Here is a 144,179-nt window from a genome sequence, read left to right on the forward strand (position 1 = left end):
GGCTCGCGGCAGGTAGAAGCGCGACCGCGCGGAGGGGCCGAGGCGCAGGCCAGGTACCCTTGCGGCTACCACGTGCGCACTGGCGGCCGAGAGGCTGGGGGCCTCGGGTAGGGGCGGGGCCAAGGCCACGGGGCGGGGCCAGCTGCGCGCGCGGGGCGGGGGCGGGGCGCGCAACGTGCTCTGGGCAGGCCCCGCGCTCCTCCTCCTCCTCCCGCGCCCAGGCCTGGCGGTCCGAGCTCCTCCCCCGGCGCGGCCTCTCTCCCCTCCCCTGCCCTCCCTCTGCCCAACCGTTCCTCCCTCCCTCCTCCCCTTCTTCCTCGGTGAGGCGCTCCTCCAGTGGCCAGGCAGCATGGCGGCGGTGGAGACGCGTGTGTGCGAGACGGACGGTTGCAGCAGCGAGGCCAAGCTCCAGTGCCCCACCTGCCTCAAGCTGGGCATCCAGGGCTCGTACTTCTGCTCGCAGGTAGACTCCCGCTTCCCCCGCGGCCCCGCCGCCGCCTCCCTCCCCGCTCCGCTTTGCCCTCGCGGCCGGTCGGGACACGCTCCTCCTCTTCCCCGGGCGGGTTCGCCGGCCGCTCTTCCTCCTCCGCCTAGTCTGCCGCGCCGCCGCCCCCTCTCGCCTCCGGGGGATCAGGGGCCCCTCCGGCCGCTTGGGACGCCCGCGGGGGTGGGGGCGCTGGCTCGCTGCCTTGCGGGCTGGGGGCGGAAGCGGACTTGCCGCCGGTCTCCCGACCGCCCTAGGGCGCCGCGTTTGGGAGCCAGTTCTCAACGCGCATCTTCCGAGCGGGCGGGGGCCGCCAGGTGTGCGGGCTTCGCGGGACAGGTGGGGTCGCCGGGGAAGGGGGCAGCCCTGGCTGTGCGAGTCGCCGCAGCTGCAGCTCCCGGCGGGGCTCTGGTCTTGGTCGGTGGGGGCTGCGGGGCCGGGTCGTCACTCTGGTCCTACGGGACTGGGGGTCGGAAGAGACCCGCTGGGCTTGGAGAAGGGTTACCTGGGACGGTGGGGGCGCCGAGAGGGGCAGTGCTAGCTCCAGCCCCACCCACCCCTGTCCCTAGGTCTTACTGCCGCACGTTGACACTTAGGCAACTTTGGAGTTGCGGATGGAGAGGGATCTGTGTAATTCATTCTTTTCCTTTGGCACTCAGAATTATTGATTTACAAAACCGTAAGATAACAATATGAGTCACCTCAGATTAACTGAACTTCCCACTGAGCGAAAAAGACAGTTCCATTAAGGATTATGCTTTAAGGCCGTATTTTAACAAGTTTTGTGCAGTGGAGCAAAGCCAGCATTGAATGGTGTCCGGACTGAAACGTCTGCTGGTGTTTGTTTACTGAAGAGCCCTAGTGTTCCGGCTGCATTTAGACGCCCCGAGTTTTGGCCTGGCGGCATTTGTACGGCTTTTGGTTACAATCCAGTTTTGTTGGAGAGAGGCACGGGAGTGTTCCAGTACGAAATTGGTAGTGTCCTGCGGGGAGGAGAGCATGCACAAAGAGTCTAAAGGTACCGACAGGGCCCTGTCCTTGCCATTGACTGTGAGATCTTTAGCTAGTCAGGTTTATGTTTCTGAGCTCCAGTCCCACCACTGTACAGAGGGGAAGATGAAGTTTTTACTCATGTATTTAACAAGGTTTTTCTGAGACCCAAATTATCCAATGAATGTGAAATCTTAATAAAACAAAGGCAGTTTTTTTTAAGTCTGGCAGTAGAGCGTAGCACATATATATGTATGTATATATACACAAATGAATAGAAGGAAAACATACATGAGCAATAAACACAAATAATATAACTTTCAAATATAAAATGTGTAAACATAAAGCTGTATGTGAAATGAAGATGAAAATAAAATTCCAGAGGTCCAACACTTGTAAGATAAGTCGTTGTAAAAGATCCTGGCAATGTTGTACAGGTCTTGTTTTCAGGTAGGATATGATCCTTGACCTTGTTAGTATCATTTGGAAAAAGTTACACTTGGAGAAGTGTTGCTCTTTCTAAAAATAGCACTGGGACTTCTCAACATGCTGAACCTGGTCGGAGTCCTTTTGTTTCTTTAAAATAATTTTCAGATTCTGTGATTTGTTGAGGCCTATGTGGGACCTGGACTTAAAAAGAAAATCCAGTAGTTTGTTTTTGAAAATCATGTACTCTCTGAGTAGAACAATGTGGCGGATTACGTTTTGCTTAAATTTAGTTGTCGTTTTGTAATGTTAAATGAAATAATATGTACAGACACTTGTTGAGATTCTGAAAAGATGCTGTGAAACTATAGTCATCAAGGATAGGTGATACTCTCCTAGGCATGTATTATTTAGTAGAAAGGACATTGGCTCATTGGGGTTTTTGGAAACATGCCAACACATTTGTGAAAACACGCAGGGTATATTTAGTACGGTAGGTATTTCATGTTGGATTCTGCAGGTATATTTCTTGTTCCATTGTTACGCCTGTAGTGGAATATATCCTGACTGATGCTTGAAACTCTCTCTCTTCATTCCTGTTGCTTCCTCCTTTAGTCAGTTTTTTAAATTTCTCACCAGTTTCTCTTAGTTCATTTCTCTACTGTAATTTACCACCTTGTAAGTAAACACTCACACACACACACACACACACAAATCAAAGGAGCAAAACCTTTCATGCAAAAGTTATTTTTCCCCTAGCATAGCAGTCTGACTGTGCTTCTCCCCAACCTATAACAAATAGAATTACCATTGCTTGCAGGATTCTAGCCCCATAGTCAGGGCACCTCTTATGAGTCCAGCTTTATTCTCTTGCTTTAACCAGAGTTTGTATTTATACTTGTTCCTTTACACAGAATATCACCTGTCTTCTGAAATCACAGATGTTCTTTCAGTCCCAGCTTGAGACCTTGTTCAATCACTAAGCCAATTTCCACATTTATGATGAAACTGGGGCTTCTCCTTGCCACTTCTCTGATCATCTTCACTAGCAGTGGTCTGTCTTTTCTCTTCTCCTGGCTTCTGTGGTCCCCAGGCTGATTGTCTGACCAGCTTGTCTTTGGGAATAAGCTGTGAACAAAACTACAAGAGAACAGAAGTAAGCCTTTTCCAGTTATCCTGTCACACCACCTTATTTTCTCTATAACATTTTATGCACTCTGATCTTTTGATTTTTGTTTATCTTTCAATCAGAAGGTGAGCATCATGAATAACTCTCACTGCCCTCTCCTCATTTCTCAACACAATGCTCTGTATGTAATAGGTGGTCAATAAATGCTTGCGTCAAAAGGCAGAATAAAGAGGTACATTCATGCATGCTCAGTTGTGTCCAATTCTGGGACCTCATAGACTGCAACCCCCCAGGCTCCTCTGTCCATGGAATTTTCCAGGCAAGAATACTGGAGTAGGTTGCCATTTCCTCCTCTGGGGGATCTTCCCAGCCCAGGGATGGAACCCTCATCTCAGGTATGGGCAGGCAGATTCTTTACCGCTGAGCCACCAGGGAAGCCAGAATAAAGAGGTGAACTGCCACAACTGAATCACAGTTCTATTACTAGCTGTCTGCTTTAGGCAGGTAACCTTTGTTTTGTATTATAACCTTTTATTTTTTGACTTGAATTATATTATTTTTGTTTGTGCTGAGTCTTTGTTGCTGCGCAACAGCATTCTGTAGTTACGGCAAGTGGGCATCTCACTGCAGTGGCTTCTCTAGCTGCAGAGCTCTGGGTTTAGGGCACCCAGGCGTTGGTGGTTGCAGCCTGCGGGCTCAGTAGTTGCGGCTCGCGGGCTCTAGAGCACAGACTCAGTAGTTGTGCACTGGGCTGAGCTGCTCTGTGGCTTGTGGAATCTTCTGGACCGTGGATCGAGCCCATTTCTCGTGCATTGGCAGGTGGGTTCTCATCCACTGTACCACCAGGGAGGTCGTGTTACACCCTTTTAAAACGGGGCTTTGAATAGTACCAACCTCAGGGTTTGTATGTATTAATGAAACACTTAGCGTAGCAATACATTTAATCAGTGTTAGCTCTTTTTATCATTATACTGTATTTATGCTTAAGAAGATAGAAATATTTTTACTTAATTTTAAGACAAATTTTGGTCTTTTAATGAGTAAAACCTATTTCATTTGAAATCGAGCTTTACAGGAGTTTATGATGTTTGATGGTAATTCTTTATAGCTGTATCCGTCTTATTCGGTAGTAGCTGACTAGGTTTAAAGCTTAGTAGTTTACTCATAGTCCCAAAGAGTTTGTAAGAGTTTTTTGAGGATGGAGGTTGTGCTGTATTCATTTTTGTATTTCTCGTAAGTACTTTGTACACAGTAAGCACTCAGTGCTTTAAATGAAAGAAAAAATGTCATTAGGCCTGAGAAGGAAAGGCAAAGAGTAGTCAAGCCGTTAGTGAACACCCCAGGGCAGATGCTATCTTGACTGTAGTTAAAGGATCGGCAGAGAGGGACCTGCGTGATTTGCAGCCCTTCATAAGGCCTTAGAACTTAAAGGGAAGAGGCCTGGGTTTGGAGTCTTACCTGGGTTTTTTGCGACCATGTCCTCGAGTAGGTTAATGATGCCCTCCTTATAATTGAGGTGAAGGTGAGTAAGAGCGTGCAAAGTGCCTCAACACTGTTCAGTAAATAGTGTTGTTGCACCTGCCTTATGTCTACTACCATTGTAGCTAGCCATAAGGAAGGTTTACAATGTTTGAGGAGGAGCCTTATTTGTTATGAACATTTTGAACAAATTCTTGGAATTGGTTCTTTCAAAGAAGTAGTGGCCATGTAAAGTGACTGCCTGGGTCTTCAGTAAGAAAATGAGTGGGTGGGCATCTCGGATGTTGGAGTCGAAAAGTGAGGAAAGAATTGCACTTCCAATATGTAGGTCTTTGAAATGTAACCCTGTCCTCTAAAACACTTTCTCCGTTGATAACAAAGTTCCTGACATTTCTAGGGATTTTCTCAAAATTCTTTACATTACCTCACCCTGTTTCTAGATATTGCGGTAAGATAGCAATATCTAGTTGTGATTTTTTTTTCTTAAATATAAAAATAACTTTTATTGTAGAAGAATTATAAAATACAGGTGAAGGGTTGCTTGGTGATAATTTCTGTAAGTCTATTGATGGGTAGTCTTACAAACATTTATGTATTCCTACATACACTTATATGCATATACTTTTATCAAAATGGCTCAATCATATATATAATCTTAGGGAATTTGCTCTCTTTTATGTCTTAAGTAATACATTTGGAATGTGTGTAATGGCTCCATTTACATTATCGTTTGTAATGGCTGAATAATATTTTATGTGATAGATGTACTGTTCTGTATTTACTCATTTATGGTTGAATTTGCTTTCTTTTTAATTTTTAAGCTGCTGTTTAATTGCTTTTCGATAAATGTTCTTGTGAAATTTTAAATCATCTTGATTACTTGAGAGTATAGAGTAATGGTGGGGCTGGTATATAAACCAAGGACTGAACCCATCTTGAGGTGCTGGTAGTTCTCACAGTGTAGTTAATGGATTATTACTAGTTTGAGAACCTCCTGGTGGTGGATGGAGATCTCCTTTTATTGACATGCTTGTATTATAAATGCTTATGTTGGAGTTTTGGCATGAATTATATTTTTATTGTAGAACTTGTAAAAAGCAAACATCCTTTGGTTGGTAGATAATCAAAAGTTTAACCAATCTTTAACTCCGAGTTACCGTTTTAGAGATTGAAGGGCTATTGGAAGTAGATATGAGCTTATACTGTTCATATAGTTTGTGACAAAAGTGTTAGTCACTTATTTTTTTCTTCCTTTTTCTTGGTGAGTCTTTTTCAGGTTTGGCATACTTGCACAATTTTTAGTTTGGTCTTAGTTTATTTGGTGGGAATGACAGACACATAAGCCTATGGCTAAACACATACCCAGCTCTAGACAGGAGGGAGAATCAGTAGCGTGGTGGCTCCTGTATAAATGAGTTGTCTCTGGTATTAGTAGGAAATCCATTTAGTAGATGTATCATGGGCAGGAATATGCTATAGAGCAACCGTTGAGATTCTCTCCATGTTAAAGTTCTAATGAAATAAAATATAGATATAACCATCCTCTCTGCTTGATCCTGAACTTTTCTTGACTCAGTTTTAACCTGAAGCATGTGCTTATTCATGCTTTGGCAGCTCAACAATTATAAATCTTTTTTTTTTTTTCTTTGATTGGTATCAGCCTTGGGTCTGACTTTGAATAAAGAACAGTTTAACACACCCTGTTAGCTAGGCCCGCCTTTCTCAGCGTGTGTATTTAGCTGCAGTAGTTGAATGTGGGAGAGGGACCTCTGAAACTTCCTCTCAACTATTCATTGCAAATGATTTTTCGTTTTGTGCACTGTTCACAGTAGCTAAGTTGTGGAAACAACCTCTATATATATCCATGGATAGATGAATGGGTAAACAAAATGTGGCATAAACGTATAATGGAATCCTAGGCTGAAACTCCAGTACTTTGGCCACCTCATGAGAAGAGTTGACTCGTTGGAAAAGACCCTGATGCTGGGAACGATTGGGGGCAGGAGGAGACGGGGACGACAGAGGATGAGATGGTGGGATGGCATCACCAACTCGATGGACATGGGTTTGGGTGGACTCTGGGAGTTGGTGATGGACAGGGAGGCCTGGCGTGCTGCGATTCATGGGGTCGGGAAGAGTTGGACATGACTGAGCGACTGAACTGAACTGAGGCAGTTTTAACAAAAAAGGGAAATTTGCAGTATGTCACAACATGAATGAGAGAAATCAGCCAATCATTGAAAGTGATTCCACTTAACATGAGGTACCTGAAATTGTTAAATTCCTAGGCTCAAAGAGTGGAATGGGTGAAGGGGAAAATGGGAAGTTAGTAATCAACAGGCATTTAAGTTCAGTCCTGCAGATGGATAAACTCTAGAGATCTGTTCTTTACCATTGTACGTACAACAGTGTGAATTATATTGATGCTTAAAATTATTAAGAGGATAGGTCTCACGTTAAGGTGTTCTATTTAAAAAAAAAGTTCTGTTTTTTTTTCCCCAGTAACCTGTCTGTTTTATAGCCAGGTTCAGTGGGGACTTCTTTGTGATACCCCAGAGCTCTGTGGTGTCTGTTGGAAGGCATTCCTAAAATCACTGTCATGGGGTCTGCTGCTGTGGCCTTTGTCTAGGTCATAGGCTCAGGCCTCTAAAGAGTGGGTAGGGTATAAGTGAGATTTTATGACTTTAGCAATTTTCTTATCATAAAGTGGCAGGCAACAGAGATGTCTCCATCTCTGTTGAGAACTTGTATTAATTGATCCTGCCTTGATAAAAGGTGCAAAAGGGCAGCCCTTTGCATCAGATTCTGAAGGTTGCCCTGCCTTATCAATCAAGCCACGAGCTCAAATCATTCAGTAAAATAGGTAAATTGTAAGTGACATTAGGTTTTAGATGTGACATGACTCCCTGCACCCCCCCCCCCCAACACTGGGCATTTATTTTCTTACTGATTATTTCATTAACTGGTACTAGTGATGGGCTTAACTATTTGAATACTGATAACCTTGCATAGTTCACTACTAAAATGTATAGGAAAATATAAATGGAGGTATTACGTGATTTAGTATTGCTTTTGAATTGAGGTTTTTAAGCACCTTAAAGTCAGGATCTGTACTTTTTTAAAAAACTCATTTGTTTTTATTAGATGTTGAATAGAATAAAAAACTAACAGTAAGTCAACCATAGTATCTAAAGAAACATGGTACAGTAAATGCCTCTGTACTTAACCGCCTGAATTATTAAAAAGAATATATTAATGAAGCAAGTAAAACCAGAAAGCACCTATGTGTCTCTCATCCTAAAGGTACTCCCTGTTCTGAGTTGCCTTTATCATTCATTTGCTTTTCCATGTATTTGATTCCTTAGATAATGCATTGTTTAGTTTTGATGTTTTTGAAGGTTTTATAAATCACTGCACATATTCTTCTGCAACTTGCTTTCTTTATATTCTGTTCTTGAGATTCACCCTTGTTGCATGTCGCTCTAGTTCTTTCATTTTCATTGCTGTATAGTATTTGTGAATTAATGTATCAATTTATTCATTCCTTTGTTGATGGAAATTTGGGTTGTTCTAGGTTTTTACTATTATAAACAGTACTACTCTAAACATTCTTGTACCTAGCTCCTGATGCCTATGTGCAAGAGTTTCTCTTGGGTGTACAACCAGGAGAAAAGTTCTTGGGTCATGGGATATGTATGCGTTCAGCTCTGTTTTGACTGAGCCAGATTTTTTTCCAGTGTGATTGTGCTTATTCTCCCATCAGGAGAAACTTTATATTGTTCCATGTCCTAGCTAGGACTTGACATTAATAGACGTTTTGGCTTTTGCCTGTTGTGTTACTTATGAATAACAATGTTTGTTGGGTTATTTTTGCATTTGCAAACCTGCTAAAATTTACTGTCCTCAAGAGGCTTATGGTTACTTGTGTGGACAGGAAGTACTTAAAAAAAAAAAAAAGTTATATGACCTGGAGTGCTAAGTGAAAGTTACAGACAAGGAATTTTTTTCTTTTAATTATTTTATAACATTATTGAGTCTCCCTAGCTTTTTATTGTGATGATTTTCAAACATAGAAAAGTTGAAAGAAGAGTCTTGTAACTAATTGCAGTATACCGTCACCTACATATTTTGCTCTAATTGCTTTATTTATGAGTTCTTATGTGTATTACATTTGTATATGTATTGGTTGAAAAATTTTAAGTCACAGACAACAGGACACCATACCCATTACATGGTTACATGTAAACATCTTCAGCATGTATCTTCTAATGACCGGGATATTCTTTCTTACTTATTAGTACAGTACCATGATTACATGTAAGAATATTGCCAAGAATTCCCTAATATCTTCTAATAGTCCTATTTGAATTGATCAGTTATCTCCTAAACATTTCAGTAGTTGTGTTTTTGGTTAATTTTTGGAACCAAGATCCTTTCAAAGCTCATAAGTAGCATGTGATTGTTACATTTCTTAGTCTTAGTATAGAACAGTCCTTTCATCTTTATTTTCTTGATCCTGGCTTTTTGAAGAGACTAGTCAGTTGTCTTGCAGAGTGCACATGTTCTTGGTTATCTGATTATTTCTTCGTAGTGTCTTTAAGTTGTTCTCTTATCCCCTGTCTGTTCTGTCAGGATTCTCTTGACAGGACTTGTGAGTGACTCTGTGTACTTCATATTCTATCACATCAGGAGGCGCTCCTAAATGTGATCACTTGGTTAGGAAGTGCTGCCAGCTCACTGTACATTTTTCACTTTGTAATTAACTCTACCATAGCACCTTTGAAGGATGGTGGATTCTATATCCTTTTGACCTTCCTCCAGTAGTCTCTGATTGTTCCCTAGCTTTCTGACCCAAGACAAATAAGGTTTACTTTGTAGTTTTCCTGTCCCAGATCTGGAATCCAGCCTGTCTCCAAGGAGCCCTTGTTTCTGGTAGGAATGTCTTTAGAAATCTAGTTCTGCCTGCTCAGTATGCTCCATACTGAGCCACTGGCTGGAGTCCCTGCCTGGAGAAGAAAGGTACTGACATCTTCAAGGAAGTTTGCTGATGGCTCTGGAGGACACAAATAAAACTGCTAATGGGCAGTTTTTCAAAGCAGCATAGTAAAAAGGTGAAAAATGGTATAGGGAAGGTCCTAGAAGGCCTCCTGGAGGAGGGGTTAAGAAATGGATTTGGGCACACTGGAAAAAATAAATAAAAAGGTAAGTAAAAAGGTGTCTGTTAGCGAGGAGGAGAGGACATTCTCTCCAGGGGAAGGGTGTTTATGGAAGTAGGAGCAAGCTGAGGCGTGTGTGTTAACAGCAAGTAACCACAGCCTTGCAGTGGTGAAGAGTCTGAGTAGAAATATAAGAAAATAAAGTGATCGTTAGCAGGGCCAGAGACTTTGTGTTCCACTGAGGATATTTTTTTAAAATGTAAATACCTCCATTTGTTTTTTTGTTAAAAAAAGCAGTGCATGGCCTTTGCGTAAATTTAAAACAGAAGTGTTTAAAGTGAAAGCTGTGTCATGATCGTATCCTAAGAGTATGTTACAGTTTGGTTTATTATCTTATCAGACTTTTATATGTTTATTACACAGAGGTTAAGAGCATGGAAACTGTCTCAAGAGAGCCTGCATTTAAAACCTGGCTTTGCCATTATCTGTGGGTTTTTTTTTTTTTAACGTGTTAATTTTTCTGTGCTTCAGTTTTCTCATTTGTTAAATGGGAAATAATAGAATTTACCCTGTAGAGTTGTGAGGATTAATGGTTGGTGCATATAGTACTGCCTAAATCAGTGCTTGGCATATGGTCAGCATTCACGTGTTACTTGTTGTTTTTATGTTTTTCAAACAAAACCAGAATCATTGTTCTACAGCTTTGTAACTTAACTTTTTAAAAAATGAATTTCTTTTTTCTACAGGTAAAGAACACAGAGAGACATTACCATCCTAACTATTTTTACAAGTACTTTTCAGCGGTGTTTATTATATTTGCATTGTTGTAGAACATATCTCAAGAACTTCTTTAATCTTGCAGAACTGAAACAGCTCATTAAACAGCTCTCTTTTGCTTGCTCCACTCAGCCCTGATAACCACTGTTCTGCCTAACTTGTGGGCAACAGCATGAGTATTTTAAAAGAAACATTTTCCAGGTGATTCGAGGACCTATTCAGGACTGAGAACCATACTACCCCATATCAGCTCCTAAAACTTGGTAGACATCTCTTGGTGTTAAAGAAAAAGTGGGGTAAAAACTTAACCTTTCTAGTTTCAGTAGGTAGTCTATAGCCAGTGCTTTGATGCAGTGAAACAGGTGGAAAGCAGGGTAGTGAGACAAGCTCTGTCAGAGGAGTGCGGAATGTGCCCTGTTGTTAGGCGTGGGCTGGGATGGGTGTGGTGTGGACACGTTACGAATGTAGCATTTGTAACAGACTGAAGGGACAGGTTAAAACTTGTGAGGACAAGGTGTAAATGTGTCAGGAACAGATAGACGAGGTCATGCAAGGGAAAGGAAAGTGCGGTCTTCTCCGGGGGAACTCTCACCCTGGTTTAGTTAGGTTGTTGGTATATTTTTCAGAGATAAGGAAGGAAAGGTTGCTGAGGTGAGTCAGAGGTTGATTCTTCATGGTGTGGAGAATAAGTCCCTCAGGGGTTTTGAGTGGTCCTAGTCGGGTAAAGAAATGGGAGAAGAATGAGATTGTGGTCTAAGGAAGGAATACTGTTCAGTCTTCAAGAGTTACTAGGAGGTACAGAATGTACCTGATGCTGTCAGGGGTTTTGAAGACTGTGCCCTTGTTACTTGATGGCCTCAGCAAGTAAGAGGATGGCGGGTGTCTTGAGAGGTATTTATTATGAACACTTTGGTTCCTTCATTTCCTCAAATATTCATATATTTTGAAATACAAGTCTTTAGCTAGGTAAGCTGTTTTGTGAGACAGTTCTTCAGTTTATTTAATGAGAATAATCCTATTAGTCCTCCTATTAAAAAGGTGGGATTTGATGTAGGTCTCACAAACCAAGTACAAAGCACTCTGAAATCCTCTGAGGAAAATACAGGGCTATTTATTTGAATGGCTGCTTTTCAGTGAATGTGATGAACTTCAGCATGTTTATTAATAGTTGATGATAGCTACATTGAAATTTTAATTGGGAGAGAAATGGGCATGGTATGGCATTGATCCAATGCACTGTAAGGTTCTTTAGAACACCAGGTAGTCTGAAAAATGTAAAACATGTTCTGCTTTTTTAGGAATAAGTTGATAATCTTGTTGAAAGTTTTTTTTTTCCCCCCTGAAATAGAATCAAGGGGGGTTATTTCTAAATCTTGGCAGTTTTTCCATAGCTATGACTTTTCAGAGTAGATATGAAAAGAAAATAGTTTACCGTGAATACTTAAGGTGTACCAAAACTTAACCGTTGGTCTTTGCATATCATCTTGGGCTTTTTACTTTGCCCAGTATGAAGTGACAATCAAGAAGAAGCATTTTGAAATATGGTTCCTTTAAAAAACTTATATTGATTTTAGTTTGTTCACAGTTTACTAGAGAATCGAATTAAGAGAGATCACCATGAAATAGATGATTAATTGAATTGTAGAGGCAGTAAATGCTAAAGGGTTTAGAAGATGTGTCATTTCTCACTGGGGGACAGGAGGAGTTTTACAGAAAAGGTTGTATTTAAAATCACTTGTTGTTATCTTCTGAACTCTTGAAGGAAAGTATGGTTTGAATGGAGGGGAGGAGGGCATCTGATTATTGAAGCTTAATTGCTTTGAAAGATACGATATGTATGAAACTGGGCATAGGTCAGAGTGGTACCACCTCCCTGCTCCTGTCCCAGTCAGAGCCCCTCTCTTTTCTGTTTAAATACTAAAGAGTTCTAGATTTCTTTTTACAAGAGTTCTGTGATCAGTAGGGGTAAAAAGAAAAACTTGGCACCTACTCTGATATACTCCAGATGGCATGCATTTGCAATTAAAATAAAAAATTCTTTGTTTATTTAAAATTCAAGAAGATTTGATGATTGAATTTTTGGATGTTGTCATGTTGTAAATAACATTACCTTCTGAGTGGAGAAACTTGGAACAGTCAACAAATAATGGTGAATGTGTAGATGTGCCCACTGTAAAAGGTGAGTCACAGAGAACGACAGCGTTAGGAAGGATGTGAGATTGATGTGAAAAGAAAGAATAACATGACTGTCTTTGCTGATGCCTGCCTGACAAGCCTTGTTCACCATAAAGTGACATCCCCCAGGAAGAGGTTAAAGAGGTGAGCTGTGTATTTTGGCCACTGGGGGGATACCCAGTTGTGGAGCAAAGAGTAGGCTGTCCAGTTGGTCACACTGTGAGCAGAAAGTATAAACACATTGCCTTAATGCTGTGTTAATTGGTTTAAATCTACTTTAAGTGACAAAATGCCTTAACTCAGAAAACAACTTGTCTTTTAGATAGAATCTTCCTGCAGCTGGAAAACGGCATTCAACTTAAAATACTGGCTGTAGAAAAGGAACCTAAATATATGTGCACTGGACATCTTAGAGATCATGCCAGTTGTTATGTTCAATATGGCTTTGATTCTTGAAAAGACATGCATGTGGCTTAGAGTCAAATATTCTAATACTGGGTATCTCTTAACCTGGCATTAGTTTTTCCAGTTTTATTGAGAAATAATCGACAGAACATTGAATAAGTTTAAGGTATTGTATAGTCACTAAGTCATGTCCGACTCTTCGTGACCCCATGGACTGTAACCCGCCAGGCTCCTCTGTCCATGGAATTCTTACTAGAGTGGGTTGCCGTATCTTTCTCCCCAACCCAGGGATTGAACCCAGGCCTTCTGCATTGGCAGGCGGATTCTTTTTACTACTGAGCCACTGAGGGAGCCTATTAAGTATACAACATAATAATTAGATAATATATACTTTGTGAAACAGTTACCACCATAAGTTCAGTTATTATTCATCACCTCACAATTTCAGTTTTTTTCCCTTGTGATGAGAACGTTTTAGACAACTTTCAAATATACAATATTGTTAACTACACTCATCATGTTGTACATTATATCCCCAGAATTTGGTTTTCTTTCCACCACTTTAAACTGATTATTTTGGCATTCAATTCCGTATCTCTAAAAAGCATGGTTGTATTTCTCTGTCTTGATCATTTGGTTTTAGGCCTTGTCACTAGCTTTCCTGGAATGAAGGAGAGGGTTTGGCAGTTACACTCCGCACCTGTCATGTGGCTGTCTTCTGATTTGTAAAGTGGTTTTGAGTCACGTAGTCTGCTTGTCCCTTAGTAGTTGTGTGACCTTGGGCAGGTCATTTAGTGTGGCTTAACTTTCTCATCAGTAAAATGGGTACTGTATAAGTAGTGTCTGCTTCATAGGATTGTTAGGACTTCACCTATGTCAAGTAGTTGGAATAGTGACTAGCCCATAGTAGGTGCTACATAAGTGTGATGTATTATTGTTACAGTAGAATTACGTTTCCTTCCTTGTACAGCTCCATTCACTCAGCTTTCTGTGTAGTAAGTGCCCTACATACGAACCCTTGAAAGTTGCAAACTTTCAAAGATGTGAAGGTGTGTTTGCATGTCCAGTTGTGTTTAAATTCACGTGTCTGGTGTACATTGTCACGTGCACCCTCTACGCGAGGCTGTGCTTTTGTCTGCTGTGAAGTACTGTTGCCGTGCAACACGAGGAGGTTACTGATGAAGACCTGGTGGAATCGGAGGCCCAGGGGAAGGACCAAGAGAGACAGGAGGAAGAAGTAACCGAAGAACCAGAGAGATTCACGACAAGGGAAATGGCAAGGGGATTTGCTTTATCTCAGGAAGCGCTGTTAGTTTTTGAGGCATAGGACCCAAACGAAGAAGGGTACGTGAAGGTTGCAGAGTGCCATCCAGTGCTACGGATTATCTGAGAAAAAAAAGAGCTACTGCCTAGACATCGCTGGATTGTGGTTTTAAGAGAGTAGATAGAATTGAAAACATCAGGGAACCAGAACCTGTGCCGTCCACGTCAAGCATGCGTGAAATTGCGGCTTCCCTGTGTGCTGTTGCGGACGATCCTGCAGCTCTGCCGCCTCCCACCGCCTCTCCCTCCTCCAGTCCGTGACTCTGGCGGCCCGTTTACTCGGGGCCCTGTATGTCAGCTGTTGTACTGTACTACTGTACTTTAAGATACTGTGCTGTAAGATTAAAAGTGATTTTTTATTTTTTGTGTTTGTTTTTTATGTATTATTTGTGTGAAAAGTATTATAATCCTATTACAGTACAGTACTGTATAGCCGATTGTGTTAGTGGGGTACTTAGGACTATTGGACTTACAAACATGCTCTTGGAATGGAACTTGTTTGTAAATAGGGGACTTGCTGTAATCTGTACACGTTTTGTAGATAATCTTTATCAAGCTGAGGAAATTCTCTTCCAGTTTACTGAGAGTTTTTATTATAAGTGGTTGTTGATTTTTGTTTCCAACTATATTGTGGATTTTTGTTTCATCTTTGCACTTAACGTTACTTTCTCCTTTATGTACATAATTTTGAAGCTCTGTTGATACATACAATTTAAACTGTTATATCATCTCAGTTATTTGGCCTTTTAAAAAAATCATCATGTAATTTTCCTCTTTATCCTTAGTAGTTTTCTGTTTTTGTCATTACTGGTCCTGAGGCTCTGTATTTTTTTTTTTTTTTTTTAAATCTTTTCTGTGTTCAAATGGGATAGTTTCTTTTGGTCTTCCAAGTTGACTGAATTTTTCTTCTGTCATCTGCTACTGGATGCTGCTGCTGTGCTTAATCAGTCGGATCTGATTCTTTCTTTGTAACCCCTTGGGCTGTAGCCCGCCAGGCTCCTCTATCCATGGAATTCTTCAGGCAAGAATACTGGAGTGGGTAGCCTTTCCCTGCTCCAGGGTATCTTCCCAACTCGGAACCCAGGTCTCCCGCATTGCAGGCAGATTCTTCATCAGCTGAGCCACCAGGGAAGCCTGTGCTACTGAATATATCCAGTTAATTTTTTATTTTGGCTATTGTATTTTTCGGTTTTAAAATTTCCATTTGGTGTTTCTGTATATCTTCCCGAATATTTTCTTTTTTTTCCATTGATATAAGAGTGTTTTTTGGTTGATTGTTGGAACGTTTTAATAATAGCTGCTTTAAATTCTGTCAGTTAATGCCAACATTGGTGTCAGCTTAGCACTGGTGTCTGTTGACTCACTTCCCTTATAAATTGAGATTGTCTTGGTTCTTTATATGCTGGATAATTTTAGATTGTATCCTGTGGAAAGTTTTGCATATTATGAAATCTTAAGTCTTGTTTAAATCTTGTGGAGAATGTTGATATTTTAAGTTTTAGCTTCCCTGGTGGCTCAGACGGTAAAGCGTCTGTCTCCAGTGCTGGAGGCCTGGGTTCGATCCCTGGGTCTGGAAGATCCTGGGTCTGGAAGATCCCCTGGAGAAGGAAATGGCAACCCACTCCAGTATTCTTGCCTGGAAAATTCCATGGACAGAGGAGCCTGGTAGGCTGCAGTCCATGGGTCCACAAAGAGTTGGACACGACTGAGCGACTACTTACTTACTTACTTAACTAACCTGGTTAGATTCAGCCTCCAAGTCCTAACCTGCCTCTGTGGTTCCAGTGTCAGTTCAGTTTTCACAGCCTTTGCAGCGCCATTCACGTCTGTCCTGAGACCTGAGCGACGGTCTCTGTTAGTGCTCTTCTCACACACATCAGTAGTTTGCATTACGAACAACTTGATGGGGTCACTTTAGGGAGCGCCTTCCTTGGGAATTCTCGGTTTTGGTCCTCTGGCCGGAAAAGTGGGGTTTTAGGTACCTCCCTTTGCTGTATGTCACGACTGTGCCTTTGTCTGGGCCAAATGACAAGGAGGTCACAGACAGAAGAAAGTAAAGGGGTTTGGCCCCATCCTGTCCGGACTGCAGCTTTACTGATTAGAGAAGAGATATCTCCTGCTCAGCGCTTTGGCTCCTACACGCTCATGTTGTGGGTTGCCTCAGGATCACTTGGGGTTTGGGGTGTGAGAGGACAGGGATGAGAAGAGAAGGTGGACTGTACTCTGAGCACTCGGGCTCCCTTTTCTGTTCCTTGAGCCAGAACTGGAGGGCTTCTGGACCACTCCGTGTGCCCTGGTGCTCACCTCCGTGTTGCTCCTGGTGCTTTTGGTGGGGGAGGATGGTAAACTCGTCGCCAGCTCAGTGGTTCTTCAGATGGCCGTGCCGTACGTTCTGATTGGGCTCCGGAGCTCCACGAAGCCCGTGAGTCTGACTTCTGTCTCCTTTGCAGTATGGCCACTGGCTTCTCTGCTCAGAGCTTTTCTGTGGCCATGCCGCCTGGCTAGCAGGATCTTAGTTCCCTGGCCAGGAATGGAACCTGCCCCATGGCGGTGAAAGCGCTGAGTCCTAACCCCTGGACCACCAGGGAGTTCCCAAGCTCAGTGTTTTTTAAATTAAAAAAACCCAAACCTGCCTTCCTATTTGCTTTTGTGTCTGCACGGCCTATAACCCTGCCAAAGGTTAGTCACAGGTTGTGCTCACACCCCTTGAACTGGCAGGCTGTTTGTTGTTCTCAGTGTTCTTTGCTGTTTTGGCTGGAAAGTCTGTGCAAACTCGAGGTTGTTCCCACGCTTGGATCCCCTTCCGTGATGCGCAGGTTCCCTGAACAGTGATGCTGGGCTGTGCCTGGTCGCTCAGTTGTTTCTGACTCTTTGCGACCCCAGGGACTGTAGCCCGTCAGGCTCCTCCTGGGATTCTCCAGGCAAGAATACTGGAGTGGGTTGCCATGCCCTCCTCCAGGGAATCTTCCCAACCCGGGGTCAAACCCAGGTCTCCTGCATTGTGGGCGGATTCCTTACCGACTGAGCCATGAGGGAAGCCGGAAGGGTGATGCTCATTAGCTACAAAGCCCACAGTCATCGCTAGCTGCCTAATGGCCATAAGTTTTCATCAGCTAAGAATTCAGGGCAGGGTTGATGCACACATTGAAGGTATATAGGTGTACCATCTTTTCAAATTCCAAATTTAAATTGCTTTTAAAAATAATAAAATGGATAATAATTAATATCGAGCACTTGTTATTGACCACACATTTTTACACAGTTTTCCCTACATTACAGTTGAGGAAAGTGGGACTTAAGAGATATTAAGGTTTTTTCCCTGTATGTTGTAGAGCTTATAAGTGATCAAGCCAGGGTACAGGGCTGACCTCAAAAGCCCATGATTTTTGCCATTGCCTCAAACTTAGTTTAGAAAAGCATGTGAGTTTTAAGTTGTTCCTACTTACAAGCCCTTTATGAAGTATGTATTATCCTTAGTAATAAGTAGGCGGTGAATTTTTGGTAACATTTTAAATGCTTCTCTTACCTCTCCTCTCTGATGTTCTTTCCCCCTCCCTTTCTTGATTTAAATTGGTATGTAAACTTCTGTGTTCTCTAAATTGAATCAGTTGGGACAGAGATGTTACTTTATTTAAGGAAATATGCGTCAGCTTCTGTGAGGGTAAAAAAAGATGCTGGGTGAGGCAAAAGTATTTTGTTCACATAACCTATTTAGAAAAGCTTTATAAATAGGTTGTATCAGGTTGACAATTATATAAAGGAAGATCTTATTTTGTAATTTTGATATGCATAAATTTAGTTAACCTCAGATTAGTTAAAACCAGTCTCCCAACCACATGGGTAATGACACGAAGTACATGAGACTTTACTGCTAGCTATTCATTCCTCAGATGACCTCGGAAATCACAGCCCTGCATCTTGATTAGTGAGCGACCAGCCCCTCTACTTTTTTCAAAGCCTGTCAGTGATTGGTCCCTGGGCGTCTGTTGCTTGGTTCTCTTGTAGACAGCAGAGCCTGTAGCTGCCTAGCTTTCTTGTTCTCCAGTGATAAACTTATATGACACTTTACAAAAGCGATTCATTGAAAGAAGGGATTGGCTAAGAAGAAAATGCAGCAAAGAAACGCTTAGGTGTTAGTGGTGGATGTGAAACCTAAGTGGAACATAAATGGAATTGTAGAAGAAATAGCTGACTGTGGGGATGTTGACATTGCCCACCATTCTAGAGACTCTAGACAAGCAGTCAGAGGAACTCAGAAACAGGCTGGTTGTTACAAATGAGGAAAATGGTTGTGATGAAAAGAATCACTAGTGTCTTAGGGGCAGGGACATCAACAAGAGCTTTACGTTAAAGGAACTCTCAGAGGTATTTAAAGTGCAAAGGATAAAGTGTGGAAACGGTTGCAAACCTAGAAAGTGTACCAAGCACGAGAAAGATGCTCACTCCATCTGCTGAGTTACTCAGTGAGAAGGTGGCACACAGGTTCAGATTAGTCCTGATCAGGCTTTTTTCCCCAACATTTTAACTTATTTATTTTTGATTGAAAGATAATGCTTTACAGTATCGTGTTGGTTTCTGCTGTACATCTGATAAGTTTTTGAATAAAAAAGTAAAATACTCTAATTTTCAACATATCTAATGTTTTAAATTACAATATACTAAATAAGTTTTCCAGTTTCCTATATATTTATAACCTAGAGTAAGAGAGTTTTTAATGTGTTGGCAAAAAGTTTTAAAGGTCATGGAACAATTTAAATTTTTGCTGTTGATTTTGAAGACTGCTTTTTATGGTTACAGATTGTACAGTGGTTTTTAATGGTTCTACACTACTATGCATAGCAAGGATTGCCTGTATTAAAAGCCGGTATTTTGGAGTTCTTCAGAACCATTCTGTGTACTAACGGAGTTTTAATTTTGGATTTGTTGATGGAGATCAGGGATGCATAACCAAGTTATCATCAGGTTGTTCCTTTGTTTAAAATCCTTTAATGGCTTTTGTTATCATTAGGACTCTTCGACATGATCTGACCCCTGCCTCTATCTTTAGTTCTTGTATTCTACCTCTTCTCATAGCACTGTGTATTTTACTTTTTAGCCCTTAGGACTTAAGAAAGTGAAAGTGTTAGTTGCTCAGTTGTGTCTGACTCTCTGTGACGCCATGGACTGTAGCTCACCAGGCTCGTCTGTCCATGGAATTGTCCAGACAAGAATACTGGAGTGGGTTGCCATTTCCTCCAGGAGATCTTCTGGACCCAAGGATCAAACCTGGGTTTCCTGTGTTGCAGACAGATTCTTTACCATCTGCGCCACCACGGAAGCCCATAGGCTTCCTTAGGATTAAACTATGTATTTAATTGTGTAATTAGCCATGTAATATTTGTCTCAAATGGACCTATATTGTTTACTACCGAGTGCCCAGCACCTATGTACATATAAACATATGCATACACATCCATTCATTCATATCAGTATACAGTGCATGTTATACCCACAGGGCACTCTGTACATTATATATATAGATATATGCATAGATATATTTTTTCCTGTGGAGGAGAATGGTTACTTTCCCAAGATTCTCAAAGGATTCAGTGGTCTGAAAAAGTGAAGTATTGCACTATAGGAATTGATACAGTGAAATGAATACTCAGCCTAGATGGTATCATTAAACATTAAAGATGTTCACTTTCTAGTTTCAAACTGCATTTGAATATTTGGACATATAAGATATTATATATAGCCCTGAACAAGCATTTAAAATGACTGCATTGTCTGTAGAACATAAAATTCATTTTGAAAATGGTTATCTGTGTTGGGATATACTAACATAGTAGTGATATATGAACTGGGAATCAAACTACTATATCATGAAGGAATCTGCAAATTTTTCCTTATTTTTTTTTTCCTCCTAGTGTATGATTGCTCCATTGGTTCAGGGTTCTTTTCAAATACTTCAAAATAATTTGATAACATAAAATTGAAATATAACTATGACTGAAATGTTTCCAATTAAGGAAAGTGACGCTGATTTTCATGTTTGTTCTTTTTAGGAATGTTTTAAAGGAAGTTGGGCAACTCACAAGTTACTGCATAAGAAAGCAAGTAAGTAAAGTTAAACATCTCTATATTATTTTTCTTAGAAGTGACTTCTTGCAGAAGACAAGAATTCTTCCAGCTCTCTTAAGTGTGTATTTGAGTGTTCTGGCAATATAATCCCAGAAGCTAGAATTAGGACAATTTTGTGCTTTGTGGTATTCAATCCTGTAAGTAAAATATGACTGAGTAATACCTTTGTTAATCTTGTATTGCATATGTACCGTGAAAACACAAGATGATTGCTATGATGGTTGGATTGGCTTGAGCAGCACCAGAGAGTGTCCTGACCTTGGCGTCTGGTGCCCTCCCTCTCCTGTACTTGAAGCATTTGCATGTTGCAGGCAGGGGCAAGGGAGCTCCATTTAATCAGATTGCTTTTGTTTTTGTCTAGTGTCAATTTCAATTGCTTTGTCTAACTCAGAATTGTATCACTTTGTTCTTTTGGTGTTTTAATGTTATTACTTGTAGCCTGATGTTTAATTTTCTTTTTTGAAGTTCCTCTGTGAAACACCACAAAGTGAAACTGTTGGCTGCTTTTTTAGCTATTGCTGTCCTGCTTTGGCTACTGGTCCTATAAATTTAAGCCTTTAGGGTGGCTAGCTCAAGACAACTCATCACAATTACTTGGGAAATTGACAGGGACTTTTTGTTCTTATAGCATTGCCATCCTGATGGATGAAGGACTGGCAGACAGTATATGGTTCTTGGTATAAGGTTTCTTTTTCAGCTTAACTGATTTTGGTATTTTTAGTTCATCTACTTTGTATTTTTAAGGAATTTGCTGATTTAGTAAAGTTTGGTGGATTGTTTTATATTTATATACCTTCCAAATCTTATTGAAATCAATTTAACCACCATTTGAAGGAAAAGGAAATAAAAATTTAAAAGACATTCTGTGGTTATGTAAAGTGAAGTCTGTATTTAGTGGAAGTGCTAAGGCTATTGTGGGAGGAAATATGGTTAGAGATAAGGAAAAGTGATTGTGAGTAAATGAGTTTAAAAAAACATAAATGACAGGATTTGTTACCTCAAATTAAAGGATAGAAATAGGTTTAAATATGCCACTTTATTTTATTTTATTTTATTTTTTTGCCAGTTTATTTTATTTACTCATACTTTAAATACTGTGCATCAGATGTGTTAGGTAATTTTAGAGCTCTTTGAGCCAATTATTAACATTTTATTACCCAGGAACTTCTGGCGGAAGGCATGGCAACCCACTCCAGTATTCTTGCCTTGGGAATCCCATGGACAGAGAAGCCTGGTGGGCTGTGGTCCATGGGGTCACAAAGAGTCAGACGTGAGTGAGCAACTTAGCATGCACGCAGACACCCAGGAACTTAAAGCATAGGGAACTGAAGGATTGAGGTGAAAGAGTATGCTACTAAAAGAACTTGATTTGAGTCTCTTCCCCAAGTGTTTGCCAGCTCATTGAATTGTGCCTGTTTCTTCAGTGTTGGGTTTCTGAAGGTAGAACTATTTCATTATGACTTATACTGCAAGACAGCTAAACAGCTGGTATTCCCTAGTAGTTTTTACTGTATTGGACTGAAACTACTTGTGTTTTACGCATATCTCTGGAGTTTAGTATGATGCCATGTTGCAGATTGTGCCCTCTTGGATCTGATGGACGTAGGTTCACTGGGTGAGCCTAATATTCTTGATCCCTTTGGGTGGTGTTGGGTAGAGTCAGCCCTCAGGTCCTGTGTTTTTCACGCCCTAATAACCATAGTGGGTGACAGTCTTCTAAGATGATCTCCAGAAAGGGAAAGATGATCTCCAGAGCTAAGATGAGTAATGAGAAAGGGAATAGGGGAAAAAAGAAATAAGAGATAGGGTTGGGCTGGGAAGCAACCAGGGTGTCTTAAAAGATAGCCCTGGTGGCTCAGAGGTTAAAGTGTCTGCCTGCAATGCGGGAGACCTGGGTTCGATCCCTGGGTCGGGAAGATCCCCTGGAGAAAGAAATGGCAACCCACTCCAGTACTCTTGCCTGGAGAATCCCGTGGACGGAGGAGCCTGGTAGTCTATACGGGGTCTCAAAGAGTTGGACACAACTGAGCGACTTCACTTTCACTTAATCCGAGAAGTGATAGTGAGACAACATAACAAATAGTTCTGTGTACTGATCTCTAATTGAAGATAACTGATTTCGTATTTATGTTCATGTGGGATATTGGTCTGTAATTTGCTTTTATATCTTTGACTGGATCTGGCATTAGAGTAATTCTGGACTCATAAAATGGGAAATGTCTCCTCCCCTTCTTTTTTCTGGAAGAGGTTGTGTAGTAGTGGTATTATTTCTTCTGAAAATGTTTGCTAGAGTTTGCTAATGAAATAACTTGGACTTGGAGGAATTTTCTTGGTTGCAGAAGTTAATGAGGCCTCAGGAAACTTCCAAGTGTGAGTTAAAGAGAAACATTTATTTTTCATGTGTCCTAGGGAAGAAGACCACTTGGCTGTAACATCTTGAAAACCCTGCAATGCTGATGCTTGGGTGCATTTTTCCTACGCATACCTACTGCCAGAGTTTACGTAGTATTAGCATTTGCCTTTAGTCTGATCTGTGTAAGTTGTAGCGCTTCACATCTCAATACTGTATTAGTCTACACTTTTACACTTAACACTAACACACTCAGTTTCTTTGTCGCCGTGTCGACGCGTTTGACAAGTGTCTTTTGAATAGCCAAAAATATGATATAAAAACTCACTTTAAAAAAGAGAACCTCTGTGGGAATTCTCTGATGGTCCAGCTGGACACAGTGCTTTCGCTGCTGTGGCTGGGGTTCAGTCCCTGGCTGGAGAACCAAGATCCCCACAGGCCACGTGGCGCAGCCAGAACAAACCAGCCACCTCTAACTAATACTTTTTCTTCTCCTCTTCTGCCCTCCCAAGCTAGTGTGCTTGAGTTTTGGATTGTACAGGGAAGAGGTAATATTTCAGAACTGGTTGCACCAAGCTTTGTGAGCACGGATTACTAAGTCTCACCTCCAAACTACCGAAATCATGGGTTCATTGTGAGGGTTAAATGGGCAGTAATTAGTAAGCGCTCTACAGTCGTTTATTGGGAGAACTGAGTCAGGATTGTGGTCAGAAAATTCTGCCCCAGGCAGAGCTTAGATACGGGCAGCTTTTTGTGGAAGCTGACTGGAGGAGGCCACGTGTTTTAGAGAAAGAAGAATGTGATGTGTAATACTTGAGATCTGACCTTGTACGTATTGGGTGCTCTCTGACACTACCTGCAGCTTACCTGGCCCTGTTGCATGGTGATGTTCGAAAGACAGCTTACAGTGTTTGTTTCTGCTGTCCTATGCTTTCACGGTCTTTGTGAAAAGAGCAGTTAGTGTGCAATCTTGTTACCAACCCCCAGTCCAATTCCTGTTTATTGGATTTCTGTTATGTGTCTAGGACTTAGGGGCTTAGATCAAATTGATCCTTAAATAGTTTAAGTAAAATTTATTTTGGAAGAGTGACTTTCCCTAAGTAAATTATACCTAGAGATTAGAAAAGAACTTGCCATATTTTATTCTTGTGTAGCTAGCTTTTGGGTTATAATGCTTGTTTGAGGTCTGCTTTGAATTCTCTTGAAAATTGATTGTGGACAGTTCAGAATTCAGATCAGTAGGGAGCTTTGAAAGGTTTTTACAGCCATCCTTTTCCCTGCACTCTCCCTTGGAGTATGTTAAAGCAAAAAGCCTGCGTCTTGATTGCTGTTCTGTGCTATGTTTCTGGTGAAAATTATTCTTGAGTTTCATAATTCAGACAGAAGCACTTGGTGCTATTACAGCTAAAGCAGGTTATCAGTTGGTCTGTGTTTTAAACTATTTTCTGTAATGTTTGGGGGCTTCCCTGGTGGCTCAGACGGTAAAGTGTCTGTCCGCAATGCAGGAGACTTGGGTTCGATCCCTGGGTCAGGAAGACCCTCTGGAGAATGAAATGGCAACCCACTCTAGTACTCTTGCCTGGAAAATTCCATGGTTAGAGCCTGGGTGGGCTACAGTCCTTGGGGTCGCAAAGAGTCGGATGCCACTGAACGACTTCACTTTCACTTCACTATAATGTTTGACCCCAGTGGCAATGAATAGAGTCCATTTTTGTCCTGGAATGAAAAACAGCTTTCCTATTGACGTTAGCATTCACAGAGGCTTTCTTGAACTTCATAGGGGAGAAAAATACCTAAAATTTGGTAGCGTAGTAGAGTTTTTCTTTCTCTTTTCTTACTCTTTTCTATTCTTTTACTTCATAAGTACTATTATATTTTCTTCCAAAATAGTGTGAATGGATTGGTTGTATTTTTGCATTCTTGTCAATTGCACATCAAGGGTCTTTCACTCCCAAGTTGACCACGTGCTTTGTGGAGAGAATACTGTACTAGAAAGCACCATTTCCACATTTCTCTGCCCATGTGAACCAAACTTACCCTGTTCCCTCATCTGTAAAATGAGACAGTGAGACTGAATTATCTTTCTCTGTTGTTGATAACTTTAGTCACCATGCTGTACATTATATCCCCAGGACTTATTTATCACATGACTGGATTTTTGTACCTTTTGACCACCTTTACTCATTTCACCATTCCTCTTTAGCTTAAAGTGATATCTATTCTCCCATTTTGTATTTTAAATAGATCACTTAAAGGGGAGTTTTTTCTCTAAAATCATTTGAAGCCTGACTTTTAAAACTTGTGATAGTGTAACAGTAATCAGGAAAAGATTGGTATGCATTGAGAAGTGTATAGGCTGTTACTTGGTGTGGGAGGGGTTTGAATTCCTGCTATTTAAAGTCTCATGTTAGTAGTTCTATTTTAGTTTGTAGATAGAGCAATGTGCTCAGATACCACTGAGGGTATGTTCTGTGTGAAAAAGATTTAAGGTGCATTTCACATAATGCAGCATTATATATTATTAACTAACCTGGTAGTGGGGTCTTTGGTTCTTATGTTTCTAATGAATTTTCAGTTACTTTTGATTGATTATTCCCTCCCCCTATTTTTGCCTTTTCCTACTCCCTTCTGTTACCTCCTTCCTGAAAAAAAGCAAATGATACTCATAAAATTTTCAAAGCAACTTAAAATGTTTACTTGACAGTCTGTCATCAGCTAAGTGAGAAGTTTCTTTTTTAAACTTTAAATTTGCTTGGGAATTATTTAGAATCTGTTCTTTTAGTAAAAACGTGGAACCCATTCATAATGTCTGCCCTCAGCTGGGAAGTTTTGCCTAGGCTCATATCTTATATTTCAAAAAACAGGCTTCCTATAAATTGACATTGTAGAGAGAATGCATTTAGCATTTATTTGAGAAAAGGAGTTTGACCATGTGCTATTCCTATTCAGCATTGTGTAAAAACTGACAATATGTTTAGTTGGGGCTTTTTCTCCCAAGACACTTAGATCTTTCAGGAGTCAGAGGGTTGTGGATAGAGCAAGAACATAGTATTTTGGGGATTCAGGTTAAGGTGGAAGCTTGCTTGATTTTGTGCCTGGGCTCTTTGACTTGGCTTTCAAGTATGTGATTGTTAAAAGTCTGCTGCTGCTTAGTAGCTTGAGCACTGAGGCATTTCTTTCTGTCATTCATCCATCCATATCCTAGAAGATGAAAAGGCCAAGCGAGAAGTGTCTTCCTGGACTGTAGAAGGGGATATCAACACTGATCCATGGGCAGGTTATCGATATACTGGAAAACTCAGACCCCATTATCCACTGGTGAGTAAATAAGGTAATAAAAATTTAATATTTTTTTTAAACCAGTCTTCATGATTTTCAGTTTCCTAAAAATGGTTCTTATGATTTGTATTCCGATTATGAATCATGTGATCAGGATTAAGGTTACATTCTAACTTTTTAGCTTTTATGGTATGTTGTTTACAAGTTAGTAGGAATAATTGCCAGTCATGGATGAAGCAGAAGAAATTTTAGATTAAGGATCAAGACTACTTTAATTTTTAAAAAAGAATGAGGTAGAATAGATATTTTTAGGCCAGCATAATGGGAGTATATATTACTACTTTTCTAAAATTTTTTACTGTGATATATTTCTACTTTAATTTAGATAAGACTTCTCTGCCACTCTTGCTCCTTCCTATGTTCTTGGCAGACTGACTTCAGAATCTTACCCTCGGAATTGAATGAAGTTGGAATTTGTCATTCTCAAATATTTAAATTCTTTTTACTGTTGTCTTTTTATTAAAGAAGTACATCTTTAATTTTTAAAATTTGGAAAAATATAAGAAAGTCTCTTTAATTATAGTTTCCAGAGATAATGACCAGGAACATAATGGTGTACATTTAGTTCGAGACATCATTTCATTATCATTCTCGTTCACCAGTTTGTTTGGAGCAACACAGGCGCCTTCCTTGTCTGCGTGTAATCTCAGGTCTTCAGTGCCCTCCGTCACTCTCTCTATTACTTACGTATTCTGGGAAAGGGCATGACAATAGCACCAGGAAAGTGAAGCTCAATCTTCACGAAACAGATATGTTGTGATATTTAAGATGTCATGTAAAGCTTTTTTTTTTTTTTTTTTTCATTTAAATGAGATGAATGAACTTTTTTATTTGGTATTTATTCCCCCACTTTTATTTGCATTGTTAGTAGATTTTAATAATGAAAGTTACTTTCACATTTGAATCGGATCCAGCTAACCTCTTTGTTGTTTTTAGATGCCAACAAGGCCAGTGCCAAGTTATATTCAAAGACCAGATTATGCTGATCACCCTTTAGGTAAATTCTGCTATGCTGTTTCTTCACATTTTCAGTTTATGCGCTTGATGACTACTACGAAGGAAAAGAGTACCTTTTTAGTAGAAAATTTTCATTGCTGCATTTCTGTTATTTTTTTTTCCAAGATAAACTAGAATATTTGAATTAAAAATTCTTTCCTCACTCTAGAAATCTAATCAATTCTGAAGACATTGTTTATATAGCTGTTAAAGGCTACATCCAACATAATACTGTATTTTGTGTTGTTATATAAAATTCTAGCTTTTAAAAAAAGTTATTTTAACATGTTCTCCTGCCTTAATTACATAATACCTGTTTAGATAAAAACAGATGGTTCAGGCCCTGAGTGCATGCCTAACTGAAGACTGTTCTGTAGCAGTAATAGAAATAGTAGTAATGGGATGACAATAAGAGTAATGGTGACGCTGATGATTCTGTAATTGATACTTATTTTTTCATAACTGTGTGTCAAGCATTGTGTCAACTTCTTTATGTGTATTACTCCATTTTATACTTTCAGCACTCCCGAGGTGGGTTCTGTTGTCTATAGTGAGACACAGAGAAGATAGGTAATTTGCAGCATGGTGGTGGTTTAGTTGAGAAGTCATGTCCATCTCTTGCAACCCCATGGACTGTAGCCTACCAGGCTCCTCTCTCCATGGAACTTCTCCAGGCGAGAATACTGGAGTGGGTTGCCATTTCCTACTCCAGGGGATCTTCCCTCCCCAGGGATTGAACCCCAGTCTCTTGCATTGTAGGCAGATTCTTAACACTGAGTTGCCAGGGATGCCCAATTTACAGCATAGGTTCTGTGAAATTGCTGAGTTTGCATGTCAAAAATGGTTGAATATCAGCCTTTTCATGTGGTTTAATCTACTAAAGTAAGCTACTGTTGCTTTTCTTCTCTAAGGAAAAAAGGAACTGTATTAAGTTCTTTTGAATCTAATTTGAAAATGTAAGTAAACTCCATTGTTTCAGATAAATTGAAGGGAAAGAGTCTGAGTGATAGAATACTGTTGAGGATGTATAGTTTTATTACAGTGTATTTGATATTCTAGAGTATAGTTTTAAATTGTATCTTTAAAAAGTACACAGATAGGGACTTCTCTGGTGGTCCAGTGGCTGAGACTCTGCGCTCCCAGTGCGGGGTGACAGGGTTCAATCCCTGGTAAGGGAACTAGATCCCACATGCTGCAACTAAAGATCCTGCATGCCCCCCCCCCCCCAAATACAGCAACAAGTACATAGATAAGGTAAATTCTGGTAGGATAAAATGTTATGAAGGGAAAAGTGAGTACGTTTCCTCAGAAGTAATCACTGTTAATGATTTCTTGCAGAACTTTTCAGCAGTCTTTGTTATGCATACACACGTTAGCACCCTCTCCATCCAATTATACAAAAAACGAACAAGCATACACCTTTCATCTTGTGTTACTGTATTTTATGTTGTAAATATTCCATATAAGTTCACATAAAGCCATTTCTTTTTAATGAGTGAAGTATTCCACTGTGTGTACATGTTATAATTTATTAAACCAGACTCCTATTAATTTATTTCTAGGTTTTTTCCAATTTATTACTAGATTATTTCCAGGTTTTTATTTCTGCCAATTTGACCACAGGACCTGTTCTTGTAATTAAATCTTTGTGCACATGTCGAGAGTATTTCTATAATCGAATTGTCTGAAGTAAAACAGCTAGATCACAGGATACATGAATTTAAAAAATTTTGAGAGATAATTACAAATCTCAGAGATTCTTTGGTTAAAAACATGTGAGAGTTTGTTTTCTTCTGTCTTCTTCAGCTTAGTATGTTACCAAGTTTTATGATCTGTGCTGATCTGAAAGATGAAGAATGATACTTTGCAATTACTTTAATTTGCATTTTTAAGTTATGAGTAAGGTTGAGCATCTCTTTACTTTTATTATTTTTTATTTATTTAATTTATTTATTGTTCTGTGCCAGGTCTTAGTTGCAGCATGTGGGATCTAGTTCCCTGACCAGGGATTGAACCTGGACCCCCTGTATTCGGAACTCAGAGTCTTAAGTCCCTGTCTCTTTACTTTTAAAGATCATTTGTATTTTTCCTTTTGAACTGTCTATTCATATCCTTAGCCTTTTTTCCCCCTCTCAGATTACTTAGAACATTTGTAAGTCAGTATGGAAAAAACTTTCTGTATTGAGGAAAATAATAATCTCTTGATGTACTATAAAATGTTTTCTGCCAAGCAGATACTTACATTTTTGTCTTTGTTTATAACGTTATGTTTATGACAAACTTTCAACATTATTTTGTAGTAAAATTTGTCAGTGTATTCTTTTAAGGTATTTATGGCTTTATGACCTAGAAAGACCTTTTTGGTTCAGAGATAATAAAAATATTTGCCTATGTTTTCTTCTACTATTTCTGTGATTTTACTCTCTTTGTGTGTGTGTGTGATAAAATTTTGGGCCCATGTGAAACTTATTTATTATTAGGAGTGAAGTAGGGCTGCAATTTAATTTTTTCCCAGAAGAATATCTGGTTGTCACATCATTGGTTGTTTTTAAAAATCAGTCCTTTTCTTACTGATTTAAAGTGTAACCTATATCACTGTATTATATTTTCATATATCTTTGGGTCTATTTTTGGATTCTGTTCCGTTTCATTAACCCATTTGTCTAATCGTATGCCATTACCAAACTCTTAATTATTATAGCTATAGAGTGTTTTAATATTTGGTAGGCCTTGTTGCTCCCATCTTTCCTCTTTTTCAGAATTTTCCTGACATGTTTGTTTTTCCATGTGAAATTTAGGATCAGCTTGTCTGGTTTCTAAAAATGTCCTATTACCATTTTTTATGGGGATAGTATTAAATTTATAGACTAACTTGGGAAGAATTGACACCTTTACAATATTGAGTCTTCCTATCCAAGAACAGGGTATGTTTTTCTATTTTATTAGTCTCCTTTATGTCTTTCAGTGGTATTTTAAAATTTTCTTTATTAGGTCTTTTAACATTAAGTTATTTCTGGATATTTTATCTTTTTAAGTTATTCTTGTGAATATAGTATTTTCTGTATTTTTTGATTTGTTGTTTTCATAGCTCAGTTGGTAAAGAATCTGCCTGCAATGCAGGAGACCCCGGTTTGATTCCTGGGTTGGGAAGATCCTCTGGAGAAGGGATAGGCTACCCACTCCAGTAATTCTTGGGCTTCCTTGTGGCTCAGCTGGTAAAGAATCCGCCAGCGGTGGGGGAGACCTGGGTTGGATCCCTGGGTTGGGAAGATCCCCTGGAGAAGGGAACGGCTACCCACTCCAGTATTCTGGCCTGGAGAATTCCAGGGACTGTACAGTCCATGGGTCGCAAAGTCACTCATAGGTCACATAGGACACGACTGAGCAACTTTCACTTTCACTTTGTATATGGCAAAGTTATTGATTTTTATATATTATAATTTGCCAACTTGCTGAATTCTTATATCTAGTTATTTTCCAGGTGTTCCCTTGTTCTAGGGATATATAATCATATCTGAAATTAATAAAGATTTTGTCCTTTCTAAATTTATATGTATTATTTCTTTCTCTAGTTAAATACATCTGCAGTATTGTCAGAACAGTGCTAACAATACTACTGCGGATAGTGGGCATTCCATGATGTTGGTTCTTGGCTTGAGATTTGTATTTATCATGTAAAGGTGGTAGCTGGCTGTGTTATCAGAGCTATCTTTTTATTTATTTATTTTTATTTATTTATTTATTTTTTTACAATGAAAACTGTCATACATTGATATGAATCAGCCATAGCAGAGCTATCTTTTTAGATGATCGTTTATTTTCCATTCTTTAATCTGTGACTATGATGAGTTATATTGATAGTTAATATTGAATTATCCCTGTCTTTCCAATATGAATTTCACTCAATTCATGATGTACTATGTGTTTTTTGGATTCTGTTAGATAATATTTTATTTGGGATTTTTATATCAGCATTTATAAAGAGTAGTTTATGGTTATAGTCTTTTTGTCAGATTTTGAAATTGTTATTATACTAGCTTTAATGCTTTTCAGTATATGAATAAATTAAGCTGATTTTATTAGTGAAAATTCTGAGGGCAGTATTTTTCAAACTTTTTTGGATCGTGAACCAGAGTGAGAACTGTATTTTATAACATAATCTATATACATATGTGTGTGTGTGTATAAATTAACAGCCAAACATTTCACAACAGCCTGTATATAGTCTATTTTCTGTTCAGTTTATTTACTTTAAAAAAAAATGTTGAGCCATAGCCCTCTAACAGCCACTAAGTGATCGCAAGTTGCAGTTTGAAAAACACTGACTTAGGTTCCAGTTTTAAAAAATAAATGAGTGTAATTAATTCATCAGTTGTTGATATATGCTTGCTACATAAGGATATGGTCATGAAAACATATATATTAATGATATGGTGCTATTCAAATGTAAATCATTTATTGACCTTATTAACACACTGCCTGTCAAATAATAAATATGCCATCTTGACTGATTTCTAATAAATCTGAAAATTTGTTCTTTAGAATTCTTCCTTCAGTTTGTTTAGCAAATTTCATGTTGAAAGTATTTTTTCAGAAACCCTGACCTGCACCCTCCCATATTATGACATACCATTGTGTGAAATAGACTTGACTATTATTTTATCATTGGGGAGTAATTATGTTTTTATATACTACATCTTTTTGTTCATTTTGGTTTTACTTAGTGATTTTCTTTTCCAGGAATGTCTGAATCTGAGCAAGCTCTTAAAGGTACTTCTCAAATTAAGTTACTCTCATCTGAAGATATAGAAGGGATGCGGCTCGTATGTAGGGTAAGAGTTTTCCTCTCCTCCCAGTATAGGACTTGTTTAAGTAGTTCCAACACATGAAGTCAATGATTTGCTCATGTACAAAGATGGCAAATGTTACACAGTAAGACTGTGACTGGCCATACATATATTTTTTTTTTGAAAAAAATTTTTTATTAAGGTATAGTTGATTTACAGTGTTATAAGTATTAATTTCTGCTGTACAATCTAAGTGATTCAGTTATGTATACGTTCTTTTCCTTTATGTTTATTCCAGGATATTTAATATAGTTTCCTGTACTATGCAGTAACCCTGTTCTCCATCCATTCTTTATGTAATAGTTATTTGCTGTGGTTCTTTGATGAAAATCATTTATCTTATTGTTTTATTTCCCTCTCTTTCCTTCTCCATTGTAGAATTGTGAGAAGCCTCAAACTTCATCACTTGATTATTGTTTAGATTACTTAAGATGTACATTTTCATGTAGAAATCAGTCAAATGTACTAATTAAACTATTTGCTAGCTAGACCAATTTTATTTATATGTTTACACAGACATACATACAAGTTTATTAATGGGTATTAGAAATATATTAGAAATACATGTAAATAGTTATAAAATAAAAATTCAGGATTATAATTTTCAAGGTGAGATTCATTTTGTCAGTATCCCATAAAATCTAAGTTAGTACAGAGGGTACAGATTTCTAATGCTACTTCATTTCTTCTCGAATGTATGAAGTGTTTCTCTTCTACAGCTTGCTAGAGAAGTATTGGACATTGCCGCTGGGATGATTAAACCAGGTGTAACTACTGAAGAAATAGATCATGCTGTACACTTAGTAAGAAGTTTACTTTTATGCTTTAAGAATTTTTTTTATACTGTTAGATGTCTCAGACTTGTAAATAAAGTAAACCTAAGTTCTGAATATCTACACTTGGCTAAAAACTTATTTGAAAGCAAATTTTTCACTTTGTTTCAAATATAAAAAGTATTCAACAGACATTATCCCACCTGTAAGTATCTGATATTGGGGTCTGAGGTAAGCCCGAAGTACCTTGTTTCCGAAACCTCACATTTCATAACATTTTAGTTTAGCTTTTACAAGATGATTAATTTTGTTAGTGCTTTTAGGTAAATCATGCTACTGCGTGTGTCAAATATTCTGAAGTCAAAAAGAATATAACTTCTGAAACTAGTGGTAAAAAATGTTCCCATTTTTTGTCTATTTACAATAACAAGGCTACAAAGAGACCAGACACATGTTTGTAGTAAATATAGTATAGGGATATTAAAAAAAAAATTTTTTTTATTTAGTTTCTTTGACTGTGCTGGGTCGTGGGTGCTGAGCACAGGCTTGCTCTGGCCCTGGCGAGCGGGAGGCTACTCTGCCGCAGCGACGGGCTCCCCGCCGCGGTGGCCTCCCTTGTGGAGCTCAGACTCGAGGCGTGCGGGCTCAGTGGTGGTGGTACCCCGGTTCACTCGTCTCATGGCGTGTGGGATCCTCCCGGAACAGTGATCGAACTCTTGTCCCCTGCTTTGGCAGGTAGATTCCTAACCACTAAACCACCAGGGAGGTCCCAGTATACTTTTTAAAAGAAAGATTGCTTATTCACCAAGGAGAGACCTTGAAGCCCTGTAGTAGATGAGTGCACACGTGATATGGTTAGGTTGTTCATAACAGAAGAGCAGTAACTAGTTACTAAATCATGTGGGAGGCTAATTAACCCTGCTCTCGTAATCAAACAAATGCAAGTCATAAAACCTTCTAAATTAGGAAGTATTTTAAAGATATTTATGTCCATTACCTCTGTGAAGATGGTGAAACTGGTACTCTTTTACATGCTGATGGGATTTAAATCGGGACTATCCTTTTGGAAAGATATTTGACAATGTGTCTTGAGCTATAAAAATGTCTATAACATTTTTTTTATTTGAAATTATAAATCCTAATTTTGGGATATTCAGTATATTATAAAATATAGTTGACCCTTGAACAACATGGATTTGAGCTGCATGGGCCTTATATGTGAATTTTTTTCAGTAAATATATATATGTACTGTAAATATATTTTCTCTTATGATTTTTAAAATAATATTTTCACTAGCTTACTTTATTGTAAGAATGCAGTGTATAATACATATAACATACAAAGTATGTGTTAGTTTCTGTTTTTGGTAAGATCAGCCGTAGTGTATTAGTAAAATTTGGGGGGCAGTCAAGTTTTATGTGGATTTTGGACTAGGCAGGGAGGGGCTCATTGTGCCCACTCACTGCCCCCGCCCCCCACCGGCCATGGCCCAGGGTTGTATATGGTTATGCACCAGTAGCAGTTTGAATGCCTCCTATAGGCCAGGTACTGTTATGTGCTTCTTTTACCAACTCATCTCATCTCCCAACAACTCTGATGTAGGCACTACTGTCATCTCTATTTTACAGATTAGGAAACTGAGGCAGAGACAGGTTCAGTTGCCCATGGTTATTCAACTTGAAAGTACTGGAGCTGGCATTTTTAGCCAATGCAGTCTGCTTCTGTGTGTTCTTAACTACTGTGTGTACTGCTGTGAGAATTATAGAAGCAGATTGTTAAAGGAAAAATGATAGGCATGTAGTTATTGGTTATAATATTTATAGTTGAAAAAACTAAATTTTCAGTAATAGTAGAATTACCAATAAAATTATAGTGCATTTCACAAACTGTATTTTAGGCAGCTGTTTAAAAATTACTAGTCTGAAGACTGCGGCAATATGGAAAGAGAATTATGTATGCCGTGACTACCATTGGATCAAAACATCCAAGTAACATAAGGCTTGTTTATGGAGAACTAGATCGTTTTCTTAGTGATTGCTTTGTTGTTCCCGCATGAATGTTGTTCTGTATGAATGTCTCTGGAGATGCTTTGAAAGTGGAAGCATTAGTTGCTCTGTCAGGTCTGACTCTTTGTGACCCCCTGGGCTGCAGTACACCAGGAGTTCTAGTACACATGGAATTCGCCATCCATGGAATTTTCCAGGCAAGAATCCTGGAGTGGGTAGCTATTCCCCTTTCCATGGGATCTTCCTGAACCAGGAATTGAACCCTGGTCTCCCACGTTGCAGGCAGAGTGGCAGATTCTTAATTATTACTAGTACTCATTTTTTTGTTCATAGGGATAGAGGCATTTATATAAGAAGTTAAAATTAACTGTGCACATTAATATTTACTTTAATGTATTTTTCATAAGGAGTCAGTAATTCTAAAATAAATCTTCATATAATGACATTTGTATATGTTTGTAAATCTTTGTCATGCGTGAATTGCTTTTGCAATTATCAGTAAACTGGTTTGCTGACTGTTAGAAGCCCTACTGTTTGATATTAAAGGTAGTATCTACTGTTGTTTCTAAAATAAAATATTAAATAGGTTTTTCATTGGGAACATCTGTACAACAAATTTTTCCACATTTTTCAAATTTTAAAATCTGATTAATTGCATGCATACTAGCTTTTTCTTTTGCACATTCCAAATTACCCTATTTTTAATTTATTATAGGCATGCATTGCAAGAAATTGCTATCCTTCACCTCTGAATTATTATAATTTCCCCAAGTCTTGTTGTACTTCAGTGAATGAAGTGATTTGCCATGGAATTCCAGACAGACGGCCCTTGCAAGAAGGTGATATTGTTAATGGTAAGAAATGTGTGACTTTTGTTGCTGTGAGCAAAGAAACAAGATTTTGGGAGTCTGATAGAGACTTGCATTTTGTTCACTTGTCTTTAACTTACTTTTTTTCATATTTAAAACTTAAATTTAAAATCTCTGGAAACCTATTTTGTGGTTTTCAGTTAAGTGCTTTTAAGATACTTCTAATATAATGTGTTTGTTACAAGTTCTTTAATGCAGAATTTTAATATGTGACTGGTAAATGGAGGTTGTCAATGAAATGTGGAACTAATAATTGATTCAAGTGGGATTGTTTTTCTTACTCCTTTTAGTCCACTATTACAGATAAAGAGAATTTATTAGTAATATGTGAAGACCTTAAGAAAAAAGGCTCAAAATCCTGCAGAAGTACTGTCCTTGATGTTAAGAATTAAGAAGTTCAGAAAGTGGCTTTAGGCACCACTGTGTTAAGCTATTTTGGGAAACTGCGAGTGCAGAGAAAGAAGCTGCCAAGACAGTTCCGTCTGTAATTAAAAAATAAACTGATGAGTTAGGCTCCCCTCGATGATATTTTTAATATTGATGAACTTGGTTTCTTTAAGATACTTTCAAGAATCTATGTATCAAACAAGGGAGCATGAGCCCAAGTGTTAAAGGCTACAGAGAATGGACCAGCTGTGATGCTGGCTGTGAATGGTAGTGGAGACTTGACTGACAGTTTTTATCTGAATTGTTTTTGCTGCAGTTGGAGTATCAGTTTATAAAACTCCCTAGATTTTGAGAGGTCTGCCCAATGCTAATTTACATATAAGCTCTTTTTTTGCATGCATGCATATTATATGAGGTTTTTCAGGAATGTGTGTGTTGTGCTAGAGCCAGGACACCTGTACTGTGATATTATAACTTGATTGAAGATTTGTGGTTTAAAAATACTAATTCAGTGTCCTCTCAAAGATACATTTATTTTAGCGTAGCTTAGCGGTGTAGTGGTAACCTATATTTTTAAATATGAAGACAGAGAAGTATGAATAGTCACAAATAAGTGAGGCAAATGAGTTTTTGAAAAATAATTGTAGAACAGTATAAATGTTTCTGTTTATTGATTGAATAGGATGAGGAAAAACTTGTTAAAGATAATGAGAGAAAGCAGTATTTTCTGTTTAATGTCACAGTGTGGCAGAGTCCTTCGTTTAATGTTATTAACTTGGGTTATTGATCTTGCTGGAATGTATCCTGGGGGATAGATTATTCTTTTGCCATAAACGAGCTAATCGCTTCTCTAAGAGCATTGAAGCCCACCATCGGGCTTGTGCTGCGTGACCATGGACGTGTCCTCTACAGTGAGTTTAGGTGTATTATAGACAAGAAATATCTATTGGGTGTTATGTATTCATTGGTGTTGCTTAGAAGTTATCTTCTTCATTAACCTGCTTGATTCTGTCATGTCGGCAAAACTTGAATTTTGAGATAAAAATGAATGTGGTCTTTATGTTTGCACATTCTTTTGCAGTGGACATCACTCTTTATCGGAATGGTTATCATGGGGACCTGAATGAGACATTTTTTGTTGGAGACGTGGATGAGGGAGCTCGGAAACTGGTTCAGACCACGTATGAGTGCCTGATGCAAGCCATTGACGCAGGTGAGGCTCAGTGCTGGGCACCCGCTGAAGCTGCTGGGTAGCGTGGGCCTTGAGTGACCTGTCATTGCACCATGCATGCCTTGTCCCTTCCAGCTGTGCTTCTGCCCTACCCGCCTTAGCTTTGGGTCTGGCAGCAGTAGGTTTAAAGGTGACTTGAGAATCCCTTGATGAAGATGGACTGGATTATTGCTTTGTCTTGTCTATGATTTATCTTCCTTTTCATTGGCTGATAAATGGGGAAGAATGTGTGGATAGTTCCAGACTGTAACTTTTCTCCTACTTTTTAATTCTTTCATAAGTGTTCTGTTCTCTTATTATAAAAAACTGTAAGACTGCATCAGATTATGAGAGAAAAATATGAGTGATTTTCCTTTATACTTGTCTCTCCTTTTTTTTTTTAATCTCTCTTTTCCAGAGGTGTCCACTTTTAACATTTAGGTTTTTTTATCCACAGTACATTATTACACATAATTGTATGTATGTGTTGAGTTAGGTTAAATGGAATCATAATATTTGTAGTATTCTGTAATTTAGTACTTTTTCAACTAATAATATCTTAGAGATCTTTCCATATTAGAATATGTACATATCTGCATGCATAGATCTACCCATTCTTTAAATTGCTTTATATTTTATTCCACAGTATAAAAATGTCTACAACTATTCCCCTACTGGATTTTGGTGTTTTCCAGATGTCTTGCTATTATAGTGAATAATGTCTTTGGTGAGGTGTATTTCTGTGGGATTTTTCTCAGACTGTGTCTGTCTTTGTTCATACAAACAGTTCATCCATGGTTTTTAAAAATTTATGCACTATCTTGTGAGAAAAGAGAAAGAAAGGCTTGTTGCAAATGTAAACAGACTATTAGAAGGACAGTTTGAGGGCAAACAACTCTTCAGTTGAAATCCATAGCATTTCAGCATTATTGGTCAATGTATTATCCAGCCCTGCCCCCACTATTAAATAGATCTGATGTATCGTCTGCACTATATAGGACAGGACAGGGTTCTTAGGCAAACAGAGGAGATGATGTAATTTTCACTAATTTAATAAAGTCGGAGGAATGAAAAATGAAAGCATGTGATTATTTTTATATATCAGCATGTGAGATTTTCCTTTCCTTTTCATTCACTGTTGATTATACTTGAAAACTTTGATATTCACGGTGGTATTGTGAGATGAGAACTTTAATATTTAGTATCTTATTTTGGAAGCTTTAGGTTTAAATAATTTTTAGAGTTTCTGTGTTCAATATTTATATCCCTTTTGCTTTTCTATGAGTTGATCGAAATAACCAGATAGCTGGAATGTTGTTTTACAAAGTCACAGGAATGAAACTTGCCAAGGAACCAAAATCTTTAGAACAATAGACAGCCAAGAGTAGAAGTTGGCTAATCTCTGGGAAGTGCTGTTAACTGCTGTGTATGGATCATTCCTGCCTGTTGTTTTCTGATGATTTGACTGCCCACCCTGGTTCAGAGCTCTGGAGAGTTGAACCAGCTGTGAAGTTAGCTTTCCAGAATAGGGCTCCTCAGCCTGCACGTCCGTGGCGCTCTGAGTCTGCTGATACGCCGTCGTGGGGACCTGTCCTGTGTATCACAGGAGGCTCAGCAGCATGCCTGGTCTCTCCTCGCTGGAGGCCGGTTGCACTACCTCTCCAGGTTGTAACAGTCACAAAAACGTCTCCAGATTCTATGAAGTACACCCCTGGGACCAGAATGGCCTCTGGCTTGAGAATTAGGGAGAAGTCTCCATTCTCACACTGCATCATTATTGTTGTACAGGTGTTTCCTTTATTGTATGTGCAGCATGGGTTAAAATTTTGCTTTCCTCCCTGCTGACTGGGGCTGGTCAGAAGGCTTGGGTGGGAATGGAAGAAAATCATTATGCAAGTCAGTATGTTCCTCAGAAATTGTTAATCTCCCCTGCCTCACCTCCCAATAAAAAAACAATCAAGCTGGTCCATATGGTTAAGAGCTAGTAAATGTTATGAAAATGATTCCTTAAGCCATTTGCCCAGAAATGTGATTGGCTGGAGGGGATATGGTGTGTCTGAACCTCAGGTTGGAAATGAACCGGCAGAGAAGGAGACTGTAGGGAGGGGGGACCCCCAGTACTGTGGCTGGACCCCCCATGAGTCCAGCAGAGCCCAAATCCTGGGGTCCCAGTGCTAGGAGAGTCGTAGCAACAATAAGAACCATTCTTCTGGTTTTTATTTAAACAATGGTGAAAGTCATAAAAAGTAAACAGGGCAGGAAGTATATAGTGAGAAGTACCTTTCTACATCCTACTCCCAAGATTTTATTGAGAGGCAAATGAACAATTTGAGAACCACTTACATGGGGATAAAGATGCCCAGGGGAAGCAATTCTTTGAAAAGTTGACCAGACTGAAACTAAAGAGAAGTCAGTTTCCTTGATGAATGTTCCTTTTTCTCCTGATGCTCTTTATTCTCTTATCTCTCCTGCTCGCTTTAATGGAAAGCCCACTGACCTTAGAGAAGGTGAGGAAGAGAAGTGTGTTTTCCAGTCTCTTTGTTCAGAGAGCAGTGGTGCCTCTCCCAGCCGCTGACTCTGCACAGACCCTCCTCTTCTGCAGCAGAGGAGGAACCAGGTGCTGCCGGCTTGACTCTCAGCTTCACCGTTTCCCGGCAGTCTCGCCTCTCTGAGCTTCGGTTTCCTCATCTTGAAAGTCTTACGTGTAGGCGTGTAAAACCAGAATGGTTCCTGGCATAGACAGTGATTGCTTAGTAATTATCAGTTATTCTTTCTGTTTGCCACCAGTCTTCTCTTTTCCTTTCAGTAAAGCCTGGTGTTCGATACAGAGAATTGGGAAACATTATTCAGAAGCACGCACAAGCCAATGGATTTTCAGTTGTTCGAAGTTACTGTGGGCATGGAATCCACAAGCTTTTTCATACAGCCCCCAATGTACCCCACTACGCCAGTAAGTACTGTCCAAAGAGTTTGTCTTGGCTAGCTGTTTATTTAGCAGATCTTTTTTCCCAAACATGTAACAGGACCCACTGTTTTGCATCTATTAGAATAATCTGTTAGCTGTTATAAATAGCTCCGCAAAATGTGTATACTCTGCACATAGCTTGCTCTCAATAGTCCAAAGCCTGTGTGTTTGGTCACAGTTGGGGGTGGATGGAACAGTTATTCTTTGATGCAGGCTCTTGTCACTTTCAGCGCATAGCTTTCAGGGTCACTTTGGGGGTTCCCTTTCTGATCTTACAGATATTGGGGAGGAGGGGAGAAGCATGGAAGGGTACGCTTGGGAAGTTTTAGTGGGCCAACATGGACTTGGCACAAATCACTTGCATTTACTTTTCATTGGCAGGAATTCAGTCGTATGGCTACACTAACTGCAAGGGAGGTAGGGAAATGTGATCTAGCTGAGTACCCTGGAAGAAAAGGAAAATAGTAATTTTGGTGAACAGCCAACACTCCCTGCCACATGTATTCTGACTCCTTAGATGAAATTGATTCCGCTAAGTTTGATTTGAGTTCTTAATACATGTCAGATATTGCGTTCTTTGTTGGTATAAATAGAGGAGAATAGACAAAGTATCCTTTCCTCAAATTGAGTGCTGTCTGATAGATTAACAAGGACGTGTTGGATGATTAGTCTTACAGAACCTTTTCTCTTGAAGAGATAAGACACATGGGAGTAAGTTTGTTATTTAGTACTGGAAATGAAAGCTGTCCACATTAGGTAACATAAGAAGGAATTTAATAAATATAGAGGAGCCACTGCTATGTAGAGACTTTCATATACCTTCTTGGGCTTAGGTTTGCTCATATATACAATATCAGGGAATGGTACCTACTCTAGAACTGTTACTAGAATTAAGTGAGATCTTGCTTGGAAAGCACTTAAAGTTAACTTTTAGAATGACGATGCTGATGATGGTGATGATTTATGTTATCTCGTTTGTGCATCCCAAGTCTATGAATAATTTCTTAGCTCTCTTTTTAAAAAGCGGAGTCTGTGCTTAGGGAACTGATTTACTTAAGTCCACACAAACTAGTGAATAAATGTCAGGGGTAGGATTGGTCCCTGGGTTCTGTCTGCCTTTCGAGAATCAGTCTTTGCCTTGCTGCCTAGTAAGGATGTAAGCAGTTTGGCGCTGAGTCTTGGAGAAATAAAGAATGAGATTTTGGTTTGCTGGAGAAGATGCGGAAGAGCATTCCACATGGTGGGGAAGCATGAATAGGTGCTTCAGGTTGAGACAGACTGAACAGAGACAGGATAAGTTTGGGCTAAGGGTTACGTGTGAGCCAGAAATGGGCAGTGCCAGATGGAAGATGTCTGACTTCATTTTTAAGGAATTGCAGAACATTTTTTGGCAGAAGAATGGCAAGGTGAAGTTGCTGTTTTGAGAAGATAAATTTAGCAGTGGTGCATGGGATGTATTACAAGTGTGAGCTAGCCAGGCTTGTCAGCCTAATGCACAGTTGTTTCCGTAAATCCAGGTGTGAGGTGGTAAAATCCAAGACATCAATAGTTGTGACGAGAAAGGGAAACGAGTGAGAAACCTCTGAACAGGAGAAGCTAGAGAAGTCACTTAAGCATAGCATTTGACATAAATCAGTAAGGGTTTATTAGCAGACCACAGGGTCCTTTTTATTTCAGCTGGAATTGTGCGCAAAGTAAAAGCTAGCAATAGATAATAAGTAGCCGACTTTGTTCCTTCCTGCTAAGCCCTGTGGTCACCTATTGTGCGTTCCCTTTAACAGTGGAAGTAGCTATTCTGATGCCAGTGCTGTGTGCCACACGTGTGCATGCCTGTGTTTTGCGTGTGGAAAAAACGTGGGCAAGGGAGAGAATGAAAAAAGCACCCTTACTTGCAGAGTAACAGACTCAGGTTTAGGTATGGCCTGTATGAAGAGAGGCTTTACTTGCTTATTTGAATTTTGTTGGAACATAGTAGATCAGAGTGTTGTGCTAGTTTCCGGTGTGCAGCAGAGCGGCTCAGTTAATGTTGTTGTTTAGTTGCTCAGTCGTGTCTGACTCTTCTGCGACCCCGTGGACTGTAGCCCGCCAGGCTCCTCTGTCCATGGGATTTCCCAGGCAAGAATACTGGAGTGGGTTGCCATCTCCATCTCCAGGGGATCTTCCTGACCCAGGGATCAAACTGGCATCTCCTGCTTGGCAGGCAGATTCTTTACCATTGAGCCACCAAGAACACAGTAAAGTGAATCAGTTATACATATATCCACTCATTTTTAAGATTCTTTCCCCATGTAGGTCATTGCAGGGTGTTGAGTAGAGTTCCCTATGCTGGGCAGTAGATTCTTACTAGTAATCTGTTTTATATGTAGTGGGTATATGTCATGAAGAAAGATTTTTTAAAGGAAATAAAATTTATGGGAGAAGGAGATACAGGTCAGTGATGATAGTGTCAGCACAGTATGGCTCCACTGATAGACAAGATGTGCCTCTTGAGTTTCATGTTAAGCTGCTTAATTAGAAATAAACAATTCTGAAAAAAGAAACAAGGACCCATGTATACTTCATTTCATCCACTTTGCTGTATTTATGAAAAGTCAAGTGTTAATAGGGTTAAAATAAAACATGTTGTGGTCTCTTTAGGGAAACATTAAAGGAAGCTACTGGAGTCTTTGTACAGCAGAGGCTTTTGAATGTAAATGATCCCTTCTTTAACTTGTAACTCCGTATTCCTAAGCAACTGAGTGTGAAACCAGGAACTTGTTGTGTCCCTTACCTGCACGTCCTGTATAAAAGAGGTCTTTGTTAAGATGAGTGCTTATGTGCTTCCTTATCATTGTGGTTTGGAAGTGAAGGTGGTTCTGCCCTACCTGAGAATATATATCACGGTAGTTCTGTGAGGCAGACGGTAGAGCAGGTGCACGTTTTTGTAGAAGTCCTCAGCAGTATTATCTGCTGTAGTGTAGACACTCAGATGATGTGTTTGTTGAGTGAGCTGTGTTGAGAAACTGAAACCATGAGTCAGAGTGAGCTGGGAACTGTAACTTCCTGAAGAGTGAATCAGTGGCGGAAACAGGAGAACTTGGCTTCTCTTCATCAGCGCCGTCCAGTGGAATTATACATGGGGCACATAGGTAACACCAAGGACTTCTCTGGTAGCTGGGACGGGAAAGCGTCTGCCTTCAGTGTGGATGGAGGAGCCTGGTAGGTTACAGTCCAGGGGGTTGCAAAGAGTTGGACACAACTGAGCGACTTCATTTTCTTTTTCACATCCATGTAATACTAAAACTTCTAGTTGTCCTATTCAAAAGTAAGAAACAAATAGAGTTAATTTTATATTTTAAATCTATTACATTAAAAATATTAGCATTTCAACATTTAGTCAGTGTAAAACAATCATTGAGATATAGTGCATGCTTTTTTTGTCTTTGAAATCAGCATATGTTTTACATGTACATTCTGACTTGCCACTTTCCAAGTGTTTAGCCTCATGCACCCAGGTGCTGGCTGTATCAGCCAGTACACTTCTCGATTCTTTTATCCATTTTTATTTCTGTGATACTGCACTGACTATTTTGATAACCCCAAGGGCATATGACCAAATCTATATATGCAATAAATTGCATGTCATTTGGAGGGAAAGTTCATGAAATTAGAGATAAAAAGTCAAAATTGTTTTTTGCCCCTCAGCTTTTTATAATAATTTAGAAACTCCTGCTTTGGAATCTGTAGGTTGTTTATTTTGGCAACACCTAAGATAGTGGAAAGCGGCATGATTGCTGTTCACAAGGAAAGGTGTGCAGGGATGTAAACGTGAGGGTGAAGGTAGAACAAACCTAGGCAGAGCTGTTGAATAGAATCAGCCTGTTGAATAGACCCAGTGGACACGTTGGTCACCATCTGCAAGCTCAGCAATCTTATCGAGAAAGCCTGAAAGCCGATGCTCTCGCCACCTGGTGGTCAGGCAGACAAAGTGCAGCCAGCCGTTTACTGATGCTCTTAGCAGCTCTTGATTTTTATTCTGAAAGTTAACTTGTTCTCCATTTTTGAGATTGTCTAAAAAGACCTGTACCTCTTTCAAATGTTTGGCCTATTTGGGGAGATGGCAAGTCTGGACACTAACAGTTGAGTTTCTCATGATGATCCTGAAGAATATGTATTGGCAAACTTGGACAAAGTAGGAGGGAGAAATGGGAATTTTGTTTCCAGTAAAAAAAGGAATAATCCTGCCAGCATTAAAAAAAAGTAGGTTAGTGTGCAGGGTTTTTTTTTTCCCTTCCCAAGATAAGACCATTTTTTACAAAACTTTAAAAAATGGTACAGTTGTTTCCGTGGGCTGTGCCCCTACCTCCACCCCCACATCCACACCCACTCCTGTCCCAACCAGGAGATTTGCAGCTTCTGGCATAGTCTGAAATATCTTGTTCTCCTTTATACTGTCATACTTGGATAAGTGTGGAACTTTGTTGGTTACATTGCTTTTCTAATCCTGCTATAACATAAATGGAGGTACTTCCGCTTTCATAGAAGTACTAGCCACATCTGAAATCCAGTCTAGGGCATCTCTGTATTTTCCTAGAGAAAACATAAGCAAAATGAAGTATGCCTAGGACAATATCTGCCACAGAGTAGGTGGTTTTCAGAGCACCCCTGTTTGCTGAATGATCTACTTTAAGAAAGGGGAGTCAGGAGAGGAGAAATTCGTTAATATAAGAATCCCTCATGGGAATGTAAGTTGTGTACTTTTTCCAGGGAAGTGTTTAACAATATGCTGTAGGTTTTTTGCTGTGTTCTGAGATTTTTTTTTTCTTTAATTTCAGAAAATAAAGCAGTTGGAGTGATGAAGGCTGGCCATGTATTTACAATTGAGCCAATGATTTGTGAAGGTGAGGAAAAATGGATGCTGTAACAGTCTATAATTGAATTTTTATTTATGTTTGGTTACTCATGATCAGATTAGTAGGCTGCTCGGTATTGCTTTGTTTCCACTCCCTGTCCCCTCTTGAACTTGATTCAGTATCATGTAGAGAACTGAAAATTGTAACTGTTGGCAAAAAAGCAGTACTTTCTCCATGGTGATTCGTCTGCTGTTAGTAGATGCTGAAGTACTTGAATCCTGGTCCCTTTTCATAAAGCTTCTGTCAAAGGGTGTATTGTAATAATTGGTTGCCTCCATCAATCAAAGCAGTGTGGAAATTGCTGCATGTCTTGGTGTGGGTGAGAAGGAGGGGCGAAAAGGAAATTAGAGCCATTTTTTTTTTTTTTTTGAGGCAGACACAGTTATTTAATTCTCCACAACTTATGAGGTAGGTGCTGTCCCCATTATCCATGAGAACAAACTGATTTTTGAAGAGGTTAAGTGTTTAATAACTTGCCCAGAGTCACTTAGCTAGTTATGTAGCAGAATTTGTGGGACTCTATAAAGTCATGCATGCGCTGTTCTGCCTCTTCGGGGTCTGGACTTTGGTCAGCAGGTGCCGTCATCACACAGCTGCTGTGGAGAAAGCCCAGCCCAGACATGCTTCGCCCTGGCAGTTTTATGTCCCTGCTGTTGTCGGCCGCTGTGGCAGGCGCATGACAGCCATGATCGGGGTCTTGACTCGAGCCCTCACTGAGGCTGTCGGAGTAATAACCGGGGCCTCCTTCACCAGCTGCCTGTTGGGATTAGGGGATGCAGAGTGAGGCGGCAGTCGTTGAGCTCTTGCGTCCTGTCCCCTGTGTTAATGGGGTCCCCTCAGGATCCTTCCAGTCTTTTTTATAACCTAGTCTTCAGAGTGGTACCTCATGACTTCTACCAGATTTTCTTCCTTAGAAGTGAGTCACTAAACCCAGTCCACACTGAAGGGAAGCATTGGAGGTTGTTTTAGAGGCTGCCATCTTAACCTGATCCTTTGTTCCCTTTTCTGTAAAATGGAAGTTAAAACCTTTATCTTTGATCTGAATGCCCAGGGCTGTGGTAAGAATTAAGTGAGATGATTTGTATTAACACAAAGTACCTTTAAATTAGGGCTCTACAAATGTAAGATACTGTTTTTGTCACTCCCCAGAAGAACGGTGACCGTGTTTAAGCAACTGTAAGATAAGTAAGTGTGATGGCAGAGAAAGGCAAGGACAAGGAGGGGAAAGTGTATTTTGGTTATGTACCTGTTTTCATGAACAGGCACTTGACTTCCCTGGTGGCTCGGGCGATAAAGCGTCTGCCTACAATTCAGGAGACCCAGGTTCAATTCCTGGGTCAGGAGGATTTCCTGGAGAAGGAAATGGCAACCCACTCCAGTATTCTTGCCTGGAAAATCCCGTGGACGGAGGAACCTGGTAGGCTACAGTCCATGGGGTTGCAAAGGTTGGACATGACTGAGCGACTTCACTTCTTTACTTCAGAGTGGTGTTTCCTGGAGTAAGCAAGTAACACTGTGTTGAGCTGGTTCAGATAATCATCAAATTATACCAGATCTACTTCAGTGTAACTAAGCTAGGCTAAATCCCAGCTCCATAGTGGGAAGTGTCTAATTCAAAGAGGAATTTCCTCAGAATAGTAGTCAAATATATTTGACTTGACATTAGTAAAGAATCTGCTTCAGTAGATAACAGTAAAATTAAAGAAGTATTAATGTCTTCAATCCATTTGTGGAAAGATCATTAATTACATTGAAAACTATCTATTCATTCATCGTTAGATGGTTGACAAAGCATGAGTTAACTTTCTTTAACTGCCTCATATTTTCTTCTTAAACTGGGATTTAATGTTGCAGAAGTAGGTTACCTCACTACTTTATACTCTGGGATTTGTCTGAGGCAGTAAGATCTAATATTTGGTAAAGAGTATTCAAAATAAAGAATATTATTATTTTTTAACACCTAATTTGGAGACAGGAACATCTCTCTACGCTAGTTTAGTAGTGTCTGGAATTGTAGAACCTTGTAATTCCACTGCTGTCTTCCCTGCCCTACATCTCACGCCCATTTTCTCTTTTTCTCATTTTTCTTCATTGTCTCCCAGCTTCTTTCACTGTCATTTCCTTTCTAACCCATTCTGCCTCATCATAATTTTTAAATTCTCTTGCCAAGAAACTCCTGTTTCTTTCTCTTTGCCCTCTTTCTGGTTACAGGGGTGTGGCCTACAATATAATCTATTCTCACCATTTATGTGCCTGCCATTTAAAAGTTACAAGGAATTAAATGTTATAATAAAAGTATAAAAAGTTACCTTATTTCCTTCACAATATACGCTGGCTATGGTTTAGTCAGATGCCAAAGTTATATCAGGAGAGAGCTAAATTCTTTAATGTAGTCCTGGGATGAGTGGTAATCCGTATGTTTACAAAAAGGAAACTGAGTGCCTTTATTTTGGAAACAGCGTCTTCATTCAGTAGTTGCGAAGGATACAAAACGTGAAGTTGTCAAATTTAGACATTATTATTGCTTCATTGAACTGAAGACCAAAATGAAGTTGGAAAGGCTTTAGCTTAAACAGATGATGTGCGCAGGAATCTTAATAATGAGTTGTAAAATTAGTTTTCTGAGCTACCCAGGGATAGAGGAGCACCGGCAAGTACACTTCCCTAGAGTGTACTTAGAAAACGGACTGAGTGGTAGAATTAAGAGATGGTGTTTGTTCGTTTCAGGTGGATGGCAGGATGAAACCTGGCCGGATGGCTGGACGGCGGTGACGAGAGATGGGAAGCGATCAGCCCAGTTCGAGCACACTCTGCTGGTCACGGACACGGGCTGTGAGATCCTGACCCGGCGGCTTGATAGCGCGCAGCCTCACTTCATGTCCCAGTTTTAATTTCCCCCGAGACGGCACATCTCACTTATACTTTCTGGCCGTACTCCACATTTTATTGAGAGTACAGAATGGAAGAGGAAATTTTTTTATTACTTGTTTTGTTTTGACTATCGATAAGGAAGGACTACAACATCTGACGTGTCCTCAAGAACTTGTCTTGGGTCTGAAAAGGCCAAGAAGAATAAAGGAAGCATTTCTCAACTCCCCCCACCGTCCCTGCCCCGCCCACAAATCTCTGCACCCCTGTTTTTCTTCCTTGCCCTTTGAGCACTTTTACTTAAACCTGCTTCTAGTTGCTTCTGTCACTGCCACCGCTGGGCCAGCACCGCCAGCTGCTTTCCAGGTGAGTGCTGGAGAGGAGAATCCTTGAGACTTCTGCAACATACGTTGCTCCCAATTTTTTTTTTTTTAATATTATGTATGTGTGGAAGTATATACGTATATATTTTAAATTCCGTGTATGTAATTACTAAATACTATGTGACTTGGGGTTTGTGCTCATTCTGCCCTGATGGGGTTCTGTGCTGTCATAAACGGACCCATCGTTTGCAGTGATTTAATTCCCAGCTGGAAATTGGCTTCCCTCCTTCCCCTGCTAATTCTTTACGCTTATAATTGTGCATAAGAAAGCACTCGGTCAGTGAGACCCTCCAGTGTGGGCTCTGTGTGAGTGAATGTATGTAGCAAAATCCACTTTGGACAAACGTTATCAGGTTTTTAAAAGTCAAGTTTATGGCAGAAACAGCTGTGCTCCAAGCGGAAGCTGGCTGTTGCAGAGAATGACGTTTTTGTAATATGTTGCTATTTCAGACCTCTGTTTGGTCATTATGGGAGGAAAAACGCTCCCTTCCCCTCTCTGTCCTACTTCAAGGGCATACCTTGCAAAGATACTCAGAGAAGGCTGGAGGTTGCAATGTGGAAGTTGGGGAAGAGAGTTCTGAAGCCTCTCCAGCAGGGAGCAGAGTCTGGAAGTGCTGACGTCTGGTACAGCTGGTGGTGGGGTGGAAGGACATCTCTGGAGGTTGGACAGTTCCCTTGGAGTAGGGATGCGCTGTCCTGGGTGTGCTGAAATCACACTTCTCCTTTACACAGTTGGGAACCTCATTAGACATGACCTTCGTTGCCCAGCCTCTGTGCTTCTTTCAGTAGTTCAGTCCCAGGTGGGAGAGTATCCAGTGAAGACAGATCAAAGTCATTGTCACTGGAGAATACTTGATTCCCGGGTATCTGGAAACTGTATGCGAAGGTAATTTGATTCCACTGACATGTCACACTTGTAAGAGACATCTTTCCCAGAGTGCCTCGGACCTTTATTGCTTTAAAGGAATTACGATAATGTTTTCATTACTTTTTATTATTTTAATGATTTAGTAATGTGGCTGAATCTGGTATAGACTTTTGGGGGTATGTGTGTGAAATTTTTTATCAAACTGTAATATTTGTGAATGGAATGCCTTGCAATATAAATGTTAATATAATGTGTAAAGGGAGATTAAAAAGTTTGAATGATTATTCTGCCACATGGTTGTTAACTTTGCCGCATTTTGTTTGGGATTTTAGAAAGAAGTGGTGGGAAATGGGGTGGCTGAGTTCACCATCTAAAATAAACACTTGACTATTTGAGTAAAAATACTTTTTAATGTTGAATGACTGTATAAAAATTCCACTCCTGTGTTTAGTTCAGCAGTCTACTAGTAGTATTTGAGATGTAACCATGTTTCTGAGAGTCATTTAAGACAAAGATTGCCACACAGGTAGGGCAGCATTTTCTGTACTGATCATAGAATTAGTGGTGTGGGCTTATTCAGTGTCTACTTTTAGAAAACAAGCTCAAGGAAAAAAATCTTGGTGGGATGGTTTTTTGTTGTTGTTAAAACACCACACTGGTGATGATGCTTTTCTCTGTTTGGGAGATGTAAAAACAGTATGGAGCTCTAGTCTAATTGTATGTGTCTAATTACAAATATTTATTAGGTTTAGATGAGAAAACACCTAGGGTAGTTTTATCATTCTGCCAACTTGTCAAAATGTCAGTGTGGTAACTTTTTATTTTTTGTATTAACTTTTAAAATATTTTTTTTTCCCCTGCCAGTCATTCAGCCCCCTTATAACTTAGAAGGGAAACATGTTTGCATTTCATCTTCCGTTTATGGCTTTTGGTGACAAAATGTGTAAAGGTGAATTAGAACCCACTCACCAGCACTTTTGTATCACTTGTCACCCTCACGTCTAAATTGCTAGGAAGATGTTTAGGAGTTTGCCATCTTAGCTGACTTCTGTTTGTCCTGTCATCGCTCTGGCTTTTCACTGAGTTTGATTAAATTCGAGAGACGGATGCTGCACTTTGCTGAAGCCCCCAAATTGTGTCTGTAAGCTATTTCTGCCCCCTTCCCCCGCCGCACGCTTTTTTAACTTCTAGCTTTTAATTTTGAAGGTTTTTCGAATTTACAGGAAGCTGATAGTGCAGTGAAACACCCATATGCCCTTTCCTGTGTTCAGCAGTTGTTACTGTGCCTCGTCTCGATGTAATCAGCATTTTTCTTTTGAGAGGAATGGCGTCGTACTTTATCTGCTGCTGTTGCAGCATCTCTTTTAAAACGTAAGGACGTTTCCTACACGGTCATTGTACAGTTGTCACACCCCAGGAACTAACTGAATGTTCAGAGTTGTCCGAGGTATAGTACACATTGACACCTGAGTCAGCTTTCTCCAAAGTGTTCTTTGTTTTAAATGCAGAGTGCAAACCCATGGCGTTCAGTTGTCATCTGTAGGTTTTTTTTTTTTTAAACTGTAGAACAACCCTTTTCCATCTTTTTTTGACCTCTTATGAAACTGACACTTGAGAAAGTAGGCTCCCCCCCACTCTGCCCACTTATTTTTGACTATCAGCGTTAGCTTATTGATTGTTTCCAAAAGTGTTGTCACTCCTCTGAATGTTCCATATTTGGCCAGTGGAAGCACCTTTAAGCTTATTTATGGGTCATTTTGCTCTATGCCTATCAGTCTTTGGGCGTGTTCTTGCTTTTTGCCATATGTTCTAAGTTTGTCATATACTTTTCCTGTCCCAGACTGGGAACTGGCTACTTCTCCAAGGAGCCCTGGTTTCTCTTCATGAGGAATGGTATTTGGAAATCAAGATCTGGGTTGCTGCTGGGGTGTTAATTGCTCCTTGGCCCTTTCAGGGAACAGAGCCAGGCAATGCATTTTTTATAAATTCATGTTGATGTATGGCAAAAACCATCACAATATTGTAAAGTAATTATCCTCCAATTAAAAAAATTAATTAAAAAATAAATCATGAATTCACTCTGTTACTTTGATTTCAAATTTAACACTAGTCTTCCTCACCCTTCCCTGCTTCATATTTGTATTTTCCTTCTCCCATGGTGAGAATTTTGGTTCTGAACAACACTAATATTTACTTATTTGCTTGACTCTACATGACATGTAAAATAATACCAGAATTACAACACCAAAATCACTACCAACAGTAAACCTAAGTGCAAAATTTGTGGTTGCTCCTATTCTTGGAACATATCTCACTAGGAGGGTACTGGTCTAAAAGTTACTTGAAGTAATTCATTTTGATTCTGCTGTATTCTAAATTTCATAAATCATGCATGTGCTGCTTGTTGCTAAGTTGTGTCTAACTCTTTTGCAACCCCATGGACTGCAGCTCGCCAGGCTCCTCAGGCTCCTCTGTCCATGGGCTTTCCCAGGCAAGATATTGGAGTGGGTAGCCATTTCCTTCTCCAGGGACTTTCCTCACCCAGGGATCGAACCTGCCATCTCCTGCTTGGCAGGTGTATTCTTTACCACTGCACCACCTGGGAAGCCCATAAGCCCATAAGCTATTTTTTAATAATAAATGCAGTGAATCTTGAGGGCAAAACATGCTATAGAGATGGTGGAGATATTTTAGTGGTCTCAGAGTTGGAAACACTGGAATTGATTGAGATAGTGTGATACTATGATTTTGTCTACATCTGATGGTGTGTGTTCTCTAGCTACCAGAGGAGCAAACTGTACCACTTGTAATGTGGATGTATAGCCCATTTTATAATAGGCTGGGGGAAAAACATATGGATATGGTTTAAGGATATGGTTTTACAATACAGGCTGCATTATGCTGATATTCTAGAAGTTATTAACATGTTTTGCTTTATTTAGAAAAATGAACATCTAAAGAAAGGCAGCACAGGCTCTATGCATTGAAATTCAGTGGCCCCACTTAGTCTCAACTCAGAAGGGTAGGCAGCCTTCTCCTTACCTCTTTTTCCTTTTGGTGCCAAGTATTTAAAAAAAAGGTTTGCATTTGGTTACCTTACAAAGGAGAGGCAGGAGTAAGGTGGCCTTGGCAACCTGCTTTTCATTCTGGGGACTTAAGTGAGCAACAGCAGAGCTGTCATACAGACAGCTCTGGTAATTCTGTGATTATATTAAAATATGTGTCAATATTGCCAAAGAATGTGACAAAAGTCAGTTTACGTGGAGCACTCAAGAAGGGCTTCCAGGAAAGATTTTCACTTACCACTTATGTTAAGAGTTCAAAGTATTTTAAATAATTTTTCTTGTGCATGTCCAGCCTTTTTACTGTTGCAGAGCTTTTATAACTGTTTCTAACTCCTGGGTGCTTGGCCCTTTTACTAGTACTCCAGCCTCCTCATTCCACTTCCAACAACAAACACATGGCCGTGTTTACTCCCACACACTTGTAGGCACATTTGCACTGTGGTGTCAGAAGATCCGGAGGAGGCAATGGCACCCCACTCCAGTACTCTTGCCTGGAAAATCCCATGGACGGAGGAGCCTGGTAGGCTGCAGTCCATGGGGTCATGAAGAGTCAGACACAACTGAGCGACTTCACTTTCGCTTTTCAGTTTCATGCATTGGGGAAGGAAATGGCAACCCACTCCATTGTTCTTGCCTGGAGAATCCCAGGGATGGGGGAGCCCGGTGGGCTGCCGTCTATGGGGTCACACAGAGTCGGACACGACTGAAACGACTTAGCAGCAGCAGTCAGAAGATCACAAGAGCAACAAGCAGGACACCAGGGCTGAGTTCTCTAATTTTTTTAAACTATTTGCATGGCTAGGAAAAAGTTCTGTCTCTAAGGAGGTATCCTATTTGTGCAATGACACAGAACTTAGCAACTGTTTCATTCTATATATAACCTGACTAAAATCAAATTCACTTTATTTCAGTACTTGGGTCAGAGGTCAACAGAAAACTTAGAGTAGAATTTTTTCAAACTTTACCAGTACATCTGAGCCCTGGGTGGTTCTGAGGAAACAAAATAGACAAGGATAAGAACTGTTAATATTAAGATGTAGATTTGGAAAAAAGAGCAACAGGTATTTGAAAGCAAATTTCCACTGTTTCATCTAGATCTGATTCTTGGTCATCAGGACTATTTCAGCCCCTGTCTGGAGTCGGGGTAGTTTGGTGGTGAATCAGAACTCCTTTCCTGAAGGGAGCATGTGCCTATTAGCTCCTCAGTGAATTCTGTTACGATGGCCGGCTTGATAAAAACCTGTGTGCTTTAAAAGCCCATTCCCTGCCCACCGCCCCCCCCAAAGTAAAAAGCCCATCCCAGCCGCTTTGTTCTTATAAAGTTCCACCAAAAGAAATCTGTATAATGGAGGACTTTGTATGTACTGGTTGACTGTGCCAGTTCACTTCATAAATTGTTTCTTTAAAGATATGATTTTCTTGTTATAGTTCTATGCACTTATTTGAGTAACTGTTTAAATATACTTAAATGTTTTCCAAATACGGCTTGTGGTGTATTTTTTCTAAAGGGTATTTGCTGACAAAGAATTGGACCTTGCATCTTAATTGAAACAAAATTGGTTGAGTAGGTCGTTTTTCCTGGGTCACACAGTATCTCTAAGGCCAAAGAACTGTCGGTTATTGGAAGGCTTTGATCATCAGCCTACTTGGGAAACTGGCAGCCAAGCAGAAGATGTTGTGAAGCATTCTGCACATGTCAAATATGCTCCCTTTTCCCCAGGTCAACAAAACATTTGAGAATCACCAGCTACATTTACTTTTGCTTTGAAATGAGAGAAATGGAAGTAGCATTATGTATAGCCATTTTTAAGTTGTACACATTAACTGGCTCCACTGTTAGAAAATTTGGATATAATGCACTTTGTCCCCTCACCTCAAAAACCTCTTCATTCCACACATTCTACTTTATATTAGTCCCCTGTGCACGTAATAAAGAACTTGTTCCAAGTCAGACATGCCTATATATTTTATGCCCTATTTTTTACAGTGAACATCACTAGGTGGGTTAAATAGAAAGCAAAATAGCCCAACATGCTGAAAATGGAAAAGCTGGCAAGATTTGAAAAATGCCAAGTATGTGAAAATTTTCAATGAGAAACAAAAAGCTGTTAAAGGTTGGTAGTATTGTAAAATTTTAGATCCTTAAAAATATTTTTCACTTTCATAAAATACACAGTGGAGATTAGCCATTTGTGTTACACTTATATACCATTTATTCAATAAAGCAGTTTAAACATAACTTCAAAAAATTCCCAGTAACACTTCTAAGGTGGCAGAATTCTGTCCTGGTGAACAGCCAGGACAGATCTGCTCACGTGCACAGTGAATGTTTTTTAGCCGTGTGTTGTCTATGTTCTTCCAAAAATTATTTGGTTCCACAATATACGTAACAGCCTAGGTGCCATCCAAGAGGATGCATTGAAAGGATCTTAAAAGAAATACTTTAAACCTATAGTCCCATGATCCAAGAATCTTCATGGTGATACTGGTTCCCTCAAAGAGGCAACTGTGCTTTCATTCAGGAAATGCTCACACCTGTTAAACTGAGTTAGCTGGCTCAAGACTACGTACACGTCACTGACAGAAATGAAAAGTAAGCTTCCTAATTGGCCAGCTGTTTTACTATCTTAAAATTGCTTTACCTTCTCATATTGGTGAACATAAAATGTCGCCATTCTCATTCATGTGTAACTCATGTATTACAGTGGAAGAATCTTTTAAAAGAATTAGTAGCACTTCTCCATTATTACCCTCATATGTTCTTTGTTACTGCAGTTGCTTAAGGCAGTAAAATATACTTTGTTCCTGGAAGGCTGAGCTAAAACAAACCAGATTAAAATATGTATCTTACAGCTGGGGTAGGAGCTAGTTTTAATTTCCTCTTCTTCCAGTTTACACAGGACAATAGATTGGAGCCCTTTGGGCCCCTACTGAGTCTCTAGCCCTCTAGGTAAAATGAGAGAAGCTAGATTATACTGCCTTGTCCTTCAAATGCACCAAAGATCCAAAAAGAAGCCCTGACCATAACTGCCATTTTCTATTTTCATTTTGGGAGCAATTAAGCCACATCAATCAGAAGAATTAAAACAAGAAAAAGCACACGCTTTCAATTCAACCAAAGATGTGTATATCGATGTCCTGATATGAAAACAGTCTTAAGATATGTTATAATGTGGGGAAAAAAAGGCACAGAACAGTGTTAATTAGTATTCATTTGTATAAATTTAAAGTATATGTATACATGTTATTTCATTCATAGAAACTTCTGGGATGATACATAAACTTACCGTGGTCACCAATTTGGGGGGAGAGAGGGAAATTTAACTTTTCTTTCTCATGTAATTTTCTCTACTATTTGAATGTTCTAACTCTTGTATGTGTTAATGGATTACTGGGATGTTAAGACTATGCACCATTTTTGTTTGCTTCTTTATTCTGCTCAGGGTAAAGAAGCCTAAATGCTACTTAACAACAGCACCAGGAAAACACTGATAGGTTTGACCATACTAAAATAAAAATTTAAAAATACATTGAAAACATGAAACTTACAAAGGATTGGCATCTACAATAAAGAAGTCTTAAAAATTACTCAGAAAAAATGAATTGATCCAATAGAAAAATGGGCAAAGGATGTAAAGAGATACCTTACAAAAAAGGAAATACAGGGGCTTTCACCTGAGATGGCCCACACCTTGTCTGGGGATGAGCTACTCTCTAGATAAACCCTTTTCTTATCTATCACTTTGTCTCTCAGTGTGTTCTTTTTGCAAAAAGACATCAAGCATCTGAACTTCACCTGAAACTCACAATGTTGTTAACCGGCTATACCACAATGCAAAATAAAAAAAAGTTTAATCAATTAAAAAAAGAAAAAAGAACCTGAGCTACATTAAGTCCTGAGACCTGTGGGTGTGTGATCTCAACTAAATGACTGAAGTCAAGTCCCAATCAGAGCTGCACGATTTCAGATATTTTTGCACAGCACAGGGAAATATAGCCATTGTCTTCTAATAACTTTTAATGGAATATAATCTAAGGTAGTCAGAGAAAGACAAATACCTTCTCATGCTTGATGTATTTATTTCCTTTCAACCCCCCCTTTCCTGGATTTTCCTTTATGTGCCTTCTACAGAAACAGATCCATCCTCTACCTGGGTTTCTTTGGCACCTACACTCTTTATTCCCAAGCCTGGCAGGCAAGGAACAAGCAGAGAATCTTCAGGTTAGAGGGGAGGGGAGAAGAATGTTGTCAACACACTTAGATTTCTTTTTTCACTTTGACACACATAATCTGTCTTTTCCGAGAGTTGATGAGTAAAGGTACTGAAACCATTTACTTCAGATTGGAACTCGAACTCAACCAAAACCCTGCTTGGGACTCGAACGGGACTTGAACCTACATGTCTGGGACTCAAACCCAGTAGAAACCTATGGTACCTGGTTTCAGGACCTAATAAAGCTCAGAAGAAGAAAAAAAAAAAAAAACAACAAATGACCAAAAGAATGAAAGACTTCAGTAATTAAGGGAAATGCAAATTAAAGTCATTTTATACACAGGTGATTTATAAAAATTTCCAACCACTTTGAAGAGCAATTTGACAATTTCTAGTAAGGTTTAAATGTTATCCTGTGATACACATCCTACGTGACTGACACTGAGCACGATGTACAAGGATGTTCCACCAGTGTTGTTAGCAATACAGAAACAATTTGGGGAACAACTATATGCCATCAGTTGGAGACAGATAAGTGATGGTCGTTCACATAGCTGAATACTACTGCACATACTAAATGAATGGGAGCATCATATACAGCAGAGATTAATCACACAGCAATGAGTGAAAAGGCTGCAGAGTCAGACAGCATCAGGTTTAAAGCTATGACAACACTGAAGACTGGGGAGTTTACAGATTGGTATAGTGAAAGGATGGCGACCCGGGTGACAGTGATCAACACCAGATTCTGGATGCTGACTGCACCACAGGAGAGGAAAGGCAGTGTGGTCTGGAGGAGTAAAAATGTTAAGATTTGACAAAATAAGTGCTTCGGTTTGGATATTCAGTATGTAAGTGTTTTCCATATACTTGAAATAAGTTCACAGAGTGATCAACAACAGAAAACTACCTACTTCAAAGTAGTTTCAGTGATGAATTCTAGTGCTCTGTATGGGCCAGATGCCATACTAGGAACTGGGAATCTAAGTTTGAACAATGCATGGTACCTGCCCTTAAGAAGATAACCTTCAACATCCCTGGTGGTCCAGTGGTTAAGAATCCACCTGCCAATGCAGGGGACACAGGTTCTATCCCTGGTCCAGGAAGATTCCACATGCCTTGGGGCAACTAAGCCCGTACACTCTATACAGCCTACGTGTTGCAAATCCTGAGCCCACGCACCCTTGAGCCTGTGCTCTGCAACAAGAGAAGCCACCACAATGAGAAGTCTGTGCACCACCACTAGAGAGAGCTGGTGCAGTAACTAAGACCCAGTGCAGCCAAAAAAAAAAAAAAGGTAATCTCACCGGAGCAGATTTTGGTTGACTGGAAAAATCTGTTCTTTAATAATGGGTCTGAGATCCTTAAAAGTTACAAGAAAGTTACCAGCGACTGTGAAGACAGCGGCATACACTCACCACTGCCTTGCCTCCTTCATCTTCCCTTTAAAGAATGAAGATAACAGAGGAATCATGAGAATGAATTCAGCATAAAACAGCTGACAACTCCCACACATATACAGGCATTCCTTTTATTACGTTAGAAATATTCCTTAATGAGCTAGCAATCATTTACGTGAAGAAGAGACCAGAAAACAGATTTATGACAGTATTAGCCTTATCCTTGATTAGACATGTAGGAATTTACCCACAAACATTATTGCTTAGAGTATGTTAGTGAAGATCTAAGAAGCTGTGAACTTGAAAGAGCTCCTTTCTGCTTGTGTGGCTGCTCCAATCACACCCCAAGACTTAGTTACAAGGATGGAAAAATTCTCCTCTTTTGAACTTAAAGCTTTACAACAGTTCGGATACTGTAAGAGAAGAAAACAATAAAGGTTCAGAATCATTTAACACCACTAAAACTTTTTTTTTTTTTTAATATTTCTCCCTCCATAAGCCCCAAATCATTACCACAGTCTATACTACACAGCTAAAGAGAAAGCTTACCTCTTTCCTGCATGCATCAGATCAAAGGCTTCATTAATTTGGTCAAAAGGCAGACTGTGAGTCACAAACTCATCAACTTTTATCTTTTTGGACATATATTCAGACACCAACTTTGGGACACTTTCTACACTCTTCCATCCTAAAGGAAATCATATATCTATTCATTACTTTTTCCAACAAATCTCTATAGTATGCTTATTACTTAGTAGGTGACAAAGACATCTAAAAGAATGAATTTAAGAGGAATGAAAAACTTCAAAATCAACCTAGAGAGGAGGAAGAATTTAATACACATCTTTATAGCTAAAAAAGCAGATGCCTTTTGAGCACTTTTTCTGCGTTAAGATTTACTAAAATCTCATTAAATCTTAATAGAGATTTTAAAACTATACAGGACAGAACTCTAGAAGTCTCAAAACAAGCTTAAGTCCATAAGAGTAAAATTTCTATAATCATGAAATTCAAGGAAGAAAAAAATTGATGTGATACATGACTATTTCTATGCTTTTAATTTCAACAATAAGGATAACATCTCAGAATAAAAAAACTGTGAGCCGAAAAGCAAAGTAGAAGATCTTTACGTATATGTTAAGATTTTAAACAAAGCCAGATCCTTCAACTTTTCACTTGTATTAAAAGAAGCAGTAAATGTACAAATAAGCTTTCACATCTTTTAAACTAGGGTTTTTTTAACTATATTTCAAGCTTCCTTTGTGTGTGTGTGCTAAGTTGCTTCAGTTGTGTCCAACTCTGTGAACCCATGGACTGCTGCCCACCAGGCTCCTCTGTTCATGGGGTTCTCCAGGCAAGAATACTGGAGTGGGTTGCCATTTCCTTCTCCAGGGAATCTTTCTGACCCTTTTCCAAATCTCCCTCCTTACATCCTCGACAGATGACCTTTTCATTCCAAACTGATGCTCCGCGCCCCCCCCCCCCCCCCCATTTAAATCTCCTGGTAACTGAGACAACTACAGCCAACGCTATTCCCTACATCAAAACTTCTATTTACATTGTGAGTCATGTGTTAGCAACACCCACAGGGCCCCAGGGCTCCAGCTTATTTCCCAACAAGCATGTGCTTGGGTGAGGCTTCAGTTAGAAGTGACTTCCAACCCCCGTGGCTCAGTCTCCCAGACATTTTTAGAACATTCTCAAATATACCTTTGGACCCTCAGCGGATGCCCCTGAGCTGCATGTGTGGCTCTACAAGTCTGTTCTAATACACTCAAGTGGGGCATACTAGTGTCTAGGGCTTTGGAAAGGGTTTAGTCAGCTTGACATTTTCCTTGACAAACTGTGTAGTATAAAGAAGGAAAACTTTGGCCAAACCCCTCATTTTTCATACTTTCCCAATCTTCTGGCCTTGGAAAAAAAAAAGTGTGGCATGATAATGAGGCAGGGAATAAGACACTTTGTTAGATGCAGATTGTTTCATTTGAAAGTCATGCTATGTAATACTTTTTCCTTAGGAGAATGGTAAGGATATAAATATATTTTTAAAAATCTATTAAAAATTTAAGATTTACTTCATTCACAATAGTTGGGATATATAAACATGTTTTGATGTCTCTTCTCTTCCCTCGCTGAGCGACCCTAAGAAAGATAGAAACTGTTTCTTAGCACTCTCCTGGTAGTTGGCAACCCCAAGTAATCACATACTCTGAGGATCACTCAAGGGAAAAATGATCAGTCTGGCAGCTTTTCCATTTTGTTATAAGGCTCCAACTTAATGTTTTACTCAGACTGGTTACTGCTGAAATCAGCACTGTTTAGAGAGAAGCATGATCACATCCAGGGATCACTGCACTCTCTGGGAAAATGAGTAAAAAAATGCCATTAACTTATATAAGTCTACCAGATGACACAAGGTGGCTGGCCTGGTTTATCCTGTATCCAGCTTCTGACCTAGTCCCAGCTATTTCATTAATGGAATATTAGTTTTTTTTTTCAGTGTATAAAAAGTAGCCTTGTGTTTCAGAAGAAGCTGAGCACCTCCCCAGTCCCCAGTGTTAGTCCTCATTGGGATTACAATTCTGCTGAAGAAAATAACAGAAGACAATGTCCTCATCTATCAAATTACCTCCAAAGGCAGTGCCTTTCCACGTGCGGCCCGTGACTAGCTGGAATGGACGAGTGGCGATTTCTTCACCAGAGGCAGCTACTCCCACTACCACGCTGGTGCCCCAGCCTTTGTGGCAGGCCTCCAGCGCGGCTCTCTGCAGGCAAACCACAGAAGTCAGTGCATTTTGCTAAGAATATCTACTTCCCCAGAAACTTCTGGGGGAGAGTAGTGGTACAGAGTTTCTTTAGAAAAATGGCAACAAAATGATCAAAGTGTTTATTAAGTCGTTTAATTTTATTGAACAATTTTAACAGGTACTTTTAAAAGAATTTGCTAACTTGGCTAAATATTAACACAAATTGAAAGAATTTAAAGCTTTTATTTGTTGTCGACTTTAAAAAGTTAAGTCTTAGCATGAAATTCTAAAGACCATAATAAAGGCAGCAGCAGAGAAGTAACAGTAATAATCCTGCTGAGTGTCTACTCTGTCAAGTACATGCCTACAATACCTATACCTGATTACTATCTGCATTTTACACTTGAGGAAACAGATTTAAAGAAGTTAACTAGTTGCTCAAGGTTACTGAGTTACTATGTAGATATATATCTAATTCCAAAACCCATGTTCTCTCTAACTGCATCATTTTGCCTTTTCATTTAATGAAATGCACTTTAAGATTTAGCATAGACTGAAAGGTAAAGAAACATTTTCCTTCATCTTTCCCTTGTATAGTTCAGTAGTTATTTTCCCCTTATTTCAGCAACCATTCTTATCCGAGAATTTAAGACTTCTCCTTTGCAAAAGAACTCAACTTTTTATCTTAATAAAGGAAATTACATTTAAAAAGGCAGTTATATACACACACAAGCACACGGAATGAAACCAGGCATACTCACCATGACTTTCACATTACCAATACACTCAAAGGAATAGTCGACTCCCCCATCAGTCATCTCAATGAGCACTTCCTGGATCGGTTTACTGAAGTCCTGGGGGTTAATACACTCAGAGGCCCCAAACTCCTTGGCTCTTGTGAATTTATCCTTATTGATGTCCACACCAATGATCCGGGTTGCACCGGCCACCTTACAGCCCATGATAACTGCCAGTCCAACTCCTCCCAGGCCAAAGATAGCACACGTAGAGCCGGGCTCCACCTGACATTAAAGACAGCCTATAAGGTCCTCATTCACAAGAGTCAGCGAAATCATCAGGTTTCTTACAGGTTGGGCCAAGTTCACTATTTCAGCAAAGCTTTGCCGTATGAAGTGAGAAGGTGGAAGCTAAAACCCAGGCCAACACTTACCTTGGCAGTGTTCAAAGCAGCACCATAACCAGTTGAAATGCCACAACCCAGAAGGCATACTTTATCCAGAGGTGCTAAAGGATCAATTTTAGCAACAGAAATGTCAGCCACAACTGTGTATTCAGAAAACGTGCTGGTTCCCATGTAATGTAAAATTGTCTTTCCTTTACAAGTAAATCTGCTAGTGCCATCTGGCATTAATCCTTTTCCTTGAGTGACTCTAAAGAAAAAGAAATCAATGTTTTAAAATGATGACCAGTAAATAGAAGACTGTGCTAAGACCAAAACTCTTAATTTCTAATGTATTTATTAATCAATTTAGCACCTTTCACCAATGCCTGATTAGGAAAACTTTTAAAAGAATTATAATCTTACTAATCTCTTCCAACATTCAATATCCTTCCAGATTACCTGTCAAGAGTACTGAAATAATTTTAACAGGTACAACTTATGGATCACATGAAATGATTTTAAAAATTCCATCATGTGACCCTATATGCGAGACAGCAAAAGAGACACAGGTAAGTGTGTGTCTTACACAGAGACACAGTAAAGAACAGTCTTTTGGACTCTGTGGGAGAAGGCGAGGGTGGGATGATTTGAGAGGGTAGCGTTGAAACGTGTATATTATCATATGTGAAGCGGATTGCCAGTCCAGGTTCCATGCATGATACAGCGTGCTCAGGGCTGGTGCAATGGGATGACCCTAGGGGGTGGGATGGGGAGGAAGGTGGGAGGGGGGTTCTGAATGGGGAACACATGTGGCCTGTGGCTGATTCATGTCGATGTATGGCAAAAACCACTCCAGTATTGTAAAGTAATTAACCTTCAACTAATAAAAATAAGTGGGGAAAAAAAAAAAAAGGCAGAGACATTACTTTGTCAACAAAGGTCCCTCTAGTCAAGGCTATGATTTTTCCAGTGGTCATGTATGGATGTGAGAGTTAGACTATAAAGAAAGCTGAGCACAGAAGAATTGATGCTTTTGAACTGTGGTGTTGGAGACTCTTGAGAGTCCCTTGAACTGCAAGGAGATCCAACCAGTCCATCCTAAAGGAGATCAGTCCTGGGTGTTCACTGGAAGGACTGATGTTGAAGCTGAAACTCCAACACTTTGGCCACCTGATGTGAAGAGCTGACTCACTGGAAAAGACCCTGATGCTGGGAAGGATTGAGGGCAGGAGGAGAAGGGGATGACAGAGGATAAGATGGTTGGATGGCATCACCGACTCAATGGACATGGGTTTGGGTGGACTCCGGGAGTTGGTGATGGACAGGGAGGCCTGGCATGCTGTGGTTCATGGGGTCGCAAAGAGTTGGACACGACTGAGTGACTGAACTATATCAGCAGATAAAAGCAGATGTCCAAACTGGTTAATTCAGATTTCTTAGGAGGCCTATTTCAAAAGTGTAATAGTCTCCATGGATTCAAGTTATCTTCTCTCTTGCAATGGTTTCAAAATTATTTTTTATATTCTAAATGGTTGATATAACATCTTGCTTAGGAATATGGGCCCTAAAGGCAGACACAGTCAATCAGTTCAGTCGCTCAGTCGTGTCCAACTCTTTGAGACCCCATGGACTGTAACACGCCAGGCCTCCCTGGCCATCAACAACTCCCGGAGATTACTCAAACTCATGTCCATTGAGTCGGTGATGCCATCCAACCATCTCATCCTCTGTCATCCCCTTCTTCTCCTGCTTTCAATCTTTCCCAGCATCAGGGTCTTTTCAAATGAGTCAGTTCTTCGCATCAGGTGGCCCAAATATTGGAGTTTCACCTTCAGCATCACTCCTTCCAATGAATATTAGGACTGATTTCCTTTAGAATGGACTGGTTGGATCTTTTTGCAGTCCAAGGGACTCTCAACAGTCTTCTTCACCACCACAGTTCAAAGCCATCAATTCTTCGGTGCTCACCTTTCTTCATAGTCCAACTATCACATCCATACATCATTACTGGAAAAACCATAGCCTTGACTAGACGGACCTCTGTTGGCAAAGTAATGTCTCTGCTTCTTAATATGCTGTCTAGGTTGGTTATAACTTTTCTTCCAAGGAGCAAGCGTCTTTTAATTTCATGGCTGCAGTCACCATCTGCAGTGATTTTGGAGCCCAGCAAAATAAAGTCAGCCAGTTTCCCCATCTATTTGCCATGAAGTAATGGGACCAGATGCCATGATCTTAGTTTTCTGAATGTTGAGCTTTAAGCCAACTTTTTCACTCTCCTCTTTCACTTTCATCAAGAGGTTCTTTAGTTCTTCTTCACTTTCTGCCATAAGAATGGTGTCATCTGCATATCTGAGGTTATTGATATTTCTCCCGGCAGTCTTGATTCCAGCTTGTGCTTCCTCCAGCCCAGCGTTTCTCATGATATACTCTGCATATAAGTTAAATAAGCAGGGTGACAATATACAGCCTTGATGTACTCCTTTTCCTATTTGGAACCAGTCTGCTTTTCCATGTCCAGTTCTAACTGTTGCTTCTTGACCTGCATACAGATTTCTCAAGAGGCAGGTCAGGTGGTCTGGTATTCCCATCTCTTTCAGAATTTTCCACAGTTTGTTGTGATCCACACAGTCAAAGGCTTTGGCATAGTCAATAAAGCAGAAGTAGATGTTTTTCTGGAACTCTCTTGCTTTTTTGATGATCTAGCGGATGTTGGCAATTTGATCTCTGGTTCCTCTGCCCTTTCTAAAACATCTGGAAGTTCATGGTTCAGAGACTGTTGAAGCCTGGCTTGGAGAATTTTGAATATTACTTTACTAGCGTGTAAGATGACTGCAATTGTGTGGTAGTTTGAGCATTCTTTTGGATTGCCTTTCTTTGGGATTGGAATGAAAACTGACCTTTTCCAGTCCTGTGGCCACTGCTGAGTTTTCCAAATTTGCTGGCATATTGAGTGCAGCACTTTCACAGCATCACCTTTAGAATTTGAAACAGCTCAACTGGAATTCCATCATCTCCACTAGCTTTGTTCGTAGTGATGCTTCCCAAGGCCCACTTGACTTCACATTCCAGGATGTCTGGCTCTAGGTGAGTGATCACACCATCATGATTATCTGAGTTGTGAAGATCTGTTTTGTATAGTTCTTCTCTGTATTCTTGCCACCTCTTCTTAATGTCTTCTGCTTCTATTAGGTCCATACCATTTCTGTCCTTTACTGAGCCCATCTTTGCATGAAATGTTTCCTTGATATCTCTGATTTTCTTGAAGAGATCTCTAGTCTTTCCCATTCTATTGTTTTCTTGTATATCTTTGCACTGATCACTGAGGAAGGCTTTGTTATTTCTCCTTGCTATTCCTTGGAACTCTGCATTCAAATAGTATATATATACCATATATATATATGGTATATATTTCTTTCCTTTTCTCCTTTGGTTTTCGCTTCTCTTCTATTCACAGCTATTTGTAAGGCCTCCTCAGACAACATTTTGCCTTTTTGCATTTCTTTTCCTTGGGGATGGTCTTGATCCCTGTCTCCTGTACAGTGTCACGAACCTATGTCTATAGTTTTTCAGGTACCCTATGAGATCTAATCCCTTGAATCTATTTCTCACTTGCCCTGTATAATCATAAAGGGATTTGATTTAGGTCATATCTGAATGGTCTAGTGGTTTTCTGTACTTTCTTCAATTTAAGCCTGAATTTGGCAATAAGGAGTTCATGGTCGGTGCCACAGTCAGCTCCCAATCTTGTTTTTGCTGACTGTTTCATGCTGTACTCCAAGGCCAAACTTGCCTGTTACTCCAGGTATTTGATTCCCTACTTTTGCATCCCAGTCCCCTATAATGAAAAGGACATCTTTTTTTGGTGTTAGTTCTAGAGGGTCACACACACTTGTGTTCAAATCCCACGTGGCCCTTGTCAAGTGAATTAACTTCTATGCCTTCATTTTGTCATTAGAAAATCAGAGAAACCATCTTTCTTAGAAATTGCTAAAATCAAATGAGAGGTTATATAAGCATTAGCACTGTGCCTGGCACAGAGTGCTTAATATATGTTACTTTTAATAAAAATAAACACTAGAACTTGATGTACACTCTTGCATAAACCCTTTGGAATATATATGAATAAATAAAATATATATAGATGAAGAAAAAGTCAACTGCCTGTGGATTCAAGAACATTTCCTTTGAGAGAAACAGAAATACGACCAGAAACAAACATGTGACAAAGCTCTACCCCAATAACCTTTATGTCTTCATGAGAGCAAGTTAAATTTACTTAGCTCTCATTGTCAGAAACTGCTCTGCTCTCAGAAGAGGCTCACGAACAAAAGGTGATATGGGATATATTCTAAGCTTTGAAAGAACTTGTCCTTCTAAAAGCTTGCAGCCACAAAAAAGCCTATAACCATTACTCTACTTGGTATTTCAGAAGTCTTTCAGATAGTGTTTGGAATTCCCTTTCATAATGATTATAGTTTTATTTTCTCGGTTCTAGTTTTATAACTGTGTTTATGTGATAAAATAAATGCAATTTTGTTTTCCAAAAAAAGAAACTAATTTTGTCAATGGCTTTAGAAAACAATGCAAAAACAAACAGATCTCCCAAATACTGCTGGGTGGGAGTATATCCCATGACTCAGCAACTTCAATCCTAGGGAAATACCCAAGAGAAAGTTGCATAAATGTCCATCAAGATATCCATCAAGAGACACAAATGGATGCTCCGAGTGGCACTAACCATAGCAGGGTCAAACTGGGGAGCAATGTAAATGTCCATGAACAGGAGAAAGGGTAAACAGAGACATTTGGAATGAAACAAAATAGAATCAGAGGAATACAGCAGTGTGGCCACCTCAACAGACATTATGAATGAAAGAAACCAGGCAAAAGAGCACATACTGCATAATTCTGTCTATATGAAGTTTTACAGTGAAAAATAACAATAGTGGTTACCTTTGAGGGAGGGAGGTGTTGACTTGTAAGGGACATGAAGAACTTTGTGGGCAGCTGGAAGGGTTTTCTATCTTGATCTGAGTGAAGGTTATAACTATTAGGTGTGTACAGGCATAAAAATTCATGGAGCTGTACACTTAGTATTTGTACACTTTAATTCATTATATGTATGTTCTACTTCAGTGACAAAAAAGGGGCAAAGGGGGAAAACAGACACAAGATCTTAAATGCCTCAAAGAAGTTCTTTAAATGTGTTACCTTGCTACAATAAAATAACCACCTTTTCTTTGTCAAAGGGTTATGTTATCTCTTGGAGTCTTCCCAAAACCTTATGAGCTAAGTTTTATTACTTTGGTTTCATGGACAATAAAATGGCTCATAAAAATGCCTTCATTCAATTTCATAGCCATGTCCCTCCTTACTACCTATTTTGGCAAATTTAGCCTAGTTTTATGGAAAGAGAATGGGTTCAGAAAATTGCTTTATCTCTCCTAACAGCTGATGATGCTGAGCACACCACTTAATTTCCAAGTCTAAATTTTCTCATCTATGAAAATACAGTGATACCAGTGATAATGACAGGTTGTCATAAAGACAGAATGAAATAATGCACGTAGAATGCTCTGTATAAATTGCCACATAATTACTTATCATGACTAATATTACCTCTTGTATTAAGAATAAAATAAAAAAATACTAACCTTATCTTCTGGCAAAGGTTTGTTTTAGGATTCAGACAAAATTTGCATTCTCCACACTGGGGGATGTAAAGTGGGATGACAGTATCACCTAGAAAACAAATGCAAGGACACTATCCTGAATTGGTAGCACCTGATTCTAAACAAATACCTCAGCCCCTACAAATTCCCATTCTTGTCAACTCACACAGCTTTGCAGGTTAACAACTTTAAGGCCTAAAACTTTACCTACATATCATTCAGACACTGCCCGACTGTGCAGGGGGGAAAAAAAAAAAGCTTCAAATTTTTATCTAAATGAAACTTTTAAAACAGTAAGTGGAGAACAAGGAGGTCATATGCTTCATTAAACTGACTTGATGCATCTTCAAAAATTCTTGCTTAATTGGGCAAAAACCATGTCAGATAAGTGGCAGTCTCATAATCAGAAAGGAAAAAGCTCTCAAATATTTGTGTTTTCCAGATGAGGAATAAAATCAATGTTGACAACTTAGGCAGTAACTTATTCACAAATAAACAATGTATAGTTTATTAGAAATATAATTTCCTATAAAAATAAGCCAAAACTGTAAAATAAGTGGTTAAAATACCCTCCTTACCTGCCTTCAGCTTAGTAACTCCTTCACCAACACTCTCCACAATTCCAGCACCTTCATGTCCCAAGATCACTGGATAATTCCCTTCAGGATCAGCCCCACTCAGTGTATAGGCATCAGTGTGGCAGACTGCAGTGGCAATAATCTAACAGGATATTAAATAGCGTCTAAGTGTATGCACATGCAATTCAGAGTGACACATAGGTCAAAGGAGAGACATTTTTACTTAACAGCATATTTTATTGATTAGAAGATACATTTCTTTCATATTTTTTTTTTAATTTCTTTCATATTTTAACCTCTCTAAAATCAGCACGTGCTTATCACCGATGGCATCTTAACAATTGGAACTGGCAGCATTTTCTTAGTGGTACATAAACATAATGGTACATTTATAGGCAATGAAACATAGTGTATCTATTCTCCTTTTCAATACATGTTAGCAGGAGAAGGTAAACCAGGGCATGTTATGGGTATGGTGCTTTCTGCGGGTGTGGAGCGGAACACCACCTGTGTGCAAAAGCAGGTAGAGCCCATCTTACTGCTGGCCTCCTCCTAACTGTTGGGGAATGAGGTTTCTAAAAAGACATATGCCAGCTTGCTTGGTCTGCGGCAAAACTCAAGAGCCTTTACTGGAACCAACTCCCTCTTTAGCAGCCACACAGAATTTCTGCTCAAATAAGCCCTTTATCCCAATTTTTCTGGCTTTCAAGTATCTCTTTTCTTTTCAAACTGCCAAAAGCACAGAAAGGAAAAGTCTTGAGAGTGTCCATTTTTCTGCTTCTCACATTTAAACCCGTTTACAATGTAACATTCTTAGCTGTTTGTTAGCAGTTTCCCAGGGAAGACCAGTAGCCTTGTACAGTTCATATTAGCACATTCAGGATCAACTTTTTCTTTAGTAGCAAAATCACAATCAGGTTGATTTCTATAAAGATTTCAGATTCCTGGGCCTGGGTTAAAAGAATCTGAAAAGTTATTTGGCCCTGGCTTCTCGACTTGTTAAATGTGATCCCTGGAAGCATGAGAACTGGAGGTGGGATGGGGGAAGGATACTTCAATTCACAGCAAAAAATGGTTATTTTTTTCTAGAAGGTTCATTTTACTCAATGGTCATTACTTTAAAGCACTGATTTTACATCACAAGTACAGAGTAGAACGCCAGGGTATCAGGCTGGCTGCCTTGTGCAATATGCTTCTCTCCAGGGATAACTTCACTTTCTCTGACACAGCAGAGATTAAGAGGTGCTGGAATAATGAATCCCCTGAACCTTGGACTTGTCTGCAATGGTCAGCACATTTTAAAGCTCTCTAAGCAAGCCTGCTTCACTTGCTTGTTGATCCAGTCAGTTAGGAACCTGTTCCCAAATCTTATTTGAAGTTTCTTCCAATAATCCAAAGAATCTTAAAGAGTACATCTTAAGTTATGGGATCAACAGAAAGGGGAACATCCTATAAAGTCCCTAAACCCAGGCTACAGAAGATCAATTGCACTCATCCATTGATCCATGGAGGCTGTTCAGTGCAACACCAAAGCTAAAAAGAGGAGAGAGCACTGCAGAGGTGAGAGGGATGGACCGAGAGCTGGGATTCCAAGGCTGGATGACTCTCAGGCCCTCCTCCTTGACACTGTCCTTGGGGATTTCTCCTCCGAAGACCTCAGAGGACTCAGCTACCCAGAGACCTAATTGTAGGCCTTCTCTTCCAGTGCCTTAGATGTTTCATTACCTTAATTCGAACTTCATGAGCCTTTGGGGGTGCCACCTCTACCTCCTCTATAGAGAGAGGCTTCCCAGCCTCCCAGGCAACTGCAGCCTTGCACTTGATAACCTGCAATGGGAAAACAGAGCAAGATGTTTATCTTCCTGAACTAATCACAGCTACTTAATTCAGAAGATGATGAATGCTAATCTTAGAAAGTATATCACAGATTCACAATGACACAACTCCAAGTGATATTGAGAATTGCCTGGCATGTGTTTATACTTTATATAAATAGTACTCATTAAAAAACTTTCATTGAGATGATCACATGTGGAAGTTTCATTCGGGAATTCCCTGGTAGTCCAGTGGTTAGGACTCAGCACTTTCACTGATGGGGCCTGGGTTCCTGGTGGTGGGGGCGAGGGAGGGGAAAACTCAGATCCCTGCAAGCTGCATGACCAAAAAAAAATTTCATTCATCAAATATTTAATCACCCTCTACAACGCATAAGCAGGAGAAGGTTAAGAAAACAGGTTCCAAGAGAATCTGATTCAGTAGTCTGGTATAGGGCCCAAGGGTGCTGAATGCTTAAGATGTGCCCTATGAAATTTTTTTGCTCAGCCTGGTGTAAGTAACACTGGTTTACTGTAAAACTGCACAGCGGGAAGCGGTAAAAGGAAGAGAATCAGAATGGGGAATCTAAAAAACAACTGCATCTATCTCTTTCAATTGTGCTCTGCAATGCAGTAGCCACCTGTCACATGTAGCTCTTGAGCACCTGAATGGTCAGTTTGAACTGAGATAAGCTGTACCTGTAAAATAATCACAGGTTTTGAAGACTCATTATTAAAAAAATACTGATTACATGTTGAGATGGTATTTTGAATATACTGGGTTAAAGTTTAATCCAACTTACTGCCATTTTAATGTGGCTAATAGAAAAATTCAAATTATATACATGACTCATATTGTATTTCTATAGTATAGTGCACTTTAGAGATTACAGTTGGTATACTTCTCCTTTACCAGAGAATCAAGTATAATGAGGAAGGTTTTGATTAGTTCACAGAATGATTATGAAACATGTTTATGGAATAAAGGTCATGCTGAGTTTATAGTAGACTTGAAAGCCAATAATTACAAAATGTGTGATTTAAAGGGAGAGGCACAAAGTGCTTTAGAATGCAAAATGTGGAGAAAGAGTGTAACAGTGTAAGTTTGGTTGGTGGGTTTGGGGAAGTGTCACTTTTAACTGGGATGAAAGATGAGGAATAGTGACATAAAGATAAAATATCTACATATAGAATGATTGTGAGCTGTGGATATGAAAATGAAGGCCCTGATACAGTCCTTGACAAGGTGCAGCTTTGCAGAAATAAGTTAGTAGCCATTAGTAGCAAGAGAACAAAGAGTGGAGGAAAAGAGCTGAACTATGCAGAAGGATGAGCGGATTGCATAAACTTATGAGGCTGGAAATAATCACTTTTAAAATTAAAATGTAGATATTAAATGCTGATAAAAATTTATACGCTGCATTAGAAACTTTTCACCTCAATGTACCATAAATCCCAAACTCCAAAAGTAAAATTCAAAATACTAACAATGAAATCATATTCTAGAGATCTGAAGCAACAAGAATAAATAATTCATTCATAATCTAAGCTTTAAATCCCTCCTCCCCCCTTTTAAAGCATATCTGAAAGTTTAACGTTTTCCTTTCAATAACAATTCTAAACAAAACAAAGCCTCACTCTAAATCCGCAGGCGACTGCCCTGCTTCAACCTCTCAACTATCACAGGAAAAACAGCTGCCAACTTGTTAAATCTTAAAGATCGTTTGGACTTTATCATTTCTATTCAAGTTCAAATCTTTCAAGAACATTTATTAACTTTGTAAAGCATTAAAACAAACAGCGACGTTAGATTAATCCTGTTACTCGCATATTTCTGCCTTTACCGGCTAATGTGTATTTCAGGAACTTTTAATAGCCTGTTGCACAGGGTGCAACCCCGGATCACTATCCTTAGTGTGACCACTAATCGCGACTAACCTGTAACTCTCAAGTTTTTTTAATCTAAAATGGGGTACTATCTTGCATAGGTGTTACAAAGGATTAAAGTAGGGTGTGTATAAAGCTCTGGTGCCCAGGTGCTCCAAAACGTTACGGAGCCTTCCAAAAGTACAGTCCTTGGAGGCAGAGTAATAGCTCAATTAGGAACCACTATGGTGAAACACAACCTAGGGGTTAGGAGCACGGGCTCCGGCTGCAGCTTTGCTACCTGTAAGTATAATCCACAGCAAGTGATGTAACTTTATGTACGCAAAGCGCGGGGACTCTTAAACCACCTCCCAAATACCAGGATACCGATCCCACCCCGCCCCCACTCTTGGGTTCTCCCCACCCCCATCCCGCTTCGGCTGCCCCCGAAGCAGCAGAACCCGCCCACGAAAGGAGCCGAAACAAAGTTTCCTCCCTCCCTCCCCGCCGAGCAGCTAGCTCTCCAAGGCCGCGTTTCAGCTCCACCAGCCAGAGTCAGGCTCCGGGCCAAGCCCCGCGCGCCCCCCACTCCCTTCAAGCCAGCGGCCAGATTCAGCTCCATGCTTTCCCTCCCTCCCTTCCTTCCTTGGACTCAGCCTGCGTAACAACCGATTATACCTGGTTCGCCATTTCCTCAGACTGCAGTCAGCGTGAAGCAGACGACTGGAAACATCCCTGCAGGGTCGCGGGTGTGGGCGGGGCATGCGTCCGCCTGCGCCGGGGCGAGCGTGGAGGCGGGAGTTGCGGGGGCTGGAACGTGGCGGGTGGGGCTTGAGGCCTGGCGAGGCCGGAGCGCTAGTTGATACCAGGTGGTCTCGCGAGAAGTTGGGGTTTCCAGTAGGCTGGAAAGCGGCGGCGGACGCTCAGTGAGCAACGTAAAACAATCTGTAAAATATGTCAGATGAGGGTTTCCCCGTGTAACTGTAGCCCACGCAGCGTAGATAAAGCTTATAAAGGAGAGATGTAGAGGGCGAGGAACCAGGAATTTCACTGGAAGTACGTGAGAAACCGTAAGAGGACTGCACCTTCTACACACCTTGAGGGCACGTCTTGAAATGGCTCAAAATGAGTGAGATACAGCTCTGCAGGAGAGTTTCCATCAGCTGAGCTTTGAGAAGGATAAAGGGCACCCCCCAAACGGGGGCTTATTGGGAAAAGTCCCAGTGTCAACTTGGGGAAAAAAATAATAGCACAAAGGAAGACCTGTGAGTTGAGTTTCTTCAGTGCCTTACTGAGGACTGTGGCCTGGAGACAGCCTCTCAGATATCCCTGAAGAGCTATTCTGAAAAGGTGGGGGAAGTCTAGTATGCGTGTGATTTTGGGGTGCGAAGTTGAAATCAAGTACATCTCCTGGAGGATTATTGCTAGTCCTGAGGAACAGATATATAAATGAGTTTTGTGTTTTTTCTAAATATGGGAGGATGTGAGAATCTAGGTTCTAAAAATGTTTCTCTTGAAATATTTCCAACTATCTAAGGGCCTGTTTCGCCTATTTTGCCAGAGCACAGAGTGCCTCTTGATCTTTTCCCGGAATTCCTCTCAGTGTGTACTGCGGGTCAGTGATTGCTGTGGCTAATAACGCAGGCCTTGTAGAACTGGATGGTGGGCAAAATTCTTCAGTTTACTCCAGGCTCCTAGTCCAGCTGCTGCTGAAGGGTGAGTAGGATTTATAGTGGTGGTTCATAGGACATGGGGAGAGAACTATGCGAGGAGAAAGGGGCAGTGAAAAAATCTCTGGGACATGGATGCAGTTGATATGTTTTTAGATTGGAGCAGAGTATAGAGAGAAGGAGGATGGATTATTTCCTAGTTTACTTTTAAACTCTGTTAGGGATGCTGAATTTTATTAGAATGGCTTTATTGGACAGACCACTCTCTTCTCGCTGCTCTCTCTCTCTTTTTTAATGGCTCCTTCTCAGTATGCACCTTAAGTGTTGGTGCTCTCACAGTATGTCCAACATGTTTCACGTCACCCACTTATCTTTACCGTGGCTTTAACTTTTATTTATATAGAGACAACTTCTAGATTGTGAATCAGGATGGCTTCTGGTAAACTCAAGACTTGAGAAGTTCCTCAAGTCAATGTTAAATACTGAACCACAGATTAAAGAAGCTCAGGGAACACCAGGGAGCCTAATGCCAAAAGACAAAACAAAACCAAACAAACAAAAATACACTTAGGCATAATATATTCAAACTACAGAAAATCAAAGGAAAAAAAATCTTGAAAGAAGCCAGAAGGAAAGAAAACATCTTATGAAAAGAGGAGCAAAGGTAAAAATTACATCCAGTTTCCCCTCAGAAATCATCTAAGCAAAAATATAGTGGAATGAAACATATGTGTTGAGAAAAAAACCTTCCAATCTAAAATTCTGTCTTCTGTAACTTTATCCTTTAGAAGTGAATGAGAGATAAAGACTTTCTTATATAAACATTGATGAAATTTGTTACTGGAAGACATGCCTTGCAAGAAATGTTAAAAGAAATTCATCAGAGAGAAGGAAAGTGAAACTCATCCAAATAAAGAAGGGCAATAGGGAGTGAATAAGTGATAGTAAAATAAAAACTTTTATTTTTCTTTATTGATTTAGCAGAGAACATAGATAACAGTTTCATTCAAAATAAAAATATTCAAAACAGTATTATTAAAAATAATAGAAAAAATACTTCATGATTATAAGTATGTATAACTGAAATGGATGACCGCAATGACACAAGGGATTAGAGAGAGGATTATATTGTTTTTGTAAGGTGTTAGTACTGCCAGTGAGGCAGTATAGTGCTATTTGAAAGTGAACTTGGATTAGTTGTAATAAATATATATTGCAAATTCTAGGGCAAACACTAATTTTTTTTTTAAAGTACAATTGATATACTAAGAAAGAAGGGGAAATGAAATCATGTATTGGGTTGACACCAAAAAGGAAGAGAAGGCAAAAATGGTAACAAAGAAGGGTGACCAATATTAATGGAAAACAGTAACAAATACAATAGATAGTAATCTCACTGTATCAATAATCATTTAAAATGTCCATGGTCTAAATGCACCAATTAAAAGATAGAAATTGTCATTGTGAATCTAAAAACAAGTATCAAATATATGTTGTATTTTAAAAGTCTGCTTTAGTTTTTTAAATTAAAAAAATTTCTTTTGGCCATGCTGCACAAAGTGTGGGATCTTAGTTCCCTGAACAAGAATTGAACCTGGTCCCTCAGCAGTGAAAGCATGGAGTTGTAACCATTGGATTGCCAGTGAATTCCCCCCAAAACCCACTTTAAATAGAGAGGTACCTATAAATTAAAAGGATGGAGAAAGGTAAGCTAATACAACTGGAAGTAAAGTTAGAATAGCTATATTAATTTCAGATGGCAGATTCAAAGCAATAAATATGAGGTATAAAGAGAGGTGTTGCATGATCAAGAGGTCAGTTGTCCAAGAAGGCATAACAATCCTTAATGTGTATGTGTCTAACAACAGAGCTTCATAGTACATGAGGCAAAAACTGATAGAACTTTAAGGAGAAATATATAAATCCACTAGTACAGTTGGAGGCTTCAACATCCCTCTATCAGAAATGGATAGATCCAGCAGGTAGAAAATTAGGACATGGTTGAACTCAACAGCACCATCAATCACCTGGACATAATTGACAGCAGTGGACTATTTCATTCAACAACAGCAGACTACATTTTCTTCTATCACATGGAACATTCACTGAGATAAACTACCTTCTGGGCCATAAAACACATCTTAATAAGTTTAAAAGAATAAAAATCTTGCAAAGCATGTTCTCTGACCACAATGGAATTAAAAATAGCTAGAAAATCTACAAATACATGAGATTAAACCATACACTTCTAAATAACACATGGGTCAAAGAAGAACTCTTAAGAGGAATTAAAAAATATTTTGAACTTAATGAAAATGAAAACACAACTTAAAATTTGTGGAATGTAGTGAAAGCAGTGCTTGTGGGAAAATTTATGACATTGAATGCAGGTATTGGAAAAGAAGAAAGATCTAAAATTAATCATTTAACCTTCTATCTTAGGAAAGTAAAAAGATCACATTAAATCTAAAGTAAGCAGAAGAAAAGAAATAATAAAATTTAGAGTAGAGGGGAGTTCACTGGCAGTCCAGTGGTTAAAACTCAGCACTTTTCACTACTATGATTCCGGGTTCAATCCCTGGTTGGAGAATCAAGATCCTGCAAGCTGCATGGCACAGTCAAAACATTAAATTTATAAAAAGAATGAAAGGGAGGCACACAAATTACCAATTTCAGAAACAAAAAGGGACATCATGATCTCTATGGACATCCATAGGATAATAAATAATACTATGAATAACTCTATGCCCACAAATTTTATAACCTAGATTAAATGGCCAATTCCTTGAAAGGCAATCTGTCCAAAACTCACACAAGAAGAAATAGAACATTTGGCTAGGCCTATATCTTAAAGAAATCAAATCAATAATTAATAACCTTTCCAAACAGCACCAGGCTCAGAGGGGTTCACTGGTGAATTCTACCAACTATTTAAGAAAGAAAGTATACCAATTGTCTATAGTCTTTTCCAAAGAGAGATACACACAGAGGAAGATAGATACTTACTAATTCATTCTGTGAAGCTGACATTACCCTAATACCCAAACTAGACATAGCCATTACAAGAAAAGAAAACTAGAGACCAATATCTCTCATGAACCTACATGTAAAAATCCTTAGCAAAATATTATCATATTGAATCCAGTAATTAATTAAAAAAAAAAAAGCCTTAAATGGCACCATCAAGTGGGATTTATCTCTGGTATGCAGCTTTGTTCAACATTTGAAAATCAACTAATGTAATTCATTTCATTAACAGTTCAGTTCAGTCACTCAGTTGTGTCCAATTCTTTGCGACCCCATGAACCGCAGCACGCCAGGCCTCCCTGTCCATCACCAACTCCTGGAGTTTACCCAAACTCATGTCCTTTAAGTCGGTGATGCCATCCAACCATCTCATCCTCTGTCGTCCCCTTCTCCTCCCGCTCTCAATATTTCCCAGCATCAGGGTCTTTTCAAATGAGTCAGCTCTTCGCATCAGGTGGCCAAAGTATTGGAGTTTCAGCTTCAACATCAGTCCTTCCAGTGAACACCCAGGACTGATCTCCTTTAGGATGGACTGGTTGGATCTCCTTGCAGTCCAAGGGACTCTCAAGAGTCTTCTCGGACACCACAGTTCAAAAGCATCAATTCTTCTGCGCTCAGCTTTCTTTATAGTCCAACTCTCACATACATATGTAACTAACAGAAAAACCATAGCCTTGACTAGATGGACCTTTGTTGACAAAGTAATGTCTCTGCTTTTTAATATGCTGTCTAGGTTGGGCATAACTTTTCTTCCAAGGAACAAGTGTCTTTTAATTTCATGGCTGCAGTCACCATCTGCAGTGATTTTGGAGCCCCCCAAAATAAAGTCAGCCACTGTTTCTACTGTTTCCCCATCTATTTGCCATGAAGTGATGGGATCAGATGTCATGATCTTAGTTTTCTGAATGTTGAGCTTTAAGCCAACTTTTTCACTCTCCTCTTTCACTTTCATCAAGAGGTTCTTTAGTTCTTCTTCACTTTCTGCCATAAGAGTGGTGTCATCTGCATATCTGAGGTTATTGATATTTCTCCTGGCAATCTTGATTCCAGCTTGTGCTTCTTCTAGCCCAAGCATTTCTCATGATGTACTCTGCATATAAGTTAAACAAGCAGGGTGACAGTATACAGTCTTGACTTACTCCTTTTCCTATCTGGAACCAGTCTGTTGTTCCATGTCCGGTTCTAACTGTTGCTTCCTGACCTGCATACAGGTTTCTCAAGAGGCAGGTCAGGTGGTCTGGTACTCCCATCTCTTTCAGAATTTTCCACAGTTTATTGTGATCCACAGTCATTAACAGGCTAAAGAAGAAAACTCCTGTGATCATATTAATAGATGCAGAAAAAGCATTTGACAAAATACAACACCCATTCATGATGACAACTCTAGGAGGAGAGGGGAACATTCTCAACAGATAAAGAGTATCTACAGCAAATCTACAGCTAACAACATACTTAATGATGAGACAGTAGAAGCTTTCCTATTAAAATCAGGCACCAGGCAAGAATATCCTCTCTGACCACTCTTTCTCAATATTACACTGGAAATCCTCGTTAATGCAGTAAGACAAGACAATAAAAGATATACTGATTGGCAAGGAAGAAATAAAGTTGTCTTTGTTCACAGATGATATGACTTTAAAGAAGATCTGTTGTTGTTGTTCAGTCACTAAGTTGTATCTGACTCCATGAATTCATTTGTAAGAATTCTCAAAAAACTTGTGGAACTAATTAATGACTATAGCAAAGTTGAAGGATACAGGTGGTACACAAGAGTCAATTGCTTTCCTATATACCAGACTTTTCTATATGCCAGCAATGAACAAGTGGAATTGGAAAACAATACAATTTACATTAGTATGGGGAAAATGAAATACTTGGGTTTAAGTTTAGTAAGGTATGTATAAAACCTGTGAAGAAAAACTGCAAAAATCTGAAGAAAGAAGCAAGAATGAAATAAATGGAGAGATATTCCATGATCACAGATAGGAAGACTTGATACTGTCAAGATGCCATTTCTCCCTCTCTTGATTTATAGATTCAACAAACACAATTCCAACAAAAATCTCAGCAAGTTATTATTTTTTTAAATTAATTTTAATTGGAGGTTAATTACTTTACAACATAGTGGTGGTTTTGCCATACATTGACATGAATCAGCCAAGGGTATATATGTGTCCCCCTGTCCCAAAACCCACTCCCACTTCCCTCCCCATCCCATCCCTCTGGGTTGTCCCAGTGCACTAGCTTTGAGTGACCTGTGTCATGCATCAAACTTGGACTGGTGATCTGTTTCACATATGGTAATATACATGTTTCAATGCTATTCTCTCAAGTCACTCCACCCTCACCTTCTCCCTCAGAGTCCTGAAGTCTGTTCTTTACATCTGTGTCTCTTCCTGTCTTGCATATAGGGTTGTTGTTACCATCTTTCTAAATTCCATATATGTGCGTTAATATTCTGTTTTGGTGTTTTTCTTTCTGACTTCACTCTGTATAATAGGCTCCAGTTTCATCCACCTCATTAGAACTCACTCAAATGTGTTCTTATAGCTGAATAATATTTCATTGTATATATGTACCACAACTTTCTTATCCATTTGTCTGCTGATGGACATCTAGGTTGCTTCCATGTTCTAGCTATTGTAAACTGCTGTAATGAACATTGAGGTACACCTGTCTCTCTCAGTTCTGGTTTCCTCCATGTGTATGCCCAGCAGTGGGTCTTATGGCAGTTCTATTTCCAGTTTTTTAAGGAATCTCCACAGTTTTCTATAGTGGCTGTACTAGTTTGCATTACCACCAGCAGTGTAAGCGGGTTCCCTTTTCTCCACACCCTCTCCAGCTTTTATTGTTTGTAGACTTTTTGGTAGCAGCCATTCTGAATCCGCGTACCTTGTTGTGGTTTTGCTTTGCATTTCTCTGATAATGAGTGATGCTGAGCATCTTTTCATGTGTTTGTTAGCCATTTGTATGTCTTCTTTGGAGAAATGTCCGTTTAGTTCTTTGGCCCATTTTTTGATTGGGTCATTTATTTTTCTGGTATTGAGCTGCATGAGCTGCTTGTATATTTTGGAGATTAATTCTTTGTCAGTTGTTTCATTTGCTATTATTTTCTCCCACTCTAAAGGCTGTCTTTTCACCTTGCTTGTAGTTTCCATCACTGTGCAAAAGGTTTTATGTTTAATTAAGTCCTATTTATTTATTTTTGCTTTTATTTCCATTACTCTAGGAGGTGGGTCGTAGAGGATCTTGCTGTGATTTGTGTCAGAGAGTGTTTTGCCTATGTTTTCCTCTAGGAATTGTATAGTTTCTGGTCTTACATTTAGATCTTTAAGCCATTTTGAGTTATTTTGTGTATGGTGTTACAAAGTGACAGCAGTTATTTTTGTGCTGTTGACAGACTGACTCTGAAGTTTATATGAAGAGGCAAAAGACCCAGAATAGTCAACTCAATGTTGAAGAAAAAGAGGAAAGTTGGAGGACTGACACTACCCAACCTCAAGACCTACTATAAAGCTATAATAATCAAGACAGTGTAGTTATTGGCAAAAGAATAGACAAATAGATCAGTGGAACACAATAGAGAGCCCAGACACAGACCCGCATAAATATAGTCAATGATGTTTGACAACATAACTAAGAAAATTCAGTGGAGAAAATGTAGGCTTTTGGTAAAAAAGTGTTAGCTGTAACAACTGGCCATTCACATGCCAAAAAAAAAAAAAAAATGAAACTAGATGCAAACTTCACAAAAAGTAAAACCCATAATGGATCATAGACCTGAATGTAAAATGCAAAACTGTAGAAGTCCTAGAAGATAACATAGGAGAAAATCTAGATGACCTTGGTTATTGTGATGACTTTTACAATACCAAAGGCATGATCCATAAAAAGAATAATTGATAAGCTGGACATCACTAAAAAAAAAAAATTCTGCTCTGTGAAGTACATTGTCAAGAGAGTAGGACAAGCTACAGACAGAGATAATATTGGCAAGGCATATTGATAAAGAACCATTTCCCAAAATATACAAAGAACTCTTAATAAGAAAACTAAACTCAATTAAAAATTGGGCAAAAGATCTGAACAAATTGTTCATTGAAGACACACCATATTGCAACTCAGCATATAAAAAGGTATTCAACATCATATGTCATTTGGGAATTGCAAATTAAAACAATAAGATACTACTACTTACTTATTAGAATGGCCAAAATCCAAAACCACCGAATGCAACAGGAATTCTCATTCATTGTTGGCAGGAATGTGTAATGGTACAGCCACTTTGGAAGACAGTTTGTTGATTTCCTTTAAAACTAAACATTTTCTTACTATATTATCCAGCAGTCCTGTTCCTTAGTATTTACCAAAGGTTGAAAACTAATGCCCACAAAGATTTTATAGCAGCTTTACTCATAGTTGCCAAAACTTGGAAGCAACCAAGGTGTTCTTCAGCAGGTGAATGGATAAATTGTGGTTCATCTAGACAATGCAGTATTCAGTTCAGTTCAGTTGCTCAATTGTGTCCGACTCTTTGCAAACCCATGGACTGCAGCACGCCAGGCCTCCCTGTTCATCACCAACTCCTGGAGTTTATTCAAACTCATGTCCATTGACTTGGTGATGCCATCCAACCATCTCATCATCTGTCATCCCTTCTCCTCCCACCTTCAATCATTCCCAGAATCAGGGTCTTTTCCAATGATTCAGTTCTTCACACAGGTGGCCAAAGTATTGGAGTTTCAGCTTCAGCATTAGCCCTTCCAATGAGTATTCAGGACTGATCTCCTTTAGGATGGACTGGTTGGATCTCCTTGGAGTCCAGAGGACTCTCAAGAGTCTTTTCCAACACCACAGTTCAAAAGCATTAATTCTTCGGTGCTCACCTTTCTTCATAGTCCAATTCTCACATCCATACATGACTACTGGAAAAAACATAGCCTTGACTAGATGGACCTTTGTTGATAAAGTAATGTCTCTGCTTTTTAATATGCTGTCTAGGTTGGTCATAACTTTTCTTCCAAGGAACAAGTGTCTTTTAATTTCATGGCTGCAGTCACCATCTGCAGTGATTTTGGAGCCCCCCAAAAAAGTCTGTCACTGTTTCCACTGTTTCCCCATCTATTTGCCATGAAGTGATGGGACCGGATGCCATGATCTTAGTTTTCTCAATGTTGAGCTTTAAGCCAACTTTTTCACTCTCCTCTTTCACTTTCATCAAGAGGCTCTTTAGTTCTTCTTCACTTTCTACCATAAGGGTGGTGTCATCTGCATATCTGATGTTATTGATATTTCTCCCAGCAATCTTGATTCTAGCTTGTGCTTCATCCAGCCCAGCGTTTCTCATGATGTACTCTGCATATAAGTTAAATAAGCAGGGTGATGATATACAGCCTTGACGTACTCCTTATCCTATTTGGAACCAGTCTGTTGTTCCATGTCCAGTTCTAACGGTTGCTTCTTGACCTGTGTACAGATTTCTGAAGAGGCAGGTCAGGTGGTCTGGTATTCCCATCTCTTTCAGAATTTTCCAGATTTTGTGGTGAGCCACACAGTCAAAGTCTTTGGCATTGTCAATAAAGCTGAATTAGATGTTTTCTGGAACTCTCTTGCTCTTTTGATGATCCAACGGATGTTGGCAATTTGATCTCTGGTTCCTCTGCCTTTTCTAAATCCAGCTTGAACATCTGGAAGTTCACAGTTCATGTATTGTTGAAGCCTGGCTTGGAGAATTTTGAGCATTACTTTACTAGTGTGTGAGATGAGTACAATTGTGTGATCGTTTGAGCATTTTTTGCCTTTCTTTGGGATTGGTATGAAAACTGACCTTTTCCAGTCCTGTGGCCACTGCTGAGTTTTCCATATTTGCTGGCATATTGAGTGCAGCACTTTCACAGCATCATCTTTTAGGATTTGAAATAGCTCAGCTGGAATTCCATCACCTCCGCTAGCTTTGTTCATAGTGATGCTTCCTAAGGCCCACTTGACTTCACATTCCAGGATGTCTGGCTCTAGGTGAGTGATCAAACCACTGTGATTATCTGGGTCATGAAGATCTTTTTTGTACAGTTCTTCTGTGTATTCTTGCCACCTCTTCTTAATATCTTCTGTTTCTGTTAGGTCCATATGATTTCTATCCTTTTTTGAGCTCTTCTTTGCATGAAATGTTCGCTTGGTATCTCTAATTTTCTTAAAGAGATCTCTCGTCTTTCCCATTCTATTGTTTTCCTCTATTTCTTTGCATTGATCACTGAGGAAGGCTTTCTTATCTCTCCCTGCTATTCTTTGAAACTCTGCATTCAATAGGTATATTCTAAAATTCTAAAAGTTCTAACGTTCTGAAAGGTCTTGTAGGTCTTCATAGAACCGTTCAACTTCAGCTTCTTCCACGTTACTGGTCGGCACATAGACTTGGATTATCGTGATATTGAATGGCTTGCCTTGGAAACGAACAGAGATCATTCTGTTATTTTTGAGACTGCATCCAAGTACTGCATTTCAGACACTCTTGTTGACTACGATGGCTACTCCATTTCTTCTAAGGGACTTCTGCCCACAGTGGTAGATATAAAGGTCATCTGAGTTAAATTCACCCATTCCAGTCCATCTTAGTTCACTGATTCCTAAAATGTTGACGTTCACTCTTGCCATCTCCTGTTTAACTACTTTCAATTTGCCTTGATTCATGGACCTAACATTCCAGGTTTCTGTGCAAATTGCTCTTTACAGCATTGGGCCTTGCTTCCATCACCAATCACATCCACAACTGGGCGCTGTTTTTGCTTTGGCTCCATCCGTTTATTCTTTCTGGAGTTATTTCTCTACTGATCTCCAGTAACATATTGGGCACCTACTGACCTGGGGAGTTCATCTTTCAGTGTCCTATCTTTTTGCCTTTTCATACTGTTCATGGGGTTCTCAAGGGAAGAAAACTGAAGTGGTTTGCCATTCCCTTCTCCTATGGACCACATTCTGTCAGACCTCTCCACCATGACCCGCCCATCTTGGGTGCCCCACACGGCATGGCTCATAGTTTCATTGAGTTAGACAAGACTGTGGTCCATGTGATTAGATTGGTTAGTTTTCTCTGACTGTGGTTTTCAGTCTGTCTGCCCTCTAGAGAAGGATAAGAGGCTTTTGGATGCTTCCTGATGGGAGAGACTGACTGAGGGGGAAACTGGGTCTTGTTCTGATGGGTGAGGCCAAGCTCAGCACATCTTTAATCCAATTTTCTGTTGATGGGTGGGGCTGTGTTCCCTCCCTGTTATTTACCTGGGACCAAACTATGGTTGAGGTAATGAAGATAATGGCGACCTCCTTCAAAAGATCCCATGCCTGTGCTGCTGCACTCAGTGCCCCCAACCCTGCAGCAGGCCACCACCATCCCATGCCGCCATTGGAGACTCCTGGACACTCACAGGCAAGTCTGGGTCAGTCTCTTGTGGGGTCACTGCCCCTTTCTCCTGGGTCCTGGGGCATACAAGGTTCTGTTTATGCCCTCCAAGGGTCTATTTCCCAGTCCTGTGTAAGTTCTGGCAGCTCTGTGTTGGGTTAATTGCGACCTCCTCCAAGAGGGCTTATGTCATGCCCAAGTCTGCTGCACCCAGAGCCCCTGCCCCTGTGGCAGTCCACTGCTGACCCGTACCTCCACCGGAGACACTTAAACACCGTTCTCTCTCAATCTCTGTGGGCTCCCTGGGTCCTGGTGTGCACAAGGTTTGTTTGAGCCCTCTGAGCGTCTCTGGCAGGAATGGGGTTTGATTTTAAATGTGAATTTGCCCCTCCTACCGTCTTGCTGTGTTCATTGGAAGGACTGATGCTGAAGCTGAAACTCCAATACTTTGGCCACCTCATGCGAAGAGTTGACTCATTGGAAAAGACCCTGATGCTGGGACGGATTGGGGGCAGGAGGAGAAGGGGGTGACAGAGGATGAGATGGCTGGATGGCTTCACTGACTCGATGGACATGAGTTTGAGTAAACTCCGGGAGTTTGTGATGGACAGGGAGGCCTGGAGTCCTGCGATTGATGGGTTTTCAAAGAGTCGGACATGACTGAGCGACTGAACTGAACCGTCTTGCTGGGGCTTCTCCTTTACCCTTGTACGTCGGGTATCACCTCATGGCTGCTCCAGCGCCACGCAGCTACTGCTTGCTCCAGACAATGCAGTTTTATTGAGCATTAATAAAGAATGAGCTATTAAACCCGGAAAAGTCATGAAAGCATCTTAGATGTGTATTATTAAGTGAAAGAAGACAATTTGAAGAGCCTACATAGTTACATACTGTATATAATATTCTGGTTAGTGGGGAGAGAGGGATGAATAGGTAGGACAGAGAGAGTTTTTGAGGCAATGAAACTATTCTGTATGATATTACACAGTGGGTATGTATCATTATACTTTTGTCAGAACCCATAGAGTGTACACAACCAGAGTGAACCTTAGCATAGAAGTGTAGACTTTGGGTGATAATGATATGTCAGTGTAGTTCATGTAGCAGAATACCAGTATTGTGGGGAATATTGATAGTGGGAGAGGTTGTATGTGTGGTAGGGAGCAAGAGGTATGTGGGAATGCTGTACTTTCTGCTCAGTTTTGCTGTGAACCCAAAACTGTTCTAAAAAAAAAAGTGTATTAAAAAATAATAGGAGTCATAAGTAGATGTGTAAGTCACATCTACTTTCTATGAGAAGGAAAACTTGATACAAGGTGAAATCAGAGGCCCTGAGTCTCATTAGAGAATTTGCTAGGGTGGACTAAACTAGAAATAGCCTGACCAGGTAGGAGATAACAGGTGATATTTTCCAAATACAGATAACAAAATGGGTGTAGCAGAAAAATATAGAAGTATTTGGGAACTTCACCCTCCTGGTGGCATATGGAAGCAGGCTTCTTGTTAAGTTCTTGACCTACTATGCTCTCCAGTTCATTTAGTAGAAGAGAGGAAACAGTGAGTGACACTGCTAACTTGTACTTAATTTTGACTCTTAAGAAAATTATTCAGCTTATTTTAAAAGGAAGGGCTTATTAGATGAAAATGACCTGTCATTTTAGACTGTGACATGCAAGTAAGTGTTCACTAGACTTAGTCAAACAGCATTCAAAAAGTTGAAGCATATTTCATAGAGCTTATAAGAAAGAAAAGTACTGAATGAATTGAAGGAAGAGTTCATGAATCCATAAATGTCTGCTACATTTTGAAGGGAACGTTTTTTGTTTTTCCAGCTTCAATTGCCATTGCTTGGTACGTATTCCATCACAGGGGTAGAGACAGCCATTACTATAGCCCCTATGAATTGGAACAGGAAACTATCTGAACTGAAGGAAGCCACAGATGGGTTAAACATGAGGGAGCCAGAAATAGTTGGTAGTAAGTCTTTTAAATACTGAGGTCCAAAAGCTACCTACCAAACCCTTTCTCTTGGGAAAACACACATACGCATAGCATACAGAGAAGATAGGCATCTATTAATAGTTTGCAAATCTGAAAATTGTGCAGTTTTTCCTGTTGGTTTTCAAGAAAAACATGTATCTCAGAATTGGGAAGTCAGAGAATTCTTAGGGTGGCTCTCTGATCCCAAAGAAGTACCTTTTCTTTGTATTTTTTGTAGGAAATATATTGTAAGTTATTCATTGTTGTAAGTAGCATGAGCATATATTTTTCCTGACTAGTACTATAGAGACTAGGGAAAACTTGACAAGCTGGAGAAGTACTGGCATACCTCGTTTTATTGTGCTTCACTTTATTGCACTATACAGATATTCCATTTTTAAAAATTGAAGGTCTGTGGCAACCTTGTGTTGTCAGATGATAGTTAATCACTTTTAAATGACAAAGTTAGCTATGTACATTTTTTAGCCATAATGCTATTGCACACCTAATAGGCTGCAGTATAGTGTAAACATAACTTTTGTATGCACTGGGAAACAAAAAGTTCATGTGACTGACTTTATTACTATATTCACTTTATACTGGTGGTCTGGAACCAAACCTGCCATATCTCTGAGCTATGCCTGTAAAAGGGATAGTTTCATGATTAAATATAACATGAAATTAAAATGAGACTTCTTCAGATTGTCTCAGTTTTTGCTAAGAACTTCCAAGGTTAGGCAATATAGGTGTCAAAATTACTCCCATATTTTAAGGCAGGGTCCTGGAGTAGCTTACGTATGACATGCTAAGAGACAGAAAATTTCTTCCATCAGCATTAGCTCATTTATTGTCTCTCAGCCATATAAGGAAGAGAAAAGAATTCATGTGGAAGGGCAAAAATGATTTGGAAGGAGAATTTCTTTGGAGTTGTCAGTGTGCTGTATATGCCTTTACTACTTCCTGGTAAGAATGATGGAAACACTTAGCCCTCATCTGAAGTCAAGAGAAGAACAGTCAAAAAGCTTTAAATATTTTCTCTGGAACTTGGAAGACTCAAGATCTGTTATCTGAAATAAATTAAAAAAAAAAAAATTGTGGCAAGAGGCTGGCTAGAACAGCCTGTCTGGTGGCAGAATGAAATAGAGCAGTTTAGTGGTGAGAGGGATGCTAATGTGTTTCTATGGACCAAAGGTGGAGACTGCAAAGGGATACAGTTGTTGGTCATCTTCAAAGGAGTTTAACCAAAGAGATCCATCTGGAAAAGTAAGATGACCCTGGTGGAAGCCAAGGGCTGTCTTAACTGGTCAGTTGTAGAAAGAGTCATTCCTTTAAAGGAACTGCAGATAGGACATTGCTATTGGGTCAGAGGATTCTTTGTGAAATCCATAGAAATTCCCCACTCAAGAAGTAATTCAGATTCTAAAGGATGCTATACCCAAAGGACACTAGTGTTAGACACCAATTGCAACAGTTCTGGTTGTATAAAATGTAGTCTTTTCCTCCAAATGTCTCCTCTTTTCTAGGCTGGACAGTTGAAGGGACGTGAAATAGTAGCTAGTATACGATGAGAAGAGATGGAAGATGGAAGGGAGAAGAAGGAAGCCCCTCATTCTTTCCCTACTGCAGATTTAAATTCCTGTGGTAATGATGGCAGTCAAGCCAGTGGTGATGACCTCTGTCTAGGGTTGGGTTTGATGGTTTAGTCTGCAGCATCTTGAACCTGATATAAGGAAAATGGTGACCAGATCAGTTCTGCTGCATGGATTTGGACATAATGTCAAACCATAAATCTCTGAAAGTGTTTTCTAGTTTTCTTGATATTATGAGTTCTTTATATTAATAGTTTTCTGACCTAATATCCTTTTAATAAATTCCTTATCATTATAAATTAATCAGAATTGATTTATATGACTTGCAATGAAATCAGTCAATCTGTATCAGGAGTTTGCAAGAAAACAGACGATCAGGGAAGTGGGTCAATCTGGGGATGAAAAATCTGACCTAATGAGGCTGAAAGCAAATGAAAACCCAGTTGATTCTAAGGAGTAGATTAAGTATGCAAGAGTGGAACAGTTAATAAAAAATTAACTCTGATTTCTTGGATGTAAGTATTGAAGGCAAAGCCTTGGGGATCACAAGATTTTTGCCATAGAAGAGTATTAAAATAGATGATCATTCAAAGCCTGTGGGCATAAATGATCTCTTCTGAAAGTGCTGGACAGTTTAATGAAAGAGAATGGTAAATTCTGCTACTCAGTGATGTTGAGTCTCTAGTTCAACTTCTCTGACATTCTCCTCTTTCTCTTAATGGTTGTGAGATGGCTACTGCAGCTCCAGCCTGTTGTGCCCTAACACAGTATCCAAAAGCAGGAAAGAAAGGATATTTTCTTTTTTGTTTTCCAGTTGAAGTACAGTTGATTTGCAATGCTGTGTTAGTTTCTGGTATATAGCAAAGTGTTTCAATTACTATATATATATATAATGTTGCTGTTGTTTAATTGCTCAGTAGTGTCCAACTCTTTGCGACCCCATGGACTGCAGCACACCAGGCTTCCCTGTCCTTCACCATCTTCCAGAGCTTGCTCAAACTCATGTCCATTGAGTCAGTGATGCCATCCAACCATCTCATTCCCTGTCGCCCCCTTCTCCTCCTGCCCTCAATCTTTTTCGGTGTCAGGGTCTTTTCAAATGAGTCAGCTCTTCACATCAGGTGGCCAAAGTATTGGAGCTTAAGCTTCAACATCAGTCCTTCCAAAGAATATTCAGGACTGATTTCCTTTAGGATTGACTAGTTTGATCTCCTTGCAGACCAAGGGACTCTCAAGAGTCTTCTCCAACACCATGGTTCAAAAGTATCAGTTCTTCAGTGCTCAGCCTTCTTTATTGTCCAACTCTCACATCCATACATGACTACTGGAAAAACTCATAGCTTTAACTATATGAACCTTTGTCAGCAAAGTAATGTCTGCTTTTTAATACTCTGTCTAGTTTTGTCATAGCTTTTCTTCCAAGGAGCAAGCATCTTTTATTTTATTTATTATTATTTTTTTTAACTGCTTAACTGTCTTTAATAGTAGAAATAACAGCATCAGTTTTTTTCTAAAAGAGGTATAAAACTGGATTACAAACAATATTACAAACAATAGAGTATGTGCCACAATTCTTGGAAAATTTTAAAAAACCCACCAGCCTCTGTATTATTTAATTACTTGTGTTTTCCTCACAGATCTGTGCACATTTAATATTTTCTGTTTAATTTGCTTGCTTTTTCATCATTCTGAAATGTTTGTTTTGTTTTTTCTTTGAAATAATGTAACTGTTTTCATGGCTGTAGTCACCATTTGCATTGATTTTGGGGCCCAAGGAAAAAAAGGTCTGTCACTGTTTCTATTGTTTCCCCTTCTATTTTCCATAAAGTGATGGGACTGGATACCATGATCTTCATTTTTTTAGAGTTGAGTTTTAAGCCAGCTTTTTCACTCTCCTCTTTCATCTTCTTCAAGAGGCTCTTCAGTTCATCTTTGGTTTTCTGCCATTAAATTGGTGTCATCTGCATATCTGAGGTTATTGATATTTCTCCCAGCAATCTTGATCCCAGCTTGTGCTTCATCCAGCCCAGCATTTCTCATGATGTACTCTGAATATAACTTAAATAAGCAGGGTGACAATGTACAGTCTTGATGTACTCCTTTCCCAATTTGGAACCAGTCTGTTGTTCCGTGTCAAATTCTAACTATTGCTTCTTGACCTGCATACAGGTTTCTCAGGAGGCAGGTAAGGGGGTCTGGTATTCCTATCTCTTTAAGAATTTTCCATGGTTTGTTGTGATTCACACAATCAAAGGCTTTAGCATAGTCAGTGAAACAGAAGTAGGTGTTTTTCTGGAATTCTCTTGCTTTTTCTATGATCCAACAGATGTTGGCAATTTGATCTTCAGTTCCTCTGTCTTTCTAAATCCATCTTGAACATCTGGGAGTTCTCTGTTCATTTACTGTTGAAGCCTAGCTTGGAGAATTTTGAGCATTACTTTGCTAGCATGTGAAATGAGTGCAATTTTGCGGTAGTTTGAACATTCTTTGGCATTGCCTTTCTTTGGGACGCGCGTGTGTGTGTGTGTGTGTGTGTGTGTGCACGCATGTGTGCGTGCACACACTGTCGCCTCAGTCTTGTCCAACTCTTTGCAACTCTATGGACTGTAGCCCTCCAGGCTCCTCTGTCCATGGGGATTCTCCAGGCAGGAATACAAGAGCGGATTGCCATGCCCTCCTCCAGGGGATCTTCCCAACCCAGGAACTGAGCCCACGTCTCCTACATTTGCAGAAAGATTCTTTACTGCTAACACTACCCTGGAAGCCCCATGTATATTATATACCAATATACCAATATATTTGCCAATGTGTACGTATCCTTTTTCATTTTCTATTATAGTTTTTTACAGGATATTGAATATAACTCCCTGTGCTATACAGTAAGACCTTATTATCTATTTTATTTATTTATACAAAATTTTCTTTTATATTGGAGTATGGTTGATTAGCATTGTGTTAGATTCAGGTATATAGCAAAGTGATTCAGTTATACAAGTATCTATTTCAAATTCTTTTCCCATTTTGGTTATTATGGAACATTGAGCGGAGATTCCTGTGCTATACGGTAGGACCTTGTTATTTATCTTTGTTATATAGTAGTGTGTATCTGCTAATTCCAAACTCCTACTTTATCTCTCTCCTACCCTCTTTCCTGTTTGGTAGCCATAAGTTTGTTTTCTATGTCTGAATGTATGTTTCATAAATAAGTTCATTTGTGCCATATTTTAGACTTCATATATAAGTGATATCAGATGGTATGTCTTTTTCTAACTTACTTCATTTAGTATGATAATTTCTAGTTGCATTCATGTTGCTGCAGATGACATTCTTTCATTCTTTTTTTTTTTTGGCTGAGTAATATTCCATTGTGTATGTATACTGCATTTAGGTTGTTTTTCTGTCTTGGCTATTGTGAATATTGCTGCTATTAACCTAAGGGCGCATGTATTGTTTTGAATTAATAGTTTTGTCAGGACATATGCCCAGGAGTGGAGTTGCTAGATCATATGGTGATTCTGATTTTCCTCTTCATGGATCACTGCCTTGTCATGGCGAAGGGGCTTGCATCACTCAATGCAGCCATGAGCCATGCTGTGCAGGGCCACCCCAGACCGACAGGCCATAGTGAGGATGTCTGACACAGTGTGGGCCACTGGGGAAAGAAATGGCACGCCACTCCAGTGTTCCTGCCTGGAGAACCCCATGGGCAGTATGAAAAATGAAAAAGTATGATACTGGAAGATGAGCCTCTCAGGTCAGAAGGCGTTTGGCATGCTACTGGGGAAGAGCTTCAGAAAGAATGAAATGACTGGGCCAAAGCAGAAATAGCACTCAGTTGTGTATGTGTCTGGTGGTGAAAGTAAAGTCCAATGCTGTAAAGAACATTATGCATAGGAACCTGGAATATTAGGTCCATGAACAAGGCATATTGGAAGTGTTCAAGCAGGAGATTGCAAGATTGAACATCAATATCTTAGGAATCAGTGAACTAAAATGGACAAGAATGGGTGAGTTTAATTTGGATGACAATTACTTCCACTACTGTGAGCCAGGATCCCTTAGAAGAAATGGGGTATCCCTCATAATCAACAAAAGAGTCTGAAATGCAGTATTTGGGTGCAGTGTCAAAAATGACAGAATGATGTTTGTTTGTTTCCAAGGTAAACCATTCAACATCATAGTACAACAATTTTTAGTTTTCTGAGGAACCCCCATACTGTTTTCCCCAGTGGCTGCACCAGCTTACATTCCCACCAACAGTGTAGGAGAGTTCTTTTGTCTCCACACATGTACTCTGTAGCATTTGTTATTTGTAGACTTAAAAAAAATTAATTATTTTAATTGGAGGCTAATTACTTTACAATATTGTGGTGGTTTTTGCCATACATTAACACGAATCAGCCATGGGTGTACATGTGTCCCCCATCCTGAACCCCTGTCCCACCTCCCTCCCCATCCCATCCCGCAGGGTTGTCCCAGTGTACCAGCTCTGAGTGCCCTGTTTCATGCATCGAACTTGGACTGGTCATCTAGTTCACATATGGTAATGTACATGTTGCAATGCTGTTCTCTCAAATCATCCCGCCCTTGCCTTCTCCCTCAGAGTCCAAAAGTCTGTTCTTTACATCTGTGTCTCTTTTGCTGTCTAGCATATAGGGTCATCATTACCATCTTTCTAAATTCCATATATATGCGTTCATATACTGTACAGGTGTTTTTTAATGATAGCCATTCTGAATGGTGTGAGGTGGTACCTTTTTGTAGTTTTGATTTGCATTTTCTAATAATTAGCAGTGTTGAGCATCTTTTCATGTGTCTATTGACCATCTGTATTTCTTCTTTGGAGAAATGTCTGTTTAGGTCATGAAGAATTTTATTTTTAAGGTCAGGTTCTGAAATTTTATTATAGTATAAGCAGGCCTATAAAAAGAATTTTATTGATGGAAATGGAGAAAGGGATAAAAATGTTATTTAATAACAGTAAAATAATGAGGCTGTTGTTTTCCTTCTTCTATTTTTATTTTTATTTTTTGGCCACATTGTGTGGCCTGCAGGATCTTAATTCCCTGATCAGGGGTAGAACTTGTGTCCTCCTGCAGTGGACGCATGGAGTCTTAACTACCCAAGAAAGTCTCTCCTTTTTTATTATTAAATGCCTAATATACTTACAAATTCTTTCTAAAAAGACCTTGAAACTTCAGAGAAGAAAAATGGTCTATCCTTGGGTTTAAGTGATAGAATGAGTGCATTCTGGTTTAATAGCATTCCAGAGAGGAAATATTTAGGGCTTTTATTACACAGTTCAATATTTGTCAGCAATGGAGATGATTGACTAAAGAACATATAAATATAACCTGCATTTAATGGTATATTATTCAGAATAGGTGTTTCTCAGACTGCGTATGGAATATTGAGTTTAAGAATACTTAGCAATATGTTATTAGGAATAAAGAGGACATGGTGGTAAGGGAGAAAGAGGTGTGTCAGGCAGCTTCAGCTCGCAGAGGGACTGAATTTTGTGATGCTCTACAGAGAACAGAACCAGGGAGGCAAACTCTAGTTTTAGCCATAAGGAAAAATTTGACCTCTCTGCAAAGCATTTAAAGAATGTTAAAAGTGGCCTTGCCCTCAAAATGCTGTGGTCCAGTGATAATTTTGAAGAATCAGATTAAATAATGCACATGAAAGTACTTTTAAAAATGTCAAGTATGATATATGTGAAAGTTGCTATTGTCTCCCTGAATTCTTTTTCTCAAAGGAAGTGTGTGAAAGTGTTAGTTGCTCAGTCGTGTCTGACTCTGTGACCCTATGGACTGTCGCTTGCCAGGCTCCTCTGTCCACAGAATTCTCCAGGCAAGTACACTGGAGTGGGTTGCCATTTCCTACACCAGGGAATCTTCCCAACCCAGGGATTGAACCCTGGTCTCCCACATTGCAGGCAGATTCTTTACCATCTAAGTCACCAGGGAAGCCCATTTTCTCAAAGAAAATAGATGGAAAAATATTAAAGAAACACCAGAGGGCATTGTGGTAGCATTTAGAAAACAATGACAGTCCAAGACGTTTGAAGACAGTTAATGTATCTTAAGAAATAATTTTTTTTCCTTCTAAGAAGTGATGGTATTGCTTTTATTCAGGTATTATTCACCCTGTTAACTGGCATTCTTAAAGATTTCTAATAATTGCAGGTCACAATATCCTTAAAAAAACACACCTGTGTGTCTTACTCTGTTAAAGAATGCAAACATTTACCTGGTGGATTTTTTGTTTCATATTTTTCTTCTGGAGGGGTTAAGTTCCATTTCAGTTTTGTTTCAGTGGCTTTGTGCCCTAGAAATACTATAACTTGTTTTGCCCCTAGTATTTAAAAAAGTAACATATTAGGGAATTTTCTGGTGGTTGGTTCAATGATTAGGACTTGGAGCTCTCACTGCTGGTTAGATCCCACAAGCCAAGAGGCACAGCCAAAAAAAAATCCGGTAACATTTTGGAGAGGGATGAATTGAGAGTTTGGGGCTAGCAGATGCAAACTATTATATGTAGAATGGATACACAACAAGGTCCTATTATATAGAACAGGTAAATATATTCAATATCCTATAATAAACCATAATGAAAAAGAAAAAAATTTAAAAGTAACATTTAAAAAGTAACAGATGACAATTAGAGCCATCAAGAAAACCATACTGTTGACAGTAGTTTGCAGATTATTTTTTATGTCTCTGAACTGCAGTTTTTAAATGGAAGTTTTCTGCATATTAGCAAATGAATTATTGTTGCATGATTTTTATTGTTTCTGGAGTATTCAGTAAAAACTCAGCGTTATTTCTTACTTTAAGAGAGAGCTATTTGGGTAACTTAGACATTAGATGTACATTTTGGAGAATTATACTATTTAAATTCACTAGGAATTTCTGGGAACCTGGATGAGAAAAAAGGCCTTTGCTGCTAAAGGAATGATAATGGTTAACCCTTAAACCCCATACATATCACCCTGAGTTTTCACTGATTTCATAAATATTCCCAGCAGCTTTGTTAAGAATAATGAGACTTTTTTTGTTTTTCAAATCAGAGAAGCAGCTGTGGAAAAATAGAAGACTGATAGAGGCAGGATGGTGAGCAGGAGTGTTTGGAGAGAGAGAGGGAAACTACTGCCTCACAGCTTAGTTAATTGTTACTAACCTAGTTATTAATTTTACTAATTAACTTTATTAGTTAATAGTTTTAACTAATTAATATTACTAATTAAAAATAATATTCATAATGGCTATTCTAAGTTATTAGGGTTAGATTTGCATTTCTTTACATAGGAAAAAAGGAGGGGTATAGAAATGTCTTGGAAAAATTTCATTCAAAATGTCTATTTTTTTTTTTTTTTAAATATTTATTTATTTATTTGACTGCATGAGGTCTTAGTTACAGAGACTTAGTTACAGCACATGGGATCTTGTTCCCTGACCAGGGTGTGAACCTGGGCCCCCTGCATTGGAAGCAGAGAGTCTTAGCCACTGAACCACCAGGGAAGTCCCCTCAAAATGTCTAATATGAACTATTCGGAGACTTGTTGAAGGAGGAAACAGACAAAATGGGCTCCATTTTGAAAGCAGGACTCCATCTTGGGCTGGACTGTGGACTTTGAGCTTTGTGCCCAGTATCTATGGAAACGACATATCAACTGGAAAACCAGACTGCCTGAGTAGAAGAGCCCAGGGCTCGTACCTAGACTCTCCATTGCCTAAAAGAATACCCTAATTATCTGTGTAACCAAATAGAATAATAAATTCTATTATGCTTATTGGGGTATGACCACAGGCCTATTGATAATTGTCCACTGTTAACTACCTAGGCTTAAGGCATCTGAACCATGGGTTAACTTTGATTGTATCTTTCTTTTCCTTTGTTCAGACTAGTTTCAGGGAATTTGGGGAGGTAGGTTTGGACGGGTACACTTAGGGTATATAAAGTTTTCACAAAAAGTGGTCAGGGTCCTTGGCTAAGAGGAGACTCTGCCTTGGGCCCACTAGTGTAATAAACTGCACTCTGCTATCTGCATTGTCCTAAAACTTCTGAGTGAGTTTGTTTCCCGGAACTTGTGGCTACAACATTGTGAGGATAAATTTTGGTATACAGACAACATGTATCCATTGAGCATTTCTAATAGAAGGGTAGATTCAAGGATTGTTCTACCTTTAAGGAGTTTACCAACATAGACTTGAAAATAACAATGGAAGAAGCTGTATGCGGTAAGATTTCATTAAAGATACTAAGAGCCAAAGGAGATCAGGGAATAAATACAGCTTTCGTGGCTTCCAAGATCTGAGAGGAGGTGGGTCTCAAGCTAAACCTAGGAAGGACTGAGGAAGCCAAGGAGAGGAGGGCAGGGCGTGATGAGCAAGAACAGAACTAGCGTAGGGAATAGCATGAGAAAGGCTAACCACACATGGGGTGCGTCCTATCCCCCACAATGCCGACAAAGGGAGCCTTTACAGATGGATTAACTGGTTTCTATTTCTAATGAAAGAGAATTTAAATAGAAATATAAGTTTCTACTTTGAGATATTACTACCTTCCTCAGTCAAAACTTCAGAGAAGTTTATCTTCTCTCAGAGTTCAGTGTGGTAAACGTTAAAAAAAAACAAAAGAAAACCCCAAACTGGTAGATTTCAGAAATTATGCTAAACTGAGAAATAGTCTTTGTTACTCTGATCTGAATTATTATCTATGTTATTCTTAAACTGTCCATTGTAAAATCTGTTAGTATAATAGTTTGAGAACTCTCATTTTGCTTTTCATATAAATCTTATTGTCTATTATGTCTTGCAACTATTAATAGCTTTATTTACATTTATATAAGTACATTGTTCTTTGTAATTTCTAGTTGAATATAGAAAATAGATTAATACAAATTATTAATAGATTATTTAGTACAAATTTAGTAAATAGATGTTCACATTGTACATTGTGATAGTTATGAAAGAAAAAAGGGGGACTTATTTAATAAAAATGGAAATTAGAGAGTATAAATATATTTTCTTTTAAAAAATCTTTACATATACATATATATATATATATATACACTCATTTATATAGTTTCTGATATCCCACTACTTGTGATTATAGTTCACAGTGGTGAAGTGGAGCTAAGAGAAATTAGCAGATATTAAAATTATTTAGCAACTAATTAAGGAAGAGTAGCTTGTTACTTATTGTAAATTGTGTTACATATATGATATCCGTTTTAATGATATATGTATCTTATTACAGTCTACATATACATAATGATTTTTTTCTGATAAAAAGCTTTTTATTATGGAAAAACTTAAACATATACAACAGTAGAGAGAGCAGTATAATGAAACCCCATATATTTATCACCCCACCTAAAAAATTATAAACATATAGACAGTCTAGTTTTATTTATGACCCCTTTATTCCCCACTTCCAGCTCTCCAGAACTAGTTTTAAACAATGCCCAAACATCATATGACTATTCATAAACATATCAACAATCATAGTTATTTAACATAGGAGATATTGATATATTTTATAGATACAAATGCTATAATCTTTATAGCTATTTAATATTAGGTGTTAACTGCAAATATGTGTTTAAACTCATGGCTATCATTATTCATCATATCAGGAATGGATTAACCAGACAGATTCAGATTTAGTCAGCTAGTATTCCAAATTGTTCCTGGTGTTGTCAAAAGAGCAGGACTGTCCGAATGCTGTTAATAATAATAAAACAACAATCAGTATAATTTTCATGGTAAATTTCACCAAAACCTACAAATAATTTTTTTGTTTGTTTCAAGATTCAGTTTAATATTTCTGTACAGATACCTACTTTGCTAAGCCTAATTTCTTTTATCTTGTCAACCACTTCCATTCATGACATTACTAATATTTCATATGGTGTTAGTAAGCTGGGAGAAAATTGTGGACGCTCACTTGACTCTGGGCAAAGTTCTTGTTGCCCATTGGTGTTATAGAGAAGTAGAGCACTCCACTACAGTTGATACTGTACTGTGATTTTCATCTTGGGCTAACTGTTCTTGGCTCTCCTGTAGCTTAGAGAAAATTGGGCATCAAGAAAGTGAGTGGTTGATGTGTTGGAATGTTGCTTTCGGAGAATTTAAAGACTTCTACTGTTTTAGAAATGTAGAAGCTTCTCCTGGATCTTACTGTTGGAGCTGTGAAATCCCTGGCATTAGCAGGTTGCCAGCATACATACTGTTTTCACCCAGGACCTGGAGCTACACTTTCCGATGGAAGAACTTCTGCAGCCTTTCTGCACCATAAGTCAGGGTCATTGCACCTTAAGAGGCCAACTGGGTGTTGTGTTCCTTCCACTTCCTTGCTACTATGCAGTTGGTATGGCAGGAGGGTCTAACCTCAATCGTACTTCCTGTTCCTGTATAGTCAGTGTCCCTGGGGAGGCCCATCCTCTGCCTTCTCTTTTGCCACCTTTCTAGCTGTGTGGGCAGTCAGCTGGTTTTCTTGGTGAGCCAGGGGGAAGCAGAAGACCTCATTCAGGTGGTCTACCCCTCGGCCTCCATTTTACCGCTGATTATCAGGCCTACATGGTATAGTGTGGGAGTCTTGCCCAGGTATTGATAAAGTAGTGCAACATTTTCCGTTTGGCTGCTACTTAGTAGGCCTTGTGGAAATATTCCATGACTGAGAAAAAGAGTGCTGGAGGAGCTATGAATGCCAGTAAGGCTCTAAAGTGAAAGTGAAAGTTGCTCAGTCATGTCCGACTCTTTGCAGCCCCATGGACTGTAGCCTTCCAGGCTCCTCTGTCCAAGGAATTCTCCAGGCTACAATACTGGAGTGGATAACTGTTCTCTTCTCCAGGGGATCTTCCCAACCCAGGGATCAAAGGCCTTCTACATTGCAGGCAGATTCTTTATCATCTGAGTCACTAGAGAAGCCCAGTAAGGCTCTAAATCCTAATCCAACTCCTAATGTGATGAATACTGCTTACAGGGTTATTGAGATTGTACAAGATATTGTGGGGCTTACACACTAAGTTACTCCTTGTATCTTAAAGAATAATGCTTATTTTTCCTTTTCTTTTTTTTTCTCTATAAAATCTTCACTTTGTAATAGCTAGGAAGTAAAGCAACTTTATATCTGTATGGATTAGTTTCAGGTTAGCTCCTAACCACTGTTAGGATCCCAGAAAAAGGCTGAGTGAAGTCAAGAGATTAGGAAAAGTGTGGACAGGGAGAGACCCTATGAAAAGGAAGGAAGGAGAGCCCAGGAAGAGCAGGGAGTGGGGAGGGACTCATGAGAAGGAGCAGAGTGCAGATAGTCATAAACGGAACTCAAGGATCGCTGGGGAGGTGGCTCAGACAGAGCCCACACATTCCACCCCTGTGCTTTTGTTATTCGCTGGACTTCTGCTCATGGATTTCTTTTGCAGAAAGAGCTCTATGACAGATAATTATGGTCATTGTCAGTACCCCCAGATAATTAGAAACATTTGGAAAAAGAACTACCTCTACCTTAAAACACCACCATGTGTGCGATGTTACAACTCCATTGTAGGCACGATTTTCTGGCAGAGTCTACTGCCTCCTGGAAGAGCAGAGGCCTCTGCCAACCTGTAAAACTTGTCTGAACTTGATGTCTCTCTCATTGAACTTGCCATTACTCTTGATACAGAAGATGTCTTATGTGGCCAGTTCAGTATAGCTCATGGGTGTCCAGGTCTCTGCCTTTGACGTAGTCTGATGTATTTCTTATGGGATTCTGGATTCAGATCTTCATCCATAGGCTCCTTCTGTGAGTGTTTTACAGGACTGGACAGCTGCATGTCCAACGTGAAGGCCTCAGGGTAGAAGTATATACACTTTGACCCACTTGATATATTTTTTTTTTTTTGACCCACTTGATATTGAATGACATGCTTGGTAACTGAGCTGTAGGGAACTCAGCCATCCAGGTGCTCAAGCTGCTCTGTGATCTTGGGAATTTCTTGCCTCATTTCAGTCAGATAAGCACAGCTTGTGTAGACTTTTTACTTTTTCTCCATCAGCTGAGTTTTTGGAGGGAACTCAAATCTCTCATAGTCCTGATCATACCACTGCTTGTAGATATAGGTCTCCCTATCATCCTCTGCCATCAGGGCATCAGAATCCATGCCCCCACCAAGGCCTAGTTTTCTGACAGAACTTTCTAGACCTTTACTTTGCTGTGAATGTATGAAAAGCTACATGTCTTCACATTTGCCTACTAGGAACAGCTCCAAGAGGTCTGATGTGATGTCATCCAGGTACTGTCTGCATTGAATGCACTTCAGAGGGTTGGTCTTGGAGGACACCACTGTTTTAGTTTGAGTTGTTTTTTCTTTTTCTCAGTTGGGTCTTTGGATGTAGTTTTGCATCTCTTCTCCTCTCTGCTGGCACTTTAATCTTGGACTTCCAGTTTCCAGAATTTTTTATCATTATCTGTGTAATGAGAAACTTGTGATTTTACTCTTTCAGGTTATTTTTCTTCAGGTCTCTGGCAGCTAGAATCTTTGGGCTGTCTTCTGTGTTTCTTTCCATCTTTCTTATCTCCTTTATCCATTTCAGCCTGAACTTTTGGTTCTGTGTGGCTCCTCCTTAGATTTCTGTTTAGGTATTGGTTATTTGCTTGACTTCTATATCTCTTCCTCTCTTTGTTCTTCCATTTCCAAGTGTGTTTATGGATTTTACTCTTTCTGGTTCTTCTGCAGCGAGTGGTCTAGCAACTGGTTCTCTGGATGTGACTTTATGGTTTTTTTCCTCTTGGTTCTTTTCTTCTTCATTGATAAAATTGTCCAATTTTGATCTTTCAATTCCTTCCTCGGGTCTCCTTGCGGAACGAGATGTGATGGTGGTCTGCCCGGTAGTTTACCTTATAATCCTGGGTTGGCCTAAACTTTGTTTCTCATCAGACTGGCTTTTTCTAGGTATACAAAGTTTAGAAACAAGTTTGGGGGACTCGTTTTCCTTTGCTGTCCTCATTCTGCAGTCTTTACCACTTGTTTTCTAGACATCCATTCACTTCCCAACTGAAAGCCTGAACTCTGTTCTCCAAAGACAGATCTTTATATAAAAAGGATTTGATTTTAGCCAGGTAGCCCTCCACTGATAATTCTTCTTTATGTAATTTACATAGTCACATAACTGCTTCTTTATTTCTGTTTGCAGAAATCCATGCAAGAGATTCAGTTTCTTCTTCACACATTCCTTTTCTATTAAGCTATCTGAAAACACAGGGAGTCTGCTCTCAAACTGCAAAGAAAATCATCTTCACCTCACTCAGCAGGGATGATTTCCTTTCTTTTTATTGAAGTTCCTTTTGATATGTTGCAGTGAACACATTTGCAAATTAGGAAGTTCATGTAGTAGAGATATTTTCTCAGGTTTCTTCCCCAGGAAATATCCTGGGTCTTCACACTGTGGATCTATTTTCTTCTTTTGCAACATTTATTCTCTGCTTCATATTCCTGTCATTTAACTGTATGCTTTTCCCCTGCCTCTTTTGTGATATATTTTCTTTTTGTTGCCTTTTTGCATTTTCTCTATTTAATACTGTTCCTGGTGTTTTGTCCTTTGCTCCCGTTGACTAGTGCTGTGGTTATTTTAACCAAAATCATTGATCCTAGTCTTACTCCCCAGTTACTAGGGATCCTATAATTGGGACACTTTTATAAATCAGTTCTTAGGGTCTGTGCCAAGAGAGCACAATGTAGCTGAAATTGTAGACTTGAATTACTTACAGGATACCCATGAAAAACCTAGAAAATGAGGGAGTTGGGACATCCTTGACATATTGGACATCTGCCCCCCACTGCTCACATTTTCATGGTTTTCATTTGAATCTGATAATGAAGGGCCTGGAGTGGGCCTTCTATGTCGATTGCAGACCACAATGATTTCAGATCCAGGGCAATAATGTACCAAAGGAACCTGACATTATAATCTAGAAATCACTCTCTCTCCAGAGTAGCCCCAACTGAGTTAAAAATTGTTTATGAAGGGAAAAATGTGTGTCAGTTTATACCATCACTCTATTTTGGAACAATGTATGGAAATCAACTCTGAATATTCATTGGAAGGACTGATGCTGAAGCTGAAGCTCCAATCCTTTGGCCATCTGATGTGAAGAGCAGACTCATTGGATAAGACCCTGATGCTGGGAAAGATTGAGGGCAGGAAGAGAAGTGGGTGACAGAGGATGAGATGGTTAGAAGGCATCACTGACTCTGGACATAACTTTGAGCAAAGAGAGAGTGAGTTAGTGAAAGAGAGAGAAGATAGTGAGAGACAGTGAAAGACTGTCTGGGAGATAGTGAAAGACAAGGGAAGCCTAGTGTGGTGCAGTCCATGGAGTCTCAAAGAACCAGACATGACTTAATATACTCCATGATATTATGGAGATAGAGTAGGAAGTTTTCTTTTTTCCAAATGACCACTATTTAATCTTTTAAGGGTTTTGAGTACTTCTGATAATGTGGAAAGTGTCAGAAAAGACAAACTGATTAGTTTTCAACATCAAATGAAAATAGAATCTTTGTAAAGATTTTTCAGACTGCTCACTCATTTGATAATTTACCTTTTTCCTCGGTACATTAGGTCAAATGCCTCATTGACTTTGTCAAAAGGTAGGGTATGGGATACCAATGCATCCAAATCCAATTTCTTATTCTTGTAGTCAGCAGCCAACTTTGGAACAGAAGTGACACCTTTCCAACCTGTAATTGCCCAAAATGTCAAATAAACACATGGGTCTTGACGTGAAGGGATAGTTTAACCAGTGTTTGTCAAATGAATGAAATTTTTAGGTCATATATGGGTTGTTTCAAATAGATTATCCCCCTGCCATCTTTAATTTTTTTTTTTTGTATTTTTTATCTATTAAATTTTTCTTCAAGAAAATTCAAGATTATTTTCTATTTCTAGATAAGGAATTATCTGTTTGATCCAAGTCTACCTTTTGTTCCCCTATATTGGTCTATTTTAATGTAAATTGGATTTCAATTTGCAAATTACAGTTATCCTTCTATAAAAATTCTGTTTACTTTTAAGTAACCAATAGAATAAATAGCTTTCATGTAGTCTTCAGATATGTTCTAGGTACTCAATATTTAAAAAAATATTTTTTCTTTCAACAACATTCATTTTGATAATTTGAGTACTACTAGGAGAAGGCAATGGCACCCCACTCCAGTACTCTTGCCTGGAAAATCCCATGGACGGAGGAGCCTGGTAGGCTGCAGTCCATGAGGTTGCTAAGAGTTGGACACAACTGAGAGAGTTCACTTTCACTTTTCACTTTCATGAGCTGGAGAAGGAAATGGCAACCCACTCCAGTGTTCTTGCCTGGAGAATCCCAGGGATGGGAGAGCCTGGTGGGCTGCTGTCTATGGGGGTGCACAGAGTCGGACACTACTGAAGTGACTTAGCAGCAGCATGAAGAAAAAAGAAAACAAAAACTGACCACCAAAGCTTGTTCCAGTTAGAGTACGGCCCATTAATAGCTCCACTGCAGAAACATTCAATCCATTGTCACCAATGTTTACTCCAATGATAGTGCATACTCCCCAGCCTACTGTTACACTGTCCAGGGCTTCTCTCTGGAAGGTCAAACAAAAAAAGATTAGCTGAGTAGGTAGAAAAGTAGAACATGAACTGCAATGTGAGTGTGTTCAATGCTTCAGGGAAAATTTACACAATTCTGCATTATGACCTTATGGTCATAATAGAGATTGAGACTTGAGTCACTTATGTTCTGTTTCAGATAGCACATCCAATAAAATTTTGAACATCATCAAAAATGATATTTAAGTGTCTGGGTCCAGAGGGATTGGGTAGAGAGGGAGGTGGGAGGGGGGATCAGGATGGGGAATACATGTAAATTAAAAGAATAAATAAATAAAATGAATAATAAAAAATAAACTTATTTTGCTATAAATATAAAAAAATGATATTTAAGTGAAACAAAACATATTTTACTCTGTTTAACACCACAGTTATGCTGAACCTATAGTGTATTTCATTGTATGTCAAGAAAAATACACATACATGAAGTTAAGGAAAGATGTATAGACGATATTGTAAACTCGAATCAACAAGTTTTTGACCATCTACAATGGAATATGCAAACATATTTGCAATTCCAGAGGCTTAGGATCCAAATTAAGTCATGAAGAGAGAGTGAATAAGATGAAGCATATACTATGAACTTAATAGATCTCAATGTAGAGATAAATTAAAAGAAATGCTATTTAAAACAGAAGACAAAACAGTTAAACAGAAAATGACAGTGGCTGCTGCTCATTAAACATTTCATCTGCTTCCCTATAGTTTTTAGCTCTCCTGCAGTCATATAGAGTCACATGACTAGTTCTGGGCTATAGGCCAGAGTGATGTGTGCCATTTCCCGGCCAAAATGGAAAAGCCAGTGAGCAACCTGCCAGCTATCCCTCTGCTCTAACAACCAAGAGAAACTCGTGTTGAGATTGTAAAGCTGTAAATTAGAACTTCCTTCATTGCTAAGTCACCACATGGAAAACAGGGGCCCAGAGGATTTGCACTGATCTTTGCAGAAGAGAAGAAAAAATACCGTTATTTTAACCCACTGCAGGTTTGGAGTTAATATGAAATGCCAAGATTGAAAACATAAATAAGTTTAAGAAAAATATAAACTTGTGGATGGCCATTCCACATAGAAGCCGTGTGGTACAGTTGAACATTTTAAACTCTTTTGAGACTAATGTTGTAGAAGAAAAGTATAATTTACCCCATATCCTTTGCCATGCATGCTCAGTCACTTCAGTCATGTCCAACTCTCTGCAACCCCATGGACCATGGCCCACCAGTCTCCTCTGTCCATGGGATTCTCCAGGCAAGAATACTGGAGTGGGTTGCCATTTCCTTCTCCAGTGATAAAGTATGAAGTGAGTGAAGTGAGTGAAGTGAGTGAAGTGAAGTTGCTCAGTTGTGTCAGACTCTCTGCGACCCCATGGACTGTAGCCTACCAGGCTCCTCCGTCTGTGGGATTTTCCAGGTAAGAGTATTGGAGTGGGTTGCCATTTTCTTCTCCTTTGCCATAGTACATGGTCAACTTGATTCTCACTTGTCGAGGTGACTTTACAAAAGTTCCAATAGAAATACCGTTTTCATCACTGATCACTATATGAAAGAAGCAGTCTGAAGTACAGTATATTCTCTCCCTCTTCTCTTGCTGTCTCTGTCTGTCTTACTAGGGATGGAAAATGACTTAGAACTTTTAGAATGTGTTTTGAAATCTTTATTTGAATCTGTGTTTATTTATAGTTTTGAAAATTTCTAACATTTCTAAATAGCAACTCTTTTACTTTCTACACTTCTTGTATGGCAGAAGCATTTTTGTTTAATGAATATTGTACAGAAGGACCCACAGAGAGAGGAAAACAACACTGGCACTGCTTGTTATCTTTAGGGAGCTACTTAGATTATTCCCATTTTGGGTTTGGCAGTGCCATGTGGCTTAGGGATCTTAGTTTGCCGGCCAGGGATTGAACCTGTGCCCTCTGCAGTGGAAGTGTGGAGTCTTAACCACTGGACCGCCAAGGAACCCTCCTCTTTATTTTTAAATTTAATATCTTTCCTATTGCCTTTTTCTACATTTCTGAGCTTTTCTCCAAGCAGGGAATTGACCTCCATAAATATGACTTAGTTAAATAGGTATTATATGCAAATACATGGTTTTATTTAATAGCCTCTGATAACTTTTGATGAGAATTATTTTTAATCCTCAAAATCTTATAAAACTGTCCATTATTGTAAATTTCTAATTGTTTTGTTGGGTTTCTTAGGCTGCTTTAGAGCATTAGAAGTCATCGGAATCAAGTTCATACCCATTACTGGAATCTCTTCCACAACCTAGAAATTTAGCTTTCCTTTCCCTTGGTGTAAGGGTAGGCAGTTCATTTTTTGTGGTTAAATAAACCCATCTTTTTTAATTTGGATTCTCTAGTGTGATTCTGTTCCATAATTTAAAATGCATTTCTTGGTATAATAAATAAGATAATATTGGAACCTGAAAGATTTAGATCAGTGGTTCTCAGCTTGAGAAACTTGTAAAAAATATTAGTACCTGGGTCCCCAGTGCATGAGAATATCCTGGGTATGGGTCTATTCATTGACACTGAAAAACAACTCCCCAGATACTTCTAAAGTATAACCAGTTTTGAGAATCTCTGTACTAGAAAAATAAGGTTAAATGGGCTGAATTTCAGTGTTTGTGAAGCATGTGAGCTGTGGGAAGTGGAGGAATGGATGTGGCACATTGCAGTCCTCAGGCTCCAAGGACAATTATAAAAGTAGGGCCTGAAGCGTTGGATGCAGAGGAGCAGTGCAGGACAAGGAACCCTCCCTGCATGAATTTCAGTAATAGCTAGCATTTATTGAGTCCTTCCCAGGTGGTGCAGTGGTAAAGAATCCATCTGCCAATGCAGAAGACACGGGTCGGGAAGATCTCCTAGAAGAGGAGATGGCAACCCACTCCAGTGTCCTTGCCTAGGAATCCCGTGGACAGAGGAGCCTGGTGGGCTACAGTCTGTGGAGTCACAAGAGTCAGACAGAACTGAGCAACGAGCACATGCATGCATACGCTTATTACCGGCCAGATCCTCTCTTAAGCAGTCACGCTATTTGCAGTGAAACCATTCTGAGAGGAAAGGCCCAGGAAGGGCAGCCTGTTGCTCTCAGCAGCTCTTCCCAGTTTCCCTTCTCTCCTGGGGAAGACATGTCAGGTGAGAACTGAGGAGAGGAATCAGCAAAGCCTGCTCCTGGGAGACTGAAGTACAGAACTGCATTCTTTACAGCCTCCCAGTGCCCAGTAGTGTCTGCCTCTTTGCGATCCCTGGTATTCAGATGGTAAAGAATCCGCCTGCAGTGTGGAGACCCAGGTTCCTCCCAGGATCGGGAAGATCCCCTGGAGAAGGAAATGGCAACCCACTCCAGTATCCTTGCCTAGGAAATCCCATGGACAGAGGCGGCTGGTGGGCTACAGTCCATGGGGTCACAAAGAGTCGGACATGACTGAGTGACCAGCATACACACACACTTTGTAGCCCTGTTGACTCTAGGCTAAGGCTACACACTATGGAGGCTAACTAATCCCTTCGTTGGCTGTTGGCTCTTTATCCCATCTTTTGGAGCAGAACAGACAGGACTAGAGGTGTGGACCCTGCACTTAGAAGGGCCCTCCTTTCCTGTCCTGAGAGGAGAAGAAATCTGAGTGAATCAAAATTGTAGTGTTTAGGAAAAACGGATTTAGATTTAATTTTGCAGCTTGTTGATTTTTTAATTGAAAATTTCATACATAATTTGGACCTAATTCTGCAGCCCATTTATTTAGATCTGATGGACACAACTGGCTTGTTTGCAGGGTGCTAACCTCTCCTGGCTGTACTTTAATGTGAGAGTGGATACCTTTGGCTGTTAGGAGGGACACCAGTCACCCTCTCTATTCCCTCTTCTAGGACTGCCTTTTCTTGTTCCCTCACTTCTCATAGGCACAATTCTTTTATAAAGTTTTAATTTCTAAGTTTTCTCTTAATGTTTTTTGCTGAATTTTAAGTGAAAGAATAAACAAATGTTAATAACACATTAATATTAAGTAGTAATTAGCAATATAACAAATAAAAATTATGTTATGTAACATATAATGGCATCTAATATATTAATAAGTATTGCTTATATAAACTTAACTTATATATACATAAGTATTATTATTAGATATAAACATATTTCAATGTTAATTATGTCAATAAGCAATGTTTATTATATCCTATTATAAAATATACATACCATGATTTTAGCTCCTCCTACACACTCAAAGGCAAAATCCACACCTCCATTGGTCATTTCAACGATGACCTCTTGAATGGGTTTGTCTAGGTCTTTAGGATTGAGACAGTCAGTGGCTCCAAGGGCTTTCGCCTTTGTAAACTTCTCACTATTGATGTCAATAACTATGATTCGGGAAGCTCCTGATGCTTTACAACCCATTACAGCAGAGAGACCGACACCTCCTAGGCCAAAGATGGCACAGGTAGAACCAGGTGTGACCTGCAGGCAAGAACATTATAAATTAACTTTTCAAGCAGCTGGTCCCATTTTTTGAAAAAGGAACAGAGTGAAGTGGGGACAGGAACAAAGATATAAAAGCCCGTCTGTTGTAAAGCTAAATGATATAGCTAAATGGGGGAAATTTGCCAATGTGAAAATGTATGAATCACTGGCTAAATTTGAAGAAACATTTGAAGGCTATTAGAATTAGAATTACCGGCTCATATTTCTACAAACCCAAGAAAAAATCATTCTCTTGTCTTCCTTTTCCCTTTAGTGTTATGAGAACAAAAACTAAAGCCCACACATTTTAAAGGGCTTATTGATTTCTTTTTAAAATAGATCTTCCTGGTGGCTCAGACGGTAAAGCGTCTGCCTGCAATGTGGGAGACCTGGGTTCAATCCCTGGGTCAGGAAGATCTCCTGGAGAAGTAAATGGCAACCCACTCCAGTATTCTTGCCTGGAAAATCCCATGGACAGAGGAGCCTGGAAGGCTACAGCCCATGGGATTGCAAAGAGTTGGATACAACTGAGCAACTTCACTTTAAATAGATCACAAGCCCCAGTGTTCATTGCAGCACTATTTACATATGGATATATGTATGACTGAATCATTTCGCTATACACCTGAAATTAACACAACATTGTAAATCAACTATATTGCATTATAAAATAAAAGTTTAAATTTAAATAAGATATAGATCAAAAAAAGGTCACAAGTAATTTGACATCTGTATTTCTAATAGGTCTTTTTTGGTTTTTTGGTATTAATGTTGTGATTGGTTTTGAATGACCAATAATATGTCTCTAAATGTGAATTAACTTGATCATCCCAAACCATCACTTCATTCAAATGGAACAAAGAAGGTATGTCTTTGCATGGCATTGAAGGATTTTTATTATCTTGGTCTGATACCTTTCTACTTCTTCACCATGATAATCGCAGTACTACAACTACAGCCAAATGTTGCAGTTTTCTTTCCCCATGTCTTGGTTCATGCTGCTCCCTCAGCTTGATGTGCTTTTCACCTTATTTCCTTTAATTAAAATATAACCTGTATGTCTAGGCCTAACTTGAATCACACTCTACCCTTGAAATGTTTCTTGATTCTACAATTAGAAATTAGTACCCACCTTTCTGCTTTTTCTATATCATATAATTTAAAATTAGTTTTGAATGATTTTGTGTGTGTGCATGTGGACTAAAATCTTTGAGGGCATATAATCTTTCATGTTGCTATCAAGGAGTCTTCTGTATGTTTTAGCTTTAGAGAATGTTTGTTACATTAAATGCAACAGAAACATATGTGAGATGACAAGGAAAGCTGCTGTGGCTGGAATATGTTATTTTGTTGAGTGGTATAGTGGGAAAAATACTATACAGAGATATGTTCAATTAATATTTTCCAGTGGTGATAAGAAACTGTTAGAATTAAAAGCATAAACCCAAGAGAAAGAGAAAATGTGTCCAGGAAAAGTCCTTGATATATTCTAATTTGAAAACAAAACCATTAAGGAAAGAGAGACTATTTTACTTTAGTTTATGTGTCATACTAGACATGCATACACTGGCTTTTGCCACTCAGGGAAAAAGAATATATATATTTTGCAAATATTCAGAATATTTCCAAATATATTTCTCCAGAGACTGTTATAAAGCTCGCCAGTAAGTCTAATTGGAAGTAGACGTGCATTTTTCTCACTGAAGCAGTGTTGTACACAGTTGTGCTTAGCTCACAACAGTGTATAAGCTGAATACACTGTACCAATTGTGTTATACAACTGGACACCTGTGTGTAAAAGTGTCTTTAATTGCAGTTCAAGGTGGGGGGGTCATTATAAAGTATTGATTGTTTTTTTGTTTGTGTTAGTTGCTTAGTCATGTCCGACTCTATTCAACCCCATCGACTGTAGCCCACCAGGCTTCTCTATCCATGGGATTCTCCAGGTAAGAATACTGGAGTGGATTGCCATGCCTTCCTCCCAGGGATCTTCCCGACCCAGGGCTTGAAGCCCAGTCTCCTGCATTGCAGGTGGACTCTTTACCATCTGAACCGCAAGGGAAGGTTATAAGGTATAACCCCATTTAAAAATAGAACTTTAAATGGTGTATGATTATCTATATACAGACAAAATTCTTAGGACATTTTTATGCTTTCAAAGATCTCTATGAAATGTAATTAATTTGGCAATAAAGGATACAAACAGATTAAAAAGAACAAGGAGTTCTGGTGATGGTGGGGGAATGGTCCTTAATAATTAATCAGAGTTATTGCATCATTTTTCTTCTCAGGGGTAAATTAAAAATTATTAAAGCTCTTGCCTTTTGTCTAGATTACTGACAATTCACTTCTTTTTACTTGTTCCTATCAAATTTATTTCTCTTTCTTGAGCATCTCATGAAGTGGATTAGCTGTTCTTCAACAGCAGGGAGGAGAGATTCTGGGAATTTAGGTAAGCTTTGACTAGATGATAGTGAAAGAGGAGAGTGAAAAAGTTGGCTTAAAGCTCAACATTCAGGAAACTAAGATCATGGCATCCGGTCCCACCACTTCATGGCAAATAGATGGGAAAACAGTGGAAACAGTGGCTGACTTTATTTTTCTGGGCTCCAAAATCACTGCAGATGGTGATTGCAGCCATGAAATTAAAAGACACTTACTCCTTGGAAGGAAAGCTATGGCCAACCTAGACAGCATATTAAAAAGCAGAGACATTACTTTGTCAATAAAGGTCCATCTAGTCAAGGCTATGGTTTTTCCAGTGGTCATGTATGGATGTGAGAGTTGGACTATAAAGAAAGCTGAGTGCCAAAGAATTGATGCTTTTGAACTGTGGTGTTGGAGAAGACTCGTGAGAGTCCCTTGGACTACAAGGAGATCCAACCAGTCCATCCTAAAGGAGATCAGTTCTGGGTGTTCATTGGAAGGACTGATGCTGAAGCTGAAACTCCAATACTTTGGCCACCTGATGTGAAAAACTAACTCATTGGGAAAGACCCTGATGCTGGGAAAGATTGAGGTCAGGAGGAGAAGGGGACGACAGAGGATGAGATGGTTGGATGGCATCACCGACTCAGTGCACATGGGTTTGGGTGGACTCTGGGAGTTGGTGATGGACAGGGAGGCCTGGTTCATGGGGTTGCAAAGAGTCGGACATGACTGAGCGACTGAACTGAACTGAACTGACTAGATTTAAAAGAAAATTATTGCTGAATCTCAAGTGTTAATATCCCTGAAGGAAGACTACAGTGGTAGAAGGTGATAGTCAACTTGGAGTCCAGAAATGGGCAGGGTGAAAAGGTAGCTGTGGTGGTGGTGGTGGTGGTGATTATAGCAAAGAGCTGTAATTCTTTCCTGTGTCTCCAGTGTTATCTAGAGGAAAATATGCCTTGACTGCTAGGGTCACATCAGCTCTTAACTCCACCCAACTAACAATACCCTTCCTGTAGGAGCCTTCAGATTATAGTTTGACTTCCCATATAGTCTTAAATTTTTGCCAATGAATGAATGAATTTTTGGAAGGAGATAATATACTGAGAGCCAAGAGTAGCATCCCTATCTGCTTGACTGATATAATTCTCAGTCGTATCTTTTTATTTTGGCTACTAGATCAGCCTTTTATTTTGGTTAGGCTGACTTAATTTTCTTGACACTGAACAACTCTATGTAATCTTATAAAAAACAATAGTTGGATTGCAAAGCTGAGGACCAATCCTCACCAAGATGTTTTAGGGGTTACATATGAACCTGGCTTTATTCGTTCACTTGCTGAAAACTTTCCAAGCTCATACTATGTGCCAGGCACAAGGCTAGGCTCCAGAGCCATCACAACTTGTCCTTATGGAGCAAATCATCTAATAGGAAGGAGAAATAAGTGGGAAATTTCTCCATAGTGTGATAAGAAGGAAGAAAGGGTTAAATACAGATACTTTAGGGAAAACTGTGAGGGATGCCCAGTGCATGCCTGGGAGGATGGAGTAGGTTTCCAACAGGAAGTGACAAATAAATGGAGTCAGACAGAAGAAGTGGGGGAGCTTTCCAGGCAGTGTTGGTGGGAGCCAGGTGTGAAAAGTCTAGAGGCCACATTTAGAACCCAGAGACTGGGGGTCAGGCCCAGGGGAACAGTGAGCCATGAAAGGAAATGGAAAGAATGACTAGCATATTGAAGGAAAAGGGGAATGAAATCTCCAGATTTTGTTTAGGAAGATCACTCTGGTTGCATTTTGCAGTTTAGAGATAAAGGATAAAGATTGATGTCAAGGAGGTTCAAATAAGAAGGTCACCAGTATTCTTGCCTGGGAAATCACAGGGACAGAGGAGCCTTGTGGGCTACAATCCATGGGGTTGCAAAGAGTTGGATACAATTTAGCAACTGAACACAAAATCCCACAGAAGTGGTAGAGTGGGGTTTGAACCTACATGTGCCTGACTCTGGCAGCTCTATGCTTTCTCTCAGCCTCCCAAAGCTCAGAATGAGGCCCTTGAAATAGGCGAAGAGTGAGTGCTAGTGGACGGATGGAGAGAGGGTAACTAAGGACAGGAAGACAAGAAAGATGGATAGTGTGCTGGGATCTGCCCATGGGGGTGCACTTGGAGGCAAGGGGGTGGGTTCACTGATCTGGAATGCTGCATGGGGACAGCGAGGGGAGCCTGGGGACCAGCTTCTCAGGTGGCACCAGAGGGAGGAGGAAGTGGGAGTGGATGGAAGGGGAGCCTTTTCTTGCAGGCAGGCAGTACAAATTTAAAAAAAAGGAAAAAAAGGAGGTTGTTTGAAGCATCCAAGTGATAGTGACATCTCTCTAGTCTGTCAGTTGAAGAGCTTTGTAAAAGCTTCTAAATTCTAACATGGAATTTCAGGGACACATCTTGCCACCATCAGGGCTGCCATCTGAGACCCTCCCTTGAAGCCACAAAGGGGCAAAAGTGAGACATAGAGATGAATTACTACATTTGAGAGAGAGGAATCTGCTGCATCAGGGAGAAACTAAGTGGCTATATGGGTGTAGTTTCTGTTGTCTCTTGACCAGATCTGCTGTCTCAGGACAAGGGACAGATTTAGGGGACATGTTTAAGCAGACTGTACTTAAATCAGGGATAGTCAATAATCTAACATACTAGTAAAGGAAAGGAAATGAACATGAACTGGGTGCCAACTATATGCTAGCCTCTGGGCCAGATGTCTTACATATGTAATATGATTTAATTATCCCCACAACTGTTTGAAGTAGATATTACAGTAGAGCGAGAGGAGTGGAGAGGTTAAATATCTTGCCTAGAATCACAAAGGTAATGAATGACCGAGCCAATTTTTGAAGATAAATCTGGCTGCTTTATCATGCTGCCTCCCAGTAACATCTATTTTACACAGCCTGGTGATTAACCATTTTACCTTGGCATTGTTGATGACAGCTCCATAGCCAGTTGAAAATGCACAGCCAAGCAGACAAACTCTCTCTAAATTGGCATCGTCATCTAGTTTGGCAAGGTTGACATCTGAGACCACAGTGTATTGACTGAAGGTACTGGTCCCCATGAAATGGTAAATTGGTCTTCCTTTGCAGGTAAACCTGCTAGTTCCATCTTCCATTAATTTTTGATCACCCAAAGGATTTTTAAAATGCCTAGGGAAAAAAAAGATACAAAAAAGGTAAAGTTGATGGACAGCTGATTACTTTTCTGAAAAAAAGTACCTACCTGCTCCCTGACACAAGCACCTACCCTCCCCACTTTGGACTATTTTCAAGTAAATCTCAAACATCACTGTTTCATCTATAAATATTTCAGTATATGTCTCTAAAAGATTCTTTTAATTCTACAGATTTCATTTGGTTGGTATATCTCTTATGTCTCTTGATTTATAGGTTCTCACCCTACCCCTTGTTTGTTCCCCTACAGTTTTTTTGTTGAATAAATAGTTATTTGTCCTACAGAATTTTCTTCACTCTAGATTTTTCTGTTCCTGTAATCTGGTTTAACATATTTCTCCATCACTATATTTCCCCTAAACTAGTATTTTTGATCTAAATGCTTGATCTGATTCAAATTTTATGTTTTTGTAGGACTGTTGCTAAAATAGTGTTGTGGATTTTCACCTGGAGGCATGTAATAGCTTATCTCTTTGTGATGCTAGAAAGAGCTGATGGTCGTTGTCAAAATCTGTTATTTTATTAGAGGTTTGCAAAAGGGTCTCTTCATTTTTTGTATATCTGCAACAACCCTGTGAAGTAGGTTTTATTATTGTCTCCTTTTTATAGATGAGTAAATTGAGGCACAGTATTGGCAGAAGAGCCTGGAGGGCTATGGTCCATTGAGTCACAAAGAGTCCAACACGGCAGTAGCGACTGAGCACGCATGCATGCATAGATATGAGTAGTAAAATTTTTGCTTCTGAAATAACTAGTTTCAATTAGCATTAAAGATAAATATATCATTTCTATAGTCTAAGTAAAAAATAAGGCAGTTAAGATTTTTGACTCCGGACCCAGACTGCCTAGGTTCAAAATCTAGCTCCAATCTGTGTGGCCTTGGAATAAATTACCATGACGCATTGCATTTTTCTCTCATCCTCTGGAGAAGTGAGAGGGTAACAGGCAGGTAAGGAACTAAAAAATCAATCTGGGATGCCATCAGGTCTACCCCCAGTACATCTACACCCCTGTCTCTGTGGTAGAACCGGGAGGGACAAGTATGGTGCCTGCGTCAGTAAGGGACAGACTAAGTCGAACCAGGGAAGGAAAGCTTTGGTGGAAAGTCTGTCTACACCCCATCTAGAGCAGGGAGGGATGCCTCCAGTAGAAAGATAGCGCTGGTTGCTTTTTTTCTCTCTTACAGATGGGAGCTAACAATTCCAGCCTCACTCCTTTGAACTGTATCCTGAAAAACTGGGATAGATTTGATCCTTAGAGCTTAAAGACGATATGCCTGATCTTCCTATGTAATACTGCATGGCCACGGTATCCACTGGGGGAAGATGAACCGTGGCCGGTTGGAGGGTCTCTTAATTATAATACTGTTTTACAACTAGACCAGTTCTGTAGAAAACAAGGGAAAATGGGTAGAAGTAGCATACCAACAGACTGGTTCCAAATAGGAAAAGGAGTATGTCAAGGCTGTATATTGTCACCCTGCTTATTTAACTTATATGCAGAGTACATCATGAGAAACACTGGGCTGGAAGAAGCACAAGCTGGAATCAAGTTTGCCGGGAAAAATATCAATAACTTCAGATATGCAGATGACACCACCCTTATGGCAGAAAGTGAAGAGGAACTAAAGAGCCTCTTGATGAAAGTGAAAGAGGAGAGTGAAAAAGCTGGCTTAAACCTCAACATTCAGAAAACTCAGATCATGGCATCTGGTGCCATCACTTCATGGCAAACAGATGGGGAAACAGTGGAAACAGTGGCTGACTTTATTTTTTGGGGCTCCAAAAATCACTGCAGATGGTGATTGCAGCCATGAAATTAAAAGATGCTTACTCCTTCGAGGGAAAGTCATGACCAACCTAGACAGCATATTAAAAAGCAGAGACATTACTTTGCCAACAAAGGTCTGTCTAGTCAAGGCTATGGTTTTTCCAGTGGTCATGTATGGATGTGAGAGTTGGACTATAAAGAAAGCTGAGCACCAAAAAATTGGTGCTTTTGAACTGTGGTGTTGGAGAAGACTCTTGAGGGGTCCCTTGGACTGCAAGGAGATCCAACCAGTCCATCCTAAAGGAGATCAGTCCTGGGTGTTCATTGGAAGGACTGATGCTGAAGCTGAAACTCCAATACTTTGGCCATCTGATGTGAAGAGTTGACTCATTGGAAAAGACCCTGATGCTGGGAGGGATTGGGGGCAGGAGGAGAAGGGGACGACAGAGGATGAGATGGCTGGATGGCATCACCAACTCGATGGATGTGAGTTTGAGTAAACTCCAGGAGTTGGTGATGGACAGGGAGGCCTGGCGTGCTGCAATTCATGGGTTCGCAAAGAGTTGGACACGACTCTGAGCGACTCAACTGAACTGAACTGAACTGAGCATATGTGTTGACCTTTTTCTCTCTGCAAGACATGCCAGACTTATGTCCTAAGGGTGTAGATTGGGATATGAAACCTTCATCTCCCTCCTGTCCTCCTACTTTGCCCCGTACCCGGGGCTCCAAACTGAGTCAGGGACACACCCCCACCCCCGCCCTGCCCCAGAAAGGTTGCCTCAGTCTCTGTAAAAACCCAAACTGAGATTCAAACTGCCCAAGTAGAGGTCCAAATAACCCCTGTCTCATTATGACCTCAGACTACGCTGGTTTCAAAGAAACTCAGACAGTTGAAGTAAGAGAAGCTCAGACAGCTGTAAGGCAAGTGCAGAGAAAAAGAGAGTGAGCTGGGCAGTCAGGAAAGAAAAAGGAAATATATTAGAGGGAAAAGAGAGGGTGACTGGCTCTTAAGAAGAACCAGTGTTCTCCCTTTCTGACGGAGTCCTTCTTATATCCCACCAATGAAAAATTCTCTGAAGAGATGGTCACATAGCCAGAGACCTGGAATCTGCTGGTCTTGCAGCTTTGAGAAGATAAGTGCCAGTGAGATAACAGGATGCCATTTGGGCAATTTGGTCAGTCTCACAGATTACTGTGATTTTATTCTTCATTTGCAAGGTCGATATAATGAGCCATCTTATCAATTAGACCCCATGTGGGCCCTATCATTCCAGCCGTTTTGATTTAGGATAAGGGCCGAAGGTCAATCTTCTGTAACTTCTTCCTGAAGGACAGGGGTGTCCTGGGCGTAAGATAAGACATCATGGGGGTAAGATAAGAAAAGGCTGGAATGCAGGTCAAGGGGATTTGTGTGGGGTTGAAGTTTTTGATAATCTGAGTGAGTTAGAAGCAGCTCGTGGATAGTTCAGTTGGTGAAGGCTTGTAAGCTGTCCTGCCGCTCTAAGAGTTACCCTGGGCTCTGTAGGGGTAATGGGAGTCGGGGCCTGGGGCCCTGGGCACCTTCAGTCTAAGGTGGCAAGTCTGAGGAGACTGGGCAGAGCTGGGTCGGAGGACTCCTGCTCGGAACCAGGAGGGGAATGTCCGGATCCCTGGAGGGGGATTTGGGCAGTCGACCTTTCAATGTCCCGTTTTGCCACAGCTGGGACATGGACCTGGAGGGGGCCTTGGCTTTAGGCATGAGTGGGCCCAGTGACCTTCTTTGCCGCATTTGAAGCAGGGCCCAGGTGGCTTCCTTTCTCTGTTGGTTGATGGAGGCTTGGCGCCATGTAGGGCATGGGCTAAAAGGTGGCATTTGGCCTGATCTTGTTGGGCCTTCTCTAGCTTTGCCTATTCTTCCCAGTTATTGAAAATCTTAAAGGCTAAATTTAAAAGGTCTCATTGAGGGGTTTGAGGGCCTTCTGCCTTTTTTCATTTCTTTCGGATATCTGGGGATGACTGGGAGATAAAATGGGTATTAAGGACAATGGTGTCCTCTGCTGAAGTGGGGTCTAATTTTGTATATTATTGTAACACTTCTGTTAACCTGGCTAGAAATTGTGCTGGGTTTTCGTCTAGCCCTTGAGTTATTTCCTGGAGCTTATCAAGGTTGATGACTTTATGCCCTGCCTTTTGAAGGCCCACAGTGAGGCAAACAACCATGTAATTAAGGTCTGCTCACCCAGGTCTCCCTGCCTGATAATCCCAGTTGGGATCTTCTCAGGGGACAGCCGTGGCCCCTACAGGCTGGGTGTCGTCTGTCCTGTGTATCTCATCAGCATGCGCCTGAGAGGCTTGCCATATTCCTTCTCTTCTGGGAGAAGAGTGGAGGAAAGGATGATGTAAATAATCATGCCAGGTTAAGTCATAAGATTGGATAAGATACTGGAATTCTTTTAGATAATTATCCGGGTATGAAGAGAAGGAGCCAAGATGCTTTTCAATCTGAGACAGATTGGTGAGGGAGAATGGGACATGAACTCGAACAATGCCTTCTGCTCCAGCTACTTCCCCTAAAGGGAGGCGTGGGGCAGGGGAAGGAGCAGAGTCCTGCAGTGTTAAAGTTGTTCAGGATTGGCTACGGGGAGGGGACGTAGGGAGGTCTGGGTAAAGCTTTGGGACCCTCAGGGTAGAGGGTGGGGCTGAGATCTCAGAGCTTATTTCAGGCACAGGCTGGGGATGGGGGTTGGGAGCTGCCTTGAGAAGGAGGGAGAGAGGAGGGGATGTAAGGTGGAGGCTGTGGAACTGGAGCTGGAGCGGCTGCAAGGGGACTGGGAGCGATAGAGGGTGGGCTGTGGTCGGACGGGTCGAAGGAAGAAGAAGAAAAGTCTGAACAGGAATTGGGAGACATTGTATTAGGAGGATGTGGCCCAGAGTAGGCTAAGAGCATTTGAGAAGTAGAACAGGATTCACAGAGAGAGGGTCGAGAGTGGAGAGTGAAGAAAGCCTGAACATCGCAATGGATTTCTAACCACCTGTCATTGTGGCAGCAGATGTTATCGAGGTCCCATAGAGTATTATAATTGAGAGTTTTGTTTTCTGGCCATTGGGGCCTGTTATTAAGTCTGTATTGTGCCAGCCAGTGTTACAATAGTAAATAAGCCTTTTTGGTCTTATCTCCCCTTGGAAGCCCAAGGCTTTTAGGTTTTGGAGAAGGCATCTTAGAGGAGTAGATTTTGAGGGCTGGGATTGAGAATTCCCCATTGTGCCTGAATAGGGAGGTTAGACAAAGGCAAGAGAAAGCGAGGAGAAAGGTCCAAGAGAAAAGGCCATTCTCAGTCCATTCTCAGGACTTTCTCAGAGAGTAATAATAGTCTGCTTTGAAATGGGCATCCCCTATTTCAAAGTCAGATGGGGCGCAAGGCCGAGGGCCGTGGGGATCCTCCTGCCTAGCGCTAGGACTTGGAAAAGAGGCGAGAGAGAGAGAGAGAGAGAGAGAGAGAGAGAGAGAAGATCGGAAGGAATGGGATTTCACTCACCCTTGTAACTGATGGATGAAATGTGGGCTGGTGTGTGGATGTCAGTCCAGCAAGGCAAGTGGAGAGTCCCATCGTGGAGCTCATCTCAGTTTCTTGGCAAGGTCCAAGGCGGGGGACCACCAGAGGTGGGCTTGTGAGAGGAGCCCACCCAGTTGTGGTGGATCTTCCCTCCCGGGTTTTCTGACAATGAGACCCCATGTGTGATAGGGCCCACATGGGCTCTCATTGATAAGATGGTTTGTTATGTCGACCTCGCAAACAAAGAATAAATCACGGTGATCTGTGAGACTGACCAAATTGCCCAAATGGCACCCTGTTATCTCACTGGCGCCTAACTTCTCAAAGCTGTGAGACCACCAGATTCCAGACCTCCGGCTATGTGACCATCTCTTCAGAGAATTTTTCGTTGGTGGGATATAAGAAGGACTCCGTCAGAAAGGGAGAACACTGGTTCTCCTTAAGAGCCAGTCACCTTCTCTTTTCCCTCTAATAATTTTCCTTTTTCTTTCCTGACTGTCTGGCTTGCTCTCTTTTTCTCTGCACTTGCCTTACAATGTGGGCCCTGTCAACAGCAAAATCTAAGGGTGACATATAGGATGAGGTGGAAGACAGGAGATAAAGAAAAGCAGGTTTCTCCAATCTATCCCTGGGATCATATGCATAGAACAGGAAGAGAGACTGAGGAACAGCCACACAAGCTGTTGCCTCTTCATGAAGCACCCACTGGGAGAAATAATCAGTCTATGAGAGTTAATAAGCCCTTTTCTTATCAAGGAATACAAAGAATCAAGGAGGATCTAGGAGTCTATTTAGAGCACCCAGAAAAATATATTAGAGCTTTTAAGGGTGTTACTTTGCTTTATGACCTTACTTGGAAGAATGTGATATGTGTCTTGGGACAAACACTAACTCCCGCCTCAAAAACTCGAGTTTTGGGGAAAGCGGTTGCTTATGGAGATGAATGGCTTGGTAACGAATCAGCGGGGAAGATGGAGGACAAGATAGCCGCCCTCCCCACTGAGAATCAGGCAGTCCCAACTATAGAATGAGATTGGGACTGTAACATAGCTAAAGGAAGATGGGATTGGAGTCATTTTGTCAGATGTGTTTTTGAAGGACTCAGGCAAACACGTGATAAGACTTTAAACTATGCCAAATTGGCAAACAGAAAACAGAACAGGAAGAGAAGGAAACTCCTGGTAAATTCCTAGATAGACTGAAGGAAGCCCTTTGCAGATTCACTGAGATTGATCCCAAAAATGAAGAGGGAAGAGTGATCTTAAAAGATAGATTTCTCACTCAATCGGCTCCAGATATCTGCTATAAGCTATTAAAACAGGCATATGGACCAAATCAGTCTTTAGATAATCTGTTACAACAGGCTCAGTCTATTATGGCAGGGAATATGAGGAAAAGAAAGGCAGAGAATGACAAAGAGCAGGTGGTAGTCCATGTAATGGCTGTCAGAACCATTCTTAAACAGCCTGAGAAAAATTCCCAGAGGGACCCAGGTGAAAAGAGATGGGCTTGCTATTACTGTGGAAAGGAGAGGCACCTCAAACAGGATTGCCCTCAGGCATCTAAGCCGCCCCTGGCTCCATGTCTGGTCTGCAAAGGACCACACTGGAGGAAAGACTGCCCCCAGAGGTGTAGGTTTCAGGGGTTAGACTCTCAAGACAATCAGGACTGAAGGTGCCTGGGGGTCCCCACACAAGCTCCCATCCTAATTACATCTGAGGAATCCCGAGTATTGATAACTTGGGGGGGAGGTGGGCAATCCATCGATTTCCTTTTGGACACTGGGGCAACTTACTTTGTGCTTACTGAAGCCCCTGGCCCACTTTCTCCCAGTTCTGCTTCCATAATGGGACTGTCTGGATGAGCCAAATGTTATTATTTCCGTCTGCAACTGGGACTCTGTGGTATTTTCTGACTGTGCCAGAGTCTCCCTCACTCCTTTTGGGGAGGGATATACTGAGTAAGGTCCATGCCTCTGTTTTCATGAATATGGAGCCCTCCCTTTCTCTCCCTTTAATTGAACAAAATGTAAATCCTAGAGTGTTGGCTGATGGAAAACCTGTGGGTTGAGCACATTCCTGTAGTTGTCAAGCTCAAAGACCTGCACTTACTTTCACATAAAAAGCAGTATCCACTGAAACTCGAGGTTAAGGAAGGGTTAAAACCCATCATTGAGAATTTAAAGGAGCTGGGGCTGTTAAATCCCTGTAACAATCTGTGCAACACTCCTATTTTGGGTATAAAGAAGTCAAATGATAAATGGAGACTAGTTCAAGATTTACAAACAATAAATGAGGCTGCAGTTCCTTTACACCCCATGGTGCCTAATCCTTATAGTCTATTGTCTGAAATTCCTGAACAGCCAAATATTTTTTAGTCATTGATTTGAAGTTTGCTTTCTGACTTAAACCTATATTAAATCATCCTTTACCTATGACTTTAAGACAATTGAGAGTATTTTTTGGAATCATAGGGTACTGCTGCATTTGGATTCTTGGTTATGGGGAACTTGCCCAGCCTTTGTATAAACTTATAACTGAAACTCAACAAGCCCAAACTGACAAACTGGTTTGGTCTCCAGATACTCAAAGGCTTTTAAGGCTCTTCAGACTGTTCTCTTGTAAGCTCCAGCTTTGAGCTTGCCCACAGGGTCAGAAATTAGTTTGTCACTGAAAGGAAAGGTATGGCCTTGGGATTTTTGACACAACCCCAAAGGCCTCACCAGCAGCCTATAGGAGTGTATTCTTAAACTCTAAGTTTAACATTTGGATGACAGACAGTTGCCTTCTTAAATATCAGTCATTGTTGTTAGAAGGACCAATAACTAAGCTTAAAGTTTGTGGAAACTTAAATCCTGCCACTTTCCTTCCTGAGAAGGAAAATGAAACACCTGATCATGATTGTTCCCAATTTCTAACTTTAAACTATGCAGCTCAGGAAGATCTGATGGATACCCCATTAGACAATCCTGACATGGAAATATTTAAAGATGGCAGTTCTTTTGTTCGGGATAGGAAGCATAAAGCATGTTATGCCATGGTAATGGCTGAACAGGTTTTAGAAGCAAAATCTCTCCCAGGGAACGAGTGCTCAGCTAGCGGAGATTGTGGTTCTGGCTCTCAAGTTAAGAAAGGGTGGCGAGTAAATATCTACACTGATTCTAAGTATGCTTATTTGACTTTACATGCTCATGCTGCAAATTGGAAAGAAAGACAATTTAAAACAGCAACAGGAGAACCTATTAAGCACATTTCAGAGAGATTGAGAGACTTTTAACTGCTATATATTGTCCTAAAGAAGTAGCTGTTATGCATTGCAAAGGGCACAGCAGGGACAGGGGTAAAGTAGCCAAGGGTAATCAGCTGGCTGTCAAGCCAGAAAGGTGGCACTTAATGAAACCCCTTCACTACAGAGGCCTTTGATCTGGACAGGTTCTGTGGATAAAGAAAACCACAATATACTGAGGAGGAATTAGAAAGATATGAGAAAAGAGGAGCAAAGGTTACTGATAAAGGATGCTTATAGTCTGAGGATGGACAATCAGTAATTCCTGAAAATGCTCAATGGAAAAGTTTTCCTAAAGCCTTGGAATTAACTAATTATGTAACTCAGCTCTCAGCTTTTCAACAGGCATTAAAGGAACTCTGGGAGGTAACTCCTGACCCAGCCTCTGAGTCAAAAAAGCATCTGTTTGAGCCAGGAACCGAGGTCCTGATAAAAGCATTGGAATCTGTGGGCCAATCCCTCGAGTCCCTCTGGGAAGGCCCTTACCAGGTTATTCTTTCTTCTCCCATGGCTGTCAAAGTGCCAGGAATTGATTCATGGGTGCACCACACTTGAGTTAAGAAGTGGCACCCTGACCAGAGCTAAGTGATGTCATTTTATGCTTTTACTTTTTATGCTCTTACTTTGTACTTTTCAGATGGACCTGATAATCTATGTGAGCCTGCTTCTGCTGACTCCAAAATTCTTGAGTCTGCTGTTTGATCCTCAAGATAAGGCCTTCCTGTCCTGGGCTTATTCCCACACTGTATTCCACAATCGGTCTAACTACTGGGTCTGTGGAGTGCTCCCCTCTTCATCAGTGGATGACTTCCCATGGTGGGAGTCCTTCCACTTCAGGGAAAGGACTTTCTTCAAATCTGTGACTACCTTCGATAACAATAATCATATGTGATGCCTCGTTAATCTGATGACATCTAACAATCCTAAAATTGACTGGTGCAACACTTTGTACCTTAACTATGGACATAATATGACTTTTTGCTTATTGCTCTGTTTTCGCTCTTTGCTCCCTGCATCTGTACCATGTAGCTGGATTTCTTTCTAGTTGCATGAAGGTTATTAAGTTACAAATGGTTGCTCAAACTCCTGTTGACTACGACAGCTTCCTCCAGCTTGGGACCCTTGGATCAGAGACCCTCAATATGAGGGTTAGGAGACTAACCCTCACAAATTTAGGGACAATGTTCCTTACCAGCTTGGAAGCAGTTACGGAATGAGAATGACTCCCCTTTCCCTAGGCAACATAATTCTCCTTAAAGAAAAGGCAGGAATGAGAGGGTAAAAGGCAGGAAGGCTAGGGGTCTCCAAACGGAGGAAACAGGCTGCACGTGTCAGACATTTTTTCTCTCTCTCTTAAGCGGCAGGAGGAAGCAAACTACAAGTGTCAGATTTTTTTCCCCTTCTCTATACAAACTTAAAAGGAGGTTTTTCTTAAAATTTTGTGTTGCCGAGATGACACCTGGCTCCACCTGAATTTAACTTTTCTCAAACCTTGAGCAAACCAATGCATTTTGCTTATGGAAAGTTTCTCTTAAGCTATGTTAATGAGCTATGTATTTACCCTAGTGTCTGTCTTCAAGTAGGTTCCACCTAAGACTCAGAACCCAATATATTTTACTCATACAATTGTTTTCCTAATCTATGTTAATGAAACCATATACTTGCTTGGAAACCTGCCTTTCTTCAGGATTCATGGCAATCATTTTATGGCTGGGGATGATTCACCTTGTGCCAATGTTATCTCAAAATACATGTTGTGGGTGAGGGGCCTGGTACCGCTCTGAGTTTTGAGACATTTCCTTTCTTTAATTAGCAGCATGCTGCTAAGTCACTGCTAAGTCACTTCAGTCATGCCCAACTCTGTGCGACCCCATAGACGGCAGCCCACCAGGCTCCCCACGTCCCTGGGATTCTCCAGGCAAGAACACTGGAGTGGGTTGCCATTTCCTTCTCCAATGCATGAAAGTGAAAAGTGAAAGTGAAGTCGCTCAGTAGTGTCCAACTCTTAGCAACCCCATGGACTGCAGTCCACCAGGCTCCTCCGTCCATGGGATTTTCCAGGCAAGAGTACTAGAGTGGGGCGCCATTGCCTTCTCCTAGCAGCCTGCTAGAAACTATATAATATCCCGCTAAAGAATAGCAGGGAGGGCGGAGGGGAACTCTATCTGCCCCCTTCGGATATCTATGTCAGAAGCTTTCTTTCTTTTATATTTTAATAAAACTTTATTACACAAAAGCTCTGAGCAATCAAGCCTTGTCACTGGCCCCAGATTGAATTCCTCTCCTCTGGAGGCCAAGAATCCCAGTCTTTCATGGCTCAGCAGCAACCTTTCAGAAGTAGCTATTATTCTGAATTTGGCATTTATCATTTTCTTTACTGTATTCACACGAACCATAAGCAATACAGTATATGGTATTGTTATTGTATATGACTAAATCTATGTCATAAACTTGCTTCTTTCCCTTCACATTATATCTGTGAGATTATTCTGGGTTGAAACGTTTAGAGCAAGTTTAGCTATTCTTATTTTTATATGGTAATTCCATTGTGTTACTACACAGTGATTGTTAATCTGTTCTCCTATTGATAGACATTTGCCCTATTTTCAATTTCTTGTTATTACAATGTGGCAGTGATCATAATAGTGCATGTCCATTTGGGTGATTTTGCAATGGTTTCTTATACACACCAGGAATTGGTGGTTACAGAATATGAACATTTTCAACTCCATTTAGGTATGCCAATGTACTGCTCAAAATATTTGTACCAGCTATCTTACTAATAGCTTATAGAGCTTACTTGAGTTTTCCACAAAAATTTGTGCGTGGACTCAGACAGAACTTGCATTTTCCACACTGAGGTGCGTAGAGTGGAATTACTTTGTCACCTAGAAAAAAAAAGGCCATGTGTTGGATGATACCTAAGTTGTTACTTATAAATAGTTTTCAACAGGTGAATTGGTGGAAAACACTATTCTTTATTGTATATATCTTATATTCGGTAGGGAGTATAGGTAGCTACAATATTTTGTTAACCTACAAGATTGCTGATTCTCCCAAGTACTGAATATGTTATCTTTTGTTTTCTTTTTTCTCTGCTGGACAGTCAAGCAACACATCTGTATTGATACCATCAGATGCAGAGTCCTGTCTGACACTCTGTTGTCCTTGCAACACTCTGCATCATGACTATTATTTATTATGTCATGCCTATTATTTATTACATTTGTAAACAACCTGTAGGGAATAGAACACCTTAATTATAGGAGATGTGGGCAATAGGCTTGATATGGAGAGTAAATTATATATCATCTCCATGTTTCACCATAGTTCACTCAAATTCTACGTTTTTCTACTTTTTATTCAATTTGAATTTAACAAAGACTTCTAGCCTCTGATGACTAAAGTTCAGTAATGATAATTAACATCTGTTCAACCTTTAGTATGTGTCAGTCACCATTCTAACTGCTTGCATTTATTATCTCTTTAATTCTCAGAACAACTCTTTGAGATGGATACTGTTATTATTCCCATTTTAGAAAAAAATGGAAATCTAAATTGAGTCACAGAAAAGTGATTTAGCTGACTAAGGTTACACAGCCAGTAAGTGGCAGAGCTGTGCCTTAATTGGCTGGACTTCTTTGTAGATTCCAAATTTTGAAGAGCAATTTGCTTCTATAATCTTGTTTGGAATAGAAATGTGATGAGACATTAAAGCCCTCGGCATGTCACAGCTCTCTGGTTTTGGACAGACCGTGTTATAGCTCTTAGACAAATCAGTGTTACAGCTCCGTGTTACAGCTCTATTTTGTTTAGAAAATAGCAGGAAAATCCATCCTCTAGGTGTGAGGGCAGGCCGATCCAAAGACGTGAAAAGAAGAGTGCCCCAGTGCGCGGGAGAGAGAGAGACCCCCCAGCTCTTTGGCTCCTCTCTTTAATATGTCTTTTCCTCCCCCCTGGGCCTGCCCTATGTAAGTTGGGCTAGCCAGGAGTGCTATTTTTTCTACCTGAAGTCCTCACTCCTGTCCTTGGACCTTCCTTTGTTCTATTTTCATGGGCTTTTCCCTTCCTTGTCTTTTAGCCACCGCCATTTTGGACTCCTGTTTCCTATTCTAACTACCTAATAGAAAGATACTAATAAACCTTTCAATTTGGAGCATCCTCATTAAAGGAGGAAAGAATGATATGGTTCATCCTAGATAAGTGACAATTGCATAGCTCATATTCCAGTATTTGGTGGATCTGTTGCAACATGTAAAGTAAATAGTTTTGGCTATTGGCATGCTTTATATACATTTACCTTACAAGTTCCCAAGAAAACATTTCAGCTAACATTGATATATGCATAATATTTCCCACTTAAGCTACCTAAGGGTCTTCATTCTTTATATATTAAAGTAGTTCTGTTTTATTTAGAGGAGGTTGCTATAAATTGTCATCTTTGTCCCCATGGAAGCTTCAGTGTAAGCTCACTTTGTAGCTTTGCTTCATAGGACAACTTTTCAGTGCTGGATGTAAATAAAGTGACTGTGTTTTCCAGATTTCATTAGACAGTTCTGACTGCAGATATTCTGCCTCGTTGCTAGACTGTGATAGATTGTGTGTCTTAGTTTTGCTTTGGAAAAGATGGTCCCCTTATTTAAGTAGAGATTGATTATAGCATGCAAAGGCAAGACTGTAGCAGAAATTATCCCTGAAATACCCTGACATTTCTGTTTAGTTGGAATCAGAAATTAAAATACCTGGTTTGAAGTTGGCCACTCCTGGCCCAACACTTTCCACAATTCCTGCAGCCTCATGGCCAAGGATCACTGGGAAAAACCCCCCTTCAAATTGAGGATGGAGGATATGGGCATCAGAATGGCACAGGGTGGTGGCAATTATCTGCAAAGCAATCACAGACTTGAGGCCTGTTTCTGTAATCATATCTTTAGGGCTATTAGGATAATTTTAGGCCCAATGACACCTTGAAACTTAACAACACTCATTGAGGTCAATAAAAGAACTGCATTTTGAAAAATAAAAGGAACAGTTAAAAATATATTAGGATATATTCTTTCCTCTTAATGCATCTTTGTTTTCTTCCTTTCACTGTCCCTGAAAAATCACACAAGAGAATTGGCAGTCACTGTCTCTAGGAGAGGAGAAATCAAAGGTAATAATTTAAAGTCTATTAGAGGGAGTGCAGGGAACACAGGCTTCCAGGGCTTGTTCAGATTTTATTGAAACTAAATGAAATACAATTGTGGTAATAAACTTTTATAGTTAAAAGAGCTGTATCGGATAAAGGATTATCTTAATTAATTAGAAAGTATCCCTGCATTATTCTTCAAGATTCTGTTCATGAGGATATGTCATTCATTCTCAGGCAAAAACTCTTACTGTGGTGATCCTGAGGAAAAATATAAGCCAAGTCAACTGTAGGGAAAATAGAGAAATTGACCCACCTTGTCACCCTCTCTGCTCAGTACTCTGTCTTTTCTCCCTGCCCTTTCTCTTCTGTCCCCTCCTCTGATCACCCAAGACCCGTAGCACTTCAGATCTTTTCTTATTTTGAACCAAACTCTCAGTCTTCCTTTTAAAACAGCTTTCAATAACTGGCAACCAGAAAATAAAAAGAAAACCTACCTAATTCTAATCTAATGTAAATTCCTGTGTCTGATTCTTACAATTTATCCCTCCTGGGAATGAATACCTGTTTTTGATGTGAACCTAAAAACGTAATCCGCCACAGTGGGAAACTCCTGAGACTCTCAGTCAAAACCACATAGGTCTGACCCGACCAAAGCCAAGTCAGCATTTTGTGTCTTGTTTATCCTGCCCTGGGAAAGTCCATACCCACCTGGATTCGAACTTCATGATCCTTGGGGGGAGCTACCTCAACCTCTTCAATGCTGAGGGGCTTGTTTGCTTCCCAGGCGATAGCTGCTTTGCATTTAATAATCTGAGAAAGAGGGAGAAAGGGGGAAAAGGGGAGGGGGAAAGAACAAAAGGGAGGAAGAGAGAGAGAGAAAGAAAAATATTGTGAAAAAAAGTGAAAGAACATGTTGATACCATTATTTCATGACAGAGAGTTTTGGGGTTTGTGGCTGGATGTTATACATAATTATTGTAAAGACAAGGGACCTTAATTGACAATAGGAAGTCAAAGTCTACATTATAGTTATTGCACTTTTAATTTTTGAAAAGAACAGGTGTATTAAAGTTTAATTTAATGTAAAGGCTTGATTTTTTTCCCTCTCCAGAACAGAGAGGATAAATTTATAGGATTTGGAGAGAGTAGATGACCAATATGTATTTTATGATAGAGTGATTGATTTATCAGCTCTGCATTACCTGAATCCTTATTGCTAGAGCGGATGTGTTTTACAACTTTGCTACTCAAAATGTGAACCTCCTTGACACCAGCAGTTATTAATATCACCTGGGAATTTGCTAGAGCTATAAGCTCTGTCCAAAATCCACTGAATCAAAACCTGCTTTTGAACAAGATCCCCATGTGATTCATATGCACAAAAAAGTTTAAGAAATGAGGATTATATAATTATTAAACTTATCAGTGGAATACACATTAAAGATTTTGTCCCTTTGAAAAAATCTGGATAAAAATATATGAAAAGAAATTAAACATTAAAGATTCTATAATCTATAATTTTAGCTCCATAAAATTTTATTTTTAATTTTAAATAGAAGTAATATTGAAGGAAAGTAGAAAGAAAGAAACCTATACTTCATTCTAATGCTACTATATTTACTTTTGGTGATATTCCTAGTCTTTGTTTACATGAACATGTATTTTTGATACTTGTTATGCAATTTGAACTGTATTTTAAATATCATTAGTCTTATTATAAACGAAACATAGAAGTGCAAATAAGAAAAAAAGAAACAAAACCCATCTGTAATTTTGTCTTCTACTTTATGATTTTGAGGTAGATCCTTTGAGCTTTTTCACTTGGGACAAAATTGTATGTAATATTTTATAATCTCCTTTTTTCTACTTATTAATATACAATGAATATTTTCCATATTCTTTCCTAACATTTTAACAAATACAAATTTTGTTATTATGGCACAGTTACTGAAATTTCTCTTTTTTGGGCCACTATAAATAGTATTTAATTGAACAACCTTGTAGTAAGTATTTTGGCAAATTCGATTATTTTCTAGAGTAAATTCCTAGCATGGAGGTCACTCATATCCTTTTGACCATCTTTATTTTTTTCTTCAGATTTGTTGAAATATGATTGATATACAGCCCTGTGTAAGTTCAAGGGGTATATAGAATAATGATCTGACATACATATATGATGAAATGATTACTACAGTGGGATTAGTGAACATCCATCATCTCATATAGACATACAATTAAAGAAAGAAAAAATTTTTTTCCTGTGATAACTCTTAGGATTTACTTTCTTAATAACTTTTAAGTATAACATACAGCAGTGTTGATTATATTTACCATGTTGTATGTTATATCTCTACTACTTATTTGTCTTATAACTGGAGGTTTGGAAGTTTGTACCTTTTGACTAACTTCATGCAATTCTTCCTCTCCATCCCCCATCCCCCAGCCCCCGCCCTGCTTCTGGTAACCACAAACCTGACCTCTTTTTCTATTTGTTTTTGAAGTATCATTGGTCTCTGCTTTTTTAATATGCTGTCTAGATTGGTCATAGTTTTTCTTCCAAGGAGCAAGCATCGTTTAATTTCTTGGCTGCAGTCACCATCTGCAGTAATTTTGGAGCCCAAGAAAATAAAGTCTCTCACTGTTTCCATTGTTTCCCCATCTATTTGCCATGAAATGATGGGATTGGATGCCATGATCTTAGTTTTCTTTTTTTTGTGTGTATGTAATAAAGTTTATTAAAGTATAAAGGAGATAGAGAAAGCTTCTGACATAGGCATCAGAAGGGGGCAGAAAGAGTACCCAGATCTTAGTTTTCTGAATGTTGAGTTTTAAAATCATTGGAAGGACTGATGCTGAAGCTGAAACTGCAATACTTTGGCCACCTGATGCAAAGAACTGACTCACTGGAAAAGACCCTGATGCTGGGAAAGATTGAAGGTGGGAAGAGAAGGAGACGACAGAGGTTGAGATGGTTGGATGGCATTACCAACTCGATGGACATGAGTTTGAGTAAGCTCTGGGAGTTGGTGAGGGACAGGGAAGCCTGGTGTGCTTCCATCCATGGGGTCGCAAATAGTCGGACATGACTGAGCAACAGAACTGAACTGAATGTTCATTTTGTGTGTGTGTGTGTTCGTGTGTATATATCACATCTTCTTTATCCATACATCTCCTGATGGGGACTTAGCTTCTTTTTCTGGCTGGCCATGTGGCATGCAGAATCTTAGTTCCCTGACCAGGAATCAAACCCGTGCCCCCTGAAGTGGAAGTGCAGAGTCCTAACCACTGGACCTCCAGGGAATTCCCTGGGACTTAGCTTTTGATCAGCTTTAAATTGCTGCTTTCTGAGAGCAATACCCAAAGAAACTTCTTTTAGCAGATGTATAAAGACACACACACACACACACACACACAAAATCCCAAAAGAATTGATCAAAGAAATGGTATATTTGCTTACTTTTCCCTTGGTGCCCATTTTCTTTGGGAAACTTGGAAGTTTCTCTCTGATTTAAGAAGCGCTTCTACTTCTATCCAGGGTGCTCCATGTCCTGTAATGAATTGACTTTGAATAAATACCATTTCAGCTCTTGTGTTCTCCAATCATTTTCTCTCCTTTTTGTTTGCTGTGATCTGAAACTTTGCCCGTCTCTTCACGTCATCATTTGTGCTATCTTGTTTCAGCTGCAAACCCTCATTTCTTCCAAATGTTATTGGGGGATTTTTGTTTACTCGTTTTTTTCTTCCTTTATTGCAAAATATTGGAGAAGGCAATGGCAACCTACTCCAGTACTCTTGCCTGGAAAATCCCAGGGTCGGAGGAGCCTGGTAGGCTGCAGTCCATGGGGTCACTAAGAGTCGGACACGACTGAGCGACTTCACTTTCATTTTTCACTTTCATGCATTGGAGAAGGAAATGGCAACCCACTCCAGTGTTCTTGCCTGGGGAATCCCAGGGACGGGGGAGCCTGGTGGGCTGCCATCTATGGGGTCGCACAGAGCCGGAAATGACTGAAGCGACTTAGCAGCAGCAGCAGCAGCAGCATTGCAAAATATAAGATAACATAGAAAAGGTCATTAAATTTATTGGATAAGTCAACAGATAATTATAAAGGTCATTAAAGCTATTTGATAAGTTATCAAATAATTATAAAATTAACAAACATCTCCAGTGCCTCAGAATCCCTCCTATATTCATCCTTCTCTTTCACAATCCTAGTAATAATTTCCTTGCATTTCTTTTATGATTTATGCTTCTCTATACAATATAGTTTAGTTTTACAGATTAGAAGTTATATGGATAGAGTCATAGGGCATGTGTTCTTTCATGGCTTTTTCCCTTCTCAACTATTTTTGTGAGATTTAGCCATATTGCCTGTAGCTATACTTTATTTTAATAACTGTAGAGTATTCCATTATATGAATTGACCACAATTTTTTTCATCCATTTTCTTGTTTTATAGTGAATCAGGATTGCTTAAAAATTCCTCTCATGTGTTCTGTTGTGCTTGTGCTTGAGTTTCCTTAGGGAAAGTTCAGGGTTTTTATGCAACCAACATACCCTATTAAGGCAAAGCCAACTGTTAAAATATTGAAATACTTTTGATCCTGTTGGTAAAAAGCCATAGTATTCTACTATCTTCTCCAGAGAGATAGAACTATCTTTATATTAGTTAAATATCTTTATATTAGTTAAAACTTTAACTAATATTTTATTATTGACTAAGTCTTTCTATTATAATTTTTAGAAGTATGATTTATACTCTTTGTTTCTACTTCCTCACTACTCATGGTTTCACTTCTCTACTTGTCTGGTTTCCATCTCTATATTTTAATTGAAAATTCTTTGGAAAATTCTAAGTGGCCTCATTTTTTAAAAAGTTACCTTTCAAAATTTCTTTCTAGTGTTTGATTTTTCTAGCATTTCTTATTTTATTTTTATGACTTCTTTCCCTTTAATCCAAACTTTTGCCAGGAGTTTCTGTTTGCTCCTAGATCTTTCTTTCTTTCTTTTTTTTAAAGATGTTTCTATTTTAATAGTGTTCACAAAATAATTTCATCTTCTTTCTTGACTCCAGGCTCCTTTCTCTAGCTTGCCTGTTTTGACACTAGCGTCTCCATTCTTTTTTTATTGTTCTGAAACCCTGCTTGACCTTGCTTTCTGCATTGTTTACAAGCTTTGTGTATTCTACCTCTTGTGTGCCTTTCATTTCCTTCTTTCTGTTTTTATTATTACACTGTAGATAAGACAGATAAGAGTAATCTTACTTATTGCTTATGTCATCACAATAGCCTTTTTTTAAAAACTGATTTTCCTATGCAGAGCTCCCTCTGCCAGTCTGTGTTTCAAAATGTTGTTAGATGAGTATTCTCAACGATTTTTGTTATAGCATTCTCTTGGTCTAAACAGAGAAGGCAATGGAAACCCACTCCAGTACTCTTGCCTGGAAAATCCCATGGACGGAGGAGGCTGGTAGGCTGCAGTCCATGGGGTCCCTACGAGTTGGACATGACTGAACGACTTCACTTTCACTTTTCACTTTCATGCATTGGAGAAGGAAATGGCAACCCACTCCAGTGTTCTTGCCTGGAGAATCCCAGGGAGGGGGGAGCCTGGTGGGCTTCCCTCTAGGGGGTTGCACAGAGTCAGACATGACTGAAGCTACACAGCAGCTTGGTCTAAAACCATCAAGAACTCTCTAAGCCCTGCTGAATTCTCATTCTGGCATTCAAGACCATTTATCTACAACCCAGTCTGTGTTTCAAAGCTAATCTTCTGGGTTTCCTACAATGCACTGTGTGCATGCCTTCCTGCCTCCATGATTTTATTTAAACTGGTTCCCCTGATTAGAGCACCTACTGCTGCCAGTTCTACCTACTAAACTAACATATTCTTTTTTTTTTTTTAAAGATTTATTTACTTTTGCTTGTACTGGGTCCTCCTTGCTGTGTGCCGGCTTTCTCTAGTTGCGGTGGAGTTGGGGAGCTACTCTTTAGTTGCAGTGTGCGTGCTTCTCATTGTGGTGACTTCTCTTGTGAACCATGTGCTCTAGGGCACCTGGGCTCAGTAGTTGTGGCACACGCCCTTAGTTGCCCCGCGGCATGTGGGGCAAGTGGGGCAAGTGGGGCATGATCCCTTTCCAGACCAGGGATCATTGAACCAGTGTCCCCTGCATTGGTAGGTGCATTCTTAACCTCTGGACCACCAGGGAAGCCCTGAACTTATTCAGGACCTTAAGAACATATTCTTAAGGTTCATTTTCTGATACCTATCTTGCCATTTTTAGCTCTTCTATTCAGGATGATCTTTTTCCTCTTTGAATCCCTACAGCATTCATTGTGTTTCCATCCCCTTAGCACTCACAAATAGATAGCTACATGAAGCAAAACTTCTCTGTCTCCAGCCTCCAGTGTCCTTAACTATAATGATTGTATTTACTTACATTTTATACCCTTCAGAGAGTACTTCAGAGTCCTGAAAGATACTCAGTACTTAATAAATGCTGGGCAAATTGAGTATTTACCTTGGAAACCCAATATGCTTTAACATATTTTCTGAATGTTAGGTATTTACCTTCTTTCTGCCTTTCTTTTTGTGCTGCACTTTGATGAGCTTCTTTGAAGATGGGGACTGTTTTTTATATTCTTTCATAAAGAACCTGCTGAGAAGTGTTTTGAGTGGAAACTAAATAAGAGATTTCAAAATGGTAGAACCCTGGGATTTTGAATGTGAAGGTGTCTTCTAATGCTTAAATTAATATTGTAGATTCTTTCCATGAGGATGACTTTACCTTTTCTAACAGTTGATTTTCAGACGTACAGTTGTTCTCAAAATTTCCAATGTTATATATGTTTAAATATGTATAATTATATGTAATTATATATATTTAAATATATTTATATAAATATATATATAATTATATGTACAATCTCTCACCCACTGAATTAGTATATATACATTATTTTAATAGTAATTCATTAATCTCAGTATAAATACCCAAACAACATATTTGGGATCCATGATGGTTCAAACTGAATTTGCTGTGTTTCTGCACAGACTAGCTCTTGCTTTTTACTGCATGTTTCCTCTATTTCTTATATCTAATTATGCTTCTTTGATTTTAGCTTTTTTTTACAAGTTAAAATCTCTGATATCAGTTCAGTTCTGTTGCTCAGTCATGTCCGACTCTTTGCGACCCCATGGACCACAGCACGTGAGGCCTCCCTGTCCATCAGCAACTCCTGGAGTTTATCCAAACTCATGTCCATTGAGTTGGTGATGATATCCAACCATCTCGTCCTCTGTTGTCCCCTTCTCCTCCTGCCTTCAATCTTTGCCAGCATCAGGGTCTTTTCAAATGAGTTAGCTCTTCACATCAGGTGGCCAAAGTACTGGAGTTTCAGTTTCAGCATTAGTCCTTCCAATGAACACTCAGGACTGATCTCCTTTAGGATGGACTGGTTGGATCTCCTTGCAGTCCAAGCGACCCTCAAGAGTCTTCTCCAACACCACAGTTCAAAAGCATTAATTATTCTGCACTCAGCTTTCTTAATAGTCCAACTCCCACATCCATATATGACTACTGGAAAAACCATAGCCTTGACTAGACAGACCTTTATTGGCAAAGTAATGTCTCTGTTTTTTAATATGCTGTCTAGGTTGGTTATATCTTTCCTTCCAAGGAGTAGGTGTCTTTTAATTTCATGGCTGCAGTCACCATCTGCAGTGATTTTGGAGCTCCCCAAAATAAAATCAGCCACTGTTTCCACTGTTTCCCCATCTATTTGCCATGAAGTGATGGGACCAGATGCCATGATCTTAGTTTTCTGAATGTTGAGCTTTAAGCCAACTTTTTCACTCTCCTCTTTCACTTTCATCAAGGGGCTCTTCAGTTCCTCTTCACTTTCTGCCATAAGTTTGGTGTCATCTGCATATCTGAGGTTATTGATATTTCTCCTGGCAATCTTGATTCCAGCTTGTGATTCTTCCAGCTCAGCATTTCTCATGATGTACTCTGCACAGAAGTTAAATAAGCAGGGTGACAATATACCACCTTGACATACTCGTTTTCCTATTTGGAACCAGTCTGCTTTTCCATGTCCAGTTCTAACTGTTGCTTCTTGACCTGAATATAGTTTTCTCAAAAGGCAGGTCAGGTGGTCTGGTATTCCCATCTCTTTCAGAATTTTCCACAGTTTATTGTGATCCACACAAAGGCTTTGGCCTAGTCAATAAAGCAGAAATAGATGTTTTTCTGGAACTCTCTTGCTTTTTTGATGATCCAGCGGATGTTGGCAATTTGATCTCTGGTTCCTCTGCCTTTTCTAAAAACAGCTTGAATTCTGGAAGTTCACGGTTCACGTATTGTTGAAGCCTGGCTTGGAGAATTTTGAGCATTACTTTACTAGCGTGTGAGATGAGTGCAATTGTGCATTTTGAACATTATTTAGCATTGCCTTTCTTTGGAATTGGAATGAAAACTGACCTTTTCCAATGCTGTGGCCACTGCTGAGTTTTCCAAATTTTTTGGCATACTGAGTGCAGCACTTTCACAGCATCATCTTTCAGGATTTGAAAGAGCTCAACTGGAATTTCATCACCTCCACTAGGTTTGTTCATAGTGATGCTTCCTAAGGCCCACTTGACTCACATTCCAGGATGTCTGGCTCTAGGTGACTGATCACACCATCATGATTATCTGGGTTGTAAAGATCTTTTTTGCACAGTTCTTCTGTGTATTCTTACCACTTCTTCTTAATATCTTCTGCTTCTGTTAGGTCCACACCATTTCTGTCCTTTATTGAGCCCATCTTTGCATGAAATGTTCCCTTGGTATCTCTAATTTTCTTGAAGAGATCTCTAGTCTTTCCCATTCTGTTGTTTTCCTCTATTTCTTTGCACTGATCACTGAGGAAGGCTTTCTTATCTCTCTTTGCTATTCTTTGGAATTCTGCATTCAAATGGGTATATCTTTCCTTTTCTCTTCTGCTTTTTGCTTCTTTTCTCAGTTACTACTTGCAATTGCTGGGATATCATAGTTTAATTGGTAGTATTTTTCTTTCTTGCTGCTGCTGCTGCTAAGTTGCTTCAATAGTGATGTATCTTAAAATCGATGGTGCCTTAGTTCTGATGAACTATGTTAGTTGTAAAAACATGTAGATTGTTGGTAGATTGGTTTGACATATACACACTACTCTGTACAAATAGATAACTAATGAGAACCTACTGTATAGCACAGGGAACTCTGCTTAATGCTCTGTGTGACCTAAATGGGAAGAAAACCCAAAAAAGAATGTATATGTGTGTGTGTATCTGATTCACTTTGCTGCACAGCAGAAACTAACATTGTGAAACTACTGTACTCCAATAAAAATTAGTTAATAAAAAATTTTCTTCCAATCCAACAACTAGTTCTTTCAGATATCACCAATATCATACACTGTGACAGAATGTGCATGACAGATGGAAGCGGGCCTTCCATTATTAAACTGAGAAGTGAGTATGCTGTGTAGTTGAAAATGTCTGTAGAAAAATAAAATTATGCTTCTATATCTCAGAGTTCAAATTATGAAATTCATATTGTGCTTCATGGCAGCTTTCCTGTTAACATATTAATTTCAAAAATTATTGGGTGTGCTTAATATCAGCTTCTGACTTCTAATAAAGAAAGCCTAAATGTTAAAAAAAAAATGTAGACTGTAATTTCTTAACATTTCCCTCATTTGTCTTTCTAGTCACATGCCTATCATTGTAGTTTATTTCTTCAGTGTTTCTTCTTTGTTTTTAAAAAATGAGATAAATTCATTAGCATAAAACTCACCACTTTGACCATTTTAAAGTGTACAGTTTAGTGATTGTTAAATATATTTACAATATTATGCAGCCATCATGAATACTAATTCCATAATATTTTCATCACCCCAAAAAGAAACCCCATGCTTAGTAGTTTATCCCTTTGCCTATCCTTATGGCAACCACTAACCCACTTTCTGTCTTTGTTGATTTGCCTGTCCTGGAAACTTTATTTACATGGAATCTTACAGTGTATGGCCTTTTGCATTTTCATTTATCATAATGTTTTCAAGTTTCATTCATATTATAACATGCATGAGTATGTCCTTCCTTTTTATTGCCAAGTAATTATATTATATGGATATACCACTATTTATTTATATTTTTTCAGTTGATGAATATATTTTTTCACTTCTTGGCTGTTATAAATAAATATTTTGCTAAAATATTCATGTGCAAGTTTTTGCATGTAGAAACTATATCTTTTCAATTCTTTTGAGTATATAGCTAGGAATGAAATTGCTAAGTTAACTCTGTGTGTAACTTTTGAGCAACTGCCAAAGTTTTCATCATGGTTGCACCTTTAACTTTTCCACTAGCAATGTATGAGCCTTCCAGTTTCTCTACTCTTCATCAACACTTGCTATTTTCCCTTTTTTTTCTTTCATTGTAGCCATCCTAGCAGGTGTGAAATAGTATTCCTCAGTGTTTCTTAAGTGGTATTTCTCTCACAACTTCATTGACCTCCTGGTCTCTTCCTTCTTCAGAATAGATTTCCAAAGGGACATTAAAATAATTTAATTTCCTATTCAAAAATCTAAATGGTTGCATAAGAGATCTATCAAATTAGATATGAATTTGCTATCCTGGAGCTGAAGGATTTTTAATCTACTAATATGTATGAAGCTACACTTTGGTTGCTAGTGCATTAGTTTTCAACAAGGCTGAAAAATTCAGCTGTCACCTGACTATTTCTTATTCTGTCCTTTTACCGGCCTTTGTTAATTTTGTTTCCTGTACCTGCACTTCTGTAGGTGAAATTACTACTTTTCCTTCAAGGCTTATCTCAGAAATCATCTTCCAAATGAAACCTTTTATGACCCTTCCATTCTTTTCCTTCTTTTGAGCATCCAGAGTAATTGGTATGTTTTTTACATCATCTATCTTATTCTGCCTTATAATCTGAAACACTGAGTTCTTTCCTTGACCTTCCTCGTTAGTACAAAGACTTACTCATCTTGTGTCCCTGCAGTGCCTTACACATATAAAATATTTAATAATGCTCAACTAATTTGAAATTGTTCAATGGTTTAACAGATATTTAGATGAACTTTTTGAGGTACAGCGTGCTGTGTGGTACTGAAATGGAGCAGGACCCTATGCTCCTTCTTCCTCATGTCCTCTGCCTACCTTTTGTCTGTGGAAAAACTTTAGCCAAAGGATAAATTTAATCAGAAGTGAGAAAAAGCAGAAGCAAAGAAAAACAATCTGACAAGACTAATCATGAAAATTTTGCACCTTGTTTTATGTCCTTGGATATGTTCCAGTGTCTCTTGGTTTATAGTCTATGGGAACTTGGATAGAATTTGTACCCTGCTGTTGTGTGAAAATTGTATAAATCTTAAATTATGTTGTATTGGTTCATGGTGCTTTTCAGGTATACACTATTCTTCTACTTTTTTGTCTATTCATTCTATTAATTTTTGAGAGTTTGATACTGAAATGCCAACTAAAAATCTTAATTTAAAATAAAAGGGAGGGCGAACAAGATGTTGGAGGAGTAGGTGGACATGGAGTACATCTCTCTCCACAGATACGTCAGAAGTACACCTTCAGACACAGAAGTGCATGCAGAACACGAGCTGAGAGCAGAGAGGAGGACCTGACCAGTGGGAAAGAATATATGGAGCCATGCAAAACTCAGTGGGATGAAGGAACTAGGGGGGAAAACAGGAGTGTTAGTAGGACCGGACCTTCCCTCAGCGGGTGGGGGAACTGAAGCAGGGGTCCAGTCCCCACATTGGGGCAATTGTCTGAGTCAGAGGAGAGACATTTAAGGCTGAGAGTGAAACAGCTGACCTGTGGCAGCCTCAATGGAAGGAGAATCAGACAGTCCTTGCCGCAGCCATACATACCGCGGACAGGAAAGCTGGTTCCCTGGAAGGTGCAGTGGCTGGGAGCTGGAGTTTAGGGATTGTGGAGCAATCCCAAGGTGAGAGCTACTGTTGATTGCAGAGAGACAGATTGAGGGGATGTGAGGGAGGAGATCATGGTGGGAAATGCTGGTGGAGGAAAGCCCAGGCATCCATGGAAGCAAGGCAGTACTGCTGAGTCACACACAGGGTGGAGCCATCACCATAACCTGTCTCTTCCCACACGCCAGCATCGGCAGGTGAATGAAAGAGAGGCTGGCCCATCAAACACCTGATGCACTGAACTACAGACAAGGACCCCACCAGAGTGCCCCTTTAAGTGCTTGATGTGCCAATCTACAGAGTAGGACTCCAGCCAGGGGGGCCTCCTTTATGTGCCTGATGTGCCGAACAACAGAGAAGGGAGCCTTCTAAGTACCTGAATGGGCAGAGCTATGGAGAAAGACTGGCCAAAGAGGCCTTCTGATCGCCAGCTACAAGAGGCTCAAAAAAAGACTCTGATAGGGACATAACTCCTGCAGCTGAGGCAGTCCGTGTCCTTGCACACTAGATGCCTCCAGGGTCCCCTCAAGCCAAGCAGCTGTGCCACCCTCAGGCTCAAATCTCACTGGGCAGAGCTGCCACAGGCAAGAAAAGTCTTGCATCTATGTGCACAGGGTCGCTCCAGTCATGTTGGACTCTTTGTGACCCTGTAGACCGTGGCCTGGCAGGCTTCTCTATCAGGGAGAGGGTATCTCCAGGTAAGAATACTGGAGCGTACTGGCCAATACTGGTTGCCATACCCTTCTAGAGCACTATTATTTCCTGCTGCCCTAGCCGCCAGCCCCCTGAGTACCTGGTGCTGCCAGAACCCCTGTGACCCAAGCAGCTGCATCACCTCCACGCCTGGCCCTCAGGGGCAAACCCAAGTCCTCCAGGGCAGCCTCAGGAGCAAACCCCATGACCCACATGTAGAGGTGGAAATAAAACCACAGTTGAAAACCAGGGGCAGTGTGGCTAAGGAAGAAGACCCCAAACCTTCCCACCAGCTGTACAAGCTGCAGATTAAATCCACATAATCAACTAGGCAGACTCTGTCTATGGAATACATAAAAGGCCATTGAGAGCTCCCACAATAGAAGACCCACTAGTTCTGATAGCTGCGGACATTGGAGGCAAGAACACACAGAAGTAGGACCAGATTAGAATCTGAGCTGCCCCCACAGCAGGCCCAGAGGTCAGCACAGTGTTGGAGGGCATCCTAGGGAGGTGAGGTGGACTCTGACTCCCAGCGAGGGAAAGGACTCTGACAGCACTGGCTTAAAAAAAACACTTATTATTCTTATGTTTTTATTTGTTCTGCAGATTCTTTTGGATTTTTTTTTTTCCTCCCCTCTGTTGTAGTTGTCGATTTTATTGGCTATATGGAATCCAATTAAGCTTCTGAGCTATTTTTTTTTCTCAGCCACATTTTTTATTGTTGTTATAAACCTCTGCTTCTATGTTGGGCTTTTGTAGTTCTGTGGAGTTTTTCTCTCTTTTTTTTAATTTTAATTTTCAATTTATAAAAATCTATTATTATTTTTTCTACATTTATTCCTTTGTTTGCTTTTCCTGCTGTTCTTTTCCCTTGCAGTTAATCTTTAATGTATATAAATATTCTTTACCTCTATTTAACTTTCATATCCATTGTTTCTTTCTTTCTTTTCTTTCTCTCCTTTCCTCTCAACATATTTGTTAGTTTTATTTTCATTGCTTTATTCCCCAATTGGCACCTTGCTTTAATTTTATTTTCTAGTTTGTGCTTTAGTTAGTTTTGTTCTAGTAGATATAATTTTTGGTTTCCTTCTGGGTAAATCTATTGTACTTTATTTTTGTTGAACTGTTTTGATTTTGCTTATGGGTGTATATATATGTGTGTATATTCACTCACACTTTTTTTGTTGTTATAAACCTCTACCTCTACTTTGGGCTTTTGCAATTCTGTGACATTTTCTTTCTTTCTTTTTTTTTCTTTTTTTCCTTTTTTCTTTTTCTTCCATTTTAAAATTTTCTATTTTTTATAATTTTAATTTTAATTCTTTTAAACCTATATTTTTTCTACATTTATTACTTTGTTTGCCTTTCCTACTGTTCTTTTCCCCTTGCAGTTAATCTTGTAGTTAATCTTCATCTACCTCTGTTTAACTTTGCTTATCTATTCTTTCTTTCTTTCCTCTCAACATATATGTTAGCTTTGTTTTCATGGCTTTATTCCCCCTTGGCACCTTGCTTTAGTTTTGTTTTCCAGTTTGTACTTTAGTTAGTTTTGTTCTTAACTGGTGAATATATTTTTTTATTTCCTTTGTTCATCAGATCAGTCTATTGTACTTTATTTTTGTTGGGCTGTTTTTACTTTGCTCATGGGTGTATATGTATATGTGTATATTCCATTATTTTAATTATTATTTCATTATTTTGTAACTGCCATTTGTCTGGAGTTCATCTTTAGTTTCTCATTTTTGGATTTTGGTTTAATCTCAATGCCATAACAAACCACTTGTGGAATCTTTGTTCCTGATCAGAGATCAAGCCCTTAGTCTTTGGAGTGGGAGCACTGACTCAAAGACCCTAGACTACCAGAGAACTAACCCTAAGCTAAGTCACTTCAGTCCTGTCCGACTCTGTGGGACCCCATAGACAGCAGCCCACCAGGCTCCCCCGTGCCTGGGATTCTCCAGGCAAGAACACTGGAGTAGGTTGCCATTTCCTTCTCCAATGCATGAAAGTGAAAAGTGAAAGTGAAGTTGCTCAGCGTGTCCGACTCCTAGCGACCCATTGGACTGCAGCGTACCAGGCTCCTCCATCCATGGGATTTCCCAGGCAAGAGTACTGGAGTGGGTTGCCATTGCCTTCTCCACAGAACTAACCCTAGGGTGTATCAAATAGTGAGAACTCACACAACGGAAACCTCTTGAATACAAGACCCAATATCACCCAACCACCAGTAGCACCCTGTGCAGGAAGTCTCATCTACACAACAAACAAAACAAAAATACAAACCCAATCATCAGTAGACAGGATTACTACCTTACTCAGCCTTGCCCATCAGAGGCAAAACAAAAAAACAAACAAAAACTCAGCACAAATCTCATATATGAAGCTTACACAAACCACTGAACCAATCTTAGGAGGGCAGAAACCAAAAGGAAGAAAGAATTCAACTTTCCTTGAAGCCTGGGAAAAGGAGACCTCAAGAACAATAAGTTAAAAAAAAAATGAAAAGGCAGAGAAATACTACACAAATGAAGGAATAAACTAAAAACACAAAAGTCCAAGTAAATGAAGAGGAAATAGGCAAACTATCTGAAAAAAATTCAGAAAAAAAAAAAAATTCAGAATAATGATAGTAAAGATGAAAAAAAAAAACCTTGAAAATAAAATGGAGAAAATGCAAGAATTAAATAACAATGACCTAGAAGAATTAAAGAATAAACATACAGAGACAAACAACACAATTACTGAAATTAAAAATATTCTAGAAGGAGTCAATAGCAGAATATCTGAAGCAGAAGAATGAATCAGTGAGCTGGAAGATAAAATGGTGGAAATAACTTCTGAAGAGCAGAATAAAGTAAAAAAAATGAAAAGAATGGAGGATAGTCTCAAAGACCTCTGGGACAATATAAAACACACCAACATTCTAATTACAGGTGTCCCAGAAGAAGAAGAAAAAAAGAAAGGGTATGAGAAAATTTTTGAAGAGGTTATAGTTGAAAATTTCCCCAACATGGAAAAGGAAATAGTCAGTCAAGTCCAAGAGTCCCATACAGGATAAATCCAAGGAGAAACATGCCAAGACACACAGTAATCAAACAAAGTCTAAACACAATGCAAGGATATTAAACGCAGCCAGGGAGAAGCAACAAGTAACATACAAGGGAAATCCCATATGCTTAACAGCTGATCTTTCAGCAGAAACTCTACAGGCCAGAAGAGAATGGCAGGATATACTTAAAGTACTGAAAGAGGAAAATCTACAACCAAGATTACTGTACCTGGCAAGGATTTCATTCAAAATTGATGGAGAAGTCAAAAGCTCTTAAGACAACCAAAAGTTAAAAGAATTCAGTACCACAAAATCAGCTTTACAACCAATGTTAAAGGGACTTATATAGTCAAGAAATACAAGAGAAGAAAAGATCTACAAAATCAACCCCAAACAATTAAGAAAATGGCAATAGGAACATATATATCAATAATTACTTTAAATGTAAATGGATTAAATGCTCCAACCAAAGACACAGACTAGCTGAAGGGATACAAAAACAAGACCCATATATATGCTGTCTACAAGAAACCCACTTCAGACCTAAAGATGCATATAGACTGAAGCTGAGAGGATGGAAAAATATATTCCATGCAAATGGGAAGCGAAATAAAGCTGGAGTAGCAATCCTCATATCAGACAAAATAGACCTTAAAATAAAGAATATTACAAGAGATAAGGAAGGACACTATATAATGATCAAGGAATCAATCCAAGAGGAAGACGTAACAATTGTAAATATTTATGCACCCAGTATAGGAGTACCTCAATACATAAGGCAAACACTAACAGACATAAAAGGAGAAGTTGACAGTAACACAATAGTAGTAGGAGATTTTAACACCTCACTCACACCAATGGACAGAGCATCAAAAGAGAAAATTAATAAGGAAACACAAGTCTTAAATTATACATTAGATGAGATGGATCTCATTGATATCTTCTGGACATTCCATCCAAATGCAGAAGAATACACCTTCTTCTCAAGTGTACATGGAACATTCTGCAGGATAGACCGCATCTTGGGTCACAAATCAAACCTCAGTAAATTTAAGAAAATTGAAATCAAATCAAGCATCTCCTCTGACCACAATGCTGTGAGACTAGAGATCAATTATAAGAAGAAAACTAAGAAACACAGACACATGGAGATTAAACAACATGTTTCTAAATAACCAACAGGTTACTGAAGAAATCAAAAGGGAAATAAAAAAATTCCTAGAAACAAATGACAGTGAAAACACGACAACTCAAAACCTATGGGATATGGCAAAAGCAATTCTAAGAGTGAAGATTATAGCAATACAATCCAATCTTGAGAAATAAGAAAACCATCAAATAGACAACCTAACTTTACACCTAAAACAACAGGAAAAAGAACAGAAAAACCCCAATATTAGTAGAAGGAAAGAAATCATGAAGATCCAAGCAGAAATAAATGAAAAAGAAATAAAAAAGACAATAGTAAAGATTAATAAAACTAAAAGCTGGTTCTTTGAGAAGATAAACAAAATTGACAAACTTTTAGCCAGACTCATCAAGAAAAAAAGAGAGAAGAATCAAATCAACAAAATTAGAAATGAAAAAGGAGAGGTCACAGCAGACAATGGAGAAATACAAA

General features: G+C 39.6%; 3 protein-coding genes across 3 annotated transcripts; 1 reads left to right on the forward strand and 2 right to left on the reverse strand.

Moving 5' to 3' along the window:
* Positions 1–278: 278 nt before the first annotated feature.
* METAP1 (methionyl aminopeptidase 1) lies at positions 279–52,168 on the forward strand. Its single transcript, XM_043438809.1, has 11 exons — positions 279–463; positions 20,392–20,443; positions 26,023–26,135; positions 27,093–27,153; positions 31,893–31,984; positions 32,719–32,802; positions 35,495–35,633; positions 37,117–37,248; positions 40,052–40,195; positions 45,025–45,090; positions 47,830–52,168. The coding sequence occupies exons 1-11, from the start codon at positions 350–352 to the stop codon at positions 47,991–47,993; spliced, it is 1,161 nt and encodes a 386-aa protein (XP_043294744.1). The 5' UTR covers positions 279–349; the 3' UTR covers positions 47,994–52,168.
* Positions 52,169–58,017: 5,849 nt separating this feature from the next.
* Positions 58,018–72,568, reverse strand: ADH5 (alcohol dehydrogenase 5 (class III), chi polypeptide). The gene is made up of 9 exons (XM_043438385.1): positions 72,379–72,568; positions 69,746–69,847; positions 68,021–68,162; positions 67,425–67,512; positions 61,819–62,038; positions 61,409–61,669; positions 60,530–60,665; positions 58,450–58,588; positions 58,018–58,313 (listed from the first exon to the last, which is right to left on the reverse strand). The coding sequence occupies exons 1-9, from the start codon at positions 72,388–72,390 to the stop codon at positions 58,289–58,291; spliced, it is 1,125 nt and encodes a 374-aa protein (XP_043294320.1). The 5' UTR covers positions 72,391–72,568; the 3' UTR covers positions 58,018–58,288.
* A 23,918-nt stretch (positions 72,569–96,486) lies between these two features.
* Positions 96,487–130,402, reverse strand: ADH4 (alcohol dehydrogenase 4 (class II), pi polypeptide). The gene is made up of 9 exons (XM_043438383.1): positions 130,286–130,402; positions 127,537–127,638; positions 126,437–126,578; positions 124,495–124,582; positions 112,848–113,079; positions 107,195–107,455; positions 102,837–102,972; positions 101,952–102,090; positions 96,487–97,090 (listed from the first exon to the last, which is right to left on the reverse strand). The coding sequence occupies exons 1-9, from the start codon at positions 130,301–130,303 to the stop codon at positions 97,066–97,068; spliced, it is 1,143 nt and encodes a 380-aa protein (XP_043294318.1). The 5' UTR covers positions 130,304–130,402; the 3' UTR covers positions 96,487–97,065.
* Positions 130,403–144,179: the final 13,777 nt, after the last annotated feature.

This window comes from Cervus canadensis, chromosome 19, assembly GCF_019320065.1.
Source record: "Cervus canadensis isolate Bull #8, Minnesota chromosome 19, ASM1932006v1, whole genome shotgun sequence".
Taxonomy (NCBI): Eukaryota; Metazoa; Chordata; class Mammalia; order Artiodactyla; family Cervidae; genus Cervus; species Cervus canadensis.

Excerpts from the sequence above, each read along its gene's own strand:
- METAP1 (XM_043438809.1), top strand. The coding sequence starts at position 350 with ATGGCGGCGGTGGAGACGCGTGTGTGCGAGACGGACGGTTGCAGCAGC. Across the intron at positions 26,136-27,092 it reads TCAGACCCCATTATCCACTG|ATGCCAACAAGGCCAGTGCC; the intron begins GTGAGTAAATAA and ends TGTTGTTTTTAG. Across the intron at positions 45,091-47,829 it reads TGAGCCAATGATTTGTGAAG|GTGGATGGCAGGATGAAACC; the intron begins GTGAGGAAAAAT and ends TGTTCGTTTCAG.
- ADH5 (XM_043438385.1), bottom strand. Across the intron at positions 61,670-61,818 it reads CTGCTTTGAACACTGCCAAG|GTGGAGCCCGGCTCTACGTG; the intron begins GTAAGTGTTGGC and ends CTTTAATGTCAG. Across the intron at positions 58,314-58,449 it reads CTGATGCATGCAGGAAAGAG|TATCCGAACTGTTGTAAAGC; the intron begins GTAAGCTTTCTC and ends CTTCTCTTACAG.
- ADH4 (XM_043438383.1), bottom strand. Across the intron at positions 107,456-112,847 it reads CTGTCATCAACAATGCCAAG|GTCACACCTGGTTCTACCTG; the intron begins GTAAAATGGTTA and ends TCTTGCCTGCAG. Across the intron at positions 102,091-102,836 it reads AACTGGAACAAGCTTTGGTG|GTTGGAAAGGTGTCACTTCT; the intron begins GTCAGTTTTTGT and ends GGGCAATTACAG.